At 39.9% G+C, this 144,179-nt stretch overlaps 2 protein-coding genes, 1 long non-coding RNA gene and 1 other non-coding gene across 5 annotated transcripts; 3 read left to right on the forward strand and 1 right to left on the reverse strand.

Annotated features, from left to right (window-relative positions):
* The first annotated feature begins 29,585 nt into the window (after window positions 1-29,585).
* TSLP (thymic stromal lymphopoietin) lies at window positions 29,586-33,346 on the forward strand. The gene is made up of 3 exons (XM_051853911.3): window positions 29,586-29,902; window positions 30,459-30,593; window positions 32,474-33,346. The coding sequence occupies exons 1-3, from the start codon at window positions 29,792-29,794 to the stop codon at window positions 32,585-32,587; spliced, it is 360 nt and encodes a 119-aa protein (XP_051709871.3). The 5' UTR covers window positions 29,586-29,791; the 3' UTR covers window positions 32,588-33,346.
* A 13,041-nt stretch (window positions 33,347-46,387) lies between these two features.
* Window positions 46,388-46,469, forward strand: TRNAS-CGA (transfer RNA serine (anticodon CGA)). Its single transcript has one exon. It is a non-coding gene; the product is annotated as a tRNA-Ser (tRNA).
* Window positions 46,470-54,437: 7,968 nt separating this feature from the next.
* Window positions 54,438-96,017, forward strand: WDR36 (WD repeat domain 36). 2 transcript variants are annotated; one of them, XR_016220604.1, is made up of 24 exons: window positions 54,446-54,740; window positions 57,047-57,074; window positions 58,436-58,536; window positions 60,395-60,512; window positions 62,199-62,331; window positions 64,206-64,260; window positions 65,574-65,706; window positions 65,962-66,137; window positions 66,473-66,593; window positions 67,018-67,083; window positions 68,296-68,382; window positions 69,510-69,655; window positions 74,780-74,894; window positions 75,675-75,840; window positions 76,050-76,158; window positions 77,294-77,550; window positions 79,166-79,245; window positions 86,078-86,185; window positions 87,001-87,098; window positions 87,789-87,934; window positions 90,669-90,788; window positions 90,942-91,023; window positions 94,169-94,356; window positions 95,838-96,017. XR_016220604.1 is itself a non-coding variant. In XM_008262002.4 (23 exons), the coding sequence occupies exons 1-23, from the start codon at window positions 54,579-54,581 to the stop codon at window positions 95,985-95,987; spliced, it is 2,688 nt and encodes an 895-aa protein (XP_008260224.3). In that variant the 5' UTR covers window positions 54,438-54,578; the 3' UTR covers window positions 95,988-96,017. The 2 variants fall into 2 exon arrangements, 1 of the variants encoding a protein (XP_008260224.3); XM_008262002.4 differs by lacking the exon at window positions 77,294-77,550 and having other exon boundaries at window positions 54,438-54,740.
* A 4,502-nt stretch (window positions 96,018-100,519) lies between these two features.
* LOC149122288 (uncharacterized) lies at window positions 100,520-107,044 on the reverse strand. The gene is made up of 2 exons (XR_016220605.1): window positions 104,863-107,044; window positions 100,520-103,277 (listed from the first exon to the last, which is right to left on the reverse strand). It is a non-coding gene; the product is annotated as an uncharacterized LOC149122288 (long non-coding RNA).
* Between the last annotated feature and the right edge of the window lie 37,135 nt (window positions 107,045-144,179).

Below are 144,179 nucleotides of genomic sequence, written 5' to 3' on the forward strand. Positions count from 1 at the left end.
AGCCGGGACTCAAACCAGCACCCATATGGAATGCCAACACTGCAAGTGGTGGCTAACCCACTATGCTACAGCGCCGGCTCTAGGTCTGTACTTTTGATCCAGAAGCTCTTTAACCCATGGGTCCATTCCATTTCTAGTGACAGGGCTTTTGGCAGAGCAGGAATGGCTTTCCTCCTATGTTGCTTCAGGTATGACAACTGTTTGCCCAATGTCCTGGCTTTTCATATTAAGAGAAGTGCTAGGCAAAGGAAGACTGGCAGTTTTCAAATTCAGATTTCAAAAGACTGTCAGACTTTCAAAGCATTTGGTTAAAATAGGATCTTAGACCATTGTCCAAATAATGAAAAATTTAATCTGAGTGTTTTAACCACAGCTATGGGCCAAAGTTCATCGAAGTTGTCAGGTGACTAAGGTGACTACTCATTTTTAAATAGGCAGATAATCTTAATTCCTTTAAGAATCAGTTCTACCAAAGTGATCAAAACCCAATAAAGACAACAGAATGCAATACACCTTTTGTGACAAATAAAATCCTTTTCCTAGTATGAGGAGTCAGATGGCTCAATAGGCAATTAGTTTGGTCTCAGTACAAATGAGGAAAGGGGATTTCCCCAAAAGGGTGCAAACTAACATTTCTCCCCCAAAGTTATCTTTAGCAAGACCAAAATGCCCATCCCACCCTTCTGAATTTCTAGTTTTTCATGAGAATAGAATTGGGAGCTACCAATCCCATCCTTCTGATGGTTTGTTTTGTTTTCTTTTTTGGTGTGTGTGTGTGTTTGTGTGTCTTATGAGCAAGCTAGACAGGGAAAACAAGATTACAAATCTGACCTTTTGATGGGTTTTGTTTTTGGTAGCTGCTGTTCTGTTTTTTTTTTTTTTTTTTTTTTTTTTTTTCCTTCTCTAAAACGTGTGCTTGAAAAACAGACCATCACAGTTCAGAGTCTGCCTCTCTTGGAAGCCCCCTTCCTGATCTCTCTGGCAGAAAGTTTCTGATTTAAATACATCTTGCTTTTCTCTCTGCCTTGTCTGCATGGAACTTCTTTTTTCTTTCAGGTGAGACAAAGAACCAAGGTCATCTTCACCCACCATTTCACCCATAACACTAGGTCAGTTACAAAAACAAAGCAAAGCCTTGATTGAAAGGATTAGCATGTGACATTAACACATGATCCTATTACTTAGAGCACTAACTATATATCAAGGAACAAAGAGGTGGAGAAGCTGGTAACTGTTTTCAAGACTTCCTAAGCTGAAGCAGGGAACTAATCGAATCCCACATCCCTTGCTGGCATTTGAGATGGAGGAGAGGGTTTATTATGTGAAGAGTCAGATGGGTTAATAGGCAGTCAGATTGGTTCTGGTGGAAACTGAGTGTGCAAAATGCTTGCTTCCCCACAGAAATTATCTTTAGCAAGGTCAAAAGTGCTTGCCCCACTCTTTGGGAGCTTCCAGTTTTACCATGAGAGTAGCAAGGGACTGGCAATTCCATCCTTCTGAACTCATAGTTTACTATAACAACTAGTTACCTATCCTACCCCTCAGCAAATAAGATTACAGATCAGGTCTTTTAATAGGTTTTGTCCTTGCTTTGTAACTGAATGTCAAGCTAATTGTCGAGTTGTTTTCTTCCCCAAAATTGCACTTAAAAACCCCAGTACCACCAGCCACTTCAGGCTTTGCCTCTATTGGAGGACCCCTCCTGGCTATTCAACCATCAGGTCTCTGACTTAAATAAATCTTGCTTTTAAATACATCTTGCATTTCTCTCTGCCTTGTCCATTCGGAAATTCTTCTTCCACGTGAGACAAAGAACTGAGCTAATCTTTTCTCTGTCACCATTTCACCCATAACATTTTGGTGCTATGACTCTGTTAGCAACTCCAAGATGACTCAGATCCTGCTAGAGTTCGATTCCAGCCAGCGTCGGATCATCTTGCCAGAAGGGTGAGCATGCAGGAGGCTCTCACTTCTGTTTTTCAGAGAAATCCACTCTCCTAAATAGCACCTCTCTCATTTTCTCAAAAACACTAGGTCCCTGTCAGCCAGTTAAATGTGATTAGCATGGCTGCTGGCCTTAAGACTCAGGGGCAAGGCTTGCTGATTAGGGCAGAGCAATCTCCTCTCTCTCTGGTGTGGATCAGTTCTTGTAAGGGAGTGGGAAAAGGGCTTGAGATAACTGAGGACTCTGGCAAGGGCACTCCCAGGTGTGTTCTGAAAAACTCTTAGCCAAGACCCCAGCCCCTGACAAACCTATGTGGGCCTTGAGTTGTGAAACACCTCCCTTCTCTCTTGTGTGGATTCACTCTTTGTGTGGGACTGGGAGAAGGCCTTGAGACAACTGATGGATCCTGGCTGGGGCCACACTCCAGTGCTTCCAGAGGTCTCTTGGCCAGGCACCTGATCCTGAAAGCTGAATTGGTGTTGGGCTGGGAAACACACTATCCTGCAGGGAGTGAGTCCCCTGACCTTCTGGAGTCTTCACAAGCTATAAAGCCAGAGGCTCCACACTTCATACTTCTCTTCTCAGCTCTGGAAATGTTGGTCTGGTCCAACTCAGCTTCATTTCACAGAGGATCAACCCTCCATGCAGAACTGGAAGAAGGGCTTGCAGTAACTTTGAAATTCAGGTCAGAGCCACTCTCGCATTTTTCAAGGATTCCTTGGCTGTACATCAGACTCCAACAACCCTTTAAGTAGTTGGCCAAAAACTGGATTCTGTTCTTCCTTCCTTGGAGATCAATTTATCAGTGAGACTGGGTGCCATTTGGAGTGAGGCCATGGCCTCCAGGCTCCATGCCTCAAGGAGTTTTTCCTTTTACCCCAGATCTGACAATATCATTCTTTGCTCTTCTACATGCTTTTCTTACATTGTCAGGTCTCCTCAATTACTACAAACTTAAACTCCTAGTCTCATTAGCAGGCATTTCCTAGATATTTCTTTTGTTAGTTTTGGGTTAAAGTTTAACCACTGGGGGCCGATGCTGTGGCTCAGTGGGTTAAAGCCCTGATCTGAAGTGCCAGCATCCCATATGGGCGCCAGTTCTAGTCCCGGCTGCTCCTCTTCCAATCCAGCTCTCTGCTGTGGCCTGGGAAAGCAATAGAAGATGGCCCAAGTCCTTGGGCCCCTGCACCCATGTGGGAGACTCAGAAGAAGCTCCTGGCTTCTGGCTTCACATTGGCACAGCTCTGTCCATTACAACCATCTGGGGAGTGAACCATCGAACAGAAGACCTCTCTCTCTCTGCCTCTCCTTTCTGTGTAACTCTGACTTTCAAATAAATAAATAAATAAATAAATATCTTTTTTAATTTAATTTTTTTTTTGACGGGCAGAGTTAGACAGTGAGAGAGAGAGAGACAGACAGACAGACAGAAAGGTCTTCAATCTGTTGGTTCACCCCCCAAATGGCCACTACGGCCAGCACACTGTGCCAATCCAAAGCCAGGATCCAGGTGCTTCCTTCTGGTCTCCCATGCGGGTGCAGGGCCCAAGCACTTGGGCCATCCTCCACTGCCTTCCTGGGCCACAGCAGAGAGCTGGACTGGAAGAGGAGCAACCGGGACAGAATCTGGCGCCCCAACCAGGATTAGAACCTGAGGTGCCGGTGCTGCAGGCGGAGGATTAGCCAAGTGAGCCGTGGTGCCAGCCAAAATAAATAAATCTTTACAAAGAAGTTTAATCATTCCTTTTTCAGACAGGCAGCTTTTCAATCTAGACTCCTACTAAGTCCCCACATTACCTGAACTTGTGTAGACAAGTCTCAGCATTCTCTGCTATGCCCTATCTTCCTTCTCAAGTCCCTTCTTTTGGGTCCCCTCTGACAGGCCCTTCCTATGTATCTCATACTTCAGAGTAGGTTTACTGAAGAGTAATTTTACTCCCTCACTCTAATTCTTTATTCTTTTACTTGACCAGTCACCAACATTAGTGGTAGCCAGGTTAGGTACCCTCTACAAACTCTAGCTCGAAACTGCTTTATTTGTTAAGGCTCTTACCATGAATGCTCATTGTCAAAATCAGGCCTATTAGATAAAACTCAAGGTTAAGAGGCATAGAACAAAGTGACAATACATATTTGACCAGGCAGAGGTCCTGTCTAGCATACCACCAGTAAAGGGAACTGATAACTCCCTGTGTATACTATTCTGACAAATATATACCCTAATTTACAGGTGTGAAAGGCTGAGCAAGAGTGGGTAATACGTAATAACTCAGCCCTCACCTTCCTCCCTTCCCTGTAGGCTTCAGTGCATGTCTGGACCTCACAGGCAGTGAAAGAGTTTTGAGAGATATCTCAAACTCAGGAGAGATAAGAACTGGGGATGCTTCCATTTTTTTCCTCTCATTACAGCCAGGAGGCAAACCATCTACAGTAGGCATTCTCTTTGGATGCATCCTTAGATTTTGAGACTCCTTTGACACCTGAACTTACAGAAAAATGCCTCATCTTTTTCTACACCATCACCTGGCCTGGTTACAAGCTAGAAGATGGATAAGTTAGCCTGAGTTGTGAAAAGTGCCAGCCCCTCTACTCTGATTCCCTGTCTCAGAACTTTGTCCTCCAGGTGGCATCTTGCCTTTTTTTCCTTGGATTTGCTCCAATATGCACTGAATTCTTTTCCAGAGTCTGTCACAGGATCCTTGGGTCTATATAGTGGATCACCAGGGTCCATCTGTTATCGTGTTTGACTTTTGTTGAGGCTTTTAATCCCTGGTGGAGGATAATTTTTATCAGGTGACCATTGCCCTCATTGTTGTAATTTTGCTTGCGGTTTCTAGGCAAGAAGCTAGGCCAAATATCCTCAGATGTTATTGAATATATATTGATTAATCTGTATGATGAAGTCTGAGACTTCTTGAGACACCTCCTAAGCTGACTCCTTATCCCTGAGGTTGATTTGACTGACAGCCCCATGATTAGACACTTCCAGTACTGGCTTTTGGCTTTAGGTATAAAATTATTGTCTCTTTGCAGGGGCTCCAGTTTTTCTCCCTCTAGCCTGCCTCTTTGTGGATTCTTACAGGAGCCTATTTGTAGGTCATTGTCCTTTATTCTGTCATTATCAGCTTTTCCTCCTTAAGAATCTCTCTGGAGGGGTGCTCATCTGCTCTGATGAGTGCCCTCTCTTATTAAACCTAATATAATGGTGAACAATCTCCAGGAGACTTCCTGTCTCTGGTACATCAGCCCCTGGTCCACAGTCACCCTTGGGACCTGTCTTGCAGCTGCCTGAACTCTTGTTTGCTTCAGAGGCAGTCCCAGGTAGCTAGCTAACTGTTGACTAGGCATCAGTGGCTTAAGGTGTTTTTTTTTTTTTTTTGGGGGGGGGTAAAAATAAAACTAAACTCAAATCCAGTTAGAATCTAAGAAGATGTCTTTGGTAAATAACAATCTCATGTATGAATATTTGGTTCAAGTATAATTGAACATTGGGTTTAAAGGAATCTCTTTTGAATCTAGCAAGATTACTATGTTAAAGTTGCTTTCTAAGTTTCCAAACTTGTTTTGCAACTTGGTTTTACAGGCTCCCAATGAAAAAGCTATGGATAATCAGGCCTTGTAATAGCCTCTAAGGTGGATTTTATTAACTCTGGCTTATATCAGAGATTTCCAGCTAGAGTTTTTACAAACAGTTGTAGAATTCCATATACATGCAATTTTGACCTTAATTCAGATAAAGGTATGATATAATATAAGCATCTTAAGTCATCTAGCTGTAATTGCTAAATGTAAACTGGGTAAAGGTAAATGAGATAAATGTGTCTAAATGTAAACGTTGGTACTCTTAGCAACTTATATTGTATGGAAAAATTATTTGAGATTGTTAACAAGTATGTTTTCATAAATTGTCCATGTGAAAAATAGTTCAAAACTACTTGAAAATAACATGTTGAAATTCAGTGTGTTATCTTATTTAGAAAAGTCCTCTGAATTTGAAGATTTTTAAAGGATTATTTCAAAATGGAAATCAAGAGAATATTTTAACACAGTTTTAAATCTCAGATTTTGAAATCTGTTTAAAAACTGCAGCATCTCCTTCTAATAGCCTTTGTTCAATTGGTGGCTCTCTGTTAGTTTTCTAGCCAGCTCCAGCATGCTATTTTCTCTTCCCAATTCTGACTCTGTGTAAGTCATGGGATGATTCTGTTAGAAAAACAGGGCATATTTGGTGCCTCCCATGGGGCACCAACATGTTAGGAAAAGAGATGCAGATAAGAGAAGAGGCAAAATGCTAATTTACAGCCAGACCTAATTTATGCAGAGAAAATAAATTTGCAGAGGTTGGTGACCAACTGCACATTAACAGAACATTCAGCAGGAGGCCCTGACCCAGGGGCCAGGCCTTTTTACATCTTAGGAGGGCTAGGACTAGGGTTGGGGGTAGGGGGTGGCAGGCTGAAGTGAATTCCTGGAACTGTACAGGGTGGGGGGCAGGGATAAAGGCAATAGGATGTGAGACACAGATTAAATTCAAGGGCAAGGAATAAATTTCAATGTTTATCCACATTTTGGGTAATGAACAAGAATGACTGAGGCTTATGTCTTTGTTCCATCAGATTCCATGTGTTAACTCTCACATTCAAGGTTTTGTTTCTGATTTTTGGGATAACCAAAGAGACACAGATTTTGTGTTCTGTTGAAGTAATCTTTTGTGTTCTCTTAATGTCTGTTAAATTCTGACTGCTTAAAAACTGCTGAGTTTTTAAAGAGTTGTAGTTTGTTTAAATATATATTTATTCTAAAGCATTTAAGTGATCACTTTATAACAGTGATCAAATCTAGTCTATATTAGGTCACAATGTTAAGGGATCCTGTTTAAAGTTACAAATTCTTTGGACTTTGATATTTCCAGTTGGTCCCCTGGAAATGTCATAGGATATGTCTCTCATCTTGTAAAGACACCAACTAATAATGTTATTTGGATTATATTAAAGGTGTTGTCAAGATGTGAAGTAGTGCTACATTTTGTTATGATAATGTAAAATGCTACTGATATGAATGTCCAAAAGTTACAAAAGTCTAATGATTTTGTTGTGTTGTTATCAGACATGGTGGTTATCTTAAAGAGAAAGGCCCAGAGGCCTAAAAGGGATAAATGTTTTATAAAATCCTACAGGTGTTTTCAAAAATACTGTGTGGAGTAAGCAAGTGCCTCTTCTTTTTAGTTAATGAGTTTATAATTTTAAACACGACTATTTAAAGTCTTTTGTCATTCACAGTTTTATATTCTCCAAACACTAAAAATCAGATTTACTGCTCATGGAAGTTAAAACATTGTTGGTTCTGTGTTTAAATGTGTCCTCTATATTCCAAAGAACTTATTTTATCCTGACTTCTGTTGTATTCAGTATTTTGGGACAGTTCTGTAAGCAGACAAAGCCAATAATGGACTATGGGTCCCAACTGAGAAAAAGGTTAATTGAGGTTACTAAGAACAGGAAGTAATTGGTAATTAAAAAAAAAGTTAAAGATTTTAAAAAGCTAATACTGAAACTGCTTTATTGTTCTATCTTGTATGTTTATGTTATATGTGTGTATATATTTTATGTCTATATGGGAAATTTTATTAAGAGCTCTGTTTTAATTGGCTTATAGACAAAGGATTGCTCAAAAATTTAAACTGCTAAATTAACTGAAGATACCTTTTTTGGTCCACATGACCTAAAAAAAAATCTCTGTATCAGATGTTTTAAATTTGTTGGTAGGCAGAAACTAAAAATGCTTCATTGACATGCTTGTGTTTGGGTTTATTGGTCAAACAAGTTACAGTTGTGATAGATATTTAAGCAATGTTTCCAACTATGTGTACTCTTGTCTTGAAATTTACAGAAGACATTGGACCTTTTGGTAAAGGTTTTCATAAGTTGTTTTTTAACAGTTAAAATTGTTTGCTAAGTTTTCACTTGTTATTAAGTTGCTAAGAGTAAGCAATCTAGGAGCTTGTTCCCTTGTTTCTTATTTATTGTCTTCAAAGACAAGAAAACTGACTCTATTCTGAAGGACTCTACATCAGGATATACAGTTTGATCTTGAGACCTTATAAAAGGGATGGCTAACATTTTTCTGTAATTAAGAGCCTGGCCATATAGTAGACCAAATAGCATAGCCAAAATGAGAGCTTAAGTTATGATTTCACAGATTGATTTACTTTGCCGTGGGCACAGTAAGCAAGCAAAGCCTCCCATTTCAAACTGAACTAAGGGACAGAAAAAACATTTTACTAATAAATTCAAAATTTATAGACAGTTTGCATAATGTGATCATCATGTTTGTTCTGCAGTGAGGACATGGTTTTCCTCATGTGCCCTGTCTCCTTCACAGAAAAACCACAATCAGAACTTGAATGTGACTATGGATTTCTAGCTCAGGCCACCAAAGTTTAGGGATGATATTAAAGGCTGCCCCCGTGGTCTACTCTACCAGAAACCAGGAGTAAAAGGAACAAGCTAGCCAGCAGGAGCAAGATAAGGATAGGTGGCAGGCCAATTAATAACAGCTTTACACAGTGATCTGCCATCATGGAGACTCAACAGGCCAATCCATCCCAAATGGCTTTTCTTAATGTGAAAACCCAGGGCTTCTGATGGACACCGAAGTCAGCTTTTGAAGAGCCCTGGTAACTCTTCCAGCCAAGAGCTGCATCACTGGAAATGGAACTGCCCTGGAATTGAAGTGCTCCTGAGTCAGAGCCCTAGAACCTGTTGACTCTAAGCTGAAAGAGGAGGCCTTCACTCTGCCCAGCTTCCACAATAAGCAACAATGTTGAGGGGACAATCAAGTAAGGTCAGTAATTTTGCAGGCAAAATTCTAAATTTCCTTTTAGAGATCCCACTTGCCTTCTGTTCAAGCCAGCTCTTTCCAGCCAGCTAGGTAATGGAAGTCAACAGGATGCCTTCCCTAAGGAGGTTCACACTTCCCTTGTGATGCCTCTTCCAGTACCCTATATGAAGAGATAAATAGGTCTGGGCCACATACCTTGCCAGGCCTTAATGCCCATTTGATTATTATCAAGCCCCTCCTGCCAGTTTCTATTTGCCTCTCTGACTCTGTCCTTTGTTTTAACCCCTGAAAATTTAATCTGCTAGGTAGATTCATTTTCTCCAGACTTGAAACAGTGAAATGCTAAATGGCCATGCACATAAAACCTCAGAAGGAAGCAGTTTCTGCAAGCTGGCATTGCAACCCCCTCTGCTCTCAAGAGGCTGAAACCCTGTCCTGACTGCTCATTCCTACTCCACCCTTACTTAGCTTGAAGAAGCCAGAGTGGTCCTCACCCCATACCCCCAACAGAAGTTTAGGGCCCATTCTTCTGGCGGTGAGAATATGAGGAATCAAATGGGTTAATAGGCAGTCAGGTTGGTCGTGATGGAAATTGTGGATGTGAAATGCTTCCTCTAAAAAAGTTATCTTTAGCAAGGTCAAGTGCCCACCCAACTCCTTGGGAGCTTCCAATTCTGCCATGCAAAAAGCAAGGGAGTGGCGATTCCATCCTTTTAAGCATACAGTTTACTATAAAAATGTTACCTTGGCCGGCACCATGGCTCTCTAGACTAATCCTCCGCCTGCAGTGCCGGCACCCCAGGTTCTAGTCCCAGTCCGAGCACCAGATTCTGTCCCAGTTGCTCCTCTTCCAGTCCAGCTCTCTGCTGTGGCCCAGGAAGGCAGTGCAGGATGGCCCAAGTGCTTGGGCCTTGCACCCACATGGGAGACCAGGAGGAAGCACCTGGCTCCTGGCTTCGGATTGGTGCATTGCACCAACCACAGAGGCCATTTGGCAGGTGAACCAACAGATTGAAGACCTTCTCTCTCTCTCTCTCTCTCTCTCTCTCTCTCTCTCTCTCACTAACTCTGCCTGTCAAAAATAAATAAATAAAAATAAATAAATAAATAAATAAGTTATCTTTCCCACCCCTCAGCAAATAAGATTATAGATCAGTTCTTTGATGAGTTTTGTCCTTGCCTTGTAGCTGAATGCCAAGCTGATTGTCAAGTATTTTTCTTTGCCCCAAAGTTGTGCTTAAAAACCCCAATACCACCAACCCTTTCAGGTTTTGCCTTTCCTGGAAGCCCCTCCTGGCCCCTTTCTGACTTAAATAAAATTTTGCTTTCAAATACACCTTGCTTCTCTCTCTGCCTTATCTGCTTGGAAATGCTTCTTCCTTGTGAGGCAAAGAACCAAGATGATCTTTTCTCTGCCATCATTTTGAAGTAGGCAGGCATACAAGTTAAGATTGATTAAGTTTGTGGGCTGGAAGACCATGCCTTCGCCACGCCCCTGTGTGACCTCATGCCCCTACCTGATACCTTCACCACGCCCCTGTGTGGCCTCATCCCCCTACCTGGCCACACCTGGGTGCCCACCAGCCAATCAGGTTAACTAACCACTCCCCCTTGGAAGTGGGTTAAAAGCCAGGACATGGTGTGGCCTGGCCCCTCTCTTCCTCCCTGGCCTCTTGCCAGGAGTGGGCTTGTGGTAGCCCTGTGCCTCCAGGGTGCATGGCCTACGGGCCATGTGCTTTAGGCTTCCTGGCCTAGATGATCTTCCACTTGGCTGGTACATGGTGCTCAGTATGAACCCCTATTCATCTCTATGGATGCTACCCTAGTTTCCAGACTTTCCCCTCTCTCCTACCTGAACTAAAGCCTTCACTTTCCTAGATACCTCCTGCACTAAATAAAAGCTTAAAATGTACCATGCTGCCTCGTTTATCTGTGCCGATATTTAGAATTCTTATCTAAATATTAGGCAAGAACCCTCTTGGGCTTATTAATATCGGGGATTTAATAATAAGCCGTGGTGAAATCGTATGGCACCCCAAATTCTGGTAGTAGATGTGGCACCCCAGATAGCATTTCAAGGGAACTTTAAGGGGCCACATTTTAGTGTAAATTTTAGGGGGTCTTGTCTGATTTCAATTTCACCTGTAACAGTTGGATAGCCAGTAGGCAGGCTATAAACAAAATGGGAAAAACCAAGGGTGACTAGATAATGAGTTTATGAGAGGGGTATTCCCGATAGGACTGCCTGTGGGACGTGAACAGGTGTGTCATTTCACAGTGTGCCTGTCAGGTGGAAATTTTCTTGAAGCTGCTAGGGTGCCTATTGCAATCTTCCCCATTCCATACTGGCTTACTCAAACACCTGACACCAGTCTTCCAGGAGCCAGGTATCCTATTGGCATTTAATTACTTGACCTGTTCATGTGTGAATGCAGTGAAAATTTTGGTTGCGATTAAGTAAAATAACCAAGGCAGGAGAAAGGATAAAATAGGCTACACATGGAGCATTCTTCAAGGTGCAGTGGCTCAGAATTTATCCTTGCTCTCATTCTCTCTTGGCTGGCTCTGCTAAGAAGATGTTAGAAGGGGTGGCTGTAATAGAGGTCCTTGTCATTCCACACACACACAAAAAAAGATTCCATATGTGAGACAGAGAGTAGCTATAAACAAGGTAAAAGTTTAATGAGGTAGTATATCCATTAGCAAGATGAGCAGCTTTTCAAAAGGATCTGGAACAGTGTATGACAGTCTACATTTATACTGCAGTTTATATGGGTATGGAATTCATTGCTTCCCACCATTTCTCCTTCCCTGTCCCTTTTCCTCTGGACAAAGGGCTTCTTGGGTGTGAACTTTGTAAAATTCTTGAAGGTTCTTTTACCCAACATTATCAGACTGGGTAGCCCATTTGAGGCCTGGAAGGGAGGATTGTTTGGGGTGTTTTTCTTGGAGGAAAGCTGGGACCACCTACAAAGCTGTATACACAGAACTTTGGTATGTAAAATGCTGAGCTGTTTCCAAGGCAAGCTTCTGAAGCTGCTACATTCCTTTCTTTTGTCTTTTGTCTTTTCCTTCTAGCCTCTTTTACACATAGGCTAATACCTACCTTCTAACCTAATAATTTTGCAGATAATTCACGCAGAGAAGATGTGCTGAATGAGCACAAGGTTATTTAAGCAACAAAAATTAAGAATAATTTTATAATAATAGGAAACTTTAAATGTTGATTTTTCATTCAAATGGAATACTATGGGACAATAAAAACTGTAAAGAAGCAGTTTATGAAATAATATGCAGCAATGTCTAAGATATATGAGGAATCTTAAAAATGCTCATGGAAAACCCATATTATTAAAAATTGTACATGGATTTTGATGTTTTTGCACCAAAAATGTATATTTCATTCCATTTTTCACAAGCTTTTGAAGTGTTGCATCCACTTGTCCGCTAAAATAGAATGTTACAAAAAACAGTGACAGTCATGCATGAAATTTATTGAAAATGAGAAGCAAATGAGAGACAAATGAGAAGCAAGGTAACTGATTGGGACCGGCCACCAATTGGGACCAACACACTTTACCAGAATGTGGCCCCCAACAGCAGGTTGTTATATATTAATGTTAGCCGTCACAAAACACACCGGACATCGGAGTAAGGGAAAGGGTTTATTGGGGAACACCCAACAGACCGGAGTGAAGGGGCGGCAAAGGAAAAAGAGAAGGAGACTGTAAGAGAGAGAGAGACAGAGAGGAGGGAGAAGAGAGACGAGAGCAGGAGAGAAGCCAAGAGAGGCCAAGAAAGCTCAGGAGAGAAGGATCAAGAGAGCAGGAGAGAAGGACCGAGAGAGCATGTGTGTAGGAACAGGCCCTTTTAAAACTTTGCCTGAAGGCGGGCAGGGAAGCAGGAGCAGTGAATCCCATTAGGATGGGGGTGGAGCCTGGCTGAGGTAGCTTGGCCAAGCAGACACCTGGCTAAAACTGCGCCAGTTTCCTAACACAGGTTACACAGCTTTTTATAGTATTCTGCCCACTAGGGCTCACAGTTTCAAGCCGGGCCCCTGGTATGCAGTGAACAATAAAGAGGAAAACCAAAATATGGTTGTAAGATAACAGTTAAAAATAACGAACCCAATAACAGATCCAAGATATAGTTGTAAGATAACAGTAGAGGACACATTTCAGTCAACCTAGTTCCTGGGAATTTAGGCCCATATAGTTTCACAAGATCCACCCTTAGCCGTTAGCAAGCAAAGCTAATATGTACAGAAGCAAGAGATCTGCAATTAGCTTTTAGCCGCACTCCATTTAGATTCTGATTTTACAGAAGTGTCCAAGCATTCTTATTTGGAGGGAAGAATATTCAGCATAGTGCATAACAATATCATTTTTATAAAAATAGCATATAAGAAAGCAAGCTTGTGTGAATAAATTCATGTATATGTTTGTATACATGTATGCATATATTTACATTCTGAAGCACACATAAATGATAGCATACATAAAGAATTTTTAAGCTACATTGTTTTTGTTATGGAGAAAAGAACAAAGATACCAAACAACACTTGAGGCTTCCAGAGAAAAAGCATGCTACTATTATATTTTTTATTCTATTATATCCTAAATTTAATAAGACAGTAATGTGGCAATTTTGGGACTGAATGGTAAGATAAGTTTTATGATACAGGAACAAACAAATCATAACTTAAAGGCCATTTCAGGAGAAACACACTATCTTATCTTAGGTATCTTATCTTAGGTATTTTGGGTCTTTTGTGGTTCCTAAGAATGTAATTGGTATTTTGATAGGGATTACATTGAATCTATAAATTGATTTGGCTAGTATGCACATTTTAATTATATTAATTCCTGTAATCCATGAAGACAGAATATCTTTCCTTTTTTTGTGTTTCTTTGATGATTTTTTTTGCTTTTTTTAACTATTATTTAATGAATATAAATTTCCTAAGTACAGCTTATGGATTACAATGGCTTCCCCCCATAACGTCCCTCCCACCTGCAACCCTCCCCTTTCCCACTCCCTCTCCCCTTCCATTCACATCAAGATTCATTTTCAATTCTCTTTATATACAGAAGATAAGTTTAGCATACATTAAGTAAAGATTTGCTCCCACACAGAAACATAAAGTGAAAAATATTGTTTGAGTACTAGTTATAGCATTAAATCTCAATGTACAGCACACTAAGGACAGAGATCCTACATGAGGAGTAAGTGCACAGTGACTCCTGTTGTTGACTTAACAAATTGACACTCTTGTTTATGGCCTCAGTAATCACCCTAGGCTCTTGTCATGAGCTGCCAAGGCTATGGAAGCCCCCTGAGTTCACTGACTCTGATCATATTTAGACAAGGCCATGGTCAAAGTGGAAGTTCTCTCCTCCCTTCAGAGAAAGGTACCTCCTTCTTTGATGACCTGTTCTTTCCACTGGGATCTCATGTGCAGAGATCTTTCATTTAGTTTTTTTTTTTTTTTTTTTTTCCCCCAAAGTGTCTTGGCTTTCCATGCCTGAAATACTCTCATGGACTTTTCAGCAAGATCTGCATGCCTTAAGGGCTGATTCTGAGGCCAGGGTGCTGTTTAGGACATCTGCCATTCTATGGGTCTGCTGTGTATCTCACTTCCCATGTTGGATCGTTCTCTCCCTTTTTTATTCCATCAGCTAGTATTTGCAGACACTATTCTTGTTTATGTGATCCCTTTGGTTCTTAGTCCTATCATTATGATCAATTGTGAACAGAAATTGATCACTGGGAAGAGATGGCATTGGTACATGCCACCTTGATGGGATTGAATTGGAATCCCCTGGTATGTTTCTAACTCTACCGTTTGAGGTAAGTCAGCTTGAGCATGTCCCGAATTGCACATCTCTTCCCTCTCTTATTCCCACTCTGATATTTAACAGCGATCACTTTTCAGTTAAGTTTCAGCACTTAAGAAGAATTGTGTATTGATTACAGTATTCAACCAAAAGTATTAAGTAGAACAAACAAACAAAAATACTAAGAGGGATAACATATTAAGTTGTTCATCAACAGTCAGGGCAAGGACTGATCAAGTCACCGTTTCTCATAGTGTTCATTTCACTTTAACAGGTTTCCTTTTTGGTGCTCAGTTAGTTGTCACCTGTCAAGGAGAACATATGGTATTTGTCCCTTTGGGATTGGCTTATTTCACTCAGCATAATGTTTTCCAAATTCCTAACAGGGGTCACTTTTCAGTTAAATTTAAACACCTAAGAATAATTGTGTGTTAATTACAGAGTTCAACCTTGTCACTTCCTCCTTAGTATGGTGATGAGTATCCCTGCCTGTCACGCGGGAGACCGTGGTTCGATTTCCCGACGGGGAGGATATTCTTCCTTTTAGGCCGGCGCCGTGGCTCACTAGGCTAATCCTCCACCTTGCGGTGCCGGTACACTGGGTTCTAGTCCCGGTCGGGGCGCCAGATTCTGTCCCGGTTGCCCCTCTTCCAGGCCAGCTCTCTGCTGTGGCCAGGGAGTGCAGTGGAGGATGGCCCAAGTGCTTGGGCCCTGCACCCCATGGGAGACCAGGAGAAGCACCTGGCTCCTGCCATCGGATTAGCACAGTGCGCCGGCCACAGTGTGCCGGCCACGGCAGGCATTGGAGGGTGAACCAACGGCAAAGGAAGACCTTTTTCTCTGTCTCTCTCTCTCACTGTCCACTCTGCCTGTCAAAAAAAAAAAAAAAAAAAAAAAAAACACTCTTTGATGATTTTTTAAAGATTTATTTATTTATTTGAAAGGCAAAGTTACAGAGAAGCAAAGACAGAGAGAGAGAGAGAGAAGTCTTCCATCTGCTGGTTCACTCCCTAAATGGCCACAATGGCCAGGGCTGTGCTGATCTGAAGCCTGGAGCCTGGAGCTTCTTCCAGGTCTCCCAGATAGCCTGAGGACTTTTGCCATCTTCTACTGCTTTCCCAGGCCTCAGCAGAGAGATGCATCAAAAGTAGAGCAGCGGGACCTGGAACTGATGCCCATATGTGATGCCGGCACTGCAGGTGGCGGCTTTACCCACTAAGCCCAAGTTCCAGCCCCCTTTGACGAATTCTTTCTTCACTGTTTTGTTGAGAATTTTTGCATCTATGTTTACCAAGGATATTAGTCTATAGCTGTCCTTTTGTGTTGTGTCTTTGGTGCTTTAGTATTAATATAATGCTCACTTCATAAAAGCAGTTTGGAAGAATTCTATCCTTTTCAACATTTTGAGATATTTTTAAGATTATTGTATTTAATTCCTCTTTAAATGTTTTGTAGAATTCAATTATATTTTTCATCTCTTTCATACACCTTTTCTACACATACACAAAGATGTTTACTTGCCATTTTTAGAAGATTTTTATTTATTTGAAAGGCAGAGTCAGAGAGAGAGAGAGCAAGAGAGAGAATCTTCCATCCTCTGGTTCACTCCCCAAATGGCCACAACAGGCAGTGCTGGGCCAGGCTGAAGCCAGGAGCTTTATCCAGGTTTCCCACATGTGTGCAGGGGATCCAGTACTTGGGCCACCTCCTGCTGCTTTCCCAAGTGCATTACCAGGGAGCTGGATTGAGCAGCCAGGACTCAAACTGGTGCCAATATGGGATGCTGGCATTGCAGGCTGCAGCTTAACCCATGCCACAATCTTTACCTCCATATTCATTTATTTTACCCCTAAATATTAACCATAGTACAGTTACCAAAGCCAGAAAATCCAACATTAATATAATACAATTAGCTAATCCATATTCCATTGCATCTGTTGTATCATATTTCTCTCTCTCTTTTTTTTTTTTTTTTTTTTTTGGACAGGCAGACTTAGTGAGAGAGAGAGAGAGACAGAGAGAAAGATCTTCCTTTTTTTCCATTGATTCACCCCCCAAATGGCCGCTACGGCCGGCGCACTGCGCCAATCCGAAGCCAGGAGCCTCCTAGTCTCCCATGCGGGTGCAGGGCCCAAGCACTTGGGCCATCCTCCACTGCCTTCCTGGGCCACAGCAGAGAGCTGGCCTGGAAGAGGAGCAACCGGGACAGAATCCGGCGCCCCAACCAGAACTAGAAACCGGAGTGCCAGTGCCTCAGGTGGAGGATTAGCCAAGTGAGCCGTGGTGCCGACCGTCATATTTCTTTTGAAAAAATTCTAGAGCAAATATGGAAAAAATGTTAAAACTATTAGATTGACTTAGCAGGGATATAGATGTTTTATTACTCCCTAATATCTTCAGTACTGTAAAATAGTTTCCATTTCCTAAAAGATTATATAAATATAATTTAGGGATGTATAATGATTTAATCTAACCCATATTTTCATCAGCACCGATAAATAAGAATTTTTCTTCTGTAAAGACTAAAAAGTATTAGAAGAAAAGTGTCCTAACTTCAGAAAATGTTTCTGTTTTATGACACATAAATAGCATGATATGGAATAAATACCTGTTCCCCTCCCTGAATTCACATGTTAATTTCCTATTTCCCAGTTTGATGGTCTCCTTTGGGAGGTAATTAGGTTCTGAATGTGGAGCCTTCATGATGACTTTGGTACCACTACAGTAAGAGACACCAGAGAGATTTTTTTCTCTTTCCACCATGTGAAAACACAGCAAACAGGGCCTGCGCTGTGATATAGTAGATAAAGCTGTTGCCTACAGTGCCAGTATCCCATATGGGCAACTGTTGGAGTTCCAGCCACTGCACTTCTGATCCATCTCTCTGCTATGGTCTGGGAAAGCAGTAGAAGCTGGCCCAAATCCTTGGGGCCCTGCACCCACGTGGGAGAAGAGAAGAAGCTCCGGACTCCTGGCTTTGGATCCACCCAGCTCTGGCTGTTGTGGCCATCTGGGGAGTGACCAGGAGATGGAAGGTCTCTCTCTGCCTCTCCTGCTGCCTCTACTTCTCTGTAACTGTGCTTTTCAAATAAATAAAAAAAAAAAAAAGAAAGAAAGAAAGCACAGAAAAAATAAAACTACTTGCACGCAGACATGTTCACCAAATGAGTGAAGTTGGCTAATGTTTTGATCTTGTGCTCCCTAAACTTCACAATTGTGAGAAATAAATGTCTGTTATATAAGATACCACACTGTTCATATGCTGTTTTAGCAGCCTAAGCAAGATAAGATACTTAGCTTCACTCTGAAACTTAAAATGATGACTGAGGAAGTCTATTAAGCGAAATTCTTTACAAAAGAAAATAAAAATGACAAAAGCTATTGTCGCGAGTGCCTGCTGTCATGCAGCTTGACAGGGCTCAAGGGCGACATGTCAGAGCATGGGGAAGAAGGAACACACAGACAAGGCTGTCTTTCCAATGAAAGGCTTTTTATTTCTCACACAATTTCACATTAGGGCTTCACCACTCTGCATACCAATCTATACAGTTGTATTCATTAATCCACAGACCATAACACACATCTAGCACCAAAGCAGTCTCAAAGGCAATCCAACTATATAAGTACAGCAAAGCATTAACATTATTCTTAATCATAGGGTCGAGGCACATTCCTTCATATTACACATGGCTAATGTCATTATAAATGTTAGGTTCTCAAGGTTCCTATCGCAGTCACAAAAAGTCAAAGTTCAAAGTCCAGAGTCCAAAGTCTCCGTTACCACTCAGAGAGAGATCTCAGAACAGTCACTTACAGGCAGGAAGTTGTGGGTTGGCTGTCACTCTGGGCAGTAGGCTCAGAGTTCCCAGACGGATGGCAAGGCAAGGAGTTGGAGCGGTCCCTTGCTGAGAGGTCTGGTCCAGCTCTGCAGTCAAGTCTGGCAGCAGGCTGATAAAGGGTCCAGGCGAGGCAGCAAGGCAGCAAGGCAGTGGCTCCACCAGAGTTTGGTCCCGTAGTCGCCTTGTGTCACTTAGCAAGGGGGCTAGTGAGCTGGCTCTTCAGCTCCAAGTGCAAGGAGATCCAGAGGTTCACATGCACTGAGCCCTTGATCTGCTGTCGTCTTGTGTCGTTACCTATTCCTCACAGAGTAACGGGCTCCCCCTTCAGCTCCAGATGTTTGGAGATCCAGAGGTTCACACACATCGGGCCATGATCCTCGAGAGGATGGAGAGCGGTGGAAAAGGCTCTCCTTTTATCCTTGCCACTCTGAAGGGGGAGTCTCCAGTAGGGGTACAGGTGTCACCAATCAGTTGCGCTCCCTCTCGTGGTTTCCCGGGGTGCCACCAATTTGTTGTTTAGGACAGGGTGTATCTGGAGTGTTCCTTGGGTGCAGCCAATCATCGTGTAAGTAGGAAGGTAACTTGAGGTTATTGTCCGTAGCACACACATTATCAGACTGCCCAGAGATGTCTGTTCAGTCTGATGAGGAGCATCTTTCTGGTAAGTGCAGAGCTTGATATAGGTGATGTCATCAGCCTCTAGCTTAGCATAAGTAACTCCATTTTTATTTCTTTTTTTTTACTTCTTTATGGACAGCAGTGAACTATAACTCTTTTTTGGGGCTACCAGTAGATTTCTCCATGGTCCACCTCCTTTTGATCATTGGGTAAGTGGTGATCTGTGACCCATTTTTGGGACTCCTGTGGGATTCCCCACAGCTATTCATTACGTAATGCTCAAGAACAGTTTCTTGGATACATTGGACACTACATACTACACTGAGACATCTAGTGGTAGGCAGTTTTCTCTGAAGGTAAAATAGACATGCTCAATGCTTTGTATTTTAACTCAGAAAATGCACTATTGCTCTTCTTCTCAAATACTCTAGGGTGTTTATGAATACTACTCCTCTTTAAACCATCCAGTGAGGCATCAAGAGAAAACAGAATGTGTTGGCACCCTGGACCAAAGTCAGGATGAAATGAAACATTCTTATGCTATTGACTGGTCACTTACCCACTACATCATTTTAATTATTAACTCTTAATCTTTTTAAAAATAATTTCTTTATAAGACAAAATACCATAAAATATTGTGAATATTTGGATAAATATTAAATAGAATTAAGTTACATGAGATATAACAAGTATAAGTAATTCACTAACTCCTAAACAAAAGACAAACATAAACATCTTATCATCAGTAAAAAGATACAGGTGTGAAATTATCAAGATAATTCAAAAACTGTTGCTATCCATAAGAAATCCTCTTTTAAAAAAAGTAAGCAATAAAACCCCTGTCTTTACAAAAAACAAATATGCGGGGAATTGTAATACAATTACAATTAGTAGTCTTCATTCAATTAAATGATAATTGGTACTAATGGAGATGGATAGAACAGAGGTTCCTGTCTTTACAAAGATCGAATTCAGACATGAGACAGTGAGATAAGCGGTACAGCAAAGTGTGATGTGACAGGTCATCATCAGAACACATGGCCATCTCTCCATATGGAATCTGAGAGTGCCCACTTTATGTTATACTGGGGTTAATAAAGGAATGGGATCAAATTCTTCTGCAATTTCTCCCTCCCTCTACTCTCTTCCCCTCAACAAAGGGTTTGCTGGGTATGCAGTGATAAAATTCTTCCCAAGAATTTATTACCCAGTATTATTAGGCTGGTTAGCCCACCAGGCACAAGGCAGAGAAGATTCCCCTGGAAGGTTGTGAAGGTTTTATTACCCAACATTATCAGGCTGAGTAATTTATTTGATGCTGGGCAGAGAGAATTCCCCTAGGGTGCCTTCCTTAGGGAAAGGTTGGGAACACCTGTAAAGTTTATGGGAGTATGGGCGGGACTTTGTTTTATAAAGTACTGGAAAGTCTCAAAGGTGTGCTTCCCAGACTGCTACATTCCTATCCACAAGTGCTTTGCTTTCCTTAGGCCCCTTTCCTATACACTGGCTAATTTCTAACTTCCTACCTAACTCTACTAGCACATCCTTCTAATGGGAATCACGTCACATGACAATTCTATACATCTCTTCTTTTGAGCAGGTAAAAGCAGCAAATTTTTTCTAACATAAGTCAATACTAAGGTTATTTCTTGCCACTGTAAAACTATAACAGAGTATGTGGTATTTAATGTGCAGCAATGTTTTTAAATTATATTCTTTTCAAAAGTATTGTTTTATTTATTTGAAAGATACATACACACAGAGAGAGAGAGAGAGAGAGACAGAGACAGAGAAATCTTCCATCTGCTCATTCCCCAAATGGCTGCAATGGCTGCATCAGAAATCAGAACAAAGGGGTAAAAGTCATTTATTGAAAGACTATAAGGCTGGTGAAATTACAGATTTGGGGCTATGGGACCCTTATACACGGTTGATGACCCTTTTTGATAAAAGGACTGTAAACACTGTAGAGAAAGTCAACAACTAGACCTATCATAAAAGGCTGAGAAGTTAGTTTTCTTAGCCAGAGGTCTGTAAACTTTTTCTGTTTTCTTAAAAAAATATGGGTGCTGGCACTGTGGAATAGCCAGTAATGCAGCCACCTGCAGCATCAACACCACATTTTGGCACTGGTTCTAGTCTCAGCTGCTCCATTTCCAATCCATCTCCCTGCTAATACGCTTAGGAAAGCAGCAGAATATAGCCCAAGTCCTTGGGTCCCTGCACCCAAATGGGAGACCCAGAAAAAAACCCTGCCTCATGGCTTCAGATGGGCTCATCTCTGGGCATTGTGGTCATTTGGGGAGTGAACCAGTGGATGGAAGATATCTCTCTCTCTCTCTCTCTCTCTTTCTCTCTCTCTAACTCTGCCTTTGAAATAAAAAAAAAAAATCAGGTTTTTGCAGGCCAGGTGGTTTCTGGGTTTCCGTCACAATTCCCTTACTCTGTCTTTGCAGAGTGAAAAGCAGCCAAAGGCAATTCTATAAAAACATGAGCATAAGTGTGTTCCAATAAGACATTGTCCATAGAAATAGGCGGATAAGCAGGACTCAGCCTATGGGTTCTGATTTGCTAAATGTTGTTCTTAACTCCTATCATCTTTCCTAGGTTAAAACTTCCTATTACGATTGGTCCTAGGCTAAACTTCCAGACCACATACTCCTTGCTGTCCATTTATCCTTCCCCAAGTTTTCTGTATCTCCTCTTTCTTTTCTGTTTCTTCTCTCCATCCCCTAATATGAGTCTGGAATTCCCAGGAATCCCTTTCTCAGAAATCCTGACTGCTTCTATGGAAAGAAAGCAGACTGGATCAAGACATGTAAAATGATGATTATGGACCAAATACATTTGAGAGAGGATATATATACAGTGATGTGTTAGCTAGCCCAGAGATCACATTGAGAATAGTAGAATTCACCATGGGGGAGACACAGAGAGGGCTTCTGGCACACCAGATAAGAAATAAACCAATGGCCACCACCTGACTCACAGAATGCTCATTCTTCTTAAAACTCTCTCATACAGGGGCTGGCACTGTGGCATACCAGGTAAAGCCACCGCCTGCAGTGCCGGCATCTTATATGGGTGCCTGTTTGAGTCCTGGCCACTCCACTTCCAATCTAGCTATCTGTTATGGCTTGGGAAAGCAGTAGAAGAAGGCCCAGGTCCATGGGCCCCTGCCCCTGCATGGGAGACCCAAAAGAAGCTCCTGGCTCTTGGTTTTGGATTGGCTCTGGCTGTTGTGGACATTTGGGGAGTGATCCAGCAGATGGAAGACCTCTCTCTCTCTCTCTCTCCCTCTCTCTGCCTCTGCCTCTCTGTAACTCTGCCTTTCAAATAAATAAATAAAACTTTAAAAAGAAACTCTTTGATACATAAACAGTTAGTGCCAAACTATGGAAGAAATTATACAGTAGAGTCCAACTCATGCTTGCAAATACTAGCTGTTAATATTAATAGGAAAATATGTCATAAGAAAAACAAATTATAGAATTTCTTATAACTCATCTTTTACTGTTAAGAGCAAGGAATTTTTTTCTAACAATTAGAATTTAATTTCACATGAGTAGCCACTTTTTCCTGTGCAAGACTTATAGATGGTGTTGCTACAAAGTAGGCAAATTAAGGAATGTTAGTGGATGGCTTCATGTGATGAGATAGTGGCAACTGCTATAAGTATCTGTATCAGCCAGGGGCTCACAGGAAACACATAGGGCACTCAAACTGGGTAACTGAAGTTTAGTTTGATAAAGGGCCAAATAGGAAAATCCATAGTAATCATGAAATTTATCGTTGCCGGTGCCGCGGCTCACTAGGCTAATCCTCCACCTTGCCTCACCGGCACACCGGGTTCTAGTCCTGGTTGGGGAGCCGGATTCTGTCCCAGTTGCCCCTCTTCCAGGCCAGCTCTCTGCTGTGGTCAGGGAGTGCAGTGGAGGATGGCCCAAGTACTTGGGTCCTGCACCCCATGGGAGACCAGGATAAGTACCTGGCTCCTGCTATCGGATCAGCACGGTGCGCCGGCCACGGCAGCCATTGGAGGGTGAACCAACGGCAAAGGGAGACCTTTCTCTCTGTCTCTCTCTCTCTCTCACTGTCCACTCTGCCTGTCAAAAAAATAAAAAAAAATTTATTGTTAAAATGTGGCACTTTATAGTAAATAGATTTATTATTAGGTTATTCCAGCACATGGGCATAAATTGAGTCTGACAAAATCAAACCTTAAGTTTTGGAATAGTGCATTATTCTCCCAGGCTAGCAAAAATAAGAAACTGTTATATCATTCCCAGATCTAAAAGGAAAAAAGGAGGAACTGGTTACCAGAACCTGGCAGGGAACAAGATGAAAGGGTCAACTAGCAGGTGCTGTGGCTTCCAGAAGAAGTGAATATGTAGTCTGTGGACAGCCAACAGGAGGGAGGGGGTAAGTTAAAATCCCAGCTCCACCATCTTAACCTTTTGCCAGTATCTTCCATTGGCTGAACCCAAACTGAAACTGCCAGTCATGAGCACTTTTTCTCACAGTTCTTATGGGACAGCTTTCCAGAGTACAAATCTGGACAGGGAAGGATAAAGACTATATATCTAGAAAAAAAGAAGATATCCAGCACAATAAATAACCTTGTAATGTATCCAACCTTGGAACCACCCTTCAGTTCAGATTTCTTCTACAACTCTTTTAGAGCATCCTAAATAAGCTCAACTCTTACCTTCTTCTTGAATGATATTTTTCCTATTCTTGTGCTATTATGTTGTAGAAAAACAGTAAAGCAAAAAAGATCTTCTTTTACCTAAAGTTGGCTGAAGAAAAGACCATTTCTTTCCAGAAGAATTAAGGTAAACACTGTTTAAATAAATATATTAAAGGATTTCAAAAATTTATGGAAAACGCATGTTATGAAAAATAATGTATGGATTTAAAATTTTTTGTTCCAAAATAAACTGATATTCTAATTCCAGTTTCCACAATATTTTTGAAATACTCTCATATTTAACCTCCTTCAATCTTTAATTAAAAAATATCTATTGGGGCCGGCATGTGGTGCAGTGGGTTAATGCCCTGTCCTAAAGCACCTGCATCCCATATGGGTTCTGGTTCTAGTCCCAGCTGCTCCTCTTCTGATCCAGCTCTCTGCTGTGGCCTGGGAAAGCAGCAGAAGATGGCCCAAGTCCTTGGGCCCTTGCACCCACATGGGGGGAGACCCGGAAGAAGCTCCTGGCTCCTGGCTTTGGATTAGTGCAGCTCCGGCTGTTGTGGCCATCTGGGGAGTGACCTCTCTCTTTGTCTCTACCTCTCTCTGTAACTCTGTCTTTCAAATAAATAAAATAAATCTTTTAAAAAAATCTATTAACATTTTTCAACCATAGGTTAGTGGTGCAGATATCAGTAGCCAACAATAAAATAAAATGAAAAGGATATTTTTCACACTTGTCATAGTAAACTCCCTCATTCCAATTTCTGGTCCACAAATGTTCCCAAAGGATCTGAGAAGCATGGAGTTTGTTGAACAAACGCAGTGATTAGACCAACAGCAAAGCTGCTTGGGCACAAATGCATAATGTAAAGAAATGAACAAAATGGCCCTGTGCTGCAATCATCACAAACTGTATACTGGCCACTTTGCATTACATGAATACTATGCATAACTTTAAATGATGAATGGAGAATGTCAAAAAAAGAAGCAATGATCTTTTCTGCAAGGTGTGGCCCTGCCTTTCTGCATAAATATGAAACCGGGGGACAGTGTGATTATATGAGTAGCCTCCCAGAGGATCTATAGCCATGAACTTTATTTCCAGACCCAAATGACAATCAATCATCTGGGGAAAATCTATTGTTATACTTCCTAAAATATCAGCTAGATTTTTGTCATTGACTTGTCTTACGCCATAGAAGGAGACATCTCCCTTCATATCAATAACCTGCCTCATAGTCCTTCTGCTTTTAAGTCAAATAATTATATGATTTAATGTGGTTTACAAGTAGTCATCTTCTTTCCTGACAATGTGGATCTACTTATTCAAATTCAAATCAACTAAGTTACTTTAAATACTTGGGGCAGTTCAAAGAAGAGGAAGAAAGAAGTAAATTTAAAAGAAGATGGGAAAGAATGAGGGAATCAAGAAACAATGGGAACTACTATTAAAACAAGAAATAAAAATCTTAAGGGATTAAGTAGATGATATATCTTTCTAATAAAAGTAGGAGAAAAAAGACATGTCATGGTTCCTTTTTGGCCCATCTCATGAATGAAAGTACTGCCTACATAATTCAAGTAATCATAGAGTGCTACAAATTATCTCATTTCAATTTCCTACCCTTGGAAACCTAACCAAGGAATTCCAAAACTTCACATGGAGATTTTGTTCACACCTTCAATGTTTGAAAAAATGAAAAGAGAAAAAGAGGAAGCTCTTTAGCTTACAAGGAATTTTCACAAAGATACCCTGCCCTGAACAGTTGCTCCAGGTGAGGCATAAGTGAATTAATTCCAGGATGATGGCAGTCAAAAGATCTAGAAAAAGAAATCTTTGTAGAGAGGTTTTTTTCAATGGGACATAATTCACTTTCTCACAATGACATTCATAGGCGATTAATGTCCTTCAAATTGAGGATTTATTGATTGTCTCTTATATTGTTGTACATAAGACAGCCCTCTGCTGGTTTTGACAATGACCATTGGCCTAAGAAAAATTAGTTTCCCCCAATAGATTTTTATGCTGCAAGCCCAGTCATCATTGGTTCCTTTCTCATGGCTCTTTGAAAACTCAGAATTCACTGTTAAGCTGAATTGTCTTAATTTTTAATGGTTTTCCATGGCCTTTCCTGCACCTGATACTCACTTCCTTTTTCCCTTGATTTCATTTTTTGTCCTAACTTTTCTCCTCTTTGGGACCAATGAACTTACTGTAAGTCACTTCAAATGCTTTTAGAAAAACTAAATAGATATTAAACAAACCAGTTATAAAAATTGCTGCTGTTTAAAGAACTTGTAACTTAAAAGGGAAGGTTATAAAATTTTATTGAAATATTACAAAATCTATCGAAACTATTGGAAGGAAACCCAAGCAAATGTTGCTTAAAGGACAGTAAGGTCACTTCCATGTAGGAGACCATTTTTGGAAGAAATATCTAATGAGATAAGCCTTGTGTGATGCAAGAATGCCAACACTTGAGGATGTGAGGTTGGAAAGAACAAAGCTTGGAACATGTTCATAGGTTATTACTTTCAGATGTTTGACAGAAACCTAAAAGAATGAAGAAAATGACACAGGAAAGATGGCTTGGAGCCAATGGGAAAGATGCCTGTAAATCTCAAAGGGGCTACATGTCTACTGAAAGTTATTGAGCAGGAAGTAATATAATTGAAATGATATAACAAGTCATGTGAGTACTGACATGGAAATTAGGGCCCACAGGGACAAGTCTTTAGTGGTGTGTTTAACAAGCAAAAAGAATGCCTTCCAGGATCTCTGAGAAATCAGCTTGTCTATCTTATTCCTTTGCAGATCAACCTGGACCAAAGGCATGATGTTTTTAAAGGAAGAAACAGGAAGGCAGGCAACCTGCCATGGGAAGAGTGAAAGTCAAGCCTCAGAGGAGGCTGCTCTTTGCCATCCCTAACCCATCAGAAATCAAAGGATGTAGCTGAAAGTACAAATAGCCCTGATCCTACCATTATCCATTATAAGGGAGGGCATGTGAGGTGAAGGTGGCAGAGGCAGCCACCACGCCTTTCCTTTGTCTCATGGTGTTATCCTAACCCAGTGAGGACATCTGAGTGTCTAGCTCATGTCTGCTTTATCTAATGTCCAGCTGCCAACTAGAGTCATCTCAGATGCCACACACATGAAGCAGCCCCTTGCATCACTTTGCAACACCCTGGGTATTAGTGATGAAAAAGCCAGATACAAAGAGGGACTTCTTTTCAAAGGATGATGCCATGGCACAAGTCCAATATTTGCAGGGTTCCAGAAAAGCCCATCTTTAAAGTTAGTGGTGAATCAAAGGCTTTCTAGTATTTTCCTGTGGCTACAATTTTTATCTCTAGTCCTAACACCAGATAACTGGGTCCACCTGTACTGGCACATCTGTTGAGTGCTTTCTACCAAAAAAAAAAAAAAAAAAAAAATCACCCCTGGCTCCAGTTTTCCGGAGTCTGCTTTTCCCGCATCCCTTGCCACTCCCTGCTGTCATTCCCAGGCACCACGTGGCCTTTGACATTTGCTAAGACACACGTGAAGAGCCCAACTTCGGCGACTCAGACTGATGACTCCTAGGAACTTCCCAGGGATCAGAGTGATACAAGCCTTAACATGCAAGGGGGAGAGAAAGGGAGGGAGAGGGGAGCTGGGTGTCAGAGGGCCCAGGGTGTCTCAAGCCCAGCAAAGGCGGAGCAATGTTTATAGCAGCAGCTGTGTCTGTGTTGGCCTTCCCGCCCCTCAGCACCCCAGGGGAGCAGCTTGAGCACAGAAGGCTGCTAGCTCTGGAGTGCTCCCAGACGCACGTAGCGCGCGATCCATTTTCTGAATCAACAAAGATTTGCAAGCACAAATCAGAGCTCACCATCTCGTGGATTCTCCTATCCCTTAAACCAGTGCCCAGGCTCAGGCAGGAGGTGACTTAGGTTGCAGGGGCTGGGCTGCTCTGCGCTGAGCTAAGCGCTGGAAACAGGGTGCTCACAGGCTCTCCCTGCGCCTACTCAGGGAGAACTGAGCGCTGGACAGCGTCTGCTCTGCGCACTCCTTCACTGCGCACCTGCAGCGCCTGCAGCCACGCTTTGGGCTTTCGGTCCTCACTCGCTCTGGCCTCAAGGATGAGGTTGTGAAAGTGGCTGAGTGCCGGATTTGGTGTATTTAAAAGTCCTTGACACCTGCTGGAATGTGCTACACGAGACCTCAGCTCCTAAGTTTTCCCCAGTCACCAAAAGGAGCTGCTTTTCCCGAAATTGATACAGAAGCTTTGGAGAGTAGGGTTTTTTGAGCACAAGAGCCATTAGAACTTTTCCCATTTATTTCAACCTCTAATCACACCTGCCCCTAAGTTCTGGACTTGGTTGCACATTTGGTACCTTCACGTGGCAGCACCGTCCAAGTCTGAGGTTACATTCATTCTGTAACGCAGCCCACAAGTAAGACCAGGAGCTTCTCAGTAGCCGAGAAGGTAAAACTGTAGTAGAAGGTGGAGGGGGTGAAATGCTCAAAGGTGTTCAGGATACCATGGCAGATACCTCAAGTCCTCAGCATACTGTGAGTTTCTGATTTCCAACGGTGATTTTTCTCAGGAGAAAGGGTGGCATTGAACATGGAAACCACACTTTAGGAGAGGATGCTAAAGCACACTCAGGTACATAGAAAAGGGAGATAAAAGGAGGAAGGTGAGGGAAATTCCTGATGATTTTGCTAATGCTGAAATTCCATAGATTTGGCTAGCCCTAATATTTTCCTTTCACATCATCAATTTAGAATTCTATAAAGGAAAAGAATGACATCAAAGAAAATCATTGGCCTACAAGGAAAGAGCCCGTAGGCGTTTAGGTGCTATATATGTGGAGCCCATCAAGCTCTGGAATGGCAGGGAGACTCCATCCTAAGGCAACAACATGGGTGAATAGGGGCCTTCTGTGGACTGGGAATGAGTGGCTGGGGCTGGCTCCTGAGCACTGGCTCCCTGAGAGCCCTGCAGACCTAGTGGCAATTAAGTCTTGGTGGGGAGAGTTCAGTGTGGAACTGGGGAGGAAATGGGTTTCTAAGAACATTGTCCTACATCATGCGATTTCTTCTGTAAGTTTTTTTCAGGAAGATCATCATCATGCAACTAGTAGGGTTGGTGCTAACTCACAGCTTCACTAACTGTGACTTTGGGAAGATTAGAAAAAAATACGAGAAAATAATTTATCCTGCCCTGGAGAAGTATATGCAAGGGGTAAGTAAAGAAACATTTTCTCTAAAAAAAATATATGCTCATCAGAAGGCTAGGCGCACCCATGCGCACATGCGCGCACGCGCGCGCACACACACACACACACACACACACTACAATTTAACTCTCAAGGAAACATGGTCCAAATACTGTCAACAAATTTTATAAGCAATATTCAAATATATTGGCATCTAAAAGGACTACCTAGAAATTGACACATTGTAAGTGTGCAGCTCTCAGGAGAGACAACTGTTGGTAGGTAGCACATCATGCACTGAGAGTGTCTACCTTTTGCTAAAGCACAGCTCTAACAGTGGAAAGACAGAGTGGGTGAGGGCCTGGCAAAGAAAGAGGAGTAAAAGTGAGGGAATTCTTGTGAGCTAAGCCCTAAGGGGTGGGCCGATTTCCTGGGCTTTCCAGTGTTCTGGTTGTGTCCATGTGCTGTTATGAAACACAATGTCTTTTTGATTTTCTAATATGTGGTGGTAATCATGCTCCTGAATATTCTAATTTCGAAGAGCATGTGCGCGGGAGAGATACAGGCAGATGTGGGCATCTGCAGAAAAACATGATTGCCCACATATAGGGCCCACCCCAGGTGTGCTTACTGGATGTGAGGGGAAGGAAGGCGTCTCTTGGAGACCAGGGCCTTTGGACACCCAGGTCCAAATCCTGGTAGCTCTGTGTGAAGACGAAACGTGTCATTTCCTTGTCAGTGACAGAGGAAACAAGTACCCAAGTGGGCACGGCTTTCAGAACACCTTTAAAGCCAGGGAGCAAGTGGTCGGAGGATGATTTTGCCTGTGGACTTAAGATTCTTTACCGTTTTTTGCCGAATTTCTTTTCCTTCCTTCCAGACCAAAAGTACCGAGTTCAACCCCACCATCTCCTGTCACAATCCGGTGAGTAGAGTGCCAGCGCTGCTGGCTTTCTCTGGAGCGACGCCGCGCCTTCCAGAATGCGGCATTCTGCTGTGTGTTGCGCTCCAAGCGGCGCTGGGCTCCCGGGAGACGCCGGCGGGGAGGGGAGCCCTGGGCCGGCGGCCAGCGCGGCGCAGCGCACAGCTGGAGGAATGAATCTCTGTCAGGCCTGCGCGACGTTCTATCCCAGGGCGGAAAGGCAAATCAGTAGCTGGGAGCAGAGAACGACGTCAGAGACGCCACCCTGGGGCTCTGCTGCGTGGGCCCGATACCCGGGCGGAGCCGGCGTGGCTGACAGCCCTGGCTGCGCGCGTCACCCCCTGCCCCTGCGCGGGACCTCCGCGCCTTAAACGGTTGCGGTGACTAACCCTTCAGCCACCTTCCTGGGCGCCCCTTTCGCAGGATTCTTAACCACTCTCTCTCCCCCCCCTCCCTCTCCCGCTCTATCTTCCTTTCCCTCTCTCTCTCCCCTCCCCCCTCCCCCCTCCCCTCGCCGCGCTTTTTCTCCGTTTCTCGGGAACCTGACCGCCCGGGACAGTCGGAGTGCCTCAGTACCATCGAACGCGACACCTTCACTCCCACCCCAGGCTGTGCGTCCCTCCCCACCGCAGACTTCGCCCGGAAAACCTGGGCCGTCTTTGCTCTCCGGTGCCCCGGCTACTCCAGAGTTCAGGTAAGCCCGCCCACAACTCCCGGAGCTGGCTCTCAGACACTTGGGAGCTAACCCTGAAGTGCCCTGGGGCAGAAGTCGTTCCGTGCTCCGTATTCAGATTTACCGTTTGAAGAGCAGTGAGTCAAGGAAACTTACACAGTATCCATCCAGACCCAAACCCACCTATTTCTACGGTTCTGATTCTCCTTCGCTTGAATTCTCTCTCTAAACCTCAGGTCGGTGTTTCAGAGTCGAATCAGTGAGCCCCCCTTCTCAAAATGTTCTGGCTGCGGCAGCGCGGCAGGAGTGGGTGCCCAACTGGGACCTTCTAAACCAAAACCTCTGGGTATGGATTCCTTAAGAGATTCTTTCTATCCCAAGGTTTGAGCAATACTGCTTAGATCTATCCCTTAAAGACAGTGTGTTTCATTCTTAAAATGTTACATTATACATTAAATCTCCACCCTATGTGTGCATAATTGCTTCTATGAGTCATGGTGCAGCCTCTCTATAGCCTACACGTTTGTAGGTGCAGCTGCCAGCATTTGAGTGGGTGTATAGCCTTAAATGTGGAGACAGTGTATTGGAGAGAAGGATCCCTGGAGGCAACCTGCCTGACTTTGAATCCTAGCACTATAACTTCTGTGTAAATTTGGATAAACAGTTTCTGTGTATCTTGGTTTATGGGCCAAGTAGGTGTCATATTTGTCAGCTCCAAATAAGGTATTTATGAGGATTACATGAATCAGTATATGTAAAAGTACTTGGACTAACACCTGGCTTGTAACAAGCAGGTATTCAATAAACGCTGTTTCAGTTGGCAAGTAAAGCAGAAAATTTGTCTTCGCAGTGAAAGTTTTCAGATGAAAGGAAGTAAATGCAACCTGAGTGGGTGACGATAACTATTACTTTTTAGGGATTGAGAATCGAAGCTCTAGGACTGATGTGAGTTGAATCTGAGTTAGAAGCTCAATGCCAGGCAGTCATATGATAAATCTCTTTGACCCTATGCCTTCTTCTGAAGGAGACCCTGGAAATCTATAGACGGCTTCAATAAAATGCATAGAAGACAAGCACAGAGCACAAGCCAGATCATGTTCCTGGACAGCATATGAGAAAGGAAGTCTGGAGAAACATGTCAGCTCCCTCCAGAACTCAAAGGGAGAGTCTAAGACAAATAATATTTGACAATGATATAGCAAATTTTAGACTGTAAGATTTTCATTAGTAACTCACCAAAGTTTATCAACTTAAATACTTTGGCACTTAGAAACTCATGTGTCACTATACAGGGGTAATTTGGGTGAAGGAATACACTGGAATTCTGTTGATATTAAACTTTCAGTTATTTAGGGCACATCAGGGTGGTGAGGCATGGGAGGCAGGTAAATTTGAGTCCAAACATTAGGCTAGGTTACTGAAATTATGTCTATTAAGAGGCATAATACAAGTCCTGTCTTTGGAACTTTTCAGGAGGATCATGAAATCATTAATTTATTCATTCCTTTTATCATTCAATAAATATTCAGTGTTTCTTATGTAGAAAATATACATAGTTTTCTATATAGAAACTATACTTAGCGTTGTGGGGAATATCCATGATGCAATCATAATAGCATGTAAGTTAGGGCCAAGTTAAATGACATACACCCTTAAGCACTGGAAGAGGTTTCAAAATAAAGATCAGAGTGTTACAAAGGCTTCTGGAAGGAGAGGGTGCTTGGCCTTGAAGCAAAAGTAAGTAACACTCTCCCCTGGAGAAAGCACACACGGCTAGTAAGCAGGTGCTTTGGTGATATATTGAGATTGATTTGAGTATGGGGAGGCAAAATAACTTGTCACTCAACCGTTGTTGAAGACAGGGAAAATTAATTTTGACTATTCATTCTCTCATTCCACAGATAAATAGTTTGCAGGAAGTGAAGAAAGGAGAAGACACAACCAATAACTGCCTGGAAAAAGCCTCACACTTACTAGGATTGTGGCGTCGTTTTAGTCGAATTTCAGAAGAATAAGCATCTGTGCCACAGTCATATTTCACATCGAAATAAGTTATCCTTATTAAAAAGATAAAATATTACCTCTAACTGCAACATTTCAGACAAGATCGGGCACGTTCAGGGTGGTATGGCCGTAGACTAACTGCAACATTTCAAAGACCACTGATAGTTATTTTTAATTACAGAGATTTCTTGATTTTTATAAGTTTTTATTTTTTAATGTAGGTTTTTAATTCAGGGAAAGTTTCATCCCTCAAATGTCCAGGGAAACGTCTGTAACATTGATGATTGGCTTCCTGGCAGTAATTCTCAGCTGGAACTGCAGAAGTCTTACTCAGAGGGAAAACCCCAAAGTGTAGCAGGAGAACATTTTCCCTTGAGTAAAGAAAAAAATTGAACTCAGTGAAAACATTACACCCTTTGTTTAAAAGAAAGGCACTTCTGCTTGTGATGATAATTCCTTTGTTTTCATACTAGAAATTTATGAAGGAAGAAAATATAAGCCAAAAGGAGTACACATATAGTTGTTAATATGATAAAGCAATTTGAAAGAATTTTAAGCAAAATAAAAGCATTCTAAGCCAACTTTTAAAAATTGTCTAGCAGACAAGAGTGATATATGTAAAAAGATTCTGAAGAAGTACCTTTATTATAGTTCTAATATATATTTTAAAATAATGGAATGTATTTTTAATTTATATTGTAAGCACTTTTGAAAATGTACATTTGTTCATAATTAACACTATATTTCTTAATAAAATAGTTGTGAATTAATTTTTATGAGTGATTTTTCGAATTTAGTCAGCAGACCATTTTTTTTAAATTTTCTTATTAACAGTAATGATAAATATTTGTGGGCTACAGTGTAACATGTCAATATACATATACAATGTGTACTGATCAAATCAGGGTAATCAACATTTCTACTTCTTTAACATTAATTTATGATTGAAGTCTTGAGGCATTTTTCTTCTGTTGTTCATGAAATGTGTGCTAGGTTATTGTGAACTACAGTTACTATGTTGAGTAACACTGGGAACAGACTCCTTTCATCTAATTCCAATTTGGTACCCATTAACAAAACTCCCTCTACATATCCCTATCACTCCCAACCCCCAGTTAATCATCATTCTGTGTTCAGATTGAGTTTTTTGTGGGTTTGTGTATTTTTTCGCTTCCACATAAAAGGAAGAGCAAAAGTATTTATCTTTCTGTGCCTGGCTCCTTTCACGTTTCATTCTTTTTATGGCTAAATAAATATACCACACATTCTTCATCTATTCATTGGATAATGGACACCTTGGTTGATTGCATATCTTGGCTACAATTGTGCTGCAATAAAAATGGTGGAGCATGTATCTCTACAGTACACTGATCTCAGGTCTTTTCAATATATACCCAGTTATGGGACTACTGGATCATATGGCTGCTGGATACACTTTCCACAGTAGCTGTGCTAATTGACATTTCCACCAACAGTGTGTAAGTATTCCTCTTCTCCACACTGTCACCAGCATTTGTTACTTTATTTTTGTTAATATCATCCTAACAATGAATACCTGATATCCCAATGTGTGTATGTGTGTGTGTGTGTGTTTGACAGGCAGAGTTAGACAGTGAGAGACAGACAGACAGACAGAAAGGTCTTCCTTTTTCTGTTGGTTCACCCCCTAAGTGGCCGTCACGGCTGGCATGTTGCGGCTGGCGCACTGCGCAGATCAGAAGCCAGGAGCAAGGTGCTTCCTCCTGGTCTCCCATGCGGGTGCAGGGCCCAAGCACTTGGGCCATCCTCCACTGCCGAATCTGGTGCCCCAACTGGGACTAGAACCTAGGATGCTGGCACCACAGGTGGAGGATTAGCCTAGTGAGCCATGGCGCTGGCCCTAATGTGGTTTTGATTTACATTTCCTTGATAGCCAGTGATACTGAGCATTTTTTCATCTATCTGTTGGCAATTTATATTTGTTTTTGCCAAATGTCTTAAGTTTCTGGTATGTTCTAGATATTAATCCTTTATAAGATAAGTATCTTGCAAACATTCTCTCCCATTTGTAGGAGGTATCTTCACTTTATTGATTGTTTCCTTTGCTGTGCAGAAGTTTTTGAGTTTGGTACAGTTTCATTTGTCTAGTTTTGCTTTTGCTGCATGTTCTTTAGGGGTCTTATCCAAAAAATCATTACTTACACCACTGTATTGAATTTTTCCCTGTACTTTTTTTTCTAGCAATTTGATAGATTCAGGTCTTACATTTAAGTTTTGATCCTTCTAGTGTTGATTTTTAAATATGGTGAGATGTGGGGTCAATTTCATTCTTCTATGCATGTGTACCCAGTTTTGCCAGCACCATTTATTGAAAAGATTATCCTTTTCCAATGTATGTTTGGCTATGTGGAGAATACCACAGGAGTCTCAAAAAGAGTCACGGATCACTGCTTACCTGAAAAGGGGATGAACTGTGGAAACACAGTAAAACATAGAGTTAAAAAGGCTGGCGCCACAGCTCACTTGGCTAATCCTCCACCTGTGGTGCCAGCACCCTGGGGTTCTAGTCCAAGTTGGGGCACCAGATTCTGTCCCAGTTGCTCCTCTTCCAGTCCAGCTCTCTGCTGTGGCCCGGGAAGGCAGTGGAGGATGGCCCAATTGTTGAGGCCCTGCACCCCCACATGGGAGACCAGGAGGAAGCACCTGGCTCCTGGCTTCAGATTGGCGTAGTGCACGCCGGCCGTAGAGGCCATTTGGGGGGGTGAACCAACGGAAAAGGAAGACCTTTCTCTCTCTCTCTCACTGTCTAAGTCTGCCTGTCAAAAAAAAAAAAAAAAAAAGTTACCACTAGCCACAAAATAAAAGTAAAGTGGAGTTAAAAGTCAGGAGCTGAGGCAATACCTAACGGCTGTTAGGGAAACGCTCCTAATCATACCAAGCAGACATCTCTGGTCAGTCAGATAACAGTGCACTATGGACAATACCCTCCTACCCACGCTGACTGGACTGTTCAAACATAACTAAGGCAGGAACAGTATTGACTGGACTGTTCAACTGCAATCAAGGAGAAAACAGCATTGATTGGACAACAAATCGGCAAGCTGGAGGACTGCTGGAAAATGAGGATAAAAAGGGGAGCCCTTGCACTGCTCTCCATCCTCTCAGGGATCATGCCCAGTTTGTGTGAACCTCTGGATCTCCACACATCTGGAGCTGAAGAGGCAGCCCGTTACTCTTCATGGAGCAGATAGCGGCAAAAGCCGACAATGGACAAAAGGCCCAGTGTGTGTGAACCTCTGGATCTCCACACATCTGGAGCTGAAGAAGCAGCCTGCTTCTCTGCGTGGAGCAGGCAGCGGCACAATCTGACCTGCAGAGCTGTCCCTGAGCTGTAATACCCCACTGTCTGTGTGAGTGTGTGTGTGTGTGTGTGTGGCCCAGAGTGAACCTCTGGATCTCCTCGCACTTGGAGCTGAAGAGCTAGCTCACTAGCCCCCTTGCTAAGCAACACAAGGCGACTATGGAATCAAAACTCCAGCCGAGATGCCGCCTCACCACCTTGCCTGAAGTCCTTATTAGCCTGCTGCCAGAGTTGACCACAGAGCTGGACCAGGCCTCTCAGCAGGGGACCTCTCCAACTTCTCACCTTGCCCTCCACCTGGGAACTTTGAGTCTACTGCCCAGAGTGACAGCCTTCTCATGACTTCCTGCCTTTAAGTAACTGATCCAAGATCCATCTCTGCTGAGACGTTGAGCTCTGGACCTTGAACACTGACACTCTTTTTCGTGACTGTGATATGAGCCTTGAAAATGCAGCTTTTACAAATAATGTTAGTTATGTGTAATATAATATAACTATGCTTTGACCCTATGTTTTGACCCTATGCAAGGTATCTGCAAATAATGCTGGAGACCTTGATGTACATATACTATTATAATTGGATAGCCCTCAAAATTACGTTAACACTGTATACTGTGATCTGTGGATTAATGAATAAGCTCAAGTAGTATTACTGATATTGATATTAATGGTAGTGATTCCAGTAGTCCTGTAGCCATTAAGGAAATAGTGTTACTCTGATAGTTAAGTGTTATTATAGTAAGTTAAGTAGAAGATAAGTAGTTATGTTAAGCTAAGTAGTTAAACTAAGTAGTTATGTTAAGTAATTAAGTTATGATTAAGTGGTAGTGTTGTTAATTTAAGTATATTGATACTGATACGTGTATTGACCTAAATGAGCATGCTGATGAGTAGTGTGATAAAAAAAAAAAACCCTGGTGTGTAAGCAATAAAATCTCTCATTGGAAAGACAGTCTTGTGTCCTGGTGTTCCTTTATTCCCCATGACTGACAAGTCATACGTCGCACTTGCTACTATTGAGCTGCGTGACAGTAGGCGCTCGCGACGGGTTACTTTGTAAGAAATCTGTTGATTGTATTTGTGTGAATTAGTAATTTCTAGGTTCTATATTCTGTTCCTTTGATTTATGTGTCAGCTTTTATGTCATTACCATGCTATTTTAATTAATCTAGCTTTGTAATATTCCTTGAAATCAGTATTGCGATGCCTCTAGCTTGATTTTTTTTTCTTGTGATTGGTTTGGCTTTTTTGGGTCTTTATGGTTCCCTATGAATTTCAGAACCATTTTTTCTAATTCTGTAAAGAATATAATTGATATTTTGATAGGGATTGCATTTAATCTGTTAGCTGTTTTGGGTAGTATGGACATTTCAAAATATTAATTGTTCCAGTCCATGAACAAGGACTTCCACTTTTTGTATCCTAGATGATTTCTTACATCAGTATTTTATCATTTTAATTGCAGAGATCTTTCACTTCTTTCATTAAATTTGTTCATAAATATTTAATTTTTGTACCTATTGTGAATGATTTTTTTCTTGATTTCCCGTTCAGCAAAATCATTATTAATGGTATATTCTTATGTTGATTTTATACACCGTGACTTTACTCAATTGGCATATCAATTCTAACATTTTTGATGCAGTGTATAAGATTTTTTGTATGACATCATATTATGTGCAAACATGGATATTTTCACTTATTCCTTCCCAATTTTTCTGCCCTTGTCTTGTTCCAGATCTTAGGGACAATTCTTTCAGATTTTCCCCATTAAGTATGATATTGCCTGTGGGTTCATCTTATATAGGCTTATTGAGGTATTCCTTCTATACATAATTTGTATCACAAGTATATGTTGACTATTCAAATGCCTTTTTTGCATGGATTAAAATGATCATATTTTTATTCTTCATTCTGTTGATATGTTTTATTACATTTACTGACTTGTGAATGTTGAACCATCCTTGCATCCCTGGGATAAATTCCACTTGGTCATGATGTTTGATCTTTTAAATGTAGTGTTGGATTTGGTTTGCTAATATTTTGTTGAGAATTTTTGCCTCTATGTTCATCAAGGATATTAGTTGTTTCCTTTTTGTGTTGTGTCTTTTATTGGTATCAGAATATGCTGGGCACAAAAAATGTTTTAGATTGAATTCCATCCTTTTCAGTATTTTGAAGTGATTTGAAGGGCATTGAAATTAATTTCTTTTTATGTATTTTGTAGAATTTAGTTGCAGAGTCCCAAAGTCCTAGATTTTTTTGTGTGTGTGTGGAGATGGAGATTTCTTAATGATTGATTGATTTGTTTGAAACTCAGAATAACAGAAAGAGAGGGAGGGAGGGAGAGAGAGAGAGAGAGAGAGAGATCTTTCATCTGGCACTTCACTCCTCAAATGGCTACAATGGCCAGGGCTGGGTCAGACCAAATACAGGAGTCTGGACTCCCTTTGGATCTCCTGCATGGGTGCAAGAGGCCTAAGTAGTTGGACTGTTATCCATTGCTTTCCCAGGCACATTTGCATGGAGCTGGATTTGAAGCAGAGCAGCTGGGACTTAAATTAGCACTCTGACAAAGGATGCGAGCCCACAATGCCCAAGTGCTTGGGCACCTGCACCTGTGTGGGAGACCCAAAGAAGCTCTGGGCTCCTGGTTTTGGATAGGCCCAGCTCTGGCCATTATGGCCAATTGAGGATTGAACCAGCAGATGGAGGACCTCTCTTCCTCTCTCCGTCTATAACTCTGCCTCTCATGTAAATGAATAAATCTTTAAAAAAATTGTATTAAATTTACTAAGACTTGATTTGTGACCCAATTTATTGTCTATCCTACAAAATGTTCCATAGAAAGGATGTGAATTTGGTAGCTATTCTATGAAATGTTCTGCAAATGCCTGATATGTTCATTTTCTCTATAGTATGGTCCAACTCTGATGTATATTCATTGATTTTCTGCCTGTAAGATCACTCCATTGATGACAGTGAGGTACTGAAGTCCCCCACTATTATTATATTGGAGTCTGTCCCTCTTCTTAAGTCTAATAATATTTGCTTTATATATCTGGGTGTTCTTGTGTTGAGTGCTTGAATAATTAGGGTTGTTATATCTTGTAGTTGTATCAATCCTCTTATCAATATATAATGTTTTTTGTCTTTTTATAGTTTTTTAATATATTTAAGTTATACAAATTTCATATATTTTTCTTTATACCATTTTAGGAACATAGTGGCACTTCCCAATCCCCCCCCAAACCTGACTCCTACCCACACTTCAACCCTTCCTCACCCTTCCTCTCGGATCCCATTCTTACTTTTTACAATGACCTTTTTTTTTTTTTCAATACATTTAATGATCAGATAGCTAACCCTATCCTAAGTAAGAGAGTTCAACAAATAGTATGAAGGAAGAAACAAAACACTGTTCTTTAACAAAAGACACAGGGCAATAAGCAATCATTGATTCTCAAAATGTCTATTTCAGGTACCCTATTTAAGTTACTTCAGATCAGGGAAAACATTTGATAACTGTCCTTTAGGACTGGCTTATTTCACTAAGTACAATGGTTTCCAGCTGTGACCATCTTGTTGCAAAAGACAGGATTTCATTTTTTCTTTTTTTACAGCTGAGTAGTACTCCATAGTGTATATATACCATAATTTCTTTACCCAGTCATCAATTGATAGACATCTGAGTTGATTCAATAGCTTAGCTATTGTGAATTGAGCTGCTGTAACCATGGGGTACAGATAACTTTCAAATGCTGATTTCTTTTGGTTTGGGTCAATTCCCAGGAATGAGATGCCTGGGTCATAAGATATATATTCAGATTTTGGAGGTGTTTCCCTACTGTCTTCCACAGTGGCTGCACCAGTCTGCATTTCCACCCACAGTGGCCCAGTGTACCTTTTTCCCCACATCTGCACCAGCATTTGTTTGTTGATTTCTGCATGAGAGCCATTCTAACTGGTGTGAGGTGAAACCTCATTGTGGTTTTGATTTGCATTTCCCTGAAGGGAAAAATAAAAAATAAATATAAAATAAAAAATAAAAATCATAAATAAAAAAAGGAAATCAGGTATTGTGATAACTCTGGCTTTGGTTTTGTTGTATAAGATTGCTTTAGCTATTCCAGGTCTCTTGTGTTTCCATATGAATTATAGCATCAGTTTTTCTGGATGTCTTTGGTATTCTGATTGGGATCAAATTAAATCTGTAAATTGCTTTTGTTAGTATGGACATTTTGATGATGCTGATTCTTCCAATCCACTAATATGGAAGATTTTTACACTTCTCAATGTTTTCTTCTATTTCTTTCTTTAGTCTTTTATAATTTTTATCTTAGAGATCTTTTACATCCTTGGTTAAATTTATTACAATGTATTTGTTTCTTTTTGGCGCTATTGTGAATGAGACTGATTTTTTTTTTTTTTTTTGACAGGCAGAGTGGACAGTGAGAGAGAGAGACATACAGAAAGGTCTTCCTTTTGCCGTTGGTTCACCCTCCAATGGCCGCCACGGCCAGCGCACTGCGGCCAGCGTGCTGCGCTGATCTGAAGCCAGAAGCCAGGTGCTTCTCCTGGTCTCCCATGCGGTTGCAGGGCCCAAGGACTTGGGCCATCCTCCACTGCCTTCCTGGGCCACAGCAGAGAGCTGGCCTGGAAGAGGAGCAACCAGGACAGAATCTGGTGCCCCAACCGGGACTAGAACCCGGGGTACCGGTGCGACAGGCGGAGGATTAGCCTATTGAGCCGCGGCACCAGACTAATGGGAACTAGAACCGGTGCCCATATGGGATGCCGGCGCTTCAGGGCAGCCCACTGCACAACAGCGCCAACCCCAATTTCTATTTAACAATTAAGATGGGGCTGGTGCTGTGGCATAGCATGTAAAGCCTTTGCCTGAAGTGCCAGCATCCCATATGGGTGCTAGTTTGAGTCCCAGCTGCTCCAATTCCGATCTAACTCTCCTCTATGGCCTAGGAAAGCAGTAGAAGATGGTCTAAGCCCTTGGGCCCCTGAACCCATGTGGGAAACCTGGAGGAAGCTCCTGGCTCCTGACTCCTGGCTTCAGATAGGCAAAGCTCTGGCCATTGCAGCCATCTGGGGAGTGAGCCAGCAGATGGAAGACCTCTCTCTCTCTCCTTTCTCTCTCTGACTTTCAAATAATAAATAACTTTAAAAAAAAAACAATTAACACTCTTATGTATGACATCAGTAATCACCTGAAGCTCTTGACGTGAGTTCCCCAGGCTATAGAAGCCTTTGGAATGCACAAACTACAAAAGTACTTAGACAAGGCCATAGCAAAATGAAAATTCTCTCCTGCCTTCCAAGAAAAGTACCTTTTTCTTTGATGACCATTTCTTTCCACGGGGGTCTCACCCACAGAGACCCTCCATGTAGGACATTTTTGCCACAGTGTCTTGGCTTTCTATGCCTGAAATGCTTTCATGGGCTTTTCAGCCAGACCAGAATACATTAAGGTCTGATTCTGAGGTTAGAGTGCTACTTAAAGTGGTTGTCATTCTATGAGTCTGCTGTATGGACTATTTCCATTGTTGGAGCATTCATTCTCTTTTAATTCTATTATTATTCTCAAACACTTATCTTATTTATATGTTCACTTTAACTCTTAAGAGGCAGATCTTTACATTTATTTCCATTAAGTATTTATAATTGATTTTGTCCTATCACCCCAGCATGTTAAGATCTTGAGGTTTAGAATCTTAGTTCTGTTTTTTATTAGAAAATCATCTTTCATAGGCTTCCTGTGGCTTAATTTAAGTTATTGAAAAAGTACTGATCAAGGGAAAAGCAACCTGTATTCACTATCAAAAAAGGTAACCCTGTAAGCTGACAAAGTCATTTGTCCTTGCTCTTAAAAATAGTTTAACTTCTCAGAACCTAGTCTCTATTTTTTCATTATATCCATAGCCAAATAAAGGTTAAGAGAAATTTGCCAAATGCTTTACTGAAGTAAAAATATATTAAGCTTATATTGCACCCCAAATCTACAAATCCAATAAACTTACCTAAAACATAAGTGCAATTTTTTATAACTCAATATTATTGCCTTCTGACGCTTACGAAGCAATCCTATAATTGTTCCAGAAAACCACAACAAGCTTACCTGGATTTTTTTTATTTTGCTTTTATAGTGTTCTCTAATTTCCATTATTCAAAAGCACTAACTTTTATCAAATTTTTTTCTTTTTTTTTTTCTTTCTTTCTTTTTTTTTTTTTTGACAGGCAGAGTGGACAGTGAGAGAGAGAGACAGAGAGAAAGGTCTTCCTTTTGCCATTGGTTCACCCCCCGCAATGGCTGCTGCGGCCGGCGTGCTTCTCCTGGTCTCCCATGTGGGTGCAGGGCCCAAGCACTTGGGCCATCCTCCACTGCACTCCCAGGCCACAGCAGAGAACTGGACTGGAAGAGGAGCAACCTGGACAGAATCCGGTGCCCCGATTGGAACTAGAACCTGGTGTGCTGGCACCGCAGGTGGAGGATTAGCCTATTGAGCCGTGGCGCCGACCTCAAATGTTTTTTTCTATCTATACCTTTGAGACTCTCTCCTGGCTGGCTTTGTGATGTTTAAATATAGCTATGCTATATTGACATCCAATATGTACAGAATACCCACTAATACTCATAAAGTCTCACTGATGATTTTTATGCAAAAGTTATTTTTGCCTAACACTAGGATAATTGTTTTTTTAGGATAATAGTTTCAACAACAGGATAACAGCTAATTAGCTTTTTTTTTTTTTTTTTTTTTTTTTTTTACAGGCAGAGTGGATAGTGAGAGAGAGAGAGACAGAGAGAAAGGTCTTCCTTTTGCCGTTGGTTCACCCTCCAATAGCTGCCGCGGCCGGCGCGCTACAGCCGGCGCACCGTACTGATCCAAAGCCAGGAGCCAGGTGCTTCTCCTGGTCTCCCATGGGGTGCAGGGGCCCAAGCACTTGGGCCATCCTCCACTGCACTCCCTGGCCACAGCAGAGAGCTGGCCTGGAAGAGGGGCAACCAGGACAGAATCCGGAGCCCCGACAGGGACTAGAACCCGGTGTGCCAGCCGCAAGGTGGAGGATTAGCCTAGTGAGCCGCGGCGCCGGCCAATTAGCTTTCTTGAGTCTCATGTTCTACACCTTTAAAATAGGATGATGCTTCCCAAATTACAAGGTTATTATGAGAACTAAAGTACATAATACATATTAAGTCCCTGGCAAATAGAAAAACACAGAAAGAAAAAAGTAACTGAAATTCAGAAGAACATCAATGAGCTGTGTATGCTCCTAATATAAATACAATAGTAGTCTCTTAAAGAACGAAATAAAGAGGTACAGAAAAAATGTAGAAAGAAATGATGGTTGTAAATTTCCAAATTTGATAAAAACTCTGAATCTGTAGTTCCAAATCAGCTCAAGGAAGCACAAGCAATTGAGAAAATGACAACAATGTTTCCGACAATTGATCTTTCCTTTGTACTTTGTATCCAATCTTTCATGGGAAATGATTAATTTATATATTCATATTTATATCATATATATATTACATTAATTAGAAATAAACTTAACAGTGGATAGCCTTAATTACTAATCTATATTTGTGCCCATTTTTTGTGCTCATTTACTTTATTGTTGTAGTAAAGACAGGGATTGTCATAAATGAAACCAGTGAAGCTTGGCCATTTACTTTTTTTATATATATACTTTTATTTATTTATTTGACAGGTAGAGTTATAGACAATGAGAGGGAGAGACAGAGAGAAAGGTCTTCCATCCTCTGGTTCACTCCCCAAACAGTGGCAACAGCTGGAGCTGGACCGATCTGAAGCCAAGAGCCAGGAGCTTCCTCCAAGTCTCCCATGTGGGTGCAGGGGCCCAAGGACTTGGGCCATCTTCTACTGCTTTCCCAGGCTACCAGCAGAGATGGTGGATCGGAAGAGGAGCAGCCGGGACTAGAATTGGCACCCATATGGGATGCCGGCGCCTCAGACAGAGGATTAACCTCCTGTGCTACAGTGCCAGCCCTGGTCATTTAGTTTTTGTACACTACCTCTTTGCTACAATCCTGTAAGCTAGGTGCTATCCCCATTTTATAGTTGAAAGAAAAGACTCAGTGAGTAAAATATCCAATGTAGGACAACTGATAAGTACAATATCTGCTGAATTCAAAATATGTGCACGCTCCATTACTTGGATTTAAAACTTTTTTCAAGTGATAATTAAGGCCATTAACTAATGAATTGATGATGTAGTTGTCACCTCACTATGCGATGTCCCACTTCTCAATTTATATATACATTTCTTTCCTTCCTGAATAAGGTAAAGGAATTGAAGTTCCTGAAGTAAACATTGAATAGTCCATGCCAGTCTGGGTGGTCCCAATGTCCTTGTCTGGAGTTGATAGACACAAGCAATGTAAATCAGTAAGTGGGACCAGTGCTGTGGCATAGCAGGTAAAGCCGCTGCCTGCAGGGCTGGCATCCAATATGGGCACCGGTTTAAGCCCCAGCTGCTCCACTTCTGATCCAGCTCTCTGTTATAGCCTGGGAAAGCAGTAGGAGATGACTTAAGTCCTTGGAAGCTCCTGGCTCCTGGCTCCTGGCTGCAGATCAGCCCAGCTCCAGTTGTTGAGGCCATTTGGGGAGTGAACCAGTGGATGGAAGACCTCTCTCTCTCTCTTTCTTCCTCTCCCTCTCTCTCTCTTTCTCTACCTCTGCCTTTCTGTAACTCTGCCTTTAAAGTAAATAAAAAAAAAAAGTAAAAAGAAATCAGTAAGCACATAAAATATCCTTGCCGCAGCTCTTGTGCAGAATAAGCAATAGCCACTTTTGTTGATAAGCAATAAGGGTTTTTTGTAAAATTCTAGAAAATATTTCTTAAACATGGAGTGGCAATTACAATTGATAATTATCCTAAGGCCAACATTGAGATGAAGCTGTGAGTGATCAAGAAACATGATGGAAAGAACCTAAGATGTTAAGTATGTACTTGAACAGGTGAATCAATGAATCTGGAAATCATCTTACCTCTTGATTTTCCATTCCATGAGTTACTTGAGTGAAGATTTTTTTAAGATTTATTTATTTATTGGAAAGGAAGACTGACAGAGAGACAGGAAAAGACAAAAAGGGAGAGAGAAAGAGATAGAGAGAAAGAGAGAGAGACTTCCATCCGCTGGTTCACTCGCCAAATGGCCACAATGGCAGAGCCACCCAGCCTGATATCAAGAGCCCAGGGCTCCATTTGGGTTTCACACATCAAACTGGCTCCCTGATATGGAGTGCAAGTGTTGCAGATGGCAACTTAACCAATCCTCTGTACCACAATGCTGGCCCCTGAGTTAAGATTTTATTTTATTTTGTTTTTGTTTTTCTGTGTGCGTGGTTGTTATCTACTATTTAAAGTTAAAACTAATCTGAATATTAAGAAGGTAAATTAAATTTGACTTAAGGAATAATTTTAAGTGAGAATGGAGGGTAGGCACGATGAAACCAGTCCCTAATATCATGGGGAACCAGCCTAAATGTGACCTGGAGTGGTAAGTGTTCCGGGGAAGTAAGAGTGCAAAGAAGATGCCACACTGGCACATTTCACATCACTTCCTGCTATGGTTTGAACATGTGCCTCTATAAATTCCATGTTGAAACTGAAGCCCTACTGTGACAGTATCAAGGGGATAATGATTAAGTCATGAGCACTCCAACTTGATGAATAGATTAGCCCCATAAAGACTGTTCTTCCTCTCTTCTGCCTTGTGAGAACATAGTGTCCACCCCCTTTTGACCTTTCATCCCCTCAATGGCATCATTTATGAGGAAAGGGGCTGCTCTGAACACTGAATATGCCAGATCCTTAACTTGGACTTCCCAGCCTCTCTGACTATGAGCGATAAATCTGTTTGTAAATTACTCAATCTCGGGTATTTTCTTATGGCAGGATATTTTCTTTCTTTCTTTTTTTAATATTCCTATTTATTTCTTTTTACTTATTTGAGTTACAGAGAGAAAGGGAGAGAGAGAGAAAGAGAGATCTTACACCCACTAGCTGACTTTCCAAATGGTTGAAACAGCCAGGATGGGCCAGGTGGAATCCAGGAACTTGTTTCGAGTCTCCCCCATGGGTGCAGGAGTCTAAGCACTTGTGCCATCTTCTGCTGCTTTTCCCGGACCAGTAGCAAGGAGCTGGATGGGAAGTAAACCAGTCGGGACTTGAACCGGCACCCCTTTTGGATGCCGGCATTACAGGTGGCAATGTTACCTGCTAGGCCACAATACCAGCTCAAGCAGCATATTGCCTTAAAGTATGCACAATCTATTAATGACTCTCACATCAGTAAATTATTGTCTTGGCAATTTGGACTGAGACACTACTTTTCAAAAAAAAAATTAAAAAAAAAACCTTTCTCTCTGTTTCTCTTTCTCACTATCCACTCTGCCTGTCAAAAAAAAAAAAAAATTAAAAAAAGAAAGCAGCTGTGATGGCCGAGTGGTTAAGGCGTTGGACTCGAAATCCAATGGGGTCTCCCCGCGCAGGTTCGAATCCTGCTCACAGCGGTGGTAGATTGGCCGGCGCCACGGCTTACTAGGCTAATCCTCCACCTTGTAGCGCCGGCACACCGGGTTCTAGTCCCGGTCGGGGCGCCGGATTCTGTCCCAGTTGTCCCTCTTCCAGGCCAGCTCTCTGCTGTGGCCAGGGAGTGCAGTGGAGGATGGCCCAAGTGCTTGGGCCCTGCACCCCATGGGAGAACAGGATAAACACCTGGCTCCTGCCTTCAGATCAGCGCGGTGCGCCGGCTGCAGTGCGCCAGCCGTGGCGGCCATTGGAGGGTGAACCAACGGCAAAGGAAGACCTTTCTTTCTCTCTGTCTCTCTCTCTCACTATCCACTCTGCCTGTCAAAAAAAAAAAAAAAATCAAGAATGTGCTTATGGGGGCTACTGCTATGGCATAGTGGGCTAAGCCTCCACTTGTGATGCCTGCACCACAGCTGCTCCTGTTCTGTCCAGCTCTCTCTCTGTTATGGCCTGGGAAAGCAGAAGCTGGCCCAAGTGCCATTGGCTAGCAACAGTAGTCCCTTCTCATTTTACGAATTTAGCGAGATGACAAATAACCAACCTCACAACTATAAGTCAGCTCCAGGCTTTTCCCAATACCTTTTTATTCCAAGGCTAGGTGTTTTGTTTTATTTTGTTTTTATAGGATTTATTTATTTATTTGAGAGGCAGAGTTACAAAGAGAGAGGGAGAAAGAGAGAGATAGAGAGAAAGGTTTTCCATCCACTGGTTTATTCCCCAAATGTCGGAACTGGCCAGAGTTGAGCTGATCTGAAGCCAGGAGCCAGGAACTTCTTCCAGTCTCCCACGTAGGTGCAGGGGCCCAAGTATTTGGGCTATCTTCCACTGCTTCTCAGGCCATCAGCAGAATCTGTATCAGAAGGGGAGCAGCCAGGACATAGGGATGCCGGCACCACAGGTGGAGGCTTAGCCTACTAGATCACAGTGCCAGCCCAAAGACCCAGTCTTAAAAAGGTGCTCCTACCTGAGATCTGCCTTTCTCTATGGGAGAGGAAAAAAGCCAGAGTTGATTGAAATATGCAGTGACTCTTCAAGCTCCTGCTGGACCATGCTGGGCATCATGTTTGCTTATGCCCATCAATCAAGGAAGTAAATGCTTTTCACACAACTCGTCACCAAACATTTGCTAACATAACAAAGGACAAGGATAAACATATTACAAAGGGAGCAGGTATATATTGGGGATGCTAAAGGATAGACTCTTTACTCTGGAAGGGAATATGACAATACAAAAAAACAGAGAACGTCCTACATTTTTAGCATTTTGTTTAAATAAGATTGTCTGTTAGATAAATATTTATTTAGCACCTCTTTTGGGTGTTTGTAATGTATCAATGAACAAAACAGGGGGGAAATGTCTCTGCTAAATGGAGGTTACCCATTAAAATAAAATAAACCTAATAAAAATGTTAATAATGCAGTCAAGATGTTCTATTTGAATTTGAATAAATACATATAATCACATCTTAGTCACTTCCAAGACACACCCCAAACATGTCTGAAAATGCACATAGCTACTGAGATACCCAGAGTCAAAATAAAATACAAGTGCAGGGACCAGCACTGTGGCATAGAAGGTAAGGCCGCTGCCTGCAGTGCTGGCATTCCATGTAGGCACCAGTTCAAGTCCTGACTGCTCCTCTTCTGATCCAGCTCTCTGCTAAGGCCTTGGAAAGCAGTAGAAGATGGCCCAAGTCCTTGGGCCCATGAACCTGCATGTGAGACACAGAAGAAACTCCTGGCTCCTGGTTCCTGGCTTCATATTGGTGCAGCTCCAGCCATTGCATCCAATTGGGGGGTGAACCAGTAGATGGAAGATCTCTCCTCTCTCAGTGTAACTCTGAGTTTCAAATAAATAAATAAATCTTAAAAAATAAAAGTGTAACATGATTAGGAGCTAAATGACAAGCTGTCATTCTGTAAACATCTGCTCTTTAATTCTAGGGACATCATATGAGGTCAAGATTCCATTGGGCCAAGTACTATGAAATAAATCAAGATTTTTTTCTTTTCTAATTATGTACAAGCCTTATGTTCAAATTAGCTAAAATTCATTCTCATAATAAAGTAGCATTTTAGAAGGGGAAGCAAGCTAAGAAATTGTTGGTTTAGTCCTTTCTATTCACTAGGAGAAATTGGTAAGGATCTTACTCACTGTAAAGTAAAAACATGATCACAGACATTAGTCACTGGATCCAAACTTTATTAAGATGCTAACTTTTTTTCCACATATGAAAAGCATATGACAACAAAGCAATTTGACAAGATATTATCCCACATGTTTAACTTTAGCCTTGGGTTTTAAGGTCATTGCTTTTTTAGTTCACATACATTTACTCTGAAGTTGTTCCCCAAACCCACTTCTTGTTCAGACAGCTGGTTACTGAATGATGGAGGTTCCAATGCCCACCAAACCATAATCAGTCTTCTGCAGCATTCTCAGACACTTCATAGCTCTAATCACCAGCCCAGAGTCCCCTTTTCTTGATGCTGAGCCTCTCTTTAGAGCCTTTACTATCTACTTTTGACAACAGACCTCAAGGAATACTCAATTCAGAAACATAATAACATTGACGTTTGCATTTTATTTGCAGTAGGCACTCACACCAAGTCAATTTGCCCAACTAGCCAGTTTCCTCCAAGAAATCAATTCTCCTCCCCAGGGAGTCCATAAGTGTTCCCTCTTGTCACATCTAAATGTTGCAATGCAACTTTCACTCAGGGCAATCAAACATACCAGCTTCCCCCAGTACATTACAGCACACACAGGGATTTCTTTTCATTGTAATGATGAAAGCCTCCTCTGAGGATCTCTGTTGTCTTCTGTTGAGTCAGGTCAAGCAGCGACAAGAAATTCAAATCTATATAAGTTAAAGTGATGTTCTGGGTCAGCCCTTAACGCATTCAGATCTGGCTAAAAAGCCCTTTTGAGTTTCTCAGGCATGGAAAGTCAAGACACTGTGGCAAAAAAAAAAAAAAAAAAAAAAAAAAAGACTTAAATGAAGGATATCTGTGATTGAGATCCCAGCAGAAAGAACAGACTATCAAAGAAGGAGGTACCTTTCTCTGAAGGGAGGAGAGAACTTCCACTTTGAATATGGCCTTGTATAAATAAGGTCGGAGTTTGTGAACTCAAGAGGCTTCCATAGTCTTGGCAGCTCATGACAAGAGCCTCGGGTGATTACTGATGTCATAAATAAGAATGCCAATTGTTAAATCAACACCGGGAGTCACTGTGCACTTACTCCCCATGTAGGATCCCTGTCAATGTGTTGTACTATGAGAATTAATGGTAAAAACTAGTATTCAAACAGTATTTTATACTTTGTGTGTCCGTGTGAAGAATTTGATGGGAGAGGGAGTAGGAGATGGGATGATTTGTGGGTGGGAGGGTGGTTATGGGGGGAAAACTGCTATAATATAAAAGTTGTACTTTTAAAATTTATATTTATTAAATAAAAGTTTTCTAAAAAAAAAAAAGAAAAACAAAGACATGGAAAAAAAAGTGATGTTCTGGGTCAAATGATGCGTAACAGACAATACTTAGTTCAGTGGTCTCTGTGATACAGCACGCTGTGTTCCAGATGCCCAACTTATAAACATCTGTGTTTCTGAAGATTTTCCATATGATTTGAGATGAGGCAAAGCCCATCCATACAGTTGTCCCTGGATGGTCTCGTGAAGAATCATCACTGTTATTAACACCTATGGCACACACTTGGGCTCCACTGATTTGCTGGCATAGCATTTCATGCAGATACAGTCTGCTTTGCTGCCCACTACCAATTTACTTATTTTAGACTAAGGCTGGCAGGTTGCCTGCCAGGAAAAGCCTTCTGTCTCACTCTCAGCCCTTTGAGAAGTCTAGGACCTAATGTGAAGAGCTTTACTCAACCCCTCTTTCATAAAAAGCACAACATGATGTAGTTGTTTACTTTCTTTCCTATTTATTTTTGTCTATTTGAAAGGTAGAAAGGAGAGAGAGAGAGAGAGAGAGAATCTTCCATGCTGATTTACTCTGTAAATGCCCACAACAGCTGGGACTGGGCCAAGCAGAAATTGGGAGATTAGAACATATTCCATGTCTCCCACTTGGATGACAGGGACTCAACTATTTAAGTACTCACCAGTTGTCTTCCAGGGTGCACATTGACAGAAATTTGGACCAGAGGCACAGCTGAGACTCAAACCCAGGCACTCTGATATGCAATGCAGGTGTCCCAAGCAGCATCTTAACTGCTATGCCAAATGCCCACTACTTTCTTATTAATAGGGATATGTGCAAATGCAAGCATAATATAGATTATTTGTACCACCCACATACTATTTCCTATTGAATATGACTAAAGTTTGCTTTTAAGTTAAAAGTTTTAACTTTTAGGTTTGCTTCTAGTCGTTTCCTACATCCACATACTGTGCCACTCAGAAAACTGGAACCATCAATTATACATTCTAGACCAAATAGAAACATATTTGAGTGATTCTGGATACCACATCAACCATTTTCATAGTTCAGAAACAAACTTTAAAATCAAGGCTATTAAATTTTTATATAGTGAAGTAGAACAGAAAGTCTATGGTAATTTGGTGTCTTTCAAGTACACATATTATTGAATAAAAATAATTTTTAAAAGTAAGACTTATAAGCACATTTGTAAATGAAAGAGAAGTGGAAATTGACAGACTAGAATGAAGTTGACTCATAAATTTTTAATATATTTTAAACAATATACAGAAATACATCGATTTTGCTTCTAGATGAGTGTTCTGAAATAGCCAAGCATTCCATGACTCAGAGTTATTTTGTTGCAACATTGTTTTGGGTGATTTTCCCTTCTATTGTCCTTGAGACACTGTTTAAGGTCAGGAAATGTATTTCTAAGCAGGATCAAAAACTTAATGCCCAAAAGAGCAATAAAGATTTATTATGTAGCACAGTTTGAACTCAGGAATTCAGGAGTTTCTCTTTCTTTTTTTTTAATTTGACAGAGTTAGGCAGTGAGAGAAAGAGAGAGAGAAAGGTCTTCCTTTCCTTGGTTCACCCCCCAAATGGCCGCTACGGCAGGCGCTACGCTGATCCGAAGCCAGGAGCCAGGTGCTTCCTCCTGGTCTCCCATGTGGGTACAGGTGCCTAAGTACTTGGGCCATCCTCCACTGCCTTCCTGGGCCACAGCAGAGAGCTGGACTGGAAGAGAAGCAACTATAACCTGGCACCCATATGGGATGCTGGCGCCGCAGGTGGAGGATTAACCTAGCGAGCCACAGCGAAGGCAGGAATTCAGGAGTTTCTCAGTAGTGCGGTTCTGGCTCAGATTTTTTTCATGAAGCTGAAGTCTAGACATCAGCCAAGGCTGCCGTCATAGTAAGTCTTTACTAGAGTTGGAGGATTGGCTTCTAAGGTGGTTTAGTCACATGCTTGGCAATATAGTGCTGATGGTTGGCAGGAAACCCTCCATTCCTTGCTAAGTGAACCACTCCGTAAGACTGCTTGAGCATCCTCACAACAAGGCAGTTGAATTCCCTCATAGCAAACATTCAGAAAGGGAGAGAAAATCAGAAGCTTGAAGCCTTTTGTGACCCATTTTAGTCATATAGGATCAACCCTATTCAATGTGAAAAGGGACTACACAAAGGTGTGAATACCAGGAGGCAAAAATCCACAAGGACACTCATGAAGGCTGGCTATGTGAAGTCAGAAACAGTCATATGTAATCAAAATGACAAAATGACAAAGCTATGCTTTTATCTGAATTTTGTGCAACCCCAATTCATTGAATTCAGTTGAAAATGAGAATCCCAGTCCCTAGTACCTCCCTTTTAAAATTCTAATTTGATTAGTGATGTCCTTGCAGGGTATCTGTAGGTGAAAATAGTAACAACTAACTTCTTTCTTCTCACAATACACTCACACACTTTATTGTCAGCTGAATAGTGAGTAACTCAGGGAATTGCTAAAAAGAGGAAGCTTACAGCTTGCTCCAAACTCTCTCCCTTCCAAATATCCTACCTAGCACAACAGCTAACATGCATATTTACTGCTTCCATATGACTACAATTTCTGGTGATTATTCTATTTTTCAACTAATATTTCACTGTTATATATATATTGTTATATATATAATATATATTTATAAAACAAAAGAATGTAGATAACAAAATATATAACCAAAGAATGCACATCTAATTGTCAGACAGATATAAATTCAAATGGTTACACTACATTATTTAAGTGACCCTGGGCAAGTTAGGAACTTCTGGGAACCTCTGGTCCCCTATCTAATGTGAACTCATAGCCATCATATAGCCTGATATTTTGTTAATTGCAGAATGGATATTTCTCACATTCTCTGGCTGTTTTTTTTTTTTTTTAAGTGACTTCTGCTTTTTCTCTTCCCTTTTGTGATTCTTACGCTGATCAAGGTTTTCACAAGAAATAATTTTGGAACATTGGAAAAAATCACTTGACCTTCACGAACCACTTTTATAATTAATAAAACAGTAACATAACCTTTGCTTTGCATAATTTACAGCCTTATTTTGAAGATTATTTCATGATAATGGGTGTCCCACATGGGAGACCAGGAAGAAGCACCTGGTTCCTGGCTTTGGACCGGCGCAGCCATTTGGGGAGTGAGCCAACGGAAGGAAGACCTTTCTCTTTGTCTCTCTCTCACACTAACTCTATCTGTCAAATAATAATAATAATAAAAAAGATAATGGGTGTCAATGGCTTTGTGGAGTTCTGGCTTGGAAGCTTTATTGATTTTCCCTCCAAACTGTCAATATACTCCAAAGTATTTGTTTCAGATTATAAAAGTTACTTTTGCATTATTTATAATTTAGAAAACTTTTTAAAATATTAACCTCTAGTAATCAGAATCGTTTGTACCTATTTCTGTGATTCAGAAGTAAAAACTGATTAATAATACACTAATATTCCAAACATAGTGTTATAAGCAAACTCAGCAAAAAACGTTTTATTATGAAAGTTTTATGTTATACTAAAGCACAATATACTCTGAATTCTCATACCAATTCCCTAGCTTCAACAATTATCAACCTTGTTCCACCTAAACCTCTACCTTACTTCCAATTAAAAAAATTCTTTATTTGAAAGGCAGAGAGAGAGAGAGAGAGAGAGAGATCGATCTTCCATCTGTTGCTTTATACACCAAATGCCAACAAAAGCCAGGGCTGTGGCAGGCCAAAGCCATTGCCAGAAACTCCATCTGGATCTCCCAGGTGGGTGGCAAGGGCCCAGGTATTTGAGCCCAGCACTCAGAATACATATTAGTAGGAACTTGGATCCAATGGGGAGGAGCCAGACTCCAATCACATTCCACATAGGATGCTGGTGTCCCAAGCAGTGGCTTAATGCCTATCCCATCCTCAACTTTTTTAAGCAAATCTGAAAATACATCATTTTATCTATGTCAGTATTTATTTCCAAAATATATGGCTCATTTAAAATCAACAATAACTTTGGAATAGCATCAAGTGTCTAGTTAGTGTTAAGATAATCTCGTGTTTTTACACATTTTGTAGTCCCACGTCTGACCCATTTTTTTTTTTTTCTTTAAGATTTATTTATTTGAAAGGCAGAGTTAGAAACTTCCAACTGCTGGTTCACTCCTCAAACTCATTAGCAAAGCGCTGGATAGGAATCGGAGCAGCCCCAACTGGAACCGGGGCCAAAAGGCACGCTGGCATTGCAAGGGGTCGGCTTTACCGCCCGCACCACAGCACGGGTCCCACCCATTTCATTTTTTTATGTGTGAGGCCCCTCCAGCCTCCAGAGTCGCGGCCCGCCCTCAGGATTCTGCCAGAAACTCGATTCGCCTCTAGCGAATTCTCCAACGCGCGGAGCATGTAGCCCGCGGAACCGAAGTTGCGCCTTCCATGAGCGCTCTGGCGGGAGTACTTTTTCTGTAGCACTGTGGGAAGTCTTCGCGGGCGCGATTAGGGGCTGATACCGGAAGTGCCCTTGAGTCTCTGGTTCCGACCGTGGAGTGTTCCGTGGAGACTGCGGGAGAGGTGGAGCGCAGTTTCCGACCGTAGTGGAGCTGAGAGCAGCCGGGGCCGCTGTGGCGATGGAACGTGGCACGGAGGGCCGCACGGCCAGCGCGCTGTTCGCGGGGTTTCGGGCCCTGGGGCTTTTCAGCAGCGACATTCCGCACGTGGTGCGGTTCAACTCTCTGAAGCGTCGGTTCTATGTGACGACCTGCGTGGGCAAGAGTTTCCACACCTACGACGTGAGTGTCGGCTTCCCTCGCCCCTTCCCGGGAACTTCCCTCCTCCCGGCTCCGGACTGCGCCCTGTAGAAGCCTGGCTGTCCCCTCCCACGCACGGAAGGCTTCCCCTTCTGCCCCTGTCTTTTCACCACGCTAGCTTGTCCCGTTTCGCCATCCCCATCTCATCCACGTGCTCCTTGAGCCCTGCAGGACATCTGCGGGCGAGTTTCGGAGGCATCCTGGCTGAGGGGAAAGTATTGGAGAATTTCACTTACACAACAGTGTATTTGTTCACTAGGTCTTTATTGCACTTCTTTTGGAAGTCAGTATATGTGATGAAGGCGGCTGTTATTCCACATTTTTAATGAGAGAGCCGTGCAATTGATAATTATGCAGTTCTTGAGACAATTTGAGTTAGAAATTTAGACTAAAAATACACTGGTGAAGTGGAGGAGGTGAGATTATGATTTAGGGGATTCTCCACTTTCGATAGTAATCCAATTTTCCTAATCCCTCAAGCACCCGTTTTCTGCCAGAATTGAGTTTTTAGCACAGGGCCACTTTAAGTCTTGCTTTCCAAGGTAGGTGTCATCATTCCATAGCACCCTGTATAAACTAGGAAAGTAAATCTCAGGAAAATTAGTGGCTTGGCCATGCCCTGCTTCTATGTTAGTGATAGCTTTTCTCCTTTACTAGCTCATCAGTGTATTTTTGAAGTCATCTTTTGTTGTCGTTTATTTGTTTCACTTGTCTTCTACAAAAGATTGTAAGCTGTCTGAGAACAGCAAGCTTGCTGATGAGGATGATAGTAACTAGTGTTAGTGAAGCACTTCTTTTCTGGGAAATGTACTATGAGCTTGGCTTCCTCGAAGGATTGTGAAAATGAAACACATTATCAGCAAGAACAGCTGGAAGTTGGGAGCTAATTGACTTAATGGAAGAGGAAAGGGAGGGTCAGTTGCTGTAGAGAGAAATTGGGTTATCTACAAGACTGGGTTGATAATCAAGAAATGATGAGTTAGAATGACGTATTTAATCATGTGGGAGTATTTACTGTTAACCATTCTCCACTCTTGTTCCTAGCTTGCTAACTTAAAGTTTGACTGTTTAAAATTTCTGGCCTAAAATGTAATTTTCTGAATTTCTGAATTAAAGAGCTCTTGCAACCTTATGCTTGAAACCTTATGACACTGTATGTTGGGCACACATACATATACACATATTGTTTCCTGGTTGTACTTGTTAGGAAACCTATGTTTAGTAGAGTAATGCATTTGCACATTTTATAAAAATGTAACATTTTCTTACGTGAATTGAAATTTAGTCATTGTAGAGATTTTTTAAGTCCTCTAATTTGAAAACTGGTATTGAATTTTTAAAATCATACCATCATAGTATATAAATACTTTTTATTCCCAGGATTATGTACACTCCTGAAACCAACTAATGCATTGTGCTGTGACTTCTGAAATTGACACTAATTTGGCATTAAAAACAAAAGGACACTGGTGCACCCTGGTCACTAATTTGGTCTGCAAATGTTCCTGTCTAGAACCATGGCTGTCCTACTGTAACACAGTTAGACTTTCTATAGATTTGCTTTTTCTATGGGAGAATCTAGACAGGGTGTGGTTAGGTTGGTGATGATAACAGCTAACATTCATTGAACATTTACCTTATGGCTGGCCCTGTTTTAACTGTTTGACACATATTTGCCCATTGAATTGTTGTAAACAGTCTCAAAGTAAGCACTTTCAGTTCCTTTTCACAGATGACGAATTGGTGGCATAAGATTAAATAACTTTCTCTATCCAATATGGTTACTGGATTAGTAACCATAGATTGAAGTTAGAAAATTCTGGTGTGTAAGCTAATCCAAGTAACTGTTTTGTATGACCAGGAGTTGTGGATGGTTTTGACATTTTAAATTGTTGGAAAAAATTCCAAAGTATCTGAAAGCTATATGAAAGTCAAATTTTAATATCCATAGATGAAAGGTTATTGGAAATACAGTTGTGCAAATTTGTTTATGTTATGTGGCTGTTTCCACACCATAATGGCAGAGCCAAATACTTGGAGCAGAGACCATGTTGCCCACAAAGCCTAAAATATTTACTCTTTGGCCCATTACTGGAGCTGTTTGACTATCCCTTACATCATCAGTTCTGGTAAAGTAGTTGAAAATATAAACTTTTCTAATAATGAAGGTTAGAATCAGTGAGTATTTTGTAGGATGGACAGCCTGACAAATTTATTTGTGTTCAGGTGTTAGCTTATTGTAACTTTTTGTTAATGAAACTTTATTAATTTGTTCTTTTTGTCAACAGGTTCAAAAACTTAGTCTGGTTGCAGTGAGTAAGTATGGACTTCATTCTGAGTTCATGCATCTTTTTTTTTGTTGACATAAATTCAAGGCTTGCAAAACATAGTAAGTGCAGTGTGAACTACATAGCAACAACACTGCAGCCCAGCACAGGGTCATGTTTTGTTTTCAGTTGTCATAGCTGTCTTCTTTATCTGAAATTTTTCTTCAGGCTTTCTTTACATTCCACAACATCAACCTTGTTGAGGAATACAGAATAGTTCCTTTCTAAAATCTCCTTCAATTTGAATATTTATGTTGTTTCCTTGTGATTAGGTTTATAGCGTGTACTTTTAGGAATAGCAAAGTACAAATTCTCAGTGAATTCTAGCAAAGGCATATTGATCATTTGATTAAGGTGACATCTGTCAGGAGGCTGTATCACAGTTATGTGACCCTTTATAATTCATAAACATCTTGTGATAAGATGCATTGAGACTATGTAAATATCTTATTAGTCTTCAAAGTTTTACTCTCTGCTTTCAGTGTTAACACTTGTCTAAATCAATTAAAAATATGATATTACCAAATAGTGATTTTCTTTTTTCATCATTCCTTGTACTATAAGAAAAACACCTTTTTTTATAGTTCGGCATTTTTTCCCAATGGAATGTGGATGTGTTTGTGTGCTGTTAAAAATATAACCAACTGCGGCCAGCACCGCGGATCAATAGGCTAATCCTCTGCCTTGCGGTGCCGGCACACGGGTTCTAGTCCCGGTCGGGGCGCCGGATTCTGTCCCGGTTGCCCCTCTTCCAGGCCAGCTCTCTGCTGTGGCCAGGGAGTGCAGTGGAGGATGGCCCAAGTGCTTGGGCCCTGCACCCCATGGGAGACCAGGAGAAGCACCTGGCTCCTGCCTTTGGATCAGCGCGGTGCGCTGGCTGCAGGGCGCCGGCCGCGGTGGCCATTGGCCATTGGAGGGTGAACCAACGGCAAAAGGAAGACCTTTCTCTCTGTCTCTCTCTCTCACTGTCCACTCTGCCTGTCAAAAAAAAAAAAAAAAATATATATATATATATATATATATATAACCAACTGCAGGCTGAAATAACCCTCACCCCCCAAAAAAAGTGTTGAGCATGTACACACTTTCTTAGTGCAATATACCGTTTATTTACATGGTATTAGGTATTATCAGTAACCTAGTGATGATTTGTTTATACAGGGAGATGTGCATAGGTTGTATGCAAGTCCTACATCATTTTATATAAGAGACTTAAGCATCCTTAATTTTAATAGACTGAGGGAGTAGGGTTCTGGAACTAGTCTGCCACGAATTCTGAGGAATGACTGTAATGGAGGGTTCTGTTTGTTCCAAGATCTTAGAAATCCTTATTTTTCATGCTTTTTCCAGGTAACTCTGTCCCACAGGAAATCTGCTGTATGGCAGCTGATGAGAGGCTAGTTTTTGCGGCCTATGGGAATGTTTTTTCTGCATTTGCGCGTAATAAAGAGGTTTGTACTGTTGAACTATTTTAACTTGTTCTCTGCAGTCAGTGGTTGATTATTAGGATAGTGGAGAGATCTTCAGTATTACCCATCTTTATCTGAGGCACTCTGGTAATGAACAGCAATTTTTTCTTCTACTATTTATTTGGTTTTCTGGAGGAAAAGAAAATGGATTTTTATCAAATTCTCAAAAGATTTGTTTAAAACTGATGCATTACTTTAGTTTTCTTTAACAGGTATGAATGTCAGAATTACATAGGCAGCTTCTTCCAAATTTTTATGTCCTGTCAGATTTCATCTCTGGAACTTTATGCCTTATAGATTTAGTAGGGATTGAACTCTGTATGTTTTGAAAATGTTTTCCCAAAACATTGATGCTCATACCACTATTTGATATAGATTGACTTCATTATGAATAGCCCAGCCCATAACTTCTTTTCCAAGAACCAGGTGCTTGTTCCCTACATAGAAAAAGCTAGATTCTTTGTTTCCGCTGCTGCTAAGGAATGATTTTTTTTTTTTTTTCTGGTTGAAATCCACTAGTCATTTATACGTTTGCTTTGGGACCACTAATTTGAGAGGTGATCTTGCTCTAGTGGTCTAGAATGAAAAGGAAAGTGGGAATGGGAGTGCCTAGATAGTCAAATGGTGGCCATCACTGTTTCGCTTGGAGTAAAGGTTGTTCCTACAGTGTTCAGTTATTGCCCGTGGTGGAAGAGAAACCTATTGAACTTGTTCATAAAAGTCTGGATTTTTAGAGGCAGGAAAAATGTTTTCTGATTGTTGTATTGTGGTTTGTAGTTTTGTAGTTTTCCTTAGAAGGTCTATATATGTGTATGTGGGGTAGGGTTGGGGGTGGGGAGTGGTTCAGAAGACACTTTCATGAAGGAACTGTATAGATAAGTGTGGTCAGGGTGAGAGAACAAAGCTAGGGTGAGGAGGCTTCAAACTATCAACTGTGGGGAGCTGCTCCCACCACAAGGACCAAAGAGCCATGGAGAATAAATAGTGTTCCTGGAACCTGGTGAGAACTAAAAACGTGGAAGAGTCTGTAGTCATGAAAGGCTCAGCTTCTGGAGATTATCTTTGTCAAAGCAGAAAGTTATAAGGAAAAATATCCCTCATTCCCCTACCCCATCTCATCTGAAAGCCAGCTAGCGATAGAGTGTGTAGAGATCTGCTTTGTAGAACATACCACTTTTCAAGGATATATGGAGTTGTGGTGGGTGAACTGGATGAGAGGCATGTGTGTGAATGCCTGTTCTGCCTCATTTGTGAGGCAGAAGTCCAGAGAGCTTATTTCTGTCTACATTTTGCTTAGTGAACTGGTTGAGGGAGCAGATGAACCTGTGTGCTTCTTTGCTGTTCATCTCACTTAGATAAAGAAAAGTTGGGGCCAGTGCCGCGGCTCACTAGGCTAATCCTCCACCTTGTGGCGCCGGCACACCGGGTTCTAGTCCCGGTCAGGGCGCCGGATTCTGTCCCAGTTGCCCCTCTTCCAGGCCAGCTCTCTGCTGTGGCCTGGGAGTGCAGTGGAGGATGGCCCAAGTGCTTGGGCTCTGCACCCCATGGGAGACCAGGAAAAGCACCTGGCTCCTGCCATCGGATCAGTGCGGTGCGCTGGCCGCAGCGCGCCGGCCGCGGTGGCCATTGGAGGGTGAACCAACGGCAAAAGGAAGACCTTTTTCTCTGTCTGTCTCTCACTGTCCACTCTGCCTGTCAAAAAAAAAAAAAAAAAAAAAAAAAAGAAAAAAGTTGGACTGCCTTTCCTGTCAGGAGCATCTTCAGGTTTAGAAGGATCTTAGGATGTTGTGAATATGCTACATGATAAATGAGTAATAAGAAATTCTTCTGTACATTGTAGATTGTACACACCTTTAAGGGTCATAAGGCAGAAATCCATCTTTTGCAACCCTTTGGAGATCACATTATCTCTGTTGATGTTGACAGCATTCTTATTATTTGGCACATATATTCAGAAGGTAAGAATTAATTTATTTGCTTTATATTGAGATAATATTATGTAGTTAAAATGAAAAACCTATGTAAACACAACTTTCATATCAGAGATTTTATATGTAAAAATGCCATTTTTATATGTAAAAATGAATCTTTAATACTTACAGAGGATCTCAGAAAGTTGATTGAAATTGTGTACTATGAGTGCATGGATTTCAAAATTTTTTTGCACCAAATAAACTTAGCTTTTAATTCAATTTCTCCATGAACTTTTTGAGGTTCCTTGCATAAGAAAAGTTTTAAGTAAGAAACACAAGCAATTTTAGTCAGCTAAACAAACTTATAGTTTGTTTAATGTACTTATAATGTACTCAACTAATACTTTTCCTTTTAAGCTTTCCAAATTTAGTGATTTGTTATTTTTCTCTGGGGAGTTAATTTTGATATATGTTCAACACAAAGTAATATTTTAATAAGATTATAATATATAGTGGCACTAAGTTATGTTTATGAGACTGTTTCTTTAATCATGAAGAATTTATTACCAAATCATCTCCATTTCCCTCAATAATAGACTGGGTCCACTGTGAATTAAATCTTTTAAGTTCTTTATTTATATATTTAGCTTATATTGCCTCTTAATTGTCTTATTGATGTAGTATGTTTATTTTTACTAGGAAACCTAGCAATTGCTCTCTTGGGACTTTTTCCATATTGTTCAAATTAGTAAGCCTCTTCCTTATTTTGAGTTTGCCCACAGAGAAGGAACAGAATTTCAGAAATATTCCCCATGTACATGTTAAAGACATTTTATAAATTACAGGATCTGATTAGCAGCTTTCCATAAATGGTGATGCCCAAGTTGTTTTTGTTGCTATTAAAGCAGCACAGTGAAGAAAGGTCTTCAGGAAGCTGATTATTGTGAATTTCAGTAAAATGCTTACAATTAGAGGCATGTGCTTTCTAAATTGGGCTGCACACATCTTTGGGAGTATACATCGGTGTGTCAGGTAGTATGTGCAAGTAAAATGCAAACCTTCTATGATATTCAGATTTATTGGAAAATTTAGTGAAAAAGTATTTTAATCTTGTATGAACTGTGAAGTAAAAAAATTCCATCATAGTAATTTTAAGGTTTCAAAGAATGCTTAGATTTTCTGGCTAAACCACCTCCTACACAAGAGCTCTACATTTTTTTTTCCCCTTTCTTCTATTAGAAGTTCTTCTCTGGAAATGTGTGAGAAGCACTGTTCTTGCTTTTGCTGAGGTTTGCCTCTTTACATTTTTTTGGCTGACCCACCAAGCTTTGTGGATATTGGTTCTTTATTCTCTGGAAGAGATCCACTTGGAACATTGATTCCTGTCTCTTGATTAAATTATAAAATGTAAATGATGATCCTTAAGACTTTTTTTAAAAATCTTCATTTTTCTTTTCCGTAAACCAATTCATCAATAAGTAAACTTTTACTAGTATCTATATTAGAACATGTAGAAAAGTTTTGCTGGTCTAAATAACAGGCTGCCCCTCAGCACAGTTGTTCTTCAAGGAATGTTTATATATTATTGTATAAATCTTTGATTTATATTAGCACAATAATCTTTGATAGACTTATTTCAAGATAAATGGTATTGATAAATGGTATATGAAACATTTTAAACTATTTTATAAGGAAAAATTTAATGTTATTTATAACTTTTCACTTTTATAGAAGAATACCTGCAACTGACTTTCGATAAATCGGTATTTAAAATTTCTACTATTTTGCACCCAAGTACTTACTTGAATAAAATACTTCTGGGCAGTGAACAAGGAAGCCTGCAGTTGTGGAATGTAAAATCCAAGTAAGCACTTTATTTAGAAAATAGCTTGGCTATTTTTCACCTTATCCTTATCTACTACTTGCTAATGCGTACCTCTTAAGTCTCTTGTCCTCCCTACTTTGATGCTTACTTGCATAGTTAATAAGTATGAGTGTTTTTGAAGTTGTTGCTATGGCATCACATCTGTAAAAGTTGACATGTAGTCCTGGCGCATGGTAGGCAGCCTCATAAATGCTTATTGAAAAGTATATAGGGCCGGTGCTGTGGCTCAATAGGCTAATCCTCTGCCTGTGGGGCCAGCATACTGGGTTCTAGTCCTGGTTGGGGCACCAGATTCTGTCCTGGTTGCCCCTCTTCCAGTCCAGCTCTCTGCTGTGGCCTGGGAGTGCAGTGGAGGATGGCCCAAGTCCCTGGGCCCTGCACCTGCATGGGAGACCAGGAGAAGCACCTGGCTCCTGGCTTCGGATTAGCACGGTGCGCTGGCCGCAGCGGCCGTTGGAGGGTGAACCAGTGGTAAAGGAAGACCTTTCTCTCTGTCTCTCTCTCTCTCTCACTGTCTAACTCTGCCTGTCAAAAAAAAAAAAAGAAAAAAGAAAAAAGAAAAGTATATAAAATTGAACCTGTAATTGTAAAGAATTTGTATAGCTTTAGAGAAGGCTCCAATGAAGTAATACTGAGATTGTCGTTAGGAAGCAACTATTTTCTATAAACTTTAGAGAGTTAAGAGAAGGTAAAGCAAATCAGTGTTAATTTAGTGCTAGCATGTAGAAATAATTTTCCTGGTAAAAGCACTTTCATCATCAACCATGAAGGTGAATATCTAGTCTAATATTATTTTTATAGCTGGAGAGCTTGATGAATAATTTTGTGAACTTGTATATATTGATCCAGAGAGGTAGCAACTTGGACTTCTGTGTAGCATTAAAAAAAAAAAAAAGCAAAAAGCATATTTTGCAATCCAAATCTTCCTTTTCAAAGCTCTCATAAATTTGAAAGGGAATATAAGAATATTAAAGGTTTAACGTTTATCCTAGTTCTTAGTTTTAAATTGGTGTTTCAGTTCAACAAACACCATTGGCTGCTTACTGGGTGCTAGGTTCAAGGATAATGATGCTTCCTGCTAAAGTGCATCCTAGGAGGCCGTAAGTGATAGATCCTTGCTACCTGTATGAGAGACCCCAGTTGAGATCCAGGTTTCTGGCTTTTGTGTGGCCCAGTCCTGGCTGTTGTGGGTATAGGAAATGAACCAACAAATGGAAAATTTCTGCCTCTCTCTCTCTCTACCTTTCAAAAATAAATAAATAAGCTAATTTTATGATTTAATACTTTATATTATTTTTATAATATCAGATATCTCTGCTGCATAGACATTCATCATTCATGCTTCAGTCTGAAATTGAGAGTAGCATACTGTTATCTTACAGCAGTCAAATAATATGCTACAAGAACTGTGTGTTAAAATCTAGTGTACTCCCTTTAGTAATGATGTTTCTAGAAACATTGCAGAGAAAAATGAGATCTGCTGATAGTCTAAGTTTTGTTTTTAATTGTAATCTAGTATAAAATAGTTGTTATTCATGTATTTTTTTCTACTTAGCTGTTTAATTTCTTACAGAGGTGGCTTGGAATCTAGAGTTTGTCTGGATTCTATTACTTGCTAAACATGTAACTGTAACTTAATTATTTAACATAGTTTTCTCAGGTTTTTTAAACTGGAAAATAATTTCCTGATGGGACTATTTTGATATTAAGTAAGTTAATATATATCCATAGAATAGTGTGTGGCAGACTTAGAAGTGAATAAATATAACTTGTTATTTCACTTTTTAAAATAAACTTGATTTTGTTTTCCTCAAAAAAAAGTAAAATAGCTTTCAACTTTTTTTTTCTTGTAGTAAACTTCTGTATACCTTTCCGGGGTGGAAAGTTGGAGTGACAGCTCTTCAGCAGGTTAGTATTTTTTCTGTTTTTTTTCAAAGAAGAAACAAAAATACTTCAGTTTCGGGGATCAACTATTTTTATTCTAGAATATGTAGCCTAGTTTAGCTCTTGCCTATTACCCTGAGGAAATAATATTTGGAAATATGATTGAAAACAAGTGATACCAGCTTTGTGTATACCTGGAGTTCTGCTCTAAAACTGTGGTTGCTGTGGAACCTTGTTAACTAATCATCCTTGCAGCATGTAGTCCAGTGCCTTATGCAGAATAAAAGTGAACTGTTCGTTGATGCAAAGGAAATTATAGTCCATATAGAGAAATTTGTCAGGATATTGAAATTTGCAGTTTGAGATAATTGGAGCCACATTTCCAGTATTTAATTCAGCAATGACTGCTACAGAATTAGATACTTTTTATGAGTCAGCAAAGCAGTATGAATGAATGAATGTACTTCTGCAGAGAATCTGGTATGGCTGTTGGTTACTTTAATAGCCAGTGACTATTTCTGAATATCCATGGCCTATAGCTGCGCCTTCTGTCATCCTCTTATACTACCATCGGCTTTGCCTTGCTTTTCCTGTCTCTTGAGGATAAGAGAACCTATTTGTTTTACTGTCTTCAGTTTCTACACAGTACCTTATGATGGCGTACTCATGAAATGTTTAGTCTGATTCCATTCTGTAATGATAATGAATGTTGATCTGTTTTAAAATGTAGAAACTCAGAGCCTGTATGTAAAACCATTTATATTATAGACCATTTTAATTATAAGAGAATTATAATCTTAGACTATTAGAGCCAGAACAATTTGTAAAACTTTGTTCTTTTAGCCTATTGTACTATTTTTGTTGTTGTTTTACTATTTTTCTTTGAATAAATTAATTATTCGTTTCCTTTATACTTGACCTCTTACGTTGTCAGGCGTATGTCAAGCCTTTGTATGTGTTATAGTAGTTGTCTCTTCTTTTCTTTTTCCATGCAGTCAGTGATTTGTAGTGATTTCCCACATAAGCTTCCTTTTATGTTTGGCTTTTTTATCAAGTCAGCAATGTTTCAGGAGTTAGGTGATGCTGACTGACAGAAGTGAAGCTGTGAAGTACTTTGGAAAAAACAGTTGTAAATATTTTAGTTCTCAATAGCATTTCAGGTATGCCAGAATGGTAATGCCTGCCTTTTTTGTTTTATTTATTTATTTTACTTTTTTTGCGACCTTTAGTAAAACATTGTTATGTCTTTTGCCAATTACTAAGTAATAATACATATCATCAGGATTATTGAAGTTATTTGTTGAAAAAAATTACAAGTAGGGTAATTTTATTTTCAGGCACCAGCTGTGGATGTTATTGCTGTTGGTCTTATGTCGGGTCAGGTTATCATTCACAACATTAAGTTTGATGAAACGTTAATGAAATTTCGTCAAGACTGGGGACCCATCACTTCAGTTTCATTTCGCACAGGTAATTTTTAATTTACTTACTGTTGAAAGCTAAGAATACTTAAAAAGTATTACTTTGAAGGTGGTGGAAATTTTCTTAAATGGTTTTTGTAGAATGATAGAAACAAAATGAGATGCTAGCACAGAAGAAGGCTGAAGAACATGGATGGCTTATAGTATAGTAATTCATAATTTTATATTTATGAATTAAAAGATTAGAATAATTGTTTAGTTCTAAAATGTGTGCTTTTCTTAATATGTCTCATTTTAATAACAGATGGTCATCCAGTTATGGCAGCTGGAAGTCCATGTGGCCATATTGGACTGTGGGATCTAGAAGACAAAAAATTAATCAATCAAATGAGAAATGCACATTCTACAGCAATTGCTGGACTGACGTTTCTCCATAGAGAACCACTACTGGTCACAAATGGTGCTGACAATGCTCTTAGGGTATTGTGATTATTATTCTTGTCATCTTCCTGCATCTTCTGACCCATGCTTTGAGTTATTACAGGCTTACTTTAATATGTCAACCCTGAACCTAGAAAATGAAAGGGATGTGAGATGAGGTATTGGGATCTTGAAAAAAAAGTACAGCAAGTGACAGCATTGCAATGAAGTGAGAAAAAACTGTAATTTATTTTTTGCCCAACCCCCACTCCCATCTTCAAGAGCTCCAATGTCAGTTAATTTCAGTCACTATCCATTGCCAGGTGCTCTGACTGCTTTTAGATTAGGTAGCAAAACACATTGCAGAAGAACTTTACCTTTATGTTTCTTGGCAGATATGGATATTTGATGGTCCCACAGGTGAGGGCCGACTTTTGAAATTCAGAATGGGACACAGTGCTCCTCTTACCAAGATCAGATATTATGGACAGAATGGACAACAAATTCTAAGTGCAAGTGAGTTTGTTTATTTCATCAAGTATTGCGAGCTGGGTGCTCAGTATTTATTAGTTTTCATTTTTACACATAAATTTGAATGTGTCTTTGAATGACTTGGAATTTTGTTTAACACTAAGATGGTTCTTTTTGGCTACTTTAGGAAGCACTGTAGGTGCTATTTTCACTTGGTATGTCCAGTTTACTAATGTTTAGAGACAGAATGATCAAATTCTGAAAATGTAGCATTATTTATTCTGTTTCTCTACAGAAGAGTATTAATACTTCATCTGCATTTGGCCTTTGTTCTTATTATATGGCATTCTGTGTACAGTGTCCCAAATTATAACTTCAGCCTTTTTATAGAATATGGTTTTGTAGGGTCTGTGATTCACATAGTCCATTGTTTTGTAGCCTGATTAGAATTTTCTACATATACCAACAGGTCAAGATGGAACTCTTCAGTCATTTTCCACGGTACATGAAAAATTTAACAAGAGCTTGGGACATGGTAGGTTATTTACAAGATAGAAAATTAGCTGCTGGTCACAAAAGAAACATTTCAAAATTCTGTGAGACAGTTACAAGAAATATCATTAATATGTATCAATATTTTTGTATGAATAAAAAATGTATTGGGAGGAGGTACCATTGGGATTCCTAAGTCAAAAGAAAGTTGCTATAGATATTGAGGTGCTGCTACAAGGTTATTTTTGAAGTAACATTCTGCCATGCAAAAGGTGCTGGCTAGCTTGAGACATCTATAGAATGCAGAGTTTTAAAGATGGCAGCTAACTTAGAGAAAATGCAGAATACCATCTTTTTGCTATGAGGAGCTTTCTCTTCTCCTGATTACCAGCTGTTAAATATTTTTAAATAAAATTCTTTTCCAGTCAATAATTACATATTTTTAAGTAAATATTCTGGCTGTTCATAAAGGTATATGCTTGCAGATGATCATTTTTAAATCAATGTCTAAAATAATTCCTCTTGAAATTAAATTGGAGAAATTTTGTATCCCTTAAGAATCTTCTTATCTAGGAATATGATAGCTTCATTCTGTTGTCTTATGTTCCTGAGTGAAGTTTTTAAAGTTTTCCTTCTATTCTTTCTTTCTTTTTTTTTTTTTTTTTTTTTTTGACAAGCAGAGTGGACGGTGAGAGAGAGAGACAGAGAGAAAGGTCTTCCTTTGCCGTTGGTTCACCCTCCAATGGCCGTCGCGGCCAGCGCACCGCGCTGATCCGATGGCAGGAGCCAGGTACTTCTCCTGGTCTCCCATGGGGTACAGGGCCCAAGTACTTGGGCCATCCTCCACTGCACTCCCTGGCCACAGCAGAGAGCTGGCCTGGAAGAGAGGCAACCGGGCAACCGGGACAGAATCCGGCTCCCCGACCGGGACTAGAACCTGGTGTGCCGGCGCCGCAAGGTGGAGGATTAGCCTAGTGAGCCGCGGCGCCGGCCTCCTTCTATTCTTATACATATATAAGATTATATTCAGTGACATTTTATATATTTTTTTTGATTAATTATACCTCATGTCTATTATCTAGTTACATAGGCTAAGAACTTTAGAAAGAAATAATAGTGGTCATACCATCTTTATTTTCTTCCTGTCTTAAATGGGAGTATCTTAAACTTTAAGGTTATGTGTCAATGAATAGTGTTTCTTTTATTTACATTTTTCATTGAGAAGGATATTGTGTTTCCTTGTCACCAACCCCAGGATTAATAAATAAGAAGAGGGTCAAACGTAAAGGACTTCAGAATACCATGTCAGTGAGACTTCCACCCATCACAAAGTTTGCTGCTGGTAAAGAACTTCTCTTTTGTCATTCTGTACATTTTTATTTCCTCCATTTAAAGAAATGTGTTTGCAGATACTAATGTTCAGAAAGTAACCTTAAATACATGCCTATCTTTTGTAAAGATCATACAAGAGAGAATGTCTGTTAGTTTCAGGCTTTGCTCTTCTGTGTAACAGCTAGTAATAAATAATATGATCTCATAGCCTTTGTTTTTATTCTGTTTGTGCTTGGTGTATTGAAGGTTAAGTAATGTAAAAAAATAAGCACTGAGCCAGCATCAGATGGGGACATTAGAGCTTTGATTAGTCAAGATCTAAGTACACTGAGGTCTGAGTCCACTGTGTCACTGGAGCAGTACTTCATTCAAAGAAGTGAGCTTAAGTGTGCGTATGATGAGACTATTGAGTGAGCTATCATAGGCAATAATTGTGTGAGCACCATTTCTTTTTCAGGGTTGGTTTTTATAACAACTTAATCATTGTGTTTTGATTATTAACTACCTCCCTGTCTGTTTTCATATAGCCTGAGTGATCTTTCTGAAAAATCCAGGTTTATCTGAATCATCTCATTCATCTGCTTTTTGCGATTCCTTGTTAGAGTGGAAACTTGTCTCCTTAATGTGGCTTTTCAAACCCTTTCTAACTCTCCCAAGAAAACACTTGAAGTACTCAATTATGTTCACATACTCTTGGGCTTACTATGTCAGGTTCCTTGCTAATTGTACTTGTTTTTACCACTCTTCCCAGGAAATCATTTATTATTAGTCTCCCAAAATCTTTTAGTAAAACTGTTCCTAAGTGTTTTAATAAGACATTATCATACCGTCATACTTTATTATAACTTCTAATCTGAATCTCCTATTAGATGTGTTACTTAGCTTGATTTGGCCATTCCACAGTGTATACATATATGAAAACATTATGCCAGTGACCATAAATATATATAAGTATATGTATTTTAATTGTAAATTAAAAAAAAAATCTCAGGAATTCACTGATACCAAGGATTACCTGTATATTTTACCATTTATATCTGGTGCTTGATGACATTAAGGAATATTTGAAGGTCAATAAATAATAGATGAATGAGAGGATAGAAAGCAATTTTATTTGTTATTTTAATTATATTTTAGAGGAAGCCCGTGAAAGTGACTGGGATGGTATCATTGCTTGCCATCAAGGAAAGCTATCTTGCTCAACTTGGAATTATCAAAGATCTACAATAGGTGCTTACTTTCTCAAGCCCAAAGAGTTGAAGACAGATGACATAACTGCAACAGTAAGTAATCCTGTTATAAGGATATTTTCCCTTTTAAAACTGTTCTATGATAATCTTGTTACACCCAAGTTTACTAATGGTAATACTGATTGAGAGAGCATGCTTTTTGAAGTTACTCTGTAATAGAGGTAAGTTATTTACCTTGTAGAGATTTAACTCTTTGAGGTTGAGTATGAAGTAGTATTTCAATCTGATTTTGAATTGCATCAGCTCAGTGACTTAGGATATTGGACATCTTTTCATGTGGTTATGGGCCATTTGTAAATCTACTTTGAAGAAATATCTGTTCACTTCCTTGGGCCACTTGTAATGAAGTTACTTTTTTTTTTTGTTGAGTTGTAGAAGTGTTCTCTATATTTTAGATCCATGTCCCTTATGAGATGTATGATTTATGACTTTTCTTATTGATATCATTTTTTTTTTTTTTTTAATTTGAGAGGCAGAGTTAGAGGCAGAGAGAGAGGTCTTTGATCCTCTGGTTCACTCTTCAAGTGGCCTCAATGGCCAGATCTGGGCTGATCCAAAGCCAGGAGCCAGGAGCTTCTTCCGGGTCTCCCATGTGTGTACAGGGACCCATGCACTTAGGCCCTTTTCCACTGCTTTCCCAGGTGCATTAACAGGGAACTGGATCAGAAGCAGAGTAGCATGGACTCTTAACTGGCACACATACGGGATACTGGCACACATATGGGATACTGGCACACATATGGGATACTGGCACCACAGGCGGAGGCTTAACCAACTGATGCCACTGCACTGGCCCCGTTTTTTTATTTTCATGAAATCTTTTATTTTCATGAAATCTAAATTATCCATTTTCCTCTTAATATTACCTGTGCTTGCTTTGTTTAAGATTAATTTATAAAACAGAGAGAGTGAGACACAGAGACAGATGTGCCATCACCTTGTTCACTCACCAAATGACTACAACAGCCAGTTCTGGACCAGAATGAAGCCAGGAGCCAAGATTTCCGTCCTGGTTTCCCACATAGCCGGCAGGGGCCCAAGTGCTCTTTGTTGTCTTCCTAAGACATCTAGCAGGAAAGTGAATGGGAAGCTGAGTAGTCAGGACTGGATTGGGATGCTGGCATTGCAAGCAGTGGCTTACCCTGCTATACCACGATACCAGCCCCTGCTTGTGCTGCTTGCTTTGAAACCACTGCATGACCAAAAGCCATGAAGACTTAACTGTTGTGATTTCTTCTAGGAGTTGTCTTAGCACCATTTGCTCAAAGACTATTCTTTTTCTCTTAAATGGTTTGCTACTTTTAGCAAAAATCACTGGACCATGACTATAAAGATTTGTTTCTGGACTCTTCAGTTCCCTTGCCATTGTACTATCTATATGTCTGCCCTCAAAACAGTACTATACTACCTTGTAAATTTGTCTTAAGTTTTGAAATCAGGAAATGTGATGTCTTTAAGTTTGTTGCTTTTTTAGTATTGTTGTGGCTCTGGTCCCTTGTATTTCCATATAAATTTTAGGATCAACTTGTCAATTTCTGCAAAAAGGCAGCTAGGATTTTGATGTGAATCCCTTTGATTCTATAGATCAATTTGATTCTTTGCATCTCTGATCCATAGACATGAAATGTTTATTTAGAACTACTACTTTTTTTTTGGAAAGATTTATTTATTTATTTGAAAGAGAGAGATCTTTGATCCACCGGCCATAACAGTCAGGGCTGGTCCAGGGCAAAGCCAGTAGCAGTGGCCCAAGTACTTAGGTTAGTGTCTGCTGCTTCCCCAGGCGCACTAGCAGGAAGCTGGATTGAAGCAGAACAGCTGGGACTCAACCTGGCACTCTAATATGGGATGCTGGCATTGCATGAGTCAGCTAAACCCACTATACCACAGTGCTAGTCCCATTTTAGAACTTCTTAATTTAACATTGTTTTTGTAGCTGTCAATGTCATACTTTGGTTAAATTTTTTCTAATATTTTATTCTTTTAAATGCGACTGTAAGTGGAATTTTCATAGTTTTGTCTTAGAATCTTTATTGCTAGTGTAATTGACTTACATTTTGAATGTATCTCTTGGCAATTTCACTGAATTTGTTCATTAACTGATAGTTTGTTAGTGGATGCCTGTATTTTGAAAATGATTATTGAAAGTAAATCTCAAATATTTAACCCTCTTTGTACAAATTACTTGGTATGTATGACCTATGCTTTGTAGCAAAAACATCCAATGTTAAACACTTACATATTTTCTAAACCATATAGATTCTATCTTAAAGCTTCCTTAGGAAGTTAACCTGGATGATTTTGAGGAGCAGCTGTAGTAAGACTGTTAAGAATAATTACACTGAACATTTTTTATGTGCTTTGCTGTAGGCTCTCTGCCTGCCATGTATTATTTTATATTGTTCTTACAGTCATAAGATAAGGTCTGTTTTCACCTCTGTTTTTAGAGAATCAAACAAGCTTACTGTCATTAGTAACAAAAAGCTAGGCAGGAGCAGAGCTAGTATTTGGATCTAAGAAAACTGATTCTGGAACCTACAATTCTTAACTCACAGCCTATAGTAATTGTTCATAGAACATTTAGTGTAGGCTATTTATAGCAGTACTCGTGCCAAGTCATTTGTCTGATGACCTTGCTACCTGGACCAAATCCAGTAACTAATAAATAATAAATAAAGTAATTTTAGAGAGGTGTACCCTCTAAAGTACAAATTGTTACTGAAAGATGACCTTCACAGCTTACTTATTTTCTTAGATAATATATTCGGATTAATAAATTAGAAGACAACATTGCAAGAAGCAGGTGCATTAATAGTAAGAATCCTAATAAACTTTAGTTATTAAAAATATAGGAGGACCGTCAGAGTCCTTTATAACTTGTAGAGAATAGCCATTAGTTCCCGAGGATAAAATTATACAACATAGCATGAGTATTTTTGAGTCATTCAAATTAGATATTTTTATGTTTCATTTAGGAAGATAAAATGCTGGGTTTTTTTTTTTTGTTTTGTTTTGTTTTTTAAGATGATTTATCTATCTATTTGAAAAGTGGAGTGACAGAGTGAGAGAAAGAACTTTGAGCTGCTGGTTCACTGACCAAATGGCTGCAGTGGTCTGGGCCAGGCCAAAGCCAAGAGCTAGGAACTCCCTCCTAGTCTCCCACATCAGAGACCCACTACCTTCCCAAGCACATTAAAAACTGGATCAAACATGGGAAGTGAGATACTCAGCAGACTCATAGAATGGCGGATGTCCTAAATAGCACTCTGGCCTCAGAATCAGCCCTAAAGGCACTCGGATCTGGCTGAAAAGCCCATGAGAGTATTTCAGGCATGGAAAGCCAAGACACTCTGGCAAAAAGATCTCTATGAGTGAGATCCCAGTGGAAAGAACAGGTCTTCAAAGAGGGAGGTGCCTTTCTCTGAAGGGAGGAGAGAACCTCCACTTTGACTATGACCGTGTCTAAACAAGATAAGAGTCGGAGAACTCAAGGGGCTTCCATAGCCTTGGAAACTCATGACTGGTGCATAGGGAGATTACTGATGCCATAAACAGGAGTGTCAATTGGTAAAGTCAACAACAGGAGTCACTGTGCACTTACTCCTCATGTAGGATCTCTGTCCTTAATGTGCTGTACACTGAGGCTTAATGCTATAACGAGTACTCAAACAGTATATTTCACTTTGTGTTTCTATGGGGGTGCAAACGACTGAAATCTTTACTTAATGTACACTAAACTGATCTTCTGTAAAAAAAAAAAAAAAAAAGAAATTATCAATTCCCAACTTGACTCTCACTGGGATTAAACATGACAATAGGTCTGATCTGATTTCATCATTATTTAAAAAAATCATCTATTATTTTTCACTTTATGTTTCTGTGTGGGAGCAAACTGTTGAAATCCTTACTTAAGGTATACTAAGCTGATCTTCTGTATATTAAGATAATCGAAAATGAATCTTGATGTGAATGGAAGGGGAGAGGGAGTGGGAAAGGGGAGGGTTGTGGGTGGGAGGGACGGTATGGGGGGGGAAGCCATTGTAACACATGAGTCGTACTTTGGAAATTTATATTCATTAAATAAAAGATAAAAAAAAAAAACTGGATCAGAAAGCAGGGTAGCTGGGACTTGAACTGGGATTCTTCTAGAGGATACTGGCATTGTAAGTACTATCATAACCTGCTATGCCACAACACTGGCCCCCCAAAAATTCTTTTAAATATAGGACATAAATTCTTACCAAAATTTTTATTAAAGGAATAAGCTTTAGTTATTGAAGAAAATGTATTCATATGAAATATACTTTTGTAATGCTACGTGAATATTTCTTGACTTGATAATGATGTCACAACTTTGTTACTTTGCACAATTGAGTACACCTCAATTAAATATTTTCTATTTAGGTCTCAGAAGTCATCCATTTATTTAGAAACAAGTTCAGCAGTCTTATGAGTTGTCTCTTTTGTGGGTAGCATCTGACTGACCCAAGGTGGTGGTTAACCATTTCTCTGGCCATGATCTAATGTTATATAACCGGTCTCATGTTTTAACATAGGAAATAGAAAGACATCTTTTTGTTACAGCATTGATATTTTAAGTATTAAAAATGATTTGTTGGGGCCAGCGCTGTGGTGTAGCAGGTAAACCTGCTACCTGCAGTGCCGGCATCCCATATGGGCGCAGGTTCAAGTCCTGGCTGCTCCACTTCTGATCTACCTCTCTGCTATGGCCTGGGAAAGCAGTAGAAGATGGCCCTTGTCCCTGGTCCCCTGCACCCGCATGAGAGACCTGGAAGAAGCTCCTGGCTCCTGGGTTCGAATTGGCGCAGCTCTGGCCATTGTGGCCAATTAGGGAGTGAACCAGTGGGTGGAAGACCTCTCTCTCTCTGACTCTCCTTCTTTCTCTGTGTAACTCTGACTTTCAAATAAATAAATAAATCTTTAAAAAAAACTGAATTTATTATACAGAAACTGCTTGTAAATCAGGTGTTTTCTGTGCAACGTCTTGTCTTATTCTTAATTTGTCACTTTCTCTGTCTCTCTGCCTTTCAAATAAAATGAAAATAAATTTTAAAATTAAAAAACTTTGGAAAGTTAAAAAATACAATAATATATTATTTTCTGTATGATCTGTGTTTAATTTTTTTCCTCCTAAAGGCAGTGGATATAACTTCTTGTGGAAACTTTGCTGTGATTGGTCTATCATCAGGAACTGTAGATGTATATAACATGCAGTCTGGTATACATCGAGGAAGTTTTGGCAAGGATCAAGGTACTGCAATTTTATTTTTATTTATTTATTTTATTTTTTTGTAAGATTTGTTTTATTTTCAAGCCAGAGTGGCAGAGCGAGAGAGAGAGAGAGACTGAGGGAGCGAGAGAGATCATTCATCTGCTGATCCATTCCCCAAATGACTATGATAGCCAGGGTTGGACCATGCAAAGCCAGGAGCCTGGAACTCCATCCGGGTGTTGCACATGGGTGGCAGGGGCCAAAGTATTTGGGCCATATTCCACTGCTTTGCCAGGTGCATTAGGGAACTGGATTGGAAGCAGAGCAGCTGGTACTTAAACTTGCACTCCGATACCAAGATACTGACGTTGTGGGCAGTGGCCTAATCCACTGCTCTATGACACGGGCCTCTCTTACTCGTTTTTTAAAAATCAATTTTAGGTGAGCTATCATCCCCAAGTGACACAGTTGCCATCATTATATCTCTTATAAACATCATACTGAAAAACTTGGAAGAAAATCATGGATATATTAAGGGAAACTGAATACTACACAAATTAAATTTTTATTTTCCCTGCTTTAAACAGAAAATCCTAACTATTTTCTAAAATTTTGTGCATGACATCACCTTATTTCTTTATTATGCATAAGCAATATAATTAAGAATTCTTACCTCCTGAAATCTTGATAAATTTTAAGATCTTGGGGGTTACAAATAGTAGGAGTTTAGGTATTTGAATGAAGGAATCACTCTGTGTGTATTATTCAGATAGGCACTATCAATTCTGATTTCTTTTTTCTTTCAACATGTATTTAAAGCTCACCAGGGATCTGTCAGAGGTGTTGCAGTAGATGGATTAAACCAGTTGACAGTGACAGCTGGTAGTGAAGGATTACTCAAGTTCTGGAACTTTAAAAATAAAATTTTAATCCATTCTATGAACCTTGATTCATCTCCAAAAATGATGCTGTTACATAGGGACAGGTAAACTTTTTGCTTTATTGATAATGGATTTTCTTTCTGATGTTTTTGATGAAAGTTCTAAAGTCTTAACGAATAGGAAAAAATCCGAATATTTATTTAAATTTTGTTGCATTTGATTTAATTTCTCTAAGAGTGTGTTTGGTTGACAAAGTTAAAATGTTTAGGTGCTTATTATTTGTTTATTAAAATTAGTGCATTTATCTTGCTAGTGGTATTCTGGGACTCGCGTTGGATGACTTCTCCATTAGTGTTCTGGACATAGAAACTAGGAAGATTGTCAGAGAGTTTTCTGGACATCAAGGCCAAATAAATGACATGGTAAAACAAACTTTAGCTTTTTGAACAGAACTTAATTCATTGCTACTACTATTGGGGTTAAGAATGTTCAAACAATTGACTTTATTCTCTGTATTGTTATAGGAAATTTTTCAAAATTAATAATAATTAGGTTAATTTTCAAAAAAAATTATGTAATTTACTTACTTATTTGAAGGATGGGGGAGAGGGAGAGAGATCTTCCATGCACTAGTTCAGTCTTCAAATTTCTGAAATATCTAGAGCAGGGCCACTTGCTGCTATGCTGAAGCCAATAGCCAAAATCTCATTCCAGGTGTGGGTGAGTGTCACAGAATCAAGTTCTTGAGCCATCATCTGCCTTCAAAGTACTCATTATCAGGAAGTTGAATTGCAAACAAAAGAACCCAGACTCCAACCAGCCACTCCAGTGTGAGATGTGGGCATTTAGAGCAGTGTCCTAACCACTGCACCAAACACCAACCCATCAAAGAGATTTTTAAGGAAAATCTAGATTTAAAAGAAGTTTAATATTTCTGGAGAGTTGATTGAAATATAAATCGCAGAATTCATCTTGCTTTTTTATTTTTTTTTTAAATTTATTCATTTGAAAGGCAGAGTTACAGAGAGGCAGAGGCAGGGAGAGAGATCTTCTATCCACTGATTCACTCCCCAAATGGCCACAATGGCCAGATATGGGCCAATCGGGAGCCAGGAGCCAGTAGTTTCTTTAGGATCTCCTGCGTGGGTGCAGGGGTCAAAGGACTTGGGCCATCTTGTGCTTTCCTAGGCCACAGCAGAGAGCTGGATTGGAAGTGGAGCATCCGGTATTCAAACCAGTGCCCATATGGGATGTTGGTATTGCAGGCAGCAGCTCTAACCCCATATGCCACAGCATTATCCCCCATCTTGCTATCTTTAATACTTAATAATTTAAAGTCCAAAATGTGCCTTGGAGAATGAAAGATCCATTGTACATAAGTATATATTTTTGTTTAATATTAAAGCAGGCTGAGAGAACTCATTTCTGTTTTTCTTTGTAGTAAATTAATAGGCAGTCATTTATCTGAAATATCTGGAATCTGGTGAATCTGGTTAGTGTTATTTCAAGAATTTAATTAATAAAAATGCGGTTAAGTTTACCTTTTTTTTTTGACAGGTAGAGTTACAGACAGAGAGAAAAGTCTTCCTTCTGTTGGTTCACCCCCCAAATGGCCACCACAGCCAGCGCTGCACTGATCCGAAGCCAGGAGCCAGGTGCTTCTTCCTGGTCTCCCATGCAGGGGCCCAAGCACTTGGGCCATCCTCCACTGCCCTCCCAGGCCACAGCAGAGAGCTGGACTGGAAGAGGAGCGACGGAGACTATAACCCGGCACCCATATGGGATGCGGGCGCTGCAGGCAGAGGATTAACCAAGTGAGCCACAGCGCTGTCCCTACTATTATATTCTTATAATGAGATATATGATGTGGTAAAAAATCTATTAGCTAAAAAGTATGTTTCATAAAAAGTAGTTTTTTTTTGTTTTTTTGACAGGTAGAATTATAGACAGTGAGAGAGAAAGAGAGACAGAAAGGTCTTCCTTCTGATGGTTCACTCCCCAAATGGTTGCCACGGCTGGTGCTGTGCCGATTGAAATAAATCGTCATTTGAGGACTGTATTGAGTGCTGCCATTTTATGTCAATTGCCAATGCTTTGATTTAGCTGAAAACAGAAAAATAAAATATTTACTTAGTGACAAACCCAACAGCTGCATTTACTTAACCAGTTTTCTCTCCAAAAATGCTTACCCGTTTCCTTAAAAATAGAAGAAAAAAATTGGCCAGGAAATTATATTCCACAGATAGGAGGTTGGCAAAATTACCCATCAACGATTTGTTTTGACAGCATATGTAAAAAAGATGGCTGAGAGCAGGGTGATTATGATGAAATGGCATTTTACGAAACATCTGTCAGTGTCAGTTCGCTCTTCCTGTTTTCTTTTTGCAGTTTACTTTCAACATATATGTCTACAGTTTCTTCTGCTTAGTGTTAAGTCTTGTCTAATTAAATCTATCAGCATTTATAATATGATCTTACCTCCAAGAGCCATTTTTCCCCATCCTTGATTGTCTGCAGCACCCTTCTGTAAATTGAGCTACCCGTATGTTCAGGTTTCACTTTCCATGTTATCACCACAGCCTGGTAAATAAACTAGCATTTAGCTCACTCCAATATCATTTGCTAATATGATAGTGAGAAGCCCTATGGTGACTTTAGACTTACTATCACTATAAATCTTAAAATTTTTCCCTTGGGGTCTTCCACAAAATCTGGTTTGATTTAAGCCTCACATTTATATCCTGCAAATAAGGAGAGCTATTGTTTAATCCATTCTTGTAACTTGAAAAGATAATTTATTTTAGGTGATAAAAGTACTTTATTAAGTTTATTTTGAAAGTTTTTCTGATTATTTTAGTTTTTAATTATATTTTGTAAATAAAGCGTCAGTAAGGGAGAAAAGTAGATATTTAAGTAAATCTGCAAGTAAAAATAGAAGGACTAAGGAGTTTGCACTCTGTCTTCAAAATGATAGGAGTTTGGACTAATTCTTAGCTTAATCTGTACTCTGTTCATGGAAATATGTTTTTTGTTGCTTTCACAAATAGTTTTTAATTGAAATAAGGCTAACAAATATTTCTGATTGGTTATTTTAAGTATAGCATATTTGTAGTCATTTGTAATTTGTGAATATTCTATAGATATCTATATTATAGTGGTAAAAATTGAAAATTGAGATAATCTTAATTTTTTTCACTATCTGTACTTCATTTAAAAGCATAATCCTTACCCAAATTCCAAATCAGTGTTATATAGAAAATAGTGTTCTTATTTATAAAATAAGCATTTTATATAAAAATTTTACTCAGCTTTTTCATGTACCCTAAATCTTTTCATTTTTTGTATTTTTTAAAGTGTTAAATTTAGATACACAATACACCCTCATATATATCCAAACATTTATAAAATATATATATTTTTAATTTAAAGGCTTTCAGTCCTGATGGTCGTTGGTTAATAAGTGCTGCAATGGATTGCTCTATTAGGACTTGGGACCTTCCATCTGGGTGGTGAGTATATTTGTAAATCTTGAACCTCAAGCAGAAGATTTCTCTGTCATTGTCTTAATGTGTGACTTTTATATATAATAATAAATTATGTGTTAATTTTAAGGACTATAAGCTTTTATTTTGGATTTGTTTTAGTTTGTGTTAAATGTAATTAAAAGATCCAAAAAAACTAACTACTTTCCTTTTTTTAAATTGTATCTTCTCTCTTATGTTGGATATACTGTGTTATTTTTGAAAGAAAACTTATTTTTACTTTTACATTAAAATATTTTTATGAAAATATATATGTTTAGGGGGTACCATGTATATAATGTGTACTCTAACATTTTCTTTTAGTGAAAACATCCAAAATCCTATCTTCCAGATTTTTTTTTGAATAGAGAAATATGCAGTACATTAACATTAACCTATAGTCACCCTACCGTGCATTAGAACTCCAGAATTTCTTACTCCTGTATACCATAACCTAGTATTCACCAGCCAACCTTTTCCCATTCTTCCAAAAGATATGTTAAATACCTTAAAGTTGTGAAAATAGTGTCTTAGGGTTTGGGTAAAATCCAGAGTGCTCAGAAAGCTGTTACTTGCTGCTAATCATCTGTTTCTCAGGAATTGGATAAGCTCATATATGAAAATAGTTTGACCTTTACAAAGGAAAAACCCTAATGTCCTCATTTCCTTTCAAGTTAGATTATAGGCATGAGGCATACCTACCTATTCATGTTTACCAGATTTGGAATAAGTACAGCTAAAGATTATCACTAATGAGTCCAGCTGCAATAATTAGGGACATTTGTCCACAATGTGCTGCCTCTTTTTCACTTAAAATAGAATAAAACAAAATCTAGCTGGCTGTGTACTCTTTTAGCTTTAAGTTCACCTGAAGTTGGTATATCCTTAATTAAAAACTTTTTTAAGAGACACTATTAGAAATATTGTCAGTCTCTTCTGGGACATTTGTAGTTTTTTAATAATGAACCTTATATAATTAAAACTGCTTAAAAGAAACTTAGAGCTGACAATTCACTTTTCACTTCCCTTTTTGATAGTATTAATTCACATTAGGTAGGAGAGGTTAATATATTCAGTAATACTAAATTGGCAAAATATTTTTTAAGTGGTAGCTGTATTCTTGGAATGGAAAAATTAAGCATATTCAGAGCCAAAGCCTTTGACTCAGCATTAGTCTTTTTGCTGAATTTCAAATTTCAATAAAAAGTCAATCAGATGTAAACCCCTTTCAACTGTTTACCTTGTTTTTAGGTGAACAGAGACCATTTTAGGTAAATGCAAAGGAATGAAGTTAGGTACAATACAAGGGTAAGAAACAAGCCACGACAGGTTGTTAAAACCCTGGGTTCTAGTCCTGGTCAGGGCACCGGTTCTGTCCTGGTTGCTCCTCTTCCAGCCCAGCTCTCTGCTGTGGCCCGGGAAGGCAGTGGAGGATGGCCCACGTCCTTGGGCCCTGCACCACATGGGAGACCAGGAGGAAGCACCTGACTCCTGTCTTTGGAGCAGTGCAGTGCGCCAGCTGTAGCGGCCATTTGGGGGGTGAACCAACGGAAGGAAGGAAGACCTTTCTCTCTTGTCTCTCTCTCTCTCTCTCACTCACTCACTTCTAACTCTGCCTGTCAAAAAAAAAGAAAATATAATAAGAGCTATACTGGTTAGACAAATATTTTTACTATAGAAAATATAAGTAATTCTTTGGTTAAAATTTGAAGCAAATGAGGGAGCTTGAAAACCATATCAAACAAATGATCCTACTGTTTAACTGTAACTAAGGTAACATTTACTGTGTGCTACTGAGTCCTGTACTTTTATGTTTTATATTTTGATGGATGTGGATGCTATTAGTGTAATTAGTTCCCTTTTGCAAATGAGGGAATAGAGACTTAGAAAGAAATTGTTTTCTCACAGTAGCTTGGTGTTTAAATGGGAGAGGAAACAGCATGTAAGAGTTTTCTCAACATTTGTGATAATCATTCTTGCTCAGGTTATGTCATATGTTCTAAGAATGGATTGACTTTCTCGCAATAGAAAATAGATACTAAGGAAGTTAGAATAGTTTATACTACAACCCCTGTTGGTTTTTTGTTCTGTTTTTTCCTCTTTTAAACATAAGTAGTAGTATATGGCTGGTGCCGCGGCTCACTAGGCTAATCCTCCACCTGCGGCACCAGTACCCCGGGTTCTAGTCCCAGTTGAGGTGCCGGGTTCTGTCCTGGTTGCTCCTCTTCCAGTCCAGCTCTCTGCTATGGCCCGGGAAGGCAGTGGAAGATGACCCAAGTGCTTGGGCCCTGCACCCACATGGTTGACCAGGAGGAAGCACCTGGCTCCTGGCTGTGGCAGCCATTTAGGGGGTGAACCAATGGAAAGAAGATCTTTCTCTCTTACTGTCTAACTCTGCTTGTCCAAAAAAAAAAAAAAAACAAAAAAAACCGTAAGTAGTATGGCAACCTTTGTTGTGCCTATTTCTTTCCTCAGTAAGCAGCTTATTATTTATATGGCATATTAAATATTTGAAGAATGAGTACTCATTATATAGCCTGAGAAACGAAGCTATCTGAATAAACCTTTGAGTGCAATAATACTACAAAGGGTATCCATCTGGAATTGTGCTTATCTAAAACAAATTGCATGGGTACTGAACTGTTTTCCTAAAAAGCTTTTTGAAAGTACTAAAAATTTTTTTATGTTTGTAGAATTCTCAGAGAAGCAGGCTTGAAATTTTTTATTTCTGAAATTTTCTGTCCTCCTCCCACCATCACCGCTTTTTATTTTTTAAGATTTATTTATTTATTTGGAAGGCAGAGTTACAGAGAGATATTCCATCCACTGATTCACTCCCCAAGTGGTTACAGTTGTTGGAGCTGGGCCAATTCGAAGCCAGGAGCCAAGAGCTTCCTCTGGGTCTCGTGCAGTGTGGGTTCAGGGGCCTAAGGACTTGGCCCATCTTCTATTGCTTTCCCAGGCAGAGAGCTGGATAGGAAGTGGAGCAGCTGGAACTAGAACTGGCGCCCATATGGGATGCTGGCACTGCAGGCTGCAGCTTTATCCACTATGCCACACCACCAGCCCCTCTAGTTGTTTTTGATTTATTTGAAAATTCAGATTGAACTCTTTGGGGAATGAAAAATATATAAAATTAAATAATTTTAATAAAATTTTGAATTTTGTTCTGTTGGCATCCCTTGCTTACCCCTACTTTCTGAGGAGCCATTACATGAGAAGCATTGGATTAGAACATTGGTTTGAATTTCTCGCTAAGGCAAAAGTATCACTTTTTCCTTCTCATGAAAGGTTCCTGTGGAAGGTGATTCTGTAACCTAAGAGACAGAGTTTTAGATACTATCTTCATTTATTCAGAATAATAGTCAGAAAGGACTTCCTGTATAGGCAGGGCTCTGATCTTACCCTAGATTAGAATATTACTGATATTCTTCTGAGGGGATAAAAAAATACATGTTTAATATATATGTGTGTGTGTTCTTTTTCATTTTGTGGGATTATTAATAGACTGTATGGTAGTTTTATGTCTGGATTAAGTCCCACTTGGACTTTATGAACTAATGGAGCAGTGTAAAATATGCTGTGTTTGTGGAAACCACCTTCCTCAATTTGGTGTTTTTACATAATTGAAGTCAAGTTTACCCACACACCACAGCTACAGAAATAAAGTTGCACAATGGAATTGACATAATAATTGCAGTTTCAAGGAAAATAGATTTGCTTAAGCCATCTTCTATTTGGACCATCTTCCACTGCTTTTCCTGTTATCAGGAAGCTGGATCAGCAGTGGAGTAGCCGGGAAATGAACTGGGGTCCATGTTACAGGTGGTGGCTTTACCTACCACACCACAACGCTGGCCCTAAATTCTCTTCCTTAACAGATCGATTCTAAACAAGTTAGGAAGTTTCATTCCACATATACTTAAACAATATCCAACAGGACAAAGGAGAAATGGTCAAATCTACCATTGTTGTGTTTTATGTTTCATCTTTATCTGTATGTATTCTGATATCTTCTCTATTTTGTTTGGATTAAATAACATAAGCAATCTCTAGCATGTAATAACTAGTTAGCAAATGATTCCCTTTTCCCATTTCTCTTGATTTACAAGAAAAGGTATTCTTGAGAGCTTCCAAAGTAGATTTAAGAAGAAATCAAACATTTTCTCCATGACTGAGTTTAAGCAGCAATTCTTATGCAGAGCACACTTTAGTGTTTGTTTTCAACGCTCTACTCCTAATTTTGGCCTTTTCTTCCAATCATGTATTCATTACTTAAGATTTACATTTTTAATTGCTTTCTGAGGAGATAGAGATTTTACCATGGTTGTGTCACATAATGTTTCCACTAAAGAGCCTTCATTTATACTTAAACTGATCATAGTGTATTTCATGAATGTATTCACTGATGTTGGACATACCCTGGATATGTATGTTACTGCCCTGTTACACCCCTAGTTTCAGTAGTAGTTTAATTATAGGTGATGGAGGTTAAGTGTGCAGACTGGTTGTATGAAAATCCTGGCATAGTTGATTTCTACCTTGAGCAAGTTGAAACTCTTATTGGGGCCTGTTTTCTGTTCTGTATGGTAGGAATGGATCTGCATTGTAGGGTTGTGAGGATTACATTAGTTAGTAACTCAAGATGCCTCCTAGCACAGAACACTAATAAAAGAAAAAAGATGTTAACTGCTGTTATCTTGTTCTTGAAATAATTTTTACTATTTTATATAGATTTGAATTTCAGTCATTTCACCATACCTTCCCATAGATAGTGCGTTGGCTTCAATAAATTGGTTTTTAAAACAGCTCTAATTAAAATCAATATATTTTTCTTAAATGGATTCCCACCTTCAGCCAGCATGGGAGCCCTCCTGGAAGGGTGCAGATGAGTGCTTGACTTCTCATTTTGCTGCTTCCTAAATCTTCCTCTTTTCGTTTCCTTCATCTGAACTAAGAGTTCAGATTTTTGTTGATTGTTAGATAATTACTACCACAATCTCACTGTTCTTCCATGGAGTTGCTTATGGAAGCTAGTCCCATAGTTTTAAAATGTTGAAAAGGTTTAAAAGTTGAGGAGAAATGGAAGCAATCACATCCAGGAAGGGGTCTCAGAATAGGTTTCACAGAGAATACAATCCTTTGGAACTAGTCTTACAAACTGATTCAGCTTCAGTGGATGCTGAGGATAGAGGGATCACTCCCTGGCTAAGGGAAATGAAAAGGTAAGGTGAGGCCAGAACAGTGTGGTGCACTGAGGAGCACAGCTAGGTGTGCCCATTAGCTGTTTGAACAGAAAATACCTGAATTTGTTTTAGCTTATATAATTGATGGAAAGTCAACTAATAACTTCCAAGCAGATAGCAGTACTATCTTCACTTTCTTTTTTTTCTTTTTTAAGATTTATTTATTTATTTGAAAGGCAGAGAGGCACAGAGGGAGAGAGTACAGAGAGAGTCTTCCACCCACTGGTTCACTCCCCAAATGGCTGCAATGGCCAGAGCTGAGCTGATCCAAAGCAAGGAGCCTGGAGCCAGGAGTTTCTTCCAGGTCTCCCACACGGATGCAGGGGCCCAAGGATTTGGGCTATCTTCCACTACTTTCCCAGGCCATAGCACAGAGCTGGATCAGAAGTGGAGTAGCCGGGACTCGAACCAGTGCCCATGAGATGCCAGCACTGCAGGCAGCAGCTTTACCCGCTATGCCACAGTGCCAGCCCCTATCTTCAGTTTCGTAAGAAAATCTGCCATCAGGATGCAGAACATATCTGAACAGGAAGAACAGTGAGATTGTGGTAGTAATTATCTAACAATCAACAAAAATCTGAACTCTTAGTTCAGATGAAGGAAACGAAAAGAGGAAGATTTAGGAAGCAGCAAAATGAGAAGTCAAGCACTCATCTGCACCCTTCCAGGAGGGCTCCCATGCTGGCTGAAGGTGGGAATCCATTTAAGAAAAATATATTGATTTTAATTAGAGCTGTTTTAAAAACCAATTTATTGAAGCCAACGCACTATCTATGGGAAGGTATGGTGAAATGACTGAAATTCAAATCTATATAAAATAGTAAAAATTATTTCAAGAACAAGATAACAGCAGTTAACATCTTTTTTCTTTTATTAGTGTTCTGTGCTAGGAGGCATCTTGAGTTACTAACTAATGTAATCCTCACAACCCTACAATGCAGATCCGTTCCTACCATACAGAACAGAAAACAGGCCCCAATAAGAGTTTCAACTTGCTCAAGGTAGAAATCAACTATGCCAGGATTTTCATACAACCAGTCTGCACACTTAACCTCCATCACCTATAATTGTTTATGAATGGCTTGGTTATCTATTTGGAAAACAGGCAGAATTGCTCTAAAGTTTTTCCTATTACCATTCTTTTATTTACAGCCATTTTGTTCTATTATTTTCTGTTGCCTAAGCCTTTGATTATTTTCACTGTTACAACAAAAATATGGGAGAGTACTGATAATTAAAATTATTTCAGATATACAGTATGTTCAGAATTGACCCCAGGTCAACTTACCGAAATTTGGCATTGTAAAAACACAGAGTAGTTCTTCTGCTATTCTGTTGTAGAAACTCTTTCTTCAGTTAATTGATCTGTTTAGTGTTCTGAGTCTTTGTCATTAAGAGATTATCTTCACATAGTAATTTATTTAACAAAGCTGTTTGTTAGTAATAATTTTGGTGCTGATTTAAAAAAAAATTTTGTATCTCTTATCTCTTGCAAAATTAGCAAAATTTTGTTTTGTGAATTACATCCTTTTTAATGGAGTTCAAATATTACAACATGCTAATTCTTTTTATAGCCTCATAGACTGCTTTTTGTTGGATTCAGCTCCTCTCAATGTTACTATGTCACCTACTGGAGACTTTCTGGCAACTTCCCATGTGGACCATCTTGGAATTTATCTATGGTAAGTTCGTTCTTCCAGTTCTCCTCTTTGAGGATGAGGAAGAAGGAGGAAAAGATATTGTCAGAGTGATGAGACCTCAGCAGCAGGAACATAGGCGTTCTATGTATAGTACTGCAATGAATAGAATTCAGAACCTGAGATTCCCAGTTTCTGTTTTCCATCTGAGATTCATACTAGGTAGAGAAAATCTGTACTGTACTTTGGGACATGTATTTACATTTTTATTAGTCATCCATGGCCAGGGTATAGGAGCAAATAATAGAAAGATGGCCACTTAGAGGGCCATTGTAGATAAGGGAAATCCATGACTGTTCTGCAGCCCCAGGAACATAATTAGCATGTTCACTTTCTGACTTACTCTTGAGTAAGATTTTCCTAAGTGAAGTTTGATTTTTGCCAATATGTTGAGGTTATTTTTACCTGTTAAATCAAGTTGCAAAACAAGTTTGGCAAATAACAAAGGCAGTGATCTTCCTAGATGCAAGAGAGAAATTCCTTTACTCCCAGTGTCTAGTTACAGTTGACCCAATTTGTCGTGCATGAGGTTTTTATTTTCTGAAGACATCTTTTTAGATTTTAATTGAATTTTGTCTAGTTCTCTTTTTACCCAAGAGCACCTTAGGTCAGTGATGCCCTAATCAACAGTCAACTACTTGGGACTGCCTCTGAAACAAAAAGTTGAGTTATTTTCTTATCTAATAAGAGACTGTAATCTTATAGCCAAATTCAAGATTGTAAAGATTATTACTAAATGTTAAAGTTTGAAGAAACTTTTTTACAACTTGTAAAACACTGCTTGTGTTTTTATTTCTCAGGTCCAATATTTCTCTGTATTCAGTTGTTTCATTACGGCCACTTCCTAATGATTATGTCCCTTCAGTAGTGATGCTTCCTGGTACTTGTCAAACCCAAGGTAATCACAGCATAGCAAACATTTTGAGTTGTAATGTTATTAAATAATATAGAGGGATTTTGCTACCAAAAGCAAGTTTACAGTGTTCAATTAAAGTATTTTTTTTTCTTAAAGAGATTTGTTCATTAATTTGACAAAGTTAGAGAGAGAGGGGGAGACAAAGGGAAACCCTCTGTCAGCTGGTTTGCTTGCCAAATAGCCCTAACAGCCAGGGCTGGGCTAGGCAGGAGTCAGTAGCCTTATCCTGGTCTCCCTCAAGGATGGAAGGGTCCAAACACTTAGGCCGTTTAACTCTGTCCCTCTCAGGCCATTAGCAGGGAACTGTATCAGAAGTGGAGCAGCCTGGACTCAAACCAGGCCCATATGGAATGCTGGCATTGCAGATGGTGGCTCTACTCATTATGCCACAACATGGGCCCCCCAATTAAAGTATTTTTTAACTAATATGAAATATTTTGAATTTCTGCAAAAAATAAAACTGATGTGATATGAGTACGATAGCAGATAGTTTATGAGTGAAGAGGTGCCTTGAGTTTGGTTATGAGAGTTGCAGTTAATATGGGGGATAAAGAAATGAAAAAATGGAAAAATTTTGTATGGCTCTGTTATGAAATACAGATAGATTTGGAATTAATTGTTTTCATATGATAAAAAATCTCATTTATTTGTTTTTCCTAAAAATTTTTTAAGATGTGGAAGTATCAGAAGAAACGATAGAACCAAGTGATGAAATGATAGAGTATGATTCACCAGAACAGTTGAATGAGCAATTGGTGACTTTGTCACTTCTCCCTGAATCACGATGGAAAAACCTTCTTAATCTTGATGTTATTAAGGTAATATTATCATACACTTAATACTGAGACCTATGCACATACTCTGAAACCATTTTTTTAACAGATAAGTTCCTTTACTTAGAAGACACTTAGGATTAAAAATGTCCAAAATAGCAAAGATAATTCCATTTAGTTGCATGCTATTTCATCTAATTTTATTATCACAAACATTATCTATAATACATCAACTTTGACAGCATTCAGCAGACATTTAGATGTGGTAGAAATAGTCTGTGACTCCAGAACAATCAGGAATTGCAGTTTTAAGGTCCAACCCACTAAATTACTTCCTAAGCTCCTTCTTTCCTTCTTTCTACCTTCCTTCCTTCCTTTTCCTTTCCCTTTCTTTCTTTTTCTTTCTTCAGAATTGCAGACACAGAGGGGGAGACAGAAAGATCTGTCTGCTGGTTCACTCCCACAATGGCCGGAGTTCTTCTGATCCAGAGCTAGGAGCTTCTTCCAATTCTTCCACATAGGTGGGGTGCCACAGCGCCAGCTCCAGCTTCTTTAGCTTCTAAAAAAAAAAAGAAATGCTGCCATAATGTGTGTGTCTTATTACTGGATGTTTGAGGACCGGCAAAATTTTTATCAGCTTCCTATTTTATTATGCTGCAGTTAACCCATTATCATCTGACATCCTACTATGTCTACTGCAAAAAGATTTTCAGAGCTTGTGTCAGGGCCAGGCATGTAAAATAATGGAGGAGGTACCGGATAATGTGTTGAGATGGTATAGTTCAAAAAAAAAAAAAAAAAAAAACTTGGTGTCTTTGTTCTTGAGAAGTTTAAGATTTTACATGAAGAATGTAAAATGGTATAAATTATGGTATAAACTATAGTATAAATTACCAGAGTGTGTTTCATTACCCTCATTTTTGAGGAGCAAAAGCAACGAAAGAAATTAGCATAGAAAATTTCAGGTTATCTTTTGGTGGGAAAAGCAGTTGTTGCTTTTTGAAACTTGATTTGGCTAGATTCCACATGTGTACTATATACTAAATCACAAGGTGGACTGTGATAAAAAAACAAAATGGAAGGAATACTGACGTAGTTAAGTACCATGAGCTCTAATAGTTATTCTTATAACTAATAACACCAGAAAAGATGGTGTGTGTGTCTGTGTGTGTGTGTCTTGGGTAAGAAAGAAAAAGTTTTCACATTTTAAATTTCCTAATCCAAGTTAAGAGCATAGTTATGATATCGATCATGTTCTACTCTGTCACATCTAGAGGGTGCACTTTATGTAATAGCTTTAAAAACAAGGCATTGAAAAGAATTAGAGGATGAGTACAAGGGGAACAGTCAGAAAAATGTCCAACTAGCAACCAAGTTTTTGGGCTCCTCTGCTCCTTACCAGATTAGTTTATTCTTCACAAAAATGTATATGGAAACCTGAATGAATGATGAGAGAAATGTGCTCAAATCTCTAATATTTTTATTTCCTAGTGAGTAAAAGAAATTGGGATATTTATATTTGTCTTTTGGGTAGTTGTTTGCTTTCGCATTTTTGTGTAAGAGTAATTTCTAGAGCTCTATAGAACTTAAAAGCTTTTTGTCAGTGGTCCCCTACTAACTCAAGAACAACATGTTAGGAAGCAACTGTGACTTTCATTGCAGCCTCTGACATCTCAAGTAAGGGCTGTCTTTTTACTGCACTCAGTAGTGCTCAGTCCTGTTTTCTTGGAATCATTGTGTAGCATGACTCCATAAGACCGCAAATATCCCAGGCTTTCTTTTAAATAGACAATCTCCTAAGGGTTACTGAGAATCACGTAAGGTAAAATTGAGACTGTTTTATTAGGCAGAAATGTAGACTGCTTTATCAAATGCTACAGAGATAATGCTATGTAGCAGTGTATTCAACAAACTAAATTCTGTCAGTGGGAATTCCAGGGGAGTTTTTCCTAATAGAATTTTCTTAATATTTGAAATATAAACTAACAATAATGTCTTGCTTTTTAAAAGCATGAAGGAGACAGTATTTGGTGTGGTGGTTAAGAATGCCATTTGAGATGCCTGCATCCCGTTTCAGTGTGACTCTAGTTTGGTTCCTGCTACCAAGTAGGAGAGTTCTTGGCTCTCAGCTTTGAGCTGACCCAGCCCTGGCTATTGCAGGCATGTTGGGAGTGAACCACCTAATGGGATCTGTTTCTCTGGCTTTCAAAATAAATAAGTAAGTAAATAAGATAAAAACATAAAAATGAAAGCAAAGAGTACTGAGGAAACAAAAAGATTCCAACAAAATGGAAAAATTAGGTCCATGTTTCACAAAAAATATCTAACAAATTACTTCTAGCTCCAAATTGCTTCTTCCACATTTCTTTTGGGAAAAAATAACTTGATATTATAAGTGGTTATGTAAATTTTGATTTCTGTGCCATTTTTTGCTTGAGGTTGAATGCAGTACAAAAGAAATTTGAAACTTTATTTTTATCTGAATACTCGTTAGTCCAGAAGATGAACTGTGTTGGTCTTAGGGTTTTTCCTGCACCCTGTTGTTTTCCTTCTGCCTTCAGCAAGGGTGGTAGATGGCTGCATCCATGTTGAAAAGACCTGCTTAAGGATAGCTGAGGTATTGGTCAGATGAGATGTGATTTTAGCATGCTAATCTGAAAAAGTTTCATTCCTTTTTTACTTTTGATATTCGCTTTAAAATTTGATTTGAAATTAAATAGTAGAAACTGTTATTAGAATAACGACTTATTATTCTTTTTTCTTTCCTCCTTTTAATTAGAAAAAGAATAAACCTAAGGAACCTCCTAAAGTACCCACATCAGCACCATTTTTTATTCCAACAGTTCCTGGCCTTGTACCCAAGTATGCTGTTCCTGAACAAAATCACGATCCCCAACAGGTAAAAACCAAATTGGACTAGGGAAGTATATAGGGAAATGGTGGTATGTGTTTTACAGAAATAGGATAAATGAATGATAGGTTTTAATAGTGCACTGTACATTTTTGGTGACCTTGCATTTTTTGAATAAGGTGTATTTGTTTTTTGTTTAAGTCTAAAGTGGTAAATCTTGGAATTTTGGCTCAAAAATCAGATTTCTGCTTGAAGCTTGAAGAAGGACTGGCAAATAATAAATGTAAGTTAAATCTTCCATCTGCTGATTCATTCCCCAAATGACCTCAATGGCTGGGACTGGGTCAGGCTGAAGCCTGCTATCAGGAGCTTCTTCTGGGTCTCCCACATGGGTGCAGGGGCTCAAGGACTTGGGCCATCTTCTGCAGCTTTTCCCAAGTGCATTAGTGGGATGCTGGTTTGGAAATGGAGCAGCTGGGACAGGAAACAGTGCCCATATGGATGCTGCCACTGCAGGTGGAGGCTTAACCTTCTGTACCATAGTGCTTGTCCCTATAAAATATTTCTAATTAGTATCTTCAACCTGTTTTTATGGAAAAACTAAAAAACCATATTTCTCAGTAGCTAAAAGAAATTAATAAAAAGTGAAAGGATTAAGATTTTGCTTACAGTCTGAAGTAATTTTAACTTTCATATTAAATAGATGTTATTAAATCCAGGTGGTGCTGATATTAAAAAAATCTGAAAACCTTTCACTTTTTTGTGTGAAAATTTCAATTTGGAGATGAATACATTTATCCACAGCATTTATAATTTATAAAATTAAGTATAAACATTTTATCATCTTTTTATTTTTTATTTTATTTTTATGTTTTTAAAAATTTATTTATTTGAAAGAGTTACACAGAGAAGGAGAGTAAGGGGAGAGAGAGAGAGAGAGAGAGAGAGGGAGGGACGGAGGGAGGTCTGTCTGTCTGCCATCCACTGGCTTACTCCCCAATTGGCCGCAGCAGCTGGAGCTTCATCGATCTGAAGCCAGGAGCCAGGAGCGGGTGCAGGGGCCCAAGGGCTTGGACCATCTTCCACTGTTTTTCCCAGACCATAGCAGAGAGCTGGATCAGAAGAGGAGCATCCAGGTCTTGAATAGACACCCATATGGGATGCTGGCACTGCAGGCGGTGGCCTTACCCACTGCTCCACAGTGCCAGCCCCATTAGTTGTTTTTTTTTAGCAGATAACTTCAAGCCTTTTATTTTTATTTACAAACCATTTCAATATGGTTTGCAATGCAGCAGAGACATTTGACTTATCCTCTTGTTTTATGACTCAAATACTTTTGTTTTCTTACCCAGTAACACTTGAATCCACATTGATAAAAGTCCAAAAATGGACACTTGTAAATGGCTTGTTATGTTTCCCTTTGAAAATACACTGAAGATAAAATTGATTAGATTTTATTATTTATTTGAGAGGTAAAGTTACAGACAGTGAGAGGGAGAACCAGAGAGAGAGAGAGAGAGAGAGGTCTTCCATTTGCTGGTTCACTCTCCAAGTGGCCTCAATGGCCAGAGCTGGACTGGTCCGAAGCCAGGAACCAGGAGCTTCTTCCAGGTCTCCCACGTGGCTGCAGGGGCCCAAATACTTGGGTCAGCTTCCACTGCTTTCCCAGACCACAGCAGAGTATTGGAAGAGGAGCAGCCGGGACTAGAACCGATGCCAATATGGGATGCTGGCACTGCAGGCGGAGGAGTAACCTACTCCTACTGTACCCCAGCACTGCCCCAGGTTTTTTTGTTTGTTTGTTTGTTTTTTTGGCCAGCAGAGTTAGAGAGACAGAAAGGTCTTTATTCCGCTGGTTCACCCCCCAAATGGCTGCTATGGCCGGCACACTGCACCGATCCGAAGCCAGCAGCCAGGTGCTTCCTCCTGGTCTCCCATGTGGGTGCAGGGCCCAAGCACTTGGGCCATCCTCCACTGCCTTCCCGGGCCACAGCAGAGAGCTGGACTGAAAGAGGAGCAACTGGGACAGAACCAGTGCCCCAACCAGGACTAGAACCCGGAGTGCTGGTGCCACAGGCGGAGGATTAGCCTAGTTGAGTAGTGGTGCCGGCCCAGTTTTTCTTTTTTTAAAGCCGAAAACATAGTCATTGCCATGTGAATATCAAATGAATACCAAAAGGCTCAGAGCCATAGTTCAAGTATATTAAGTATGTTTTTTGTATGCCCAGGACTTACGGTCCAGGACAAGCAGACCCAGATTCCAACAGGTCAGAGAACAACTCGGAGTTGTTTAAGTGGACTTACATTTTCTTTAGTCATAGTAGTGGTGAGAAATGCACAAGGAATAGCCATTTTCCCCCAGCAGCATTGGAGCCACAGGAGGTATCCACCTCTGTGTCATGACAGTCAGACACACAAACACACAAATCCACATGTGGCCACATATAACCACACATCCACAAGAAGCCACAGCTAGCCATGCCCCTCAGTAACTTCTGTGGGTTTACAGACAACGGTGGTCCAAAGCCAAACCATTACATAACAGACTTGTGGGCAGCTAGCCAAGCAGATGGACATCATTTACCATGACAAGAGTCTTCATAGACAGGGATATGGGAGCAAACAGATAAGGGGGCATGGGCAAAAGGTGTGGGAACTTAAACACCATCTTTCTCAAGTTCATCTCCTCAACTCGATTCTTAGCATTCTTGTAGGATGTATATGAAACAATAGTATTTACTTTTAAGGAGAAGTAGATTTGATGTTGATAAGATTAAGGGGTTCAGGGCAAGCATCGTGATATGGTAGGTTGCACCGCCATTTGGGACTTCCACATCCCATATTGGAATGCCTGGTTCAACTCATGGCTGCTCTGTGATTCTAGTCAAGCTTCTTTCTTATGAACCTGAATAGTAGCAGATGATGGTTCAAGTACTTAAGTTCCTGCCACTCATTTGGGGCAGAGATGGAGTCAAGATACCCATCTGAGAAACCCAGATGGAGTTTCTGTGTCCTGGATTTGGCCTGACCCAGCCCTGGGTGTTGCTGGCATTTGGGGGATGATGGAGTTGTTGGAAGATCTTTCCCTTTGTTTATCTCTTTGTGTCATGTCTTTTAAAAAAATCTTGGAGTGTAGTAGTTCACCTCTCATTTTATACATTTCTGTATTTTTTTTCCAACAACAGGAAAAAATTTTAAATTACTAAAAATTAAAAATATTAAGCTTTAGTTATTTTTATTGTATTGCTCTCATATGTACTGGTCTTCACATACATTAGCTCTCTTTTTGTTATTTAACCTGAAAAAAACCCCAGAAAGAATTTTCTGCACCTCTTAAATATATCTTGCTTGGGGTATAAGAGGTAAACTGATTTCCTAAGTGAAGTGATTGTAGGTAATAACTGAGTTCTTTTTAAAACTTAACTCAGATGAAGCTGCCATCAATCTTCTGAAAGAAATGGGCCCATCAGGAATTGAAACAGAGCTGCGAAGCTTGTCTCCAGATTGTGGTGGGTCTGTGGAAGTCATGCAGAGCTTCTTAAAAATGATTGGAGTAATGCTGGACAGAAAGCGTGATTTTGAGGTAGCCCAGGCATATCTTGCATTGTTTCTAAAGGTAAGTCTAATGGAGGAGTCCTTCCAACTTGCCTTCCTCTGTCTATAGCAGTACTATCTAATAAAACTTTGAGCAAAGATAGTATGTTCTAGATCTCTGTAGTCCAGTGTTGTAGCCACTGGTCATCTGTGTCTATTGGATATTTGGATGTTAGTTGATGTAACTAAGAAACTGGATTTTTGATTCTATGAAAATGTATATTTAAATACCTCAGAGTGGCTGATGACTATGATTTTGGACAGCTAGACCAAACTGCTTGGTAGTCAGTCTTTTCTTTAATGCAACAGCACAACAATTTTGACTCTGTCCCCAGTATTCCTGTGCTTTCATTTTATCCAATATACTGATCCATTGACTTCCTTTTTAAAGTAGTTATGTTTTGTGACCATAAAGAGAAACTCAGGTTTTATGGTTATTTTTTCTACTTTTGAAATCAAAATACTTACCTGTATTATAGTTTGAAGGACTTTAAAATGATTTGGTATGCAAGAGCTGCTTTAAAGGTCACTGTATTGGAGAAGTCATATCCTGAGGGTCTACGATAGTGGTACGATGTTTTAAAGGAGGGAGATAATGCTAATTTTTGGTGATAGCAGATATGATTCCTCATATATCGCATTAATGCCTAAAATAAGTTTTCAGCTGATTTAAATATTTGAAAATGATTTAAAAGTTGGATATTTGGGCTGGTGCCGTGGCTCACTTGGCTAATCTTCACCTGCGGCACCGGCACCCCGGGTTCTAGTCCTGGTTGGGGTGCCGGGTACTAGTGCTGGTTGCTCCTCTTCCAGTCCAGCTCTCTGCTGTGGCCCAGGAAGGCAGTGGAGGATGGCCCAAGTGCTTGGGCCCTGCACCCACATGGGAGACCAGGAGGAAGCACCTGGCTCCTGGCTTCAGATCAGCGCAGAGCGCCAGCTGCAGTGTGCTGGCTGTAGTGTCCATTTGGGGGGTGAACCAATGGAAAAGGAAGACCTTTCTCTCTGTTTCTCTCTCTCTCACTGTCTAACTCTGGCTGTCCAAAAAAAAAAAAAAAAGTTGGATATTTGTTGGGATCATGTAGAATTAAAAAATAGAAAGGCTACAAGTAGTGAATTTATGAAATTTTAGCCTTTGAGTAGAATTTACTTAAATTTATAGAAAATAAAGCAAAGGACCCATCTGCCATTCTATTACCAGTGGTTGGTATTGAAAGGAGATACTTGTAGAAACACAGAAATGTGAATTCAGTGTTATAGCTGGTCATTGGTTCCAGTTCTGCATCAGAACTGTTGTTAGTGAGAAGATTGGTGACCACTTCAGTTCTAAGGGAGTGACAGAAATTTGGTAGAGCAGTGGAAATGGGAGAAAGTAATAAGCCAGCATTTAAGGGAAAAAAAATGTAAATAGTATGCTCTTGTGTTTCTTGATAGAAAAGGAACCCAGAATAGATAAGATTTTAATTTTCCTAAACAATGTGCAAATATCAATATTATTCTTTTCAGTTACACCTTAAAATGCTTCCTTCAGAGCCACTGCTCCTAGAAGAATTGACAAGGTTGTCATCACAGGTGGAAAAAAACTGGATTCATTTACAGTCACTCTTCAATCAGAGCATGTGTGTTCTAAATTATATTAAAAGTGCTTTGTTATAAAAATAAACTTAAATGTATATAAATCAAAAATGTAGTAAATGGTTTCATTTTAACTCATTTCTATTCTCCCAGTTTCGTAGTGAAAAGGAAATGATAGCACTGCTGATTAGTTAGTAATTTTTCACATTCAATGTTAAATATATTCTTGAAGTAAAATTCTACCTCCATTTAGTTGTGAAGACCCAAAGAATCCATTCAGATGATTGGTGATCTGATTCTCCTTACATCAACTATATCTGTAAGAATTTTTTGAGTTGTTATTACCAACTCGTGTTTTTTGTATCTATTCTATATAAAATGTGCTGCATGAGGAGGTTAAGTATTGATGAATTAAACTGAAGATGTCCAATGAGAGTGATATATAAGATAATTGTGCAAAAGCCTTTCTGATATGAAGGAAAAAAAGACTGCTTCCTTTCTTGATGGCTTTGATGAAAACATGCCTCATTGACTATTAAAGCTAGAAGGTATATTGGACATATTCCAGCACAACCCTATTGTTTTGAAGAAGAGCATCCAAGTTCGGGAAGACCTGGTATCTCAGTGGCAAAGCCACATGTTCTGGCACTGGCCTAGTGTTTTCTCCTTTGTAGGCTTCCTAAAGGGAGCTGTTCTTAATTGTCAATGTGGGTGTCACTTGCCCAAGGCAAATTGCTATAAAAGATTGAACAGATACCTAGGATAGGAAGGGAAATTCCACATTTCACTGAAGGTTGTCCTTCAAGGGTTTTGCTTCCTTCTGGTGACATTTTTATTTGGGAAGAAACTGCTGACTTTTCCCTTAAAAGCATTGCCAAACCACATAGCTCTGGCAGGTTTTTTATTTTCTCATTATTGTTTTGTTTTTATGGTTCAGTGATTAAGCAATGTATGAAGTAAAAAGTAAGTGCTAAAATATATTTGAACACCAATATTCTCATTCAGTCAGGATAAGAAGTTTATAGAATAACCTCTGCAAGAGCAGGATTTAAAAGGTGTTGTCTAATGATATTAAATTATTAATAATTAAATATTAAAATATTTTTATTTAATGATGTAAGCTAAGGAAACAAGGTTTTGTACTTAATTTTTTCTTTTAAAGTTGGTTAGAGATGTATTAAAACTACACTGACAGAAATGTTAATAGTGATTTGGGTTCTAACTATTTTTCTGTCTCAAATACAGTATTCTAAAGATGTTGCAACAACCCAGTATCTTATCATATGCCTTATGAAGATCCTAAGTAATTTAAAATGATAAGCACCACAAACTGAAGTTGTACTGCTTTTACAAGCCATGAACTGAGTTTTTTGCTTTTTTTCTAATGAGAGTACAAGAGTTGAATATATTGTTTATATTGGCATTATCCTAGATAGTGTTATAGCATTATTTTGGCAGATGGCAGAATTTTTCTTTTGCATTTGCCATCAAGGCAGCGGATGGAGGGAGGAAAGAGAAAGTATAGTTTATGTGTAAATGTTTTTATTTAATATTTGAAGAGGTACATCCAGTTGGTTTCCAAAATGGCTATATCAATTCACAGTTCCCCTCAGCAACAAATGAATGCCTGCTTCTTTGTAAAAGCAAGGATGCTAGATTTTTATAAACAATGGGTGAAATTAATAGTTTTTGTTCAGGAAGTCCTCATAGTAGTGAGGATGGGCATCGTTTCATATATTTATTTTAGAGCACTTACATCTCTGTGAGGATTTTTTATGCTCTTCTCATTTTTCTACTGAATTATCTTTTTATCTCATGGAAGGAAGTTTTCATATATTTTAGATATTAATCTTTTATATCTGTTATGAATGTTTCCTCCCAGTTGGCCACTTGTCTTTATTATGGTATCTGTTTTATAGGTGCTTTTTCTAAATAGAAAAATAACATTTCGTGACTTCTACTGAAGATATAAAGCAAATCATTTCATGTATATCGTGTGTATTTTCTTTTGAGATGTGCATCCTTGTGAGTAGTTGTCTAGATGTTCGTCTAGTGATGTTTGTGAAGAGTCTAAGCTATGGAGCTTCTTATTCAAATGTTCAAAATTCACTTATGAAAAAGTCTGTTTTTCTATCTCTGATTTGAAATGTTGCATTTTTATGTTCTAAATTCTTTCATTGAGCTATTTGATACTCCCAATAAATCTGCATTATTTTGATTACACTTTATACTAAACATTATTTTTAGATTTTGTAGAGTGGAACTTCTGAAGGATTTTCTAAAATTTCTTAAGTGCCAGTGAAAAAAATCTCCTTGAAATTTTGATTTGTATTATGCTATTTGTACCATTGCTTGGAGAAGAAAAGTACAACACCAGATACTTCTCTTCAGGAACCATAGTGTTGAATATGGATCCATCATGACACCACAGAATTCTTTTAAAGTTTGTCAGTATATCCTAAGAAAATCCAAGAGAATCATTCCTCTTCTGCAATTGATGAGACTTTTTTTTGGATACGGTGAGCTTAGGAGCAATTTTTGTATTTTTACTATATGTTCTACTACTGAGGATGATGTATGCATTCTGAGTTTCTGGTAGATACTCTGTTAAATTTTATTTTTGTTACTTATTTGCTGATTTTAAAATAAACTACTTCCCTGTATCAAGTGATATTTTCAGCTTATATTGTTGGATCAAGAACTTTAATGATTTTTAATTAAATATTTATGATAACTAATTCATTTTAATTCCTTGGCTATAACTGTTTAATGAAACTGGTCCATTTGTTCCATGAAATTATCTATTCTTGATTTTTAAAAAATTGGGGCTGGCACCGTGGCTTACTTGATTAATCCTTCACCTGCGGCGCCAGCATCCCATATTGGCGCCGGGTTCTAGTCCTGGCTGCTCCTCTTTCAATCCAGCTCTCTGCTGTGGCCCAGGAAGGCAGTGGAGGATGGTCCAAGTGCTTGGGTGCCTGCACCCACATGGAAGACCAGGAGGAAGCACCTGGCTCCTGGCTTCGGATTGGCACAGCGCCGGCCGCGGCGGCCATTTGGGGAGTGAACCAATGGAAGGAAGACCTTTCTCTCTGTATGTCTCTCTCACTGTCCATAACTGTCAAATAAAAAATTGTTAAAAGGCTAGTTTTATCCATTTATTTTGTGAATACTTAAATTTTCTATTTCTTCTCAAGTTAATATTGGTAAATTATATTTGCCATACAAATCAGGGCTTAATTAGATTTCAAGTGTACTTGTTTAAGTTATATATAGGCTTTGTGCCTTTTTATTAAGTATTTGGTTACAAGTGACAAGCCAGACTCAAATATAAGAATGCCTTCAAAGTTAAGAATAAAATTGACTTTACCTACTGTTGGATTCACTGATTCCTTGGGAATTGACCATTTTTTCTATTTCCCTTGTTGCTTTCCTCATTATTAGCTAACTTCTCAATCAAGATCTCTCCACATTCACCAATATCAGCTACTTACTGAGAACCCACTATATGACAGAATCTCTTAGTGCTAGAAATATATCATTGGTCAGCAATTGATCAGAAATGTGGCAATTCTGAACTTACATATTCCTCGTAAACTAAGTATAAAGTGTTTCTCTTAAAAGAATCCCAAAGTAGAATTTCAGTGACCAAGGGATTCATTGCTTTGACCAGCAAGGTTTGGGTCACATGCTGAACCCTGAAATAGGGATGGAGACAGCCCTGCAGAAGCTCATGGATTAAGAAAGGTGAGGGATCTACGTAAGAAAATGACTTCAGTGATGGGGTAAAAAGCCAAAAACATCAAATATCTTCCATCTTCCATCCAGAGAATCTTCCATCTCACTTCCATCTTCACTTTCCAAATGGCTGGGGCTAGGTTAGGCCAAAGCCAGGAGCCAGGATCTCCATGGTGGTATCCCACGTGGCAGGGGCCCAAATAGTTGGCCATCTTCTGCTTTGCCAGGCACAATAGCAGGGAGCTGGATCGTCAGAGCAGCTGGGACTTGAACTGGCGCTCATATGGGATTCTAGTGTCACATGGCATACCTTGACTTGCTGTGCCACGATGCTGGTCCCTTCCACGATGTTTTGAAGTCCTCTTGTGAAAGCATAGGATAGGAAAAGAAAGGTTTGTATCAAGCAGCTAACGTCATATCAGAGTGCACATGGAAAGCCAAGGCATTGAAACAAGGTTTACTAATGTGACTGCCAGCAAGGCCAGTGTTAATGCGGTTTTTTTTTTTTTTTTTTTTTTTTTTTTTTGGCTTGTTTGTTTTTAAGATTTATTCCTTTGAAAGTTAGAGTTACTAAGACAGGGAGAGACAGAGATCCATCTGCTGGTTCACTCCCCAGATGGCCCCAATAGCTGGGGCTGGACAAGGCTGAAGACAGGAGCTTCATCCAGGTCTCCCATGAGGGTGCAGAGGCCAAAGTATCTGGGCCATCATCTGCTACCTTCCTCAGGCCATCAGCAGGGAGCTGGATCAGAAGTGGAGCAGCTGGGACACCAAACAACACCCATATGAGATGCCATTGTTGCAGGCAGCGGCTTTACCCACTATGCTGCAATGCAGCCCTTTTAGTTTTTAAATTATCTTTTTAAAGTTTTTTTTTTTTTTTTTTTTTTTTTTTTTTTAAGATTTATTTATTTGAGAGGCGGGGGGGGTGGTCTTCCATTCACTGATTCACTCCCCAAATAGCCACAACAGTTTGGAGCTGAGCCAATCTGAAGCCAGGAACTAGGAGCTTCTTCCAGGTCTCCCACATGGGTGCAGAGGTCCAAGCACTTGGGCATCCTCCACTGCTGTCCCAGGCTCATTAGCAGAGAGCTGGACTGGAAGCGGAGCAGCTGGGACTCAAACCGGCGCCATATGGCTTAATCTATGCCACAGCACCAGCCTCTATCTTTTTAAAAAAAGTTTTGTTATTTATTTGAAGGACAAAGATTTCCCGTCCCCAATACCCAAAACAGGATCCCAGAAACTCAATGTAAGTTCCAGTGACCCAGCTACTTGAGCTATCACCCACTGCCTTGCAGAGTGGAAACCACCAGGAAGCCAGAATCAGGAATGCTGATAATAGGATGCAGGCCGGGACTCAAACTTGGGCCCGGTAATAATAGGATGCAGGTATCTCCAGTGGTGTTAACTGCTAAGCCAGATGCCTGTTCCTATATTTTCTGTTGTGTGTTATTTAGGACTCCTAATTACAAATTATGGAAACCTTTGGTGTTTTTTAACCAGCCTCTGAGAATTTTAAGAATTCAGGGATACTGGATTATCTATAAGGGTTAGGTCAGTTTTCAGGTTTGTTTATAACCAGGGACAGAAACACTGGGAAACACAGGAAGTACTCTTTGAACTCTGCTCTTTGCATAAAATTTCCTCTGTAGCCAGAAACTGGTAATCGGTCACTTGAGGTGCAGCCTCTTCCGGAGTCCAAGATCTGGTTCTGGGGCCTGCGAGCCCTTCTTCCTGGGGATTTAGTCTCCCCTCATCTAACTTTCCTCTGCAGCCCAATGAAGGGGATCCTTTTGTTTTCCTTCTGTCATCTTGCAACCAGGGAAAGAGGGAAGGCTCTTCCTCTGCCACTCCTGTGCTCACCTCTCTCCTTAGCCTGCTATGTTATAGGGGAGGTTACATTTTTAAAGGATAGCTATCTTGTCACTGAAAATAATCCCATTTTTTAGCATCAAAATATGGGTATTAGTGTAGTATGAGTATTTCCACTTAAAACCCTGCAAATAAATAATTACTGGTTTCCTTCCAAGGAGATAGTTGCCTCAAGTTATCTGAGAAAAGGTGGTGCGCTTAGGAAGGAAGGCAAAGCCGAGAGTATTGTCCTTAAGTATGTTGGATTGTTAACCTTGTTTATGCTCTGCAAACTCAAGGTAGGATCATTTTCAAGGATGATTTCAAAGATTGACGTAGATTTGACACAATTCAAGCATATACTCTGCAGCCCTTTCCGCATTAAGGAAAGCAAGGGGGAGCGGTGATGTCAGTAAGGTCACAAAATAAATCACTAGTTTGTGATCTCAGGATATCCATTAACAGCATCAAGGTAACCTGACTATGTGAAAATCCTTGGGCGCCACTCCAGCTGTACTCAAACATTCATGGATAGAGCCCAGTGCGTTTTAACAAGCTTCGTTGATTTTTATTTTTTTAAGATTTTATTCATCTGAGAGGTACAGTTACAGACAGTGAAAGGGAGAGACAGGTCTTCCTTCCATTGGTTCACTCCCCAAATGGCCACAACAGCCGGAGATGGGCCGATCTGAAGCCAGGAGCCAGGTGTTTCCTCCTGGTCTCCCATGCGGGTGCAGGGGCCCAAGCACTTGGGTTATCTTCCACTGCCTTCCCAGGCCACAGCAGAGAGCTGGATTGGAAGAGGAGCAGCTGGGACTAAAACTGGCACCCATATAGGATGCCGGTGCTGCAGGTGGAGGATTAATCTAGTGTGTGTGCCACGGCACTGGCCCCAGCTTCATTGATTTGAACATACTCATTTGGGTAGCACTGGACAGTAGAAGAAAGTAGACTGTGAAGCATAAGGACTCCGTGGTTCTAGGAACGAAGTGCAGGAGGGAGAAAAAGGAAAAGTGTTGCAGATGAGATTCCTGAGCTGTGGTCCCCATCTTGAACCAAATGCGGGAAAGGAGAGCCACTTGAGAAACCACTGGACACACTGTAAAATCTCAGAGCTTTGGGCTCCCTCCTGCCTCCTTGGTAGGACGCTGCCTCAGGGAGCTTTATCCTGACAGGAAGGGGCCATAGTCAAGGGGCAATCTTACAGAGAGCCTGTGACAGCTCATTTCCCTGGAATTGAGTGGCATGTAGAGGGCTCTAGAAGTTTCCACTTGCTGCCTGAGTTGAATGAGGGCTGGGCCAGATGAAGTGTGCCAGCAGGTCTGCTGAGAGCCCTGGACTCTGCAGCCCCACTTTAGGGTGGTAGCACCGTCCTTGCCCAGGCCCAGTGGGAAGAAACCTGGCCCAGGTGGAAGAAGCTCATAGCTGTGTGCAGAGGGGGGGTATGAAGGATCTGGCAAGGCAAGAGGCTTTCTCTCCACCACACATCTGGGAAAGGAGGACTGAGACTCTGCAGAAAGAAACAGCCGTAATGTGGACTCTGTAAAATGTACACAGTATTTGTCCAAAAGAGCCTAGGCTATTACAAAAGAGGCTGATCATATTTTTAATTGGTAATTATATTTCACCCCAAATCCAGTGGTATGAGAGCACATGATGAAATTTAATCAGTTATGTGAAGAATCCAGAAGGAGTGTTTTCCACTGTCTGTGTACTGTGTTAAATTCCCAGTTCCAGTTATGCTAATTTCCAGTTCCAGCTAAATCCACTAAAGTGTCTCTAAAAAAGAAATAAAATAGTCAACATTTACTTTCCATACTTGTTATTTTTAAGTGGCTTATAGATAACAATGACAATGTTCACTTAAATAAGAATGACATTAATCCTATCAAATTAATTTTAACTGTTATTTATTTGCTACCACATCTCAGAATGAGTATTTCAAACGTGATTTGTTTTTTTTTTTTCTTTCTTTCGTTCTTTTTTGGCTACCATTTTAATTTTTTCTGCTATTTCTACTAAATTCTAGTTTTTACAACTCACTTATTTTGGTTCTTTTCTCCATCGGATCTTTCTGAGTTGCCTGTGTCCCTCCCATAACTCTGGCTCATTTCCTCACTCGTGGCCACACTCTATTCTGAAAAGCAAATATTACGCAAGCACAGTGGGCAGGTGAGTGCTGAGTGAAAGGGGTATGGAAGTATGGACTCACCTGTGGGTTGAATCTCCAAAAAGTATAACATGGAAAGGTGACTCAGCCTTCCCATGCAGCTCACAAGGTGTGGCTCCTTTCCATTCTACTTCCCCGCCCTCCCCCCCGTCCATGCCCCCTTTCTTTTGTCCAATCCCTGACACCTACTTTGTCCAGGATGCTGTTCTACGCTCTTGAAATGCTTCAGAAAACAAAATGCACAAAGACCGTGGGCCTTGTGCAGCTTACATTTCAGGTCAGACAGCTTTTACAGTGTTTTGTTTAGCCTTTTGCCTTGCTCTCTTTTAGAGCAAAGACAAAGCAAAGGTTGGTTCTAAGCCTTCACACTCTGAAAAAAAGTGTCTGCTAGGATTTCTCCCTTTGTTTCCTGGTGGGATGTGGGGTGGGTGTGCATAGATTTGAAGTAGTTTCAAAATCCATGTATACCTCCTGAGTAGAAGAAAGGACAACAGCATTTTAAAAATACCTGTTTGACTGCTAATTTTGTTTGAACAAAGGGTTTGATAATTCCTATGAAAAACAAGTAAGGAAAGAAAAATAACCCTGTTTTTTCCCCCATTGGAAGATACCATCTGTCCATTTTCTGATTGGTAAAAGGTAGCTGTTGCAGCCATGTGGACAGTGAGTCGGTGGATGGGAGATCTCTGTCTATCCCTGGTGAACTGCCTTTGAAATAAATCTTAAAAAAAGAGAGCAAGATAGGGGGAAGAAAGAAGGAAGGAAGAAGTCAGGGTGACCAAATGTATGTTACCTCTGGGGAATATGTGAAGGTCTTGAGCTGGGTAAAAGGAGACTTGAACTTTATCTACATAAGCATGCATTTTTATTTGAAATTAAATAAAATAGGATAAGATGTAAACAATTACTGATTTTGAGTGTTGCTTTCCACACATTTTAGTACTGTATGTTTAGTGAGGTTTTTAGTCTCTTTTTTGCTCTTTGGGTTTAGTTTTTCAAGTAAAATTTATTTACATATACTTAAACCATTTATCCAGCCATCCAGCCTTCTTATTATATAGATATATTCTGTATGGCTGGCCAGATTTCGTTTCCTCCCAGAAGGTTAACCCTGAAACCACTACTGTGTTTGCTGCCACAGTTGCTGGGTCTTCCCCAAAACTCTAGGCCACCACTTGCCCCAACCACAGTTACCTGGATGCAAGCCGCTGGCGTGGGCTCTTTGAGAAATGTGGACAGTCTCCAAGTCATCCCTGACTCTGTCTCCTCTCTGCACCTGAGTGGCAAGAATCGGGAGGTGGGAGATTCAGGGTGGTGGCCTGAGTCACCTGGTATGTGGTTGAGCTAGGAACTCCTCCAGGAAGTGGTGGGAAGAAAGGCTCTTGGCAGAAGAGATCCTCACTAGGATGGTGTGGTATGTGCTGAGATTTCCTGGGAAGCATGAGAAATACTGGGCGGAAAGTTTCACACTCCTTTGACAATAAACAGAATTCACTGATTCCGCAGGAACTGAACAATGAAGGGAGACACAATCTCACCTTGGCTCTTCTCTTTACCCTTTACCAGCTCTCAGAAAAGGAAGTTGCTACTCTCTGCTGGGAAATGACAGTCACTCAGCAAATGCACCACACCTGTGCCACTTGAAACCAATTTTATCTTTAAAAAATATTGATCTTTAAAAACATTATTTGTTTTTTAAACAAAAGCTCTTTTCTTATGACTTCTTTTGTAGCAAAACTCTTGAAGAAATAGCACTTCCCAGAGGTACTTAGGGTAAAGTGAGATTTCAGGGAATGTGCCTCACTATTTCCCTGGGTTTGGAGTGCCTGCCTGGCCCGTGTCCTCCTCTGCCCAGCAGGAAGTCTCATTCCTATTGCCCTTCCTCTGCCTGTGCTGTTACCCTCAGCAGAGTCTTCAAATTTACTGTAGAGTCTATTCCAATGTTACACACACAACAGGTGTTCAATATATACCTAATTTAGTGGTTTTCAAAGAGTGGACTGATATTCACTGAGGATCCTTGAAACCGTTTGGAGGATCAGCTCAATAAGACTAAGTTGTTTCACTCTTTACTCTCAGTATTTCAAATACAGTAAATACTCAAATACAACCTGTGGAACCAAAATTTGGTAGGGTCCTTAATTTTTAAGAGTGTAAGATAACGAATGTTGAGAAACACTGGTTAAAGAAACAGATGGTCTCACCAAGAGGTGCTAGCATATACAAGTATGAGTATACTTCAGAAAGTTCATGGAATAAATGACTTTTGGTTCAAAATGCCCCAAACTCATAGTCCATTCATTATCCACTGGCGATTGTTTTTATATGAGTTACAGGTTGAGTGTGACTTGTACTAAAGAAACTTGGTATGCACTTAATCAATAATAAAGCATTTTAGAATGAAATGCAATTGCATGGATATAAAGAGATGGAAAATGGTCTAAAATCTATCTTTTGTGGTTTGTGGGCCAGGTTTACCATCTCTGAGCAGCTGTGAGTAACGAACAATGGTTGTAGAATTGGAAGCATTATGGTTCTTAGAAAAGAATCTAGAAGGTGACATTTGCAACAAGTCCTGACTCTGCTCTCCTCTATGAATTTGCTTTTGAACATCAGCCCCACTTCTAGGCTTCCTCTGACTTAGGGCTGATAACCAGGTGTTCTCGCTGCTCTCATCTGCCCACTCTAGGGCTCCCCCTCAGGTTCTAACTCCACCAGTAAGGAGTGTAGTAACCACTTTCTGGATCCCTTTGAAGGTAGGTGATTCTGGGGTCAGAGCTCCCTCTACCGATCTATATTCATTCAGCAAGAGGAATTAGAATCCCTCTGGTTGGGACTTTATTGGTCCAGGAAGTCTGGGCCAAGTACTGATGACTTTTTATTGCCTCACTGTCAGTAGCCACAGTCAATGAAAGTTAAGGATTAAAGGAGGTTTCTATGGAGTGATGGAAAAGAGCTTGCTTCATATTTTTCTTTTTTCTTACCTAAAAATATCAAATGACCTAATAATAGAAAGAAGATGTTTGATATGGTTTTAGAATATTTTTTTCTTGGATTTATATTGAATTTAGGGTCACTTGAGTATTATCTTTATGAAAATACACTATGTTAATAAAAATTATGCTTTAATATATAAAGACATCAGCAAATGCCATTTACTCTGAAAGAAGCAACAAAAAGGAAAAGGACATTTTAGCAAAACACATCACATCACAGACAACCAGTGCTGCACATTTAAAGGAATTAAATAAGGAAAACAACCTAGGAGTACACAAGCTGTGGAATACTCCATGTTTTTCTTATTAAAGTTACTATGGTAGCCTAAAAATATACCTCTTCTTCAAATACAGGAGCCACAAAACTATCTCTTAAAAAAAAAAAATTTTATTCAGCTCTTTTTCAGTGACCAGAAGGTGGTTTTGTGGAAAAGAGTTGCCAATTTATAGTCGACATTCTATAAGGATGCCCTCCCTGCCACTTTCCAAGTTCCCATATAAAAGGCCTGCTCATCAATCTCATAGAAAATGCCACATCCACAAGTTTCTTCCCACTTGCCCATGTTTACTTGAACATTAGGGTTCTTTTGTGATTAACCCATTATCCCTCCTGATAAGCCCATTATAAGCTGAAAATGTCATAAATCAAAAATGCATTTAATACACCTATGCTACCAAACATAGCTTAGCAACACAGTAGAGCATAGAGTATTTGTTGTTTACCTTTGTGATTGGGTGGCTACCAGGAAGCTGGTTCTCACTGCTGCTGTTCAGCATTGCAACACAGAGTTTTACTGCCTCCTACACTACTAGCCTGGGAAGAAAAGATCCAAGTTCAAAACTGAGTATGATTTTTTTGAATGTTTATCTCTTTCATACATCACAAAGTAAAAAAAATCATAAGGGCTGGCACTTAGCCACAGAGTGTTAAACTACCATTTGCAGTGCCAACACCCTATTTTGGGGTGCATTTCAATTCCTGGCTACTCCACTTCCTATCCAGTTTCCTGCTGATGCACTTGGGAAAGCAGCAGAGGATAGTCCAAGTACTTGGACCCCTGCCACCCATGTGGGAGACCAGGACAGAGTTCCTGGCTCTTGGTTTCATCTTGGCCCAGACTTCGCTGTTGCAGTCATCTTCGTGGTAAACCAGAAGATGAATGATTCTCTCTCTCTCTCTCCATTTCAAATAAATAAATTAATCATTCTTAAAAATGGGAAGTCATAGTCAAGCTATCATAAATTGGGGACCATTGTGTGTATATGTGTGTGTATCCCTATTTATGTGTAAATATGGACATATATTTTCTAATAGACTTTATTTTTAAAGCAGTTTTAGGTTTAAATTAAAATTAAGAGGAAGGTACAGGGATCTTCCATATGTCTTCTGCCTCAAACAAACACATCCTTTCTTGTTATCCATATCCCACATCACTTATTATAACTTATGAACCTGTGTTGGAAATGATCCAAAGACCACATATTAAGGACTTTGATCTTTACCCTGAGAGCAAGTAGAAATCATCCAAGAGTGTTTATCAGGATGGCATTATTTTCTGACCCACAGTGACTGCAAAACGGAGAATAGGATAGTGGGTAGAATTGAAAGAATGGAAGCAAGGAGACTAATGAGGAACTTAGGAGAGATGATGGTAGCTTAGATCCAGGGGTGGAATAGAGATGGAGGGACCCAGTTACATTCAGCGGATTACTAGGGATCCAACTAGAAGTTTGCAAGAACCCAACACTTCTGTTCTACCAAGAGCACCGTGTGTGTTAGCTGTAATAACTCAAAAGTAAAAAAGATAAGCAATAGTATAATATACATATTTTTAGCCATCAGAATGTTGTGGGTAGAAAGAAGTCTAAAGGAATTCTACTCCAGAGAGAGATGGGGTTTCCTATATGAGTGAACAGCTGGGAAGCTGCTGAGTCAGGCATGGCTTTGGGCTTGTCTCAGGCAGGCAGTTCTGGGCTAAGGTGCAGTCACTGGAATTTTTGCTGTGTGAGGGCTGGCAAGACCAATTAGAATCTGGGGAGTTGCCTGGCCAAGTTTGTTCTCCCTGTCCACTGATTCTTCCCTCAGGAGAAGAATTCTGAATAGATGGCAGCCCAGGAATCTGGAGGCAGATGGTAAGTCAGAGCAGAAGCACCTGCAGCCTTACCTGGCTAAGCTCCTTGAGTCCCATGGAGGGAGGCACCTGCAGAACGTGCAAGGTTGTCTTGCTTGAAGACATCTGGAACTAGAGGTAAACTGACAACATTGGGAAGATGCTGAAGAAAGTGTTAGCGCTGTGGCATAGTGGGTAAAACTGATGTCTGTGGCATCTGTATCCCATATGGGCACTGGTTCAAGACCCGGCTTCTCCACTTCCCATTAGCTCCCTGCTAATGTTCCTGAGAAAGCAGCAGAACACAGCCTAAATGTTTGGGCCCCTGCACCCATAGCAGAGAAGCTCCTGGCTCCTGGCTTCAGAATGGCCCAGCTGTGGCTATTGCAGCCATTTTGGATGTGAACCAGTGGATGGAAGATCTCCCTCTGAATCTCATTCTCTCTATCTCTGTAATTATTCCTTTCAAATAAATAAAATAAATCTTTTTTAAAAAAAGTATTAACAAACTGGTTGAGAACACAGAATTGTAACAAAAAAAGGGAAATTCTTGAAAATGACCAAAATGATATTCCAAAACAGAACAATAACACATCTAAAATTAAAAATTCATTGGATGGGTCTGACAGCAGATACATTATGGAAAATCAGAAAATAACTTGAAGAGTAATAAAAGTATGATATGTCACAATGTGTGGGGGCAGCTAAGAAAATATTTAAAAGAACAGCTCCCAGGTTTCTATTTGTAGCATTTGGATGGGTAATTATGACATTCACCCAAATGAGGACTTGAGAGAGAAAAGGAAAGATGCACACATGCCTGGAGGTAGTTAAGGTCAAAGTACCTTTGAGATATCCAAACAGATGTTCCCATCCCCAGATTGCATTTTTCTCCTTCTGCAGTGGACTGAAATCTACTTATCGGAAAACTCCTATTTCCCCTGTTACAGGAAACCCTTTCTGATCACTACTCCCCCCCCCCCCCCCCAGCTTGGCCTGGGTGTTCCTATTCCTCATTTAACCATGTTATGATGAAACCGTATGTTCATATATCTGTCTTTCTACTATCTGTACATCCTTAGCTAAGCAGGTACACAGTTCCTACTACACAGCAGGTGTAATTACACTGTGTTCAGTAATGTGGAACAGTGAAAGATAAATGGAGGTATTTCTTGACATTTTAAAAAAGGGAATATCATTATATTCTTAGAATTGTATGCACAAATCACATTGAATCTGTTAAAAACTAATTAAAAGTTAAAATTTTAAAATTTTGAAAAAGTTTCTTACTTTCCTGGAACCTAACTTGGTACTGAATAGGAAAGGCAAAGAGTAGAGTTAATACTGAGACAACATCAGCAGGATCTACAGAGTAGACAAAGAATAAAGACATATTAATAAGTTTTATAACAATCTAAATTTCAAATTGTCTACACTTTGAACTTACAGTTGGGCACAAAGAATGACATCAGAAGAGGGCTTTGGAGTCAGCAGCACCTGCTCTCCAAATGAGGGCCATTAGCTTCTTTGTGTCTCAATTGCTCATCTTTAAGGAGTGGATGAAATAATCTGGTCCCATAGGCTTATGATGATACTTTACTTTAGGAATGTGTGAAAAACATATTTCATGGAGCCTAAAGCAAAAGGATACACTCATACCCAAAAGCTTTTGTGGGAACATACTTTATTAATTCTGCTAATTATTACATGCTCCCTTAAGTATATGTATACTAAAGAAATAACTACTAACAAGTGAGAGCATCAAAGTCCTTTCAGAAAATTTTTTTTTGTGGGATCAGAGAGACAAGGACAGGTTGGCTTTACTGAAATTATAACCCTGGAGAAGAGGCCTTGAAATTGTAGATCTCTGAGGAAAGCACCCTCCCTAAATGCTGTAAGTGCTTCAGGGATTGGAATTCACAACTCTGGGGACAATGGTTCATTCTGGCTGTTACCTGTGCTGGAGGAACTAGGAGATGGTGCCCCTTGGATAAAGGACCCAGGTATCTGTGGAGGCGCTGCTTCCTCTGAGCAGATGCTGCAAGGCCATGGGGAGCTCATCTGGAAACACTGCAATCAGTGGTTGCTTCTGGAAGGAACTGCTGATTCTGAGTCAAAGAAGTGTTCCTGGGATGGCTGGAGGCTGCTGACAGGAACAGGAGGAAACAAGAACAAGTACCTGTCTTCCCATTCTAGCCTAGCAGTCTGCCTTCAGCAAGTTCTTAGCAATAGAACCTGGCAAGGTATTTCAGAAAATCTGATTTCCAGGGTTTTCCAACCCCAGGAAAATAGCACACAATTACCCCTGGGTATCAAGCAAAATCACCCATACAATAGAATAATTCCTTTCTTTCCTTTTGAATTTGTCCAATCAGTGACACAAGGAGCCCAGAAAGTAAGTGTAGTCTCAACTTCCAAGTCAATGGAAAATTCTCCATTTTTTTTCCATTGGTGGAAACATTCCTCCTTAACAAACTAGACTTTCAAACTAGAAGAGCTCCAAGTGAAAGGCAAGGGAAACAAGAATTATGAGGGTTATTAAATGTGACAGTAAAAGGAGTTTCTCCTACTTCTACCACCTGATTCTCAGATTCATATATCCTGGCTATGAGAGAAACAGCACCATATTTTGATTGCTTAGTCAAAGCATATACTTTCTTCAGTAAAATAATTCCCATTCTTTCAGTGTATTGTCTCATCTACCATCATCAATAAGTGTTCACTAAGTTATTCCATCATTCTATCGACCACTTGTTTCTGAAGCATAATGTTTCTGGTTATATCAGTGAATTCCATGGGCATGGACCCACTGACAGACTTCTTTTGTCATGATGTGGCATGCCTTTCTTGATCCAAAATAATATTTCAAGAATAACATAGTGGTCATATTCCATCAGTACATAAATTGGAGAGGTTCAATTTAATCTACTTGCCACCCTTCTTCAGGTGGTCCCCCAGGAAGTGCTGACCTATCAGGTTCAAGATTAGTTTCTGCTATGTGCAGCAAACATGCTCAGCAGTAGCAGTAGCCATGGGGAGAGTCTATGCATCTTTAAAATTTTATTTATCATTTTTTTTTTATTTTACTGAGAGGTAGAGATAGAGATGAATAAAGATATCTGCTGGTTCATGTCCCAAATGCCTACAACAGCCAGGGCTGGGTTAGGCCAAAGCTAAGATTTGAGAGCTCAATCTGCATTTCCCACATGGGTGGAAGGACCCAAGTACTTGAGCAATCACATACTGCCTCCTAGGTTGCTCATTAACAGGAAGCTGGAATTGGAAGTAGAGCTGGGACTCAAATCCAAGCGTTCTGATATGGAATGTGGGCTTTGTGAGGAGCCTCTTCACCACTGCACAAAACACCCACCCCTGTCTATGCATTTATAAACACCTAAGCATTCCCACCATCCTCACTGCCATTGAGTGCCTCACAGACTATGCAAGTATGTAGGTAGCTGGGGCAGGAGACCACCTGGCATCTATAATATGTGTCATCTTCTCTACTTGATTGCTGAAAGCTTCTTCTGCAGTAGAGGCCCTTTGGTGGTACTCACACAGGACACAAATATCTTCACTTCTTATCCATTCTGACCGTCATTGCCTTCAAGTTGTGCAACTGATTAAAATCTACAATTAGTGGCCTCTTATAAAGCTCAGCATACAGATTAGCCAAATGGGAGAAACCTAGGGAAGATCTTTTCTAGGTATAGCTGTAGAACTCTTCATGATTTTTTTTGATGGATATCTATTAGAGACCTTAAGCTTTCACATGTGTAAAAGCCCTGACAGAAGTTAGTAGATCATGCACTCTGGCAATCTTCAATTTTAAAGGTACCTCAAATCTGCTAACACGTCCAATTTTCCCTGGCAGCCATCTGTATGAAGATGTGTTTCTTGAAGTAACACTGAGGACCACACTACATCAGCAACCACTACCCACTGGACCCATATCCCAACATTGCTATTCAATCAAGTGCCACATATTTCTAAAGTTAAAGATGAAAGATAATTAAGTAGTGGTTAAAATCACTCAAATGATTGGCTTTCATTTTATTCTTAACAATTACAAAGTTTTTTTTTTTAAATATTTTCTACAATAGCTATGATACCATGGAAACAAGTAGGCTGGTAGAAAAATGGGATAACGCTAGTGAAAAACAATTTTCTTCAGAATAAAAGCATAGATGTTGAGTGTGCAGATCTCCAAGAAGAAGTCGAGAAAGAATCTCATCTCAGGATTCACATTTACTGATTGTACCTCATCCTTCCATTACTTCATAACAGTGGTTTGGCCAAGATCGCTTTCTAGTTAATAGAAGATAGTCTTTCTGTCTCCAAAGCTCATTCTACTGCATGCAACTCGTATAGGATTATTATCGATAAACGAGTGTGTATTTTCTAATATCTCATATATGTGGGAATATCCTGGCTGAAGTACTAGCAAGCCCCTTTTCATCACCTGAGGAAAATGTATGTATGGGGCCAGCACTGTGGTATAACTGGTAAAGCCGCCGCCTTTTGAGCTGGGTTCTCATATGGGCACTGGTTTGAATCCCAGATGCTCCATTTCTGATCCAGCTCTCTGCTATGGTCTGGGAAAGCAGTGGAAGATGACCTAAGTCCTTGGGCCCCTGCACCCACATGGGAGACCTGGAAGAAGCTCCTGGCTCCTGGCTTTGGATCGGTGCAGCTCTGGCTGTTGCGGCCAATTAGGGAATGAACCAGCGGATGAAGACCTCTCTCTCTCTCTCTCTCTCTCTCTCTCTCTCTCTCTCTCTGCCTCTCCTTCTCTCTCTGTGTGACTCTGACTTTCAAATAAATAAAATAAACCTTAAAAAAAGAAAATATATGTACTTCTTCAGGTAAATATAATGACCAATAATGCCAATAATGTGCCAATTAACTGAAGAATATTTTGCTGGTTGGTACATTAAAGGGAGTGGTTGTGGATTTCACATCCAATTACCCTGTTTGTATTGGAAACACATCAGAAAAGTAAACCAGCTGATAGAAGGCAGGACTTATTACTAAGTTCCATTACTCCCAACATTGTACATCACCTTCAGGAGCATGAAAATATTTGGAAACTAACTTTCTGGCTCACCCTTTCTCCTTGTGAACCTCACTACTTCCGGTGGAAGAAAACTGCAGCCAGCCAGAGATTGCTGAGCTATCATATCAACTTTTTTTTTTTTTTGACAGGCAGAGTGGACAGTGAGAGAGAGAGAGAAAGGTCTTCCTTTTCTGTTGGTTCACCCCCCAATGGCTGCCGCGGCCAGCGCGCTATGGCCGGCGCACCGTGCTGATCTGAAGCCAGGAGCCAGGTGCTTTTCCTGGTCTCCCATGCGGGTGCAGGGCCAAGCACTTGAGCCATCCTCCACTGCACTCCTGGGCCACAGCAGAGAGCTGGACAGGAAGAGGAGCGACCTGGACAGAATCCGGCACCCCGACCGGGACTGGAACCCAGGTTGCTGGCGCCGCAGGCGGAGGATTAGCCTAGTGAGCCATGGCGCTGGCCTATCATATCAACTTTCAAGGGGACAATGGAAACTTCAGGACCCTTGGCTTGTGCCATATGCTGGCAAGGCTAATGGCAATGTCTATTAGAAAGTAGCTATAATTGAGTATCATATTTCCTAAACTTTGTCTGTTTCCTAATTTAACTTTCACTAGGATAAAGAAATGGTGACAGAATATAATTTTCCAAAAAATTGAAAATGTAACTCATGTGATGAGTGCATGTGACAAAATTCACATTTAATTCAGTAAGGATGGAGCTATCAGGAAAATTAAGCTGATTCAGAAGACGCAAATGACTAAAGTAAAAAGATAACTGATAAAATCAGTGGCTAAGGTAGTTGTGAACTAATGTTTTGCAACTTGAGATTTCATAATTGATGTTTTTGTGAAAGAAAAAAGCTTGTGTTGTTAATAATTGAATTTTTTTTTTTTTTTTTTTTTTTTTTTTTTTTGACAGGCAGAGTGGACAGTGAGAGAGAGACAGAGAGAGAAAGGTCTTCCTTTGCCGCTGGTTCACCCTCCAATGGCCGCCGCTGCAGCCGGCGCACCGCGCTGATCCTGGCAGGAGCCAGGAGCCAGGTGCTTTTCCTGGTCTCCCATGGGGTGCAGGGCCCAAGCACCTGGGCCATCCTCCACTGCACTCCCTGGCCATAGCAGAGAGCTGGCCTGGAAGAGGGGCAACCGGGACAGAATCCGGCGCCCCTACCGGGACTAGAACCCGGTGTGCCGGCGCCGCAAGGTGGAGGATTAGCCTATTGAGCCACGGCGCCGGCTAATAATTGAATTTTTAAAAAACAAAGAAAATAGCTAATATCATATGGAGCAATATTTTCAAACTTTGGGATATCTTTTCTTCTGAAAAGGAATTAATTGTATATTCACTGACTAAAAATATTTTTGCAAATTATCAATTATTCTATAAGTTAGCACATAACTTCAGAATCATGGCCTTAAAGTAAACAAAGTCACCTTCTCTTACATCATCAGATGACCTTTGTTGGATAATGTGACTCTTTTTTAACATTTATTTTGTTTATTTGAAAGGCAGAGTTAGAGAGAGAGAAAGAGAGAGAGAGAAAGAGAAAGAGGTTTTCCATCTGCTAGCTCACTCCTCAAATGGCACAATGCTGGGCCTGGGCCAGGCTAAATCCAGAAGCCAGGAGCTTCTTCCAGATCTCTCATGTGGGTGGCAGGAGCCAAGCATGTGGTCCATATTTCCCTGCTTTTCCAGGTACATTAGCAGGGAGTTGGCTCAGAAATGGAGCAGTGAGGGCTCAAACTGGTGCTCAGATGGATGCTGGCATTGCAGGTGGAGGCTTAACCCACTGTGCCCCAGACAACATAATTTCTTTTACCTTACTCTATTATGTCTGTTAAAAGGCATGTAGTAACATTTTTACTTTATTTTCCATTCTGGATACTTTTTTTTAAATAAATTTTCTTTATCAGGGCACTCAGAGTTCTAAGTGACAAGCACTGCTTCCATAAAAAAACAGGCAAAAACCACAGTTCTGAACTATGCCAACTGAAGGCAGCTGCCACTAACTGGATACCTTGATCACTATAGGCTCCATTCCTGCAATGATTCCCCCCTCTACTGTGGTGTATAGTGATCCCTTCTGGACAGAAATTGCTTTTGGATAAATAAGTTCCGATAAATAAATTAGTTGACCTATTTAGTGATGTTGTTTACTACTTGTATCCCTACACGTGTCTATGTTAGTGTTAGACTCTGCTTTTATTGCCCATATGAACACTAAAGATTTTATAATATAAACCATAGTTTCATCGAGAAACATTAACATTCAGCCCTTCCAAAATCGACAGGTTAGAAAGTTTCTGTTACCTCTTGAATCCACACCTGGACTGTGAAAATAACTCAATGCCAGAAACAGATCATGTGTCTACCTCTCAGCCACGGCTGCAACCAATGCAGCCAGTACCTCTGGAATACATTTAGGTATTTTGACTAAAGACAAGTGGAACTAGGACACCAAGGTATTTCATGCCATTTTGTAATGGAATTTGCTCAGTCAATTGCCTAATAACTCTAAGAATTACAGTTCTTTTTAGGAAAAATGTTGTGAGGAAGCAGTAGTAGTTTAGTATCTATTTCAAAGATGAATTAACTTGGCTCTCCACGTTTTTTGTAGTGTTAGGAATCAATAGCATAAATCCAAACAGAAATTGAATTAGATTCAAAACAGTGAAAAAAATTTTAAATCTTAATAATTTTTCTAAATTATAAATTTCAAAATATTATTTTGTCTAAGATTTTCATACTGTTTCATGAAACACTCAGTTGAAGCAGTTGTACTACAACATATTGAATATAAAATTAGTATAGATTTATGATAAAATAACTGAAGAAATTCAGTATTGCATTTTTGAAAATGGAAGAATTATTGCATAGTGAAATATGCCTAAGATATCGAAATCAGCTCCATTCTATATGCTATGATATCTTTTGTTTAAATTTTTTATATTATTTTAGTGAGATGCATTAAACTAAATTCAAAACTTAGACATTTTCCCTTCTTGTGGAAGAATGTAGAAAGTAGTACCACTAGAGTAAAACATGACAGGTATCTATTTGAGGATACTGAATTTTGCCACAGAGGGAAAGATCAAAACTGAACAAACATCCCTCGTAAACATAAACATGGAAGTTGATGCTTTAGTTTATTTTGTTTTGCTCTAACAGGACTCCACAGACTGGGTAATTTATAATAAACAAAAGTGCATTGGCTCACAGTTCAGAAGGCCAGATAGCCCAAGATCAAGGCGCCAGCCAACTCAGTTGAAGACTTCTCTTCCTCTTCTTTGAAGGCACCAAAGCTCTCAGATCAGGGCCCCACCCTCATAACTCCATTAACCTTAATTACCTCCTCAAGGCCCTGTGTACAGGTATAGTCACATTGGGAGTTAGAGAGTCAACATATTTTAGGGGGACAGATTTCAGTCTGTAGCACTTTTCTTCCATGTAAAAGTCTGGAGGAAGGGAGTTCAGGGCTGGTGGAGTGGTTCCTGAAATCATCTCTGTCCCAGGATCCAGCTGCTTCCCTCCTCCACTGTCTTTACCACATGGCATCAGCTTTGCTGGCCGCAGGATACCTGTTTCACACAGGCTCACCTTGTGGGCAGGAAGAAGGAAGAGTTGCATGTTTGTCAGGAAGCAAAACATTTTCTCAGAAATTCCTAGCAGATTGGTACTCATTTCCCATTGGTTGTAATTGTATCGTATGGACCTTTAATTGAACAGATGAATACTAGACATTGAGTTTTGTAGCTCAGGATAATTTGGCCTGGAGAAAAACTGGGATTCTGTTAGTTATGAAGCAGGGTCCATTGGGTATTAGAAGACAACTCTGAGTATTATAAGGGTCCTCTAGATAGGATGATAACATCTGAACCTTAATTCAACAATAAATAAGTCATGAGGGGTTTCTGATATTCTCGATCTATAACTCTTTGGCATTTTTAGTTTCACCCATAGAGAGATTTTAATGTTTTCTTCTTGCTTTTGTTATTTATTTATTTTACAGGCAGAGTTAGGCAGTGAGAGAGAGAGAGAGAGACAGAGAGAAAGGTCTTCCATCCATTGGTTCACCCCCCAAATGGCCGCTACGTCTGGCGCGCTGAGCCGATCCAAAGCCAGGAGCCAGGTACTTCCTCCTGGTCTCCCATGCAGTTGCATCCTCCACTGCCTTCCTGGGCCACAGCAGAGAGCTGGACTGGAAGAGGAGCAACCGGGATAGAATCTGGCACCCCAACTGGGACTAGAACCCAGGGTACCGGCGCCGCAGGCAGAGGATTAGCCAAGTGAGCCACTGTGCTGGCCTTTTTTATTTATTTGACAGGTAGAGTTATAGACAGTGAGAGAGAGAGAGACAGAGAGAGAGAAAGGTCTTCCTTCCATTGGTTCACTCCCCAAATGGCCGCCACGGCCGGCGCTGTGCTGATCCGAAGCCAGGAGCCAGGTGCTTCCTCCTGGTCTCCCACGTGGGTGCAAGGGCCCAGCACGTGGGCCATCCTCCACTGCCCTCCCGGGCAGAGATCTGGACTGGAAGAGGAGCAACTGGGTTAGAACCCGGCTCCATATGGAATGCCGTTGCTGCAGGTAGAGGATTAACCAAGTGAGCTACGACACCGGCCCTGTTTTCTTCTTAAATATTTGTTCTATGTTCTTATTTCACATGAGCACTTTTTAAAAGTTGAAGCATAATTTTATCTAACATTGGCTTTCATATTCAGGTCCAGATTTGATTTTGGCTGCTAGTACTGGTTTCCACTTAAAAGAAGCATGGCTCCTTGGACATTAGCTGTATCCATGTATAGGGGCTGGTAAACTCATGCTTTTTCTCAAGCGATTACAAGCCCCTGTAGGGCAGAGTTTCTTACTCTAGCACAGTGAGCTCATTAAGATTGAGACTCCTAGTCCAGGAAGAGGTGAACCCCCAGCAGATACTAAATGACATTGAGGAGTTGTTATTTATTTCCAGCAATGGTGCTAAAGGTATAATAACTGTATTTTGAATAAGTGGTGCTCTTATCTTTTAGAAATACATATTAAGGGATGGGCATTGTGGTGCAGCAGGTTAAGCTGCCACTTGCAACAACAACATCCCAGACCTGGATGCCCTGCTTCTGATCCAACTTCTGCTAACGTGCCTGGGAAGGCACTGAATGGTGGCCCAAGTGCCATACATGTGGGGGCCAGGTTGGTATTCCTGGTTCCTAGCTTCTGCTCGACCCAAATCTGGCCATTGTGGCATTTTGGAAGTGAACCAGCAGATCAAAAATTTCTCTCTGTCACTCTTTATTTCAAATAAATAAATACATCTTTAAATAATATATCTTAAATGTATATTAAATAAAGAAGAAAGAGCTACATCTTAAAATTTCGCAGATTGAGATGATACCTGGGATAGTTTTGAAATCATCCAGTAGGGGTTGGGGGTGTAGATGAAGTGGGATTGACTTTATTATGTTGATGTTTGCTGAGGCCAGTGGTGCATACATGGAAATCCATCATACAAATTTCTCTATTCGTATGTATGTTTGAATATTTCTATAATAAAAAGTTTAGATCAATTGTTTGGCATACTGGTTAGGAGAACCTGAGTTCAAGTCCCAAATCTGGATCCTGATTCCACTTTCTGCTAATGCACCCATGGGAGGCAGTGGATAAGCGGCTCCTTGATTTTGTTCCCTGCTTCTGGCTTCAGCCTGGGGGTGGGTCCAGGCCTTTGCAAGCATTTGGGGAATGAACAGTGGATGGGAGTTTCATCTCTCTGTCTCTGTGTCTGAGTCCCCCCGCCCTTATCTCCCTCTCAAATAAAACAAATACTTTAATAAAACAAATCTGAGGATGCGACAGACCTGCAATATAACATGTGGCCAGCAGATGGAGACATCACCTAACACATAATGACTCCTGACCCGCAATCCCTTAAATTTGAAATGTTCTAAGATTAACTTAGACTTTCTACTAGTTGATTGTATTTAATATGTTGCACGTTTAAATAGTTACATCAAACATCATAATTTGGTTGATTATTAATTTTTCAGTTAATGGTAATAATTGCCATAAGAAAACTGTTCACAGCCGTGCCAATGTCTAATAATTGAGCAAAACTTTCCACGTGAACAAACTATGTGGTGAAGGAGCCAGTGGAAAATTAATGAGATGAGTTTAACTGTTGTGGTTGCAAAGCCTTAGAGTGGCGGTCTTCAATCTTGGCTGTATATTAGAATCACCTGTGGATTTAACAACACTAATGACTGGTTCTTAATCCAAGAGACACTGATGTGATTGTATAGTGGGATTCTCTAACAGAGAGATGTGACAACAGGCTTTTAGCAGGAAGCAGTTTTATTCATGGCAGCATGAGGCCCAGTGGATTCACATCCAAAAGACAGCCTGGAATAAAGCAGGGCATTGCCTTGAATAAAAATGTTTGTTTGTGTCACTTATATGGTTAGATTTGGATTGGGTACTTTAAGACTGTAAAGTTGCTGCAGGGTTGGGCATTCCTACATAGTTACTGGTTAGGCCATATTCCCCTTTTTTTGTTTCTGGTGCAGGGGAGAGGGGCTTAACTATTCCTTTGAAAGCCCCTACCTCAAATTGTTCTGGGATGGGGCCCAAGAGTCTAACCTTTCAACAGCTTCCCAGGTGATTATGTTGTGAAGCAGAAGTCAAGGACACTCACACACCTGTCCTTGGCTTTGGGCTCTCATTGCTCCATGGTGCAGTTACTTAAAAGAGCCAAACTCTCCCAGAGCTAGGGCAGGCAGCCATCTATGGGGTGGACTTCTGGGAGTAGGAATGCTACTCTTCTTTCTTAGAGAAAAGCCCCAGTGTGTGCACATCTACCCTGTGGGTGCATTTCCTCACTATTGAGAAAGAGAGTAGAACACAGAAGCCACTGAGCTTTGTTCACACTGTTGTTAATTGTTTTTCAGTGGCTTTGCATGAAAGGAACACAAAGGAAGAATATTTTGAAGTTTGTCCATGTTGAGGAGGGAGTCACCCAAAGCTGAAACCTTAGGCCTGGCTCATGGTGTGGCAGGGGCATTTGGCTCAGTGGTTCAGTCATTGCTTAAGATAGCTGCATCCCACATCAAAGTTCCTTATATGGGTGACAGCTACTCCTCTTCCAATCCAGTTTCTTGACAACGCACATCTTGAAAGTGGTATATGATAGCTCAAATACTTGCATCCCTGACACCCATGTGGAAGACCCAGATTAAGTTCTGGGCTTCTAATTTTGGCCTGGCTCAGCCCTAGCTGTTTCAGGCATTGGAAGAGTGAACCAGTAGATGGAAGATTTATTTTCTGTCTCTGCCTTTCAAGTAAGATGAAAATTGGGAAAAAAAAAAGGACAAGCTCATCATGGTCTAAAGAGCCATTGTGGGCGGCCAGTGAGAGCAGTTCTGTGAGAAAATATTATTTTTGTTTCTGTATTACATTGAGACAACTGAAAAATGAGAATTTCAGTCACTTAGCCAAGGGCACCTTGCTGGTCAGTGGCAGAGTGTTACCACTTGGGCTCCAACTCAGTTATAAACCTGACTCCACTTCTCATTCCAGCTTTGTCCTAAAGTGCAGTGAGCAAGGCCTAAGTATTTGGATCTCTGTTACCCATGTGAGAGGTCAAGATTGAGTTTCTGGCTCCCAGCTTCAGCTTTGCCCTGCCTCAACTATTGCAGCTATTTGGAGAGTGAACCACCAGATGGGAGATCGTTCTCAATCTCTCTCTCTCTCTCCTTTTCAAATAAATAAACTTTTTAAATGTTTATTTATTGATTTGAAAGGGTAACGCAGATGGAGATATACACACATATGGGAGGGGAGGGAGAGAGAGAGAGAGGGAGAGAGAGAGAGAGAATGAATCTTCTATCTACTGGTTCACTCCCCAAATGGATGCAATGGCTAGGGCTAGGCCAGGCTGAAAGTAGGAGAAAGTAGGAGGCTGGAGCTCCATCCAGGTCTCAAGAGTGACACAGACAGATGGAGACACACACAAACACACACACACACACACACACACACACACCTTCCATCTACTGCTTCACTCCCCAAATGGATACAACAGCCAAAGCTTGGTCAAAATGAAGCTAGCAGCCTGGAACTCCATGCAGGTCTTATACACGGGTGACTGAGGCCCAAGCATTTAGGCCACCTTCCTCTGCTTTCTCATGCACATTAGCAGGGAATTGGATTGAAAGAGAAGCATCCAGGATTCAATCCAGTGCTCATCAGGGATGCCAGCATTGCAGGCGATGGCTTAATCCACTGAGCCACAGTGCCAGCCTGCACTAACTAAAATTTTTAAAAATATATGCAGCATGTTCATACAAAGAAAAGTAGAATTAAAAGACTTTTTTTAGTGTAAAAAGCTTTAAAATCATATGCATCTTTTTCATAATATGAACTTTTATGAATATTTTTAAATTTTTAAGATTTATTTTATTTATTTGGAAGAGTTACAGAGAGAGAGGGAAAAAGAGAGACAGAAAGAGAGAGAGAAAGAGGGAGAGAGAGAGAGAGAGGGAGAAAGATGGAGAGAGAGAGAGGGAGAGAAAGAGAATGAATCTTCTGTTCACTGGTTCACTTCCCAAATTGCCACAACAGCCTTCCTGAAGTACCCTCATAATATGTGTTAAGCATTGTGTTGGGTTCTTTGTGGTTTTAAATGAATTATTGGAAATCCTTTAGCAGTATATGTCAGTAATATGTCTACGGAGAGAGGAAATTAAACATGGAAGGAGAAACAAACTGTTTAAGGTCTTACTGCTAGTAAAGGGTAGAACCAGGATCTGAAAAATCTAACTCTAGTACCAGAAGGGACTCATCTAAGTAACACTGGAAACAAATGTGTGAGTGTCCTGAAAGCTTTGGATATATTCTATTCTCACTTTAACAACTTCTCATCAAGCATTTGATACAAGAATTTGATATTATTATTCCACTGAATTGAGCCCTCACTGAGAAATGACAAAAAGAGGCCAGAAACCCCTGTGTGCTACAACATTAGCACTCGAGCAGGTGTGTTACTTACAACCTGATTCACAAAGGCCAGGGTCATGAATGGAATGCTTATGGCCAACATGGATATTAAATACCTCTATGGAGAGATTGAGGTTGATGCTGAATTCAGTTTTTGGAACTAATTGGGGTCCTACAAGGTGGGGGTTGGTGGTGGGACTGGTGACTCACTCTGTTGTACAGTTTGTGCATACTTGACCACGAGCTGATCTTCAGCACCATTGGTTTTGAACATTACATGAAGATGTGCTTTTTACTATCAAATACAGACATAAATGGTTTATATTTGTTAATGAATTTAAGTGATGTTTAAGTTCTTCAGCCCACAATCATGATAGCCCCACTCACTGAACCTTGAAAATTCACCATGAATGGCCTTATTGGTGCAGTAGTTGGCACCAGTTGAAACATGAGCATCACTGCTAGAAGGGAATGATTGCCTTTTGAATATTGTCAATTGCTGAATCTGTGTAGCAGTCTCCTCCTATTCAGATGACCAATAAGACAGAAGAAGGTAAAGGCTTCGATTTACCCATGTAGGTGGAATGGGGATGTAAGAAGGGTGTTGATAAAGAGAGGGAAGAATACTAGGGCCAGAAAGCTCATTGTATGATTCTGCATGAACACCAGCAAAAACTAAGTCATAGACAGTATGTTCTGTTAAGGAAGTCTTTCTCTTTCATATAGGAAGGAATAACTTCCACAATTCCTTTCCATTCAGCCTATTTGCTATCCAGCACCAGAGTGATTTTTTTAAAGATTTATTTATTTATTTGAAAGGCAGAGATGTACAGAGAGAAGGAGAGAGAGAGGGAGGTCTTCCATCCACTGGTTCAATCTTCAAATGGCTGCAACAGCCAGGGCTGGGCTGGTCTGAAGTCAGGAACCAGGGGCTTCTTCTGGGTTTCCCATGTGGGTTCAGGGGCACTTTGGCAATCTTTGGCTGCTTTCCCAGGCACATTAGCAGGAAGCTGGATTGGACACAGAGCAGCTGGGGCTTGAACCAGTGCCCATAAGCGATGTGGACACTGCAGAGGAACTTCTAGGCCACAGCACCAACCCACAGAGTGACCTTGATGCAGATGAATTGGACAAACCACTCCCCTGTTTAAAATCTTTAAATAGCTTCCAATTGTCCTTAGAATTGATCACAACAGATCTCTGTTCCATTATCTGTAAGACCTACTTAATTTCTGACTTTTTTTTTTTACCCAGAAACCATTTATTTAAGGTATATAAACTTCATACGTTTATAAATAGGACATCGCATAGTGATTCTTCCCACCCTACCTGCTCTCCTCCCCTTCTTCCTGCTCCTATTCACATTCTTGTTTTTTTTTACTGAAATCTATTGTCAATTAACTTTATATATACGATTAGCTGTATACTAAGTAGAGTTCAACAAATAGTTTGAAAAAAAAAAAACCTGTTCCACAACAGTTGAGACAAATGTTGTTCAAATTCATGCATTTTGAATTGTCAATTTCACTTCTATAAACATACCAGGGGATTCCAATTCAATCCCATCAAGGTGGCATGTACCAATGCCATCTCACTAGTCACGGTGATCAATTTCTGTTCACAATTGATCATAATGATAGGACTAAGAACCAAAGGGAGCACATAAACAAGACTAGTGTCTGCAAATACTAGCTGATAAAATAAAAAAGGGAGAGAACAATCCAACACGGGAAGCAAGATACACAGCAGACCCATAGAATGGCAGATGTCCTAAACAGCACTCTGGCCTCAGAATCAGCCCTTAAGGCACGTGGATCTGGCTGAAAAGCCCATGAGAGTATTACAGGCATGGAAAGCCAAAACACTCTGGCAAAAACAAAACAAAACAAAGCAAAAAAAACAACCAAACCCTACATGAAAGATCTCCGCAAGTGAGATCCCAGTGAAAAGAACAGGTCATCAAAGAAGGAGGTACCTTTCTCTGAAGGGAGGAGAGAACTTACACTTTGACTATGACCTTGTCTAAATATGATCAGAGTTGGTGAACTCAAAAGTCTTCCATAGCCTTGGCAACTCATGACAAGAGCCTAGGGTGATTACTGATGCCATAAACAAGAGTGTCAATTTGGTAAGTCAACAACAGGAGTCACTGTGCACTTACTCCTCATATAGGATCTCTGTCCTTAATGTGCTGTACATTGTGATTTAATGCTATAAATAGTACTCAAACAGTATTTTGTGTTTCTATGTGGGTGCAAACTGTTGAAATCTTTACTTAATATAAGCTAAACTGATCTTCTGTATATAAAGAGAATTGAAAATGAATCTTGATGTGAATGGAAGGGGGGGAGGGAGAGGAAAAGGGGAGGGTTGCAGGTGGGAGGGAAGTTATGGGGGGGGAAGCCACTGTAATCCATAAGCTGTACTTTGGAAATTTATATTCATTAAATAAAAGTTAAAAAAAAAGAAAAAATATTTGCTTCTATATATTACCTTTCAGGTACTCTATTACCTATCGCAAATCAGGGAGAATATATAGTATTTGTCTTTTGAGACTGGCTTGTTTCACTAACTATGGTGTTTTCAATTTCATCCATTTTGCTGTAAACAGCATGATTTCATTTTTTAATGCTGCATAGTATTCTATGGGATACATATACCATGATTTCTTTATCCAGTCTTCAGCTGATAGACTTTTGGGCTGATTCCATCTCTTAGGTATTGTGAATTAAGCTGCAATAAACATGGGGGTACAGATAGCACTTTCATATGCTGATTTCATTTCCATTGGGTAAATTCCCAGGAGTGAGATGGCTGGGTTGTATGGAAGGTATATTCAGATTTCTGAGGTATCTCCATACTGTCTTCATAGTGGCTTTACCAATTTTCATTCAGATTAGGGCATAATTTTCCCCACATCTTAGCCAGCATTTGTTGTTTGTTGATTTCTGATGAAAGTCATTCTAACTGGGATGAGGTGAAACTTCATTGTAATTTTGATTTGCATTTCCCTAATGGCTAGCAGTCCTGAGCATTTTTTCTTGTGTTTATTGGCCATTTGGATTTCCTTTCTTGAAAAATTCCTATTCAAGTCGTTTGCCCATTTCTTAACTGGGTTGCTTGCTTCGTTGTTATTGAGTTTCTTTATATATTCTGGTTATAAATCCTTTATCAGTTACATAGCCTGCAAATAATTTCTCTCATAATATCAGCTGCCCCTTCACTTTGCTGAATGTTTCTTTTGCAGTACATATGCTTCTCAAATTGATGTAAACCCATTTTCCAATTTTGGCTTTGATCATGCCTCTGGGACCTTTTCTAAGAACTCTGCCTATGCCAATGTCTTGCTTATTTCCCCCAATGTTCTCTGATAATTCGATGGTATTGAGTTGTAGATTTAGGCCTTTAATTCATTTCGAGAGGATTTTTGTGTAAGGTGTAAGATAGATGTTTTGCTTCATACTTCTGCATGTGGGGATCCAGTTTTCCCAGCACTATTTGTTGAAGAAACTGTCCTTGCTCCAGAGATTGAATTTAGCTCATTTGTCAAAGATAAGGTGGTTGTAGGTGCTTGGGTTGATTTCTGGCATTTCTAGTCTGTTCCACTGGTTTATCCATATGTTTTTATACCAGTACTAGGCTGTTTTAATTATAACTTCCCTGTAGTATGTCTCAGAATCAGGTATTGTGATGCCTCCAGCTTTGTTTTTGTTGTATAAGATTGCTTTAGGTACTCAGGGACTCCTGTGTTTCCATATCAATTGCAGCATTAATTTTTGTATGTTTGAGAAGAATGTCCTTGGTATTTTGATTGGTATCTCATGAAATCTGTAAATTGCATGTGGTAGTATGGATATTTTGATGATATTGATTCTTTCAACCGAAAGAAGATTTTTCCATTTTTTTTGTGCCTTCTTCTATTTCCTTCTTTAATGTTTTGTAATTCTCATCATAGAGATCTTTGACTTCCTTGGTTAAATTTATTCCAAGGTATTCAATTCTTTTGTAGCTATTGTGAATGGGACTAATCGTATAATTCTTTCTCAGCCATGGCATTTTCCGTGCATATAAAGGCTATTGATTTTTGTGTGTTGATTTTATATGCTGTCACTCTACCAAATTCTTCTATGAGTTCCAATAGTCTCTTAGTGAAGTCTTTTGGATCCCCTATATATAGAATCCTGTCATCTGCAAATAGGGATAGTTTAATTCCCTCCTTCCCAATTTGTATCCCTTTGATTTATTTTTCTTGCTTAATGGCTCTGGCTAAAACTTCCAGGACTATTTTGAATAGCAATCATGAGAGTGGGTATCCCTGTCTTGTACCGGATCTCAGTGGGAATGCTTTCAACTTTTTCCCATTCAGTAAGGGAAAATTTGTCACAAATTGCCTTGATTGTGTTGAGAAATGTCCTTTCTATACCCAATTTGCTTAAAGTTTTCATCATGAAATGGTGTTGTATTTTATCAAATGCTTTCTCTGAATCTATTGAGATAACCATATGGTTTTAGTTCTTCAGTTTGTTAATGTGATACATCACATTGGTTGATTTGCAAATGTTGAAACATCCCTGCATACCTAGAATAAATCCCACTTGGTATGGGTGAATGCTCTCTCTGATGTGTTGTAGGATTCAATTGGGTAGTATTTTGTTGAGGATTTTTGTGGCTATGTTCATCAGGGAAATTGGTCTATAGCTCTCTTCCTTTGTGTTACCATTTTCTGGTTTAGGAATTAAGGTCATGTTGCTTCATAGAAGGTAGTTTGGGAGGATTCCCTCCTGTTCAATTGTTTTGAATAGCTTGAGAAGAATTGGAAGTAGTTATTTAAATATCTGGTAGAATTCAGCAGCGAAGCCCTCCGGTCCTTGACTTTTTTTTGTTGGGAGGATCTTTATTACTGATTCAATTTCTGTCTCGGTTATGGGTCTGTTTAGGTTTTCTGTGTCTTCATGGCTGAGTTTAGGTAGCTTGTATGTATCCATGAATCTATTCATTTCTTTTGTTTCCTGATTTGTTGGTGTACAACTCTTTGTAGTAATTTCTGATGATTCTTTTTATTTCTGTGGTGTCTTTTGTTACATTTCCTTTTTCATCTCTAATTTTATTGATTTGGATTTTCTCACTCCATGTTTCATTAGTTGGTTCACTAGTGTGTCAGTTTTGTTTATTTTTTCAAAAAATCAGCTCTTCATTTTATATAGTTTTTTTTTAGTTTCAATTTTTTTTCTCTAATTTTAATTATTTCTTTTCTCCTACTACTTATGTGTTTGGTTTACTGTTTATTTTTCTAGGTACTTGAGATGCATTGATAGCTCATTTATTTGGTGCCTTTTTAATTTCTTGATGTAGGCACCAATTGCAATAAACTTTCCTCTCAACACTGGTTTCCGTGTATCCCATAAGTTTTCATAGTATATTGTCATCTTCATTCATTTCCAGAAATTTTTTGATTTCTCTTTTGATTTCTTCTATAACACACTGTTCATTCAGGAGCATGTTGTTCAGTCTCCATGTGTTTGCATATGTTCTAGAGATTTTTGAGTTGTTGATTTCCAGCTTTATCCCATTGTGATCAGAGAAGATGTTGGTGTAATATCACCCTTATCTCCACACACAATCTCTATATGACTCCTTAGCTAAATTACTTTGAACACTTTAATCTGAACTTAATGGCTGTAAATTCTGTAAGTGCTAATTAATGGTGAGAGGAAGTAAAGTCTAACAGGAATCATTAAAGGGATTGGCAAATGAAGAATGAATTATAAAAAATAGCTCTGACAGTGCCTACTTGGAAGTAAAGAGGGTAGGACTACTTAGTGGGTAACAATTTTGAAGAGAGACAACCTTATCAGTCCAATAGAACTGCCACTCCTAACTGATTGCTTATATATTTGAAGCTGATGAAAAGAATCAGGGGCTAGCTCTCCTGCCATTTCCTTCCTAATTTCTGCATCCAGAGATCTCTCTTACACTCATGGTAGTATCTGCTGTCTTTCAGATTGGCAACTGAATTCAAAATAAAGTAGAAAGTGTCCTATTTAAATATCCTGCTACATGGGAATAAAAGTTGTGGTGCAGAAGTTAAGCTGTTGCTTGCAGGGCTGACAAACCATATCAGAGTGCCCATTTGAGACACAGATGTTCCACTTCTGACCAGGATTCCTGTTATTGCACCTGAGAAAGCAGCAGAAGATACCTCAAGTGCTCGGGCCCCTGCACCTGTATGGGAGATCCTGTTTTCTGGCTTCCGTCTAACCCAGTCCTGACTGTTGTGATCATTTGGGGTATAAGCCAGATGTTGGAAGATCTCTTTCTCTCTTTGTCTCTCACTCTCTCTTTGTTGCTCTGACTTTCAAATGAATAAAATAAATTTTTAAAATAAATAATTAAATAAGTCCTTTAAAAATTACATACAAATAGTTGCTAAATAAACATACATAGCCCTGGAGACTGTTAGAGATTTGCTGTTAGAGCAAATGTTAGAGCATGCCTTGCTTATGCAAAGCAAGCTTTCAGATCCTGTGTATGTACCCCTTAATAATCTCTCAAGATATTTTTTGCAAATAATGGTTGCTAAAGATCTTGCTGAGGTTACCTCCAGTTTGCACTTATTTGCCCCATGTTCAAATTGGAAAAGTGATGTAGACAAAGCTCTTGATTGCTGCCATCCCAGGATTCTTCAGAAAGTCTTACATTTTATTACCATAATGACAGAGGATGCAATTTTGAGTGATATTCACATGTGAATTGTCATTGCAAGCATTCCCAGCCTGAATCTCGAGTGTACATCCATTAGTAGAAGCACTATTATCCAGGTCAATGCTAATGTGATCACCTAAATGAGTTTTCACCTCTGGGACTAATTAATCTCTTGTGCTGAGAAATGAGTTCATTGCCAATTTACTTCCAAGGGGAACATTACTTTCAGGGCTCATTAGGGATCATTTCTGTTCCATCTGAAAGTTTGAACCCTTTAAATTAAAATTCTGCAGACTCAGGTATTGAACAAGCAGCACAGCTGAAGTAGAGAAAAATATCATCCTAGACATTGGAGTGAGAGATGTGAGTTGGAGGGCCTAGTTCCTATACTGGAGAAATGTATTTAGAGTGTCCACTGTGGGCTCTTGCACTTGCTGCCCTGCTTGGAGAGAGGGCGCTTTGTGAAGAGACACTCTCACCTTGGGGCCCTTGGGGTAAGGTGTGTTAGCAGAGGCTGAGGGATCCTGTAATCAGGCCTTGTTAACCAGTGCCTCTGGGGGAATCCCCAGGAGGGTTCAAAGGAAACTTTAAAAACAAAATATTTTCTTCTTGTAATGAAAGCAGTTCTCAGGGAAGGATCTCACTTTTTCAGAGTAGCTAATCACAAAATCTCAAGAGGTTAAACACTGGCAATCAAATATAAATCTTGTTGGAAGAAATACAAGAGTATTTGTGCTGCAACAAGATTTTTAAATCCATGTGTAGAAGGGATTTTCAGAAAGTTATGAAAAATGCATATTATGAAAGAACTGCACATGGATTTCAAAATTTCTTGCACCAAAATAAACTTATCTTTCAATACCATTTTTAATGAACATTATGAAATACCTTTGTATTAGTATACTTTCGCATGCATACAGATATATGAATGTACACATACACAGATACATTAACTTACTATTCATTTTTTTAAAAGATTTTATTTATTTATTTATTTGACAGGTAGAGTTACAGACAGTGAGAGAGAGAGAGAATAGAGAGAAAGGTCTTCCTTCCATTGGTTCACCCCCCAAATTGCCGCTATGGCTGGAGCTGCGCCGATCCGAAGCCAGGAGCCAGGCGCTTCTTCTCGGTCTCCCAAGCGGGTGCATGGGCCCAAACAGTTGGGCCATCTTCTACTGCTATCCCAGGCCACAGCATAGAGCTGGACTGGAAGAGGAGCAACCAGGACTAGAACTGGCACTCATATGGGATGCCGGCGCCTCAGGCAGAGGATTAACCTAGTCTGCCACAGCGCCGACCCCTTCATTTAAAAAATTTATTTATTTGTATATTTGGCGGGCGCCATGGCCCAATAGGCTAATCCTCCGCCTCCAGCGCCGGCACACCGGGTTCTAGTCCCTGTCGGGGCTCCGGATTCTGTCCCGGTTGCCCCTCTTCCAGGCCAGATCTCTGCTGTGGCCCGGGAGTGCAGTGGAGGATGGCCCAAGTCCTTGGGTCTTGCACCTCATAGGAGACCAGGAGAAGCACCTGGCTCCTGGCTTTGGATCAGTGTGGTGCGCCGGCCGCAGCGCGCCGTCCACGGCGGCTATTGGAGGGTGAACCAACGGCAAAGGGAAGACCTTTCTCTCTGTCTCTCTCTTTCACTGTACACTCTGCCTTTCAAAAAAATTATTTATTTGTATATTTGTTTGGAAGACAGATGACAGTGAGGGAGCTGGGAATTAGAAGGCCAGACTGGCTCTAGCCTGCAGCTCCTTGCAAGCATGTACACACTTAACAGAACAAGGCAGAAGCCACTTGTAACAAATATTTGCCAACAGAAAACAGGATTTAGGTTTTGACAGAAACAAGTTTAAAAAAGTTTTATTAAGACTGCCCCTGCTTTCACAGTAGCTAATGTAAAATCACTACATTTGCTTTTTGGATATTATGTGTTAAAGACATACAAATACCCTGAGATTGGGAGACCTCAGCGACTTGGTCTCTCTCTACCAGTCCTTCCATTTGCCTGGAGTTTCTCTAAAATAAAACTTTGTTTCTGTTCTTCTCATAGTTGTGTCTTGTCTCATAAATTGTCATCAACACCAGGACACCAACTCTGACTCATATCATCAGTTTTCTTGCAAAAATAGAGAAAGATATCTTCCATGTGCTGGATCACTTTCAAAATGGCCACAACAGCCAGCCCTAGGCTAGGTTGAAGCCAGAAGCCAAGGACTCCATCTGGGTCTCCCAATGACTGGTAGGGACCCAGGTACTTGAGTTATCCTCTGCTGCCTCCCAGGTACATAAGTAGGAAGCAAGAGTGGAAATGAACATCTGGGACTCCAGCCAGCACTCTGATATGGGATGCCGGTGTCACAAACAGTGGATTAAACTGCCATGCTAAAATGCTGGCCCCTACAATAATTTTAGAAATACTTCACACTTACTTAGAAGTCACAAAAACTGCATAATACACCATCCTGAAGGAGAACATGTTACTTAACCATAGTACTTTTCAAGACCAGGTGATTAGCATTGCTATGATATAATTAACTAAATGACTCTCTCACATTTCTAGTGCTTCCTCATTCACATAGCACCCGATTGCTGTTATCTTCTCAGTTCCTTTCCATCTGTGATCCAATTTTGGAAGGTTGTATATGTCCAGGAATTTATCTAATCTTCTAGAGCTTAAATTTATTAGAGTATAAATATTTATAATAATCTTTCATGATCTTTTGTTTTCTGTGGTATCAGTTATAGTGTCTCCTTTTTCATCTCTAATTTTATTTGGAGATTATCTCTTTTCCTCTTATGCTGGCTAATGTTTAATAAAATTTTGTTTATCTTTTCAAAGAGAATTACAGACCAATATCCCTGATGAACATAGATGCAAAAATCCTCAATAAAATTCTGGCCAATAGAATGCAACAACACATCAGAAAGATCATCCACCCAGACCAAGTGGAATTTATCCCTGGTGTGCAGGGATGGTTCAATGTTGGCAAATCAATCAATGTGATACACCACATTAACAGACTGCAGAAGAAAAATCATATGATTATCTTAATAGATGCCGAGAAAGCATTTGATAAAATACAACACCCTTTCATGATGAAAACTCTAAGCAAACTGGGTATGGAAGGAACATTCCTCAATACAATCAAAGCAATCTATGGAAAACCCACAGCCAACATCCTATTGAATGGGGAAAAGTTGGAAGCATTTCCACTGAGATCTGGTACCAGACAGGGTTGCCCACTCTCACCACTGCTATTCAATATAGTTCTGGAAGTTTTAGCCAGAGATATTAGGCAAGAAAAAGAAATTAAAGGGATACAAATTGGGAAGGAAGAACTCAAACTATCCCTCTTCGCAGATGACATGATTCTTTATTTAGGGGACCCTAAGAGACTATTGGAACTCATAGAGGAGTTTGGCAAAGTAGCAGGATATAAAATCAATGCACAAAAATCAACAGCTTTTGTATACACAGGCAATTCCATGGCTGAGGAAGAACTTCCAAGATCAATCCCGTTCACAATAGCTACAAAACAAATAAAATACCTTGGAATAAACTTAACCAAGGACGTTAAAGATCTCTACGATGAGAATTACAAAATCTTAAAGAAAGAAATAGAAGAGGATACCAAAAAATGGAAAAATCTTCCATGCTCATGGATTGGAAGAATCAATATCATCAAAATGTCCATTCTCCCAAAAGCAATTTATACATTCAATGCAATACCAATCAAGATACCGAAGACCTTCTTCTCAGATCTAGAAAAAATGATGCTGAAATTCATATGGAGACAAAGGAGACCTCAAATAGCTAAAGCAATCTTGTACAACAAAAACAAAGCCGGCCGGCGCCGCGGCTCACTAGGCTAATCCTCTGCCTAGCGGCGCCGGCACACCAGGTTCTAGTCCCGGTTGGGGCGCCGGATTCTGTCCCGGTTGCCCCTCTTCCAGGCCAGCCCTCTGCTGTGGCCAGGGAGTGCAGTGGAGGATGGCCCAGGTGCTTGGGCCCTGCACCCCATGGGAGACCAGGAAAAGCACCTGGCTCCTGGCTCCTGCCATCGGATCAGCGCGGTGTGCCGGCTGCAGCGCGCTGGCCGCGGCGGCCATTGGAGGGTGAACCAACGGCAAGGGAAGACCTTTCTCTCTCTGTCTCTCTCTCTCACTGTCCACTCTGCCTGTCAAAAAATAAAAATAAAAAAAAAAAAAAACAAAGCCGGAGGCATTACAATACCAGATTTCAGGACATACTACAGGGCAGTTGTAATCAAAACAGCATGGTACTGGTACAGAAACAGATGGATAGACCAATGGAACAGAATAGAAACACCAGAAATCAATCCAAACATCTACAGCCAACTTATATTTGATCAAGGATCCAAAACCAATCCCTGGAGTAAGGACAGTCTATTCAATAAATGGTGCTGGGAAAACTGGATTTCCACGTGCAGAATCATGAAGCAAGACCCCTACCTTTCACCTTACACAATACTTCACTCAACATGGATTTAAGTCTTAAATCTAGGACCCGATGCCATCAAATTATTAGAGAGCATTGCAGAAACCCTGCAAGATATCGGCACAGGCAAAGACTTCTTGGAAAAGACCCTGGAGACACAGGTAGTCAAAGCCAAAATAAACATTTGGGATTGCATCAAATTGAGAAATTTCTGTACTTCAAAAATAACATTCAGGAAAGTGAAGAGGCAACTGACAGAATGGGAAAAATATTTGCAAACTATGCAGCAGATAAAGGGTTGATAACCAGAATCTACAAAGAGATCAAGAAACTACACAACAACAAAACAAACAACTCACTTAAGAGATGGGCCAAGGATCTCAATAGACATTTTTCAAAAGAGGAAATACAAAAGGCCAACAGACACATGAAAAAATGTTCAAGATCACTAGCCATTAGGGAAATGCAAATCAAAACCACAATAGAATAGCTCACATTCAGAAATCTACCAACAATAGATGCTGGCGAGGATGTGGGGAAAAAGGGACACTAACCCACTGTTGGTGGGAATGCAAACTGGTCAAGCCACTATGGAAGCCAGTCTGGAGATTCCTCAGAAACCTGAAGATAACCCTACCATACAACCCAGCTATCCCACTCCTTGGAATTTACCCAAAGGACATTAAATTGGCAAACAAAACAGCTGTCTGCACATTAATGTTTATAGCAGCTCAATTCACAATAGCTAAGACCTGGAACCAACCTAAATGCCCATCAACAGTAGACTGGATAAAGAAATTATGGGACATGTACTCTATCGAATACTATACGGCAGTCAAAAACAATGAAACCTGAACATTTGCAACAAGATGGAGGAATCTGGAAAACATTATGCTGAGTGAATTAAGCCAATCCCAAAGGGACAAATATCATATGTTCTCCCTGATCGGTGACAACTAACAGCACCAAAGGGGAAACCTGTTGAAGTGAAATGGACACTATGAGAAACAGTGACTTGATCAGCTCTTGTCCTGAGTGTTGGTGTACAATGTAATACTTTATCCATTTTAGTATTTTTTTTGTTCTAGTACTATTGGTTGAACTCTGAATTAACACACATTATTCTTAGGTGTTTAAATTTTAACTGAAAAATGATCCCTGTTAAACATAAGAGTGGGAATAAGAGAGGGAAGAGATGTACAATTTGGGACATGCTCAAGCTGACTTGCCCCAAATGGTGGCATTAGAAACATGACAGGGGATTCCAATACAATCCCAACAAGGTGGCATGTACCAATGCCATCTCACTAGTCCAAGTGATCAATTTCAGTTCACAATTGATCACTCTCATAGGTCTAAGAGTCAAAGGGATCACACAAACAAGACTAGTGTCTGCTAATACTAACTGATAGAATCAAAAAAGGAGAGAACGATCCAACAAGGGAAGCAGGACACACAGCAGACTCAGAATGGCAGATGTCCTAAATAGCACTCTGGCCTCAGAATTAGCCCTTAAGGCATTCAGATCTGGCTGAAGAGGCCATGAGAGTATTTTAGGCATGGAAAGCCAAGATACTTTGGAAAAAAAAGAAGACCTAAATGAAAGATCTCTGTGAGTGAGATCCCAGTGGAAAAAACGGGGCCATCAAAAGGAGGTACCTTTCTCTGAAGGGAGGAGAGAACTTCCACTTTGACTATGACCCTGTCGGTATAAGATCAATATCAGTGAACCCAAAAGGCTTCCATAGCCTTGGCAACTCATGACTAGAGCCTAGGGAGATTACTGATGCCATAAATAAGAATGTCAAATTGTTAAGTCAACAACAGGAGTCACTGTGCACTTACTTCTCATGTGGGATCTGTCCTTAATGTGTTGTCCAATGTGAAGTAATGCTATAACTAGTACTGAAACAGTAGTTTTTACACTTTGTGTTTCTGTGTGGGTGCAAACTGATGGAATCTTTACTTAATATATACTGAATTGATCTTCTGTATATAAAGATAATTGAAAATGAATCTTGATGTGAATGGAATGGGAGAGTGAGTGGGAGATGGGAGAGGTGCGCGTGGGAGGGAAATTATGAGGGAGGAAAAGTCAATGTAATCCATAAACTGTACTTTGGAAATTTATATTTACTAAATAAAAAAAAATCTATACATTTCAAGAGAAGGCCTTGCCTGGCTCTTGGGAGCTAACTACTGAGCTCTTGAAATATCCTGCCTGAAAGTGTGTCTGTTTCCCTGGGTCATAGGCTGCCCTGATGATCTGTTTACAGTGTTGTTTATGATCTGCATCTTGTGCCATGTGGTAGCATCTTGATCTCTGTAGATGCTAGAGATGAGGATTAGTCACATAGGCAGTCACTCAGAGCTCCTTGACCTGCACCCAATAAAAACTCTAGCTATTCAGTTTTGGTTAACCTGCCTTTGTTGACAATGGCTTGTATGTGGACCCTTGTGTTTCACTTCAGCTGATTTTATTTTTTTTCTAGCTGTATTGACATATAATTGGTATACAAAAATCTGTGCATAAGGGCATGTGTTTAGTTCAGCAGGTAAGGTGCCTACATCTCATGTCAGAGCTTGCTATTTGTTTCTGGCTCCTGATTCCAGCTTTTTGCTAATGCAGACCTGTGAGGCAATGCTCATGGTTCAAGTATATGGATGTCTATTACCTACATGGGAAACTTGAATTGGGTCCTTGGCTTCTGACTCACGAAGTCCCAGCCATTGCAAGCATTTGGAGAGTGAACCAGGGGTGGGGAATTCCTTTCCCCACTCCTTGACTTCTCATATAAATAAATTTACTTGTTTAATTAACGATAATATATGTAGTCACATACTAATGTGTATCTAATTTGGTGAGTTCAGACACATGTGTACAATCACCACAATCAAGGTAATAAGCATATTCATCACCCACAAAGGTTTATTTGTGTCTCGTCATTTTGTTTTGTTCTATTTTAGAGGAAAGAACATTTAAAAATGCCTAAGTTCAGAATACCTTGTTAACTGGAGGCACTATGGCACACAGTAGCCTTCTGGATTTTACACACCTGTATAATAATCTATAATTTTATATCTGTTGACCAACATCTCCCCTACTCTCAGCCCCTGTAACCACTATTCTATGGTCTACCTCCATACATTTCTCTACATTTTTCAGTTTTATTAAGGTGTAATTGACAAATACAAATTGTATATATTCATGGTATACAATGAGTTACAATCTAACAGCAGAAATATTACAACACTACAGTGTTGCAAACCCTAGAAATCTCAGGAAAATCTTCACATCTAGAATAAAAAGCATTTAAGTATAGAACTAACAATGTTTTAATAAAAAGACAGAGAAACATACAAATTTGAACTTCATTGAATTTCATGTAATTATACTTGTCATGTTTGATATCCACTAATAGCTTTGTGAATCCATCAGTCTCTTCATCAGAGTTCTTGGAAAAGTTAGTCCATTGATATTTTGTCATAAATCTGCATTTACAAATATTTGTTAGGCTCTTCTTTGTGTTTCTAAAGAACCAGAGCTGTGGCTAGCAAAAGACTCAAAATCATCACATTTAAAATTTGGGTAACTGTAGAAATTGAGATGCAGATTTAATTATTTTTACTGCATTCATTCTTCTAAAAAGCATAGCAGAGGTTTACTAACTATTCCATCCTTTTTGGCATCTGACCTTGTGATGGCAGGCACACATTTCTAGAGATTTCAAGCTCTCAAGTCCTTTTCATCATTAAAATAACAATCATGACAGATGACATCAAATCAGGACCCCCCAGACTTTTATATAAATGTTGCTCACCTATAGAAGTGTAACTTAAAGTCTATGATTTTACCAGTTGTTGGTAGCTGCCATACAATCCCAGAGTGCCAAATTGGTTACTATCCCCATAGGATGAGAAACTACATTTCTTGAGGACTTCCAGGGGCCCAACCCAAAATGTAAAAGATTTGATTTGAAAATTTCATCTGAGAAAACCAAAGATATCAAACACTTGAAAACATTTGGTCTCATTCACATTTATATTATTCCCTTTTACTTGGATAATTTTTGAAAACTGATATGGTAAACAAGCACAATCACCATTTATTTTTTTTTAACTTTTATTTAATGAATATAAATTTCCAAAGTACAGCTTATGGATTACAGTGGCTCCCCCCCATAACTTCCCTCCCACCTGCAACCCTCCCCTTTCCCTCTCCCTCTACCCTTCCATTCACATCAAGATTCATTTTCAATTCTCTTTATATACAGAAGATCAGTTTAGCTTATATTAAGACAAGATTTCAACAGTTTGCACCCCCATAGAAACACAAAGTGAAATATACTGTTTGAGTACTATTTATAGCATTAAATCACACTGTACAGCACATTAAGGACAGAGATCCTACATGAGGAGTAAGTGCACCGTGACTCCTGTTGTTGACTCACCAAATTGACACTCTTGTTTATGGCATCAGTAATCTCCCTAGGCTCTTGTCATGAGTTGCCAAGGCTATGGAAGCCTTTTGAGTTCACTGACTCTAATCATATTTAGACAAGGTCATAGTCAAAGTGGAAGTTTTTCCTCCCTTCAGAGAAAGGTACCTCCTTCTTTGATGACCTGTTCTTTCCACTGGGATCTCACTCACAGAGATCTTTCATTTAGGTCATTTTTTTTCCCAGAGTGTCTTGGCTTTTCATGCCTGAAATACTCTCATGGGTTTTTCAGCTGGATCCGAATGCCTTAAGGGCTGATTCTGAGGCCAGAGTGCTGTTTAGGACATCTGCCATTCTGTGAGTCTGCTGTGTATCTCACTTCCCATGTTGGATCATTCTCTCCCTTTTTTATTCTATCGGTTAGTATTAGCAGACACTAGTCTTGTTTATGTGATCCCTTTGGTTCTTAGTCCTATCATTATGATCAATTGTGAACAGAAACTGATCACTGGGACTAGTGAGATGGCATTGGTACATGCCACCTTGATGGGATTGAATTGGAGTCCCCTGGTATGTTTCTAACTCTACCATTTGGGGCAAGTCAGCTTGAGCATGTCCCAAATTGTACATCTCTTCCCTCTCTTATTCTCACTCTTATATTTAACAGGGATCACTTCTCAGTTAAGTTTCAACACTTCTAATCCTTTCTCTCTCTCCATGCCTTCAGGAACTCCTAGAACCTGAATGTTGGGTTTTTTAATAGTACCCTGTAGATTCCTGACAATATTTTTTAGATTTCTAATTTCCTCTTTTCTTTTGTTTGACTGTTTATTTTCCTGTTCTCTGCCTTCTAAGTCTGATATTCTCTCTTCTGCTTCACTCATTCTGTTTTTCAGGCTCTCAAATGTGTTTGTCATTTGATCTATTGCATTATTCATTTCATTCTGATTTCTCTTCACTATCACCATTTCATGTTCTACTAGTTGCTTCATTTCATTTTGATTCCTCCTTAATATTTCATTTTTGCAAGAGAGATTTTCTATCCTTTCCAGTAAGGATTTCTGTAGTTCAAGAATTTGTTTTTGAGAACTTCTTAATGTTCTTATCAATTTTTTGAGATCCGTTTCTTGCGTTTCTTCCATCTCATTATCTTCATAATCTTGGTTTGGGGTGTCTTGTTCATTTGGGGGCATCATAGTGTTTTCCTTGTTCTTGTTTCCTTGGTTTCTGCATTTGTTGCTTGGTATTGTGGAGATATTCTTTGGTTTCTTTGCTGTAGTTTTTCTCATTATATTATGACTCTAGATTAAGTGGACTGTCTGCTTTTGATGGATCCATGGAGACTTGTGATGGATGTGGACAGAGAACTCTGTTGTTCTTCAGGATTAAGGGTGTGCCAAAGGTGACTCACCCAGGTTGGGAGTGGTAAATCTTCTCTCTCTCTCCCTCTCTTTTTTTTTAACCCTGAAGGGAAGTAATTCTGCACAGCTGAGCGGAATTGAGGGTAGTCAATGTATGGAATCTCACCCCTGTGGGTATAATATTCGTCTGCTCTGCCCCAAGGACCACACAAATGGTCTATGCAGACGTCAGTGTGATCTCAAATTTCTCTGCATTCTCCCACCAGGTTGCCAAGGTTACAGAGTTTGTGTACTCCATGAGTTCTCTCCCACACCCTCAGATTTTCACCATCTCAGTTCATTAGCTCCACACCTTCAATAGGTCCTAACCACCTGTTATTTCTCCCCACCAGAGTCAGGTTTTTCTGCTTGGCTGATGGCGGGTGCTACTTTACATATGTCCAAAATGGCGCCTGCTATTTGTCTTGCTTGACTTTGTAAGGTGAGTAGAGAGAGAGGCTCATGTCCATGCCAGTCCTTTTTATTTATTTATTTATTTTCTTTCCTCTAGTTAGCCTGGTGAAGTTGATGTCCAGTGGGGCATCAAGCCTCATTCCCTCTAGGCTCTTTCTGCTGTTTCCTCGCCAATGTCTTGGGTACTGAGGTTTTGTCTCACCTCCCTTTCCAGCATTGGTGCGTAGACTCTGAGGCTGGGCTTTCGAGCCATGGGCACCCTTGCTCTCCCCATAGGTCCTCCGTGTCATATCCACTAGTTCTGGAAGAGTTTCCTCTGCAGTTTTTTTTTTTTCCCGAACCTTTCCCTGAAACTACAATAATTCCACTTTTATTAAACTATCTTTTCCAGGACTATCAGTACATGCCCTCACTATTCAGCCATCTTGGCTCCACCACAACTTTTGGTTTATAGTGTTTTTTCCCCCCTTAACTCCCTCCCACCCACAATCGTCTCATCTCCCACTCTCTCTCCCATCCCATTCACATCAAGATTCATTTTCAATTACCTTTATATACAGAAGATCAGTTTAGTACATACTAAGTAAAGATTTCAACAGTTTGCACCCACACAGAAATACAAGTATAAAGTACTGTTTGAGTACTAGTTATACTGTTAATTCACATAGTACAACACATTAAGGACAGAGATCCTACATGAGGAGTAAGTGCACAGTGACTCCTGTTGTTAATTTAACTATTGACACTCTTGTTTATGGCGTCAGTAATCTCCCTAGGCTCTTGTCATGAGTTGCCAAGGCTATGGAAGCCTTTTGAGTTCACCAACTCTTATCTTGTTTAGACAAGGTCATAGTCAAAGTGGAAGTTTTTCCTCCCTTCAGAGAAAGGTGCCTCATTCTTTGATGGCCTGTTATTTCAGCTGGGATCTCACTCACAGAGATCTTTCATTTAGGTCATTTTTTTTTTGCCAGAGTGTATTGGCTTTCCCTATGGTACTTTTAACAATTGAATCAGAGGCATTTATTTTTCTGATAACTTTATATATGTAGTAGACTCTGGTACATGTGATCATTCATTGAATACACACACATACATGCATTGTCCTATTTCAATTTATTGGTAAAATAATAAATTATATTAATGGTGAGCACATACAGAGGACAGTAGTAGATAGGCCAAAATAATATAATACTCAACAAAATCACTCAGCAGTCAGCAAATATAATACAGGACAATATTTTCTAATGCAGGATGCAATTATTGAGTTGAATTCAACTATATATCTATACACATAGTATATGTTCCTATATACATAGTAGCATCTTTAATTACCCATTTATACTTATTTCACCAATCATCATTCCCAAAACTAGAAATTAATATCTCAACAACTAAAACCCATTTATGTACCAGTACTAGTCAGCTTTGCATTGCTATAATGAGATACCAGAGGCAAGTTACTTATAAAGAGCATCGTCCTTACCATCTGTGCCTGCATTGCAGCACTACTGTGAAGATGCACTCTCAACAATGGACAAATCATCCAGGCAAAAAGAATCAATAAAGATTTAACAGATATTTACAGGCCATTACATTCAATAGCTACAGAACATACATTTACCTTATCAGAACATGTAACATTTTTTTTAACTTTTATTTAATGAATATAAATTTCCAAAGTACGATTTATGGATTACAATGGCTTCCCCCCCATACCGTCCCTCCCACCCACAACCCTCCCCTTTCCCACTCCCTCTCCCCTTCCATTCACATCAAGATTCATTTTCGATTATCTTAATATACAGAAGATCAGCTTAGTATACATTAAGTAAGGATTTCAACAGTTTGCTCCCACACAGAAACATAAAGTGAAAAATAATAGATGATTTTTTTTTAAATGATGATGAAATCAGAGCAGACCTATTGTCATGTTTAATCCCAGTGAGAGTCAAGTTGGGAATTGATAATTTCTTTTTTTTTTTTTTTTTTTTTTTTTTTTTTTTTTTTTACAGAAGATCAGTTTAGTATGCATTAAGTAAAGATTTCAACCGTTTGCACCCCCATAGAAACACAAAGTGAAATATATTGTTTGAGTACTCGTTATAGCATTAAATCTCAATGCACAGCACATTAAGGACAGAGATCCTACATGAGGAGTAAGTGCACAGTGACTCCTGTTGTTGACTTTACCAATTGACACTCCTGTCTATGGCATCAGTAATCTCCCTATGCTCCAGTCATGAGTTTCCAAGGCTATGGAAGCCCTCTGAGTTCTCCGATTCTTATCTTGTTTAGACAAGGTCATAGTCAAAGTGGAGGTTCTCTCCTCCCTTCAGAGAAAGGTACCTCCTTCTTTGAAGACCTGTTCTTTCCACTGAGATCTCACTCACAGAGATCTTTTGCCAGAGTGTCTTGGCTTTCCATGCCTGAAATACTCTCATGGGCTTTTCAACCAGGTCCGAATGGCTTTAGGGCTGATTCTGAGGCCAGAGTGCTATTTAGGACATCTGCCATTCCATGAGTCTGCTGAGTATCTCACTTCCCATGTTGGATCACTCTCCCCTTTATTTATTCTATCGGTTAGTGTTAGCAGGTACTAGACTTGTTTATGTGCTCCCTTTGACTCTCAGTCCTTTCATTATGATCAATTGTGAACTGAAATTGATCACTTGGAATAGTGAGATGGCATTGGTACATGCCACCTTGATGGGATTGAATTGGAATCCCCTGGTATGTTTCTAACTCTACCATTTGGGGCAAGTCAGCTTGAGCATGTCCCAAATTGTACATCTCTTCCCTCTCTTATTCCCACTCTTATGTTTAACAGGGATCACATTTCAGTTAATTTTCAACACTTAAGAATAACTGTGTATTAATTACAGAATTAAACCAGTCATATTAAGTAGAACAGACAAAAAAACTACTAAGAGGGATAATGTATTAAGTTGCTCGTTAACAGTCAGGGCTATGCTGATCAAGTCACCGTTTCCCATAGTGTCCATTTCACTTCAACGGGTTTCCTTTTTGGTGATCAGTCATTTGTCATCAATCAGGGAGAACATATGGTATTTGTCCCTTTGGGACTGGCTTATTTCACTCAGCATGATGTGTTCCAGATTCCTCCATTTTGTTGCAAATGACTGGATTTCATTGTTTCTTACTGTGGTATAGTATTCTAAAGAGTACATATCCCATAATTTCTTTATCCAGTCTACCGTTGATGGGCATTTAGGTTGGTCCCAGGTCTAAGCTATTGTGAATTGAGCTGCAATATACATTAGGCTGAAGACCGCTTTTTTGTTTGCCAATTTACATTCCTTTGGGTAAATTCCAAGGAGTGGGATGGCTGGGTCGAACGGTAGGGTTATCTTCAGGTTTCTGAGGAATCTCCAGACTGACTTCCATAGTGGCTTGACCAGTTTGCATTCCCACCAACAGTGGGTTAGTGTCCCTTTTTCCCCACATCCTCGCCAGCATCTGTTGTTGGTAGATTTCTGCATGTGAGCCATTCTAACCGGGGTGAGGTGAAACCTCATTGTGGTTTTGATTTGCATTTCCCTGATTGCTAATGACCTTGAACATTTTTTCATGTGCCTGTTGGCCATTTGGATTTCCTCTTTTGAAAAATGTCTATTGAGGTCCTTGGCCCATCTCTTAATTGGGTTGTTGGATTTGTTTTTGTGGAGTTTCTTGATCTCTTTGTAGATTCTGGTTATTAACCCTTTATCTGTTGCATAGTTTGCAAATATTTTTTCCCATTCTGTCGGTTGTCTCTTCACTCTCCTGACTGTTTCTTTTGCAGTACAGAAACTTCTCAATTTGATGCAATCCCAATAGTTGATTTTGGCTTTGACTGCCTGTGCCTCCCGGGTCTTTTCCAGAAATTCTTTGCCTGTGCCAATATCTTGAAGGGTTTCTCCAATGTTCTCTAGTAACTTGATGGTGT

The sequence above is a fragment of the Oryctolagus cuniculus genome, chromosome 14, assembly GCF_051225735.1.
Source record: "Oryctolagus cuniculus isolate XC-2025 breed Fujian yellow rabbit chromosome 14, ASM5122573v1, whole genome shotgun sequence".
NCBI lineage: Eukaryota > Metazoa > Chordata > Mammalia > Lagomorpha > Leporidae > Oryctolagus > Oryctolagus cuniculus.

What these genes read in the sequence shown, in the direction of transcription:
- WDR36 (XM_008262002.4), top strand. Translation starts at nt 54,579, where the DNA reads ATGGAACGTGGCACGGAGGGCCGCACGGCCAGCGCGCTGTTCGCGGGG. An exon ending in TTCAGTTTCATTTCGCACAG is followed by an intron (nt 65,707 to 65,961) that starts GTAATTTTTAAT and finishes TTTTAATAACAG; the next exon opens with ATGGTCATCCAGTTATGGCA. An exon ending in CATCTTGGAATTTATCTATG is followed by an intron (nt 86,186 to 87,000) that starts GTAAGTTCGTTC and finishes TTTATTTCTCAG; the next exon opens with GTCCAATATTTCTCTGTATT.
- TSLP (XM_051853911.3), top strand. Translation starts at nt 29,792, where the DNA reads ATGATTTTGCCTGTGGACTTAAGATTCTTTACCGTTTTTTGCCGAATT. An exon ending in CCATCTCCTGTCACAATCCG is followed by an intron (nt 29,903 to 30,458) that starts GTGAGTAGAGTG and finishes CGCCCGGGACAG; the next exon opens with TCGGAGTGCCTCAGTACCAT. An exon ending in CCGGCTACTCCAGAGTTCAG is followed by an intron (nt 30,594 to 32,473) that starts GTAAGCCCGCCC and finishes CTCATTCCACAG; the next exon opens with ATAAATAGTTTGCAGGAAGT.